This window comes from Esox lucius, chromosome 22 (genome assembly GCF_011004845.1).
Source record: "Esox lucius isolate fEsoLuc1 chromosome 22, fEsoLuc1.pri, whole genome shotgun sequence".
NCBI lineage: Eukaryota > Metazoa > Chordata > Actinopteri > Esociformes > Esocidae > Esox > Esox lucius.
This window is the reverse complement of record NC_047590.1, coordinates 18,597,416-18,713,879: the sequence shown is the minus strand read 5'-3', so window position 1 is coordinate 18,713,879 and position 116,464 is coordinate 18,597,416. Positions and strand designations below refer to the sequence as shown.

The 116,464-nt window shown below is 41.5% G+C and overlaps 8 protein-coding genes and 1 long non-coding RNA gene across 12 annotated transcripts; all 9 read right to left on the bottom strand.

The window, feature by feature from the left end:
- Positions 1–8,851: 8,851 nt before the first annotated feature.
- LOC114830032 lies at positions 8,852–11,915 on the bottom strand. Of its 2 annotated transcripts, none has more exons than XR_003777766.2 (5): positions 11,319–11,915; positions 10,998–11,126; positions 10,032–10,074; positions 9,838–9,892; positions 8,852–9,383 (listed from the first exon to the last, which is right to left on the bottom strand). It is a non-coding gene; the product is annotated as an uncharacterized LOC114830032 (long non-coding RNA). The 2 variants fall into 2 exon arrangements; XR_004575120.1 differs by having other exon boundaries at positions 10,032–10,077; positions 11,319–11,723.
- A 3,839-nt stretch (positions 11,916–15,754) lies between these two features.
- Positions 15,755–19,309, bottom strand: LOC114830090 (zinc-binding protein A33-like). Its single transcript, XM_029116875.1, has 2 exons — positions 17,880–19,309; positions 15,755–15,793 (listed from the first exon to the last, which is right to left on the bottom strand). Exons 1-2 carry the CDS (start codon positions 19,260–19,262, stop codon positions 15,755–15,757), a joined length of 1,422 nt encoding a protein of 473 aa, XP_028972708.1. The 5' UTR covers positions 19,263–19,309.
- A 2,306-nt stretch (positions 19,310–21,615) lies between these two features.
- Positions 21,616–23,178, bottom strand: LOC114830089 (zinc-binding protein A33-like). Its single transcript, XM_034289893.1, has one exon. It carries the CDS (start codon positions 23,129–23,131, stop codon positions 21,656–21,658), a length of 1,476 nt encoding a protein of 491 aa, XP_034145784.1. The 5' UTR covers positions 23,132–23,178; the 3' UTR covers positions 21,616–21,655.
- A 2,308-nt stretch (positions 23,179–25,486) lies between these two features.
- LOC114830088 (zinc-binding protein A33-like) lies at positions 25,487–27,049 on the bottom strand. Its single transcript, XM_034289894.1, has one exon. It carries the CDS (start codon positions 27,000–27,002, stop codon positions 25,527–25,529), a length of 1,476 nt encoding a protein of 491 aa, XP_034145785.1. The 5' UTR covers positions 27,003–27,049; the 3' UTR covers positions 25,487–25,526.
- A 2,308-nt stretch (positions 27,050–29,357) lies between these two features.
- On the bottom strand, positions 29,358–31,095 carry LOC114830087 (E3 ubiquitin-protein ligase TRIM39-like). The gene is made up of 2 exons (XM_034289923.1): positions 29,766–31,095; positions 29,358–29,732 (listed from the first exon to the last, which is right to left on the bottom strand). Exons 1-2 carry the CDS (start codon positions 31,093–31,095, stop codon positions 29,398–29,400), a joined length of 1,665 nt encoding a protein of 554 aa, XP_034145814.1. The 3' UTR covers positions 29,358–29,397.
- A 2,133-nt stretch (positions 31,096–33,228) lies between these two features.
- On the bottom strand, positions 33,229–34,791 carry LOC114830063 (zinc-binding protein A33-like). Its single transcript, XM_029116807.2, has one exon. The coding sequence runs from the start codon at positions 34,742–34,744 to the stop codon at positions 33,269–33,271; it is 1,476 nt and encodes a 491-aa protein (XP_028972640.2). The 5' UTR covers positions 34,745–34,791; the 3' UTR covers positions 33,229–33,268.
- A 2,308-nt stretch (positions 34,792–37,099) lies between these two features.
- Positions 37,100–38,837, bottom strand: LOC114830058 (E3 ubiquitin-protein ligase TRIM39-like). Its single transcript, XM_029116785.2, has one exon. The coding sequence runs from the start codon at positions 38,835–38,837 to the stop codon at positions 37,140–37,142; it is 1,698 nt and encodes a 565-aa protein (XP_028972618.1). The 3' UTR covers positions 37,100–37,139.
- A 16,503-nt stretch (positions 38,838–55,340) lies between these two features.
- On the bottom strand, positions 55,341–58,469 carry LOC105019682 (leucine-rich repeat-containing protein 58). 2 transcript variants are annotated; one of them, XM_020042241.2, is made up of 4 exons: positions 57,591–58,469; positions 56,429–56,557; positions 55,998–56,275; positions 55,341–55,767 (listed from the first exon to the last, which is right to left on the bottom strand). In XM_020042241.2, the coding sequence occupies exons 1-4, from the start codon at positions 58,043–58,045 to the stop codon at positions 55,667–55,669; spliced, it is 963 nt and encodes a 320-aa protein (XP_019897800.1). In that variant the 5' UTR covers positions 58,046–58,469; the 3' UTR covers positions 55,341–55,666. The 2 variants fall into 2 exon arrangements, with proteins under 2 accessions (XP_019897800.1, XP_010884344.1); XM_010886042.3 differs by having other exon boundaries at positions 55,341–55,860; positions 57,591–58,467.
- Positions 58,470–60,891: 2,422 nt separating this feature from the next.
- Positions 60,892–80,798, bottom strand: fstl1a (follistatin-like 1a). Of its 2 annotated transcripts, none has more exons than XM_010886040.3 (11): positions 80,701–80,798; positions 80,528–80,587; positions 69,867–69,968; positions 69,633–69,762; positions 69,382–69,417; positions 68,597–68,727; positions 67,608–67,726; positions 65,088–65,200; positions 64,272–64,382; positions 63,990–64,090; positions 60,892–63,555 (listed from the first exon to the last, which is right to left on the bottom strand). In XM_010886040.3, the coding sequence occupies exons 1-11, from the start codon at positions 80,701–80,703 to the stop codon at positions 63,514–63,516; spliced, it is 948 nt and encodes a 315-aa protein (XP_010884342.1). In that variant the 5' UTR covers positions 80,704–80,798; the 3' UTR covers positions 60,892–63,513. The 2 variants fall into 2 exon arrangements, with proteins under 2 accessions (XP_010884342.1, XP_010884343.1); XM_010886041.3 differs by having other exon boundaries at positions 80,528–80,584.
- Between the last annotated feature and the right edge of the window lie 35,666 nt (positions 80,799–116,464).

Sequence of the window (116,464 nt, the reverse complement as noted above, 5' to 3'; positions counted from 1 at the left end):
TGTAGAAACTGCTGAAGCTTTTCAAACTGCACCTTAATTTGACTCTCCGTGAGGTGAGCCTGGATGGAGATGTGATTAGCACAGTTTTGGTTAATTTTACAAAAGACCCTAAGCTTCTTCTTTAAAGAATTCAGTGTGCTCTGTAATTCAACCTTATGATCCTGTGAAGCTTTATCTATAGGGCTACAGATGTGGGTTTTATGTTTTTTTTTATGTCTGACACTACACAGATGATCTGTTCATCATCCAGGCAAAAAGCTTAACATTTCCTCTTTACTGACTGCAGAGCATCTCAGATATTGCTGGATGCATTGACAACCTCTACTTGCACACTGGACATTCTTGAGGACCTGGCTGGTTCCAGCACTCTTGCATACAGGTTGAGCAGACACTAATTTAAAAGGATCCCTAAGCATGTCATTACATATAGGAAAGGAAGTTTGGCTGTCTCCAAGTGGTTTCTCAACAAGACAGTTCAGTTTCGTTTTTCCACGGAGACCTACACAGCTCCTTCCTGGCTGTAGGTGTCATCTTATTCAGCGTCTAGTCAGTTCAGGTTTACCCAATTACCATTTGACTCTTATGGAAGGGAGGAAAATCATCCAACATTTAGTAGCCTATACATGAACGCTTGCGTATCCAGTTCTAAATCGTGAAGCTTTGCCCATAGGGGCTTCGCTCCTATTGGTTTACCCTCTCTGCCAATCGGCAGTCACTGGAAATGTAAATACGCAAATAGCATTGCTCTAAGCCACCTGCCCCTTGGCTATAAAAGCAGTGCACAGATCCCAATCTGCCTCCCTTCTTTCTTCACGAGAATGTTTATTTTATGCATTCCGGTGATTTTAAAATAGCCAAGGATGACTTCACCATCTTCCGCCGCTGGAGCGGCTTCGTCAATGGTGGCGCCCCAGCCTCTGACTTCTGTGTCAGCCTGCGGCTGTTGTGCGTGTTTGGGGCTGCAGCACGCTCGTGAGGGTACCATGGAGGAGCCGATCTGCACCGCCTGCGCCGTTCTCCCGTTGCCGGTGAGGGTGGAGCAGCTTGCATTTTTTGCCGAGGAGGTCCCACTGGCCGACATCCTCTGTCTCCTCGCTGAGGAGGACTCCTTTCAGGAGTCGGGGGCGTCGGCTGAGAAGACCGGCCCGGTGATGGCTCGGCCGAGTGGGTGCGGCGGCGTTCCAGTTCTTCCTCTGCCTCTTCCTACTCGGAGGAGGAGGTCGCCACTTCTGTGGACAGGGGTGCCGACCCCCTGGCAGTGAAGGCGGATTTCTTCGCCGCCATCTCTGCTGCTGCACGGCGCCTACGCATCCCCATGCCGGTGCCCACACCAGAGGAGGGGGATGACCTTTTCGAGGCGGCCCGTTGGACACGGGATCGCCGCCTGGCACCGGCAGCTGCGCCAGAGGTCGCTTCTTTGCGTAGGTATGCAGAGGAGGCATGGAGCGCGCCTTTCACGGCCAGAGGGACTGTGAAGTCCCATCTCCCCTTCAATGCCGTGGAGGGGAGGTTGGAGGTCCTGAGTAAGGGCATCCCACCTCTGGAGACCTCTCTGGCGTCGTCACTGGTTCCGGGTCTGAGCACCTGGTCGGACAAGCGCCCCGCCCTGCCTTCAGTGAGGGACCGTCTCTCCGCCAGCCTGGTGAACTGGGGGAAGAGTGCTCCTCAGCCAAGCCGACTGGTGGTGTTTCTGGGGCTCCAGTTATCCACAGTCTCTATGAGGGCTCGGGTGTCCAAGGTGCGGAGAGAGGCTACTCTGCGGGCCTTGGCACATGTCCAGCCTTCACGCATGGTGTCGGTGTACGCCATCATGTCTCTCCTAGGTTTGATGTCGTCAGCCCACACGGTGGTCCCGCTGGGTTTGCTACACACGAGGGGCCTTCAACGATGGTTTGCCCGCCTCCTTTTGGACCTGGTGCGTCACCGGTGTCGGTTGGTCAAGGTCCCGGGACCTGACTTTTTGGAGGGACCCGCGGACTCTGCTAGTGTGGTCAGACAACCACATGGCGGTCGCCTACGTGAACAGGCAGGGCGGGGTCAGGTCTCTACCCCTCCACCTGTTGGCGGTGCAGATCTGGGAGTGGGCTCACGTGCACCTCAGGTCTCTGAGGGCTCTGCACATTCCCCGAGAACTTCCCCGAGACCTGTTGTCCTGGGGGGGTCCCCGGGACGATGAGTGGCGTCTTCACCCCGACATTGTGGCCGAGCTCTGGAGGCGCTTTGGGAGGGCGCAGGTGGACTTGTTCGCGTCGCAGGAGGACGCGCACTGCCCCCAGTGGTACTCTCTTCGAGCGCAGGACAGGCCCCCGTTGGGCGTGGACGTGTTGGCTCACCGGCCGTGGCTCTCCTGATGTACGCATTTCCCCCTCTGCAGTGCATTCTCCCGGTCATGTCTCAGGTGCGGTCAGAGGGGTTGTCGCTCATCTTGATCGCCCCTTTTCGCCTGGGTGCCCTGTGGTTTGCGGAGGCGGCCCAGATGGCAGTGGGGATGCCGTGGCCAATCCCTTACCGCCACGGGGCGTTGTCGCAGACGAACGGCTCGATAGGGGCGTTCCCTGTGCTGGGCCAGCCGCTGCGGACTTGGCTCCTGAAAGGGCCAGACTGCGGCGTCAGGAACTGACTGCGGAAGTGGTCGTGACTATTCAGGGCGCGAGGGCAGCCTCAACGCTAGCTAGTTACTCTAGCCGCTGGGGTGTCTTTGCCCGCTGGTGTGAGGACAGGGGTGTTGACCCCCTCTGTTGTGACATCGGCAGTGTCCTGTCGTTCCTGCAGAGTCTCTTTGAGCAGCAAAGGGCCCCTGGCACGCTGAAGGTGTACGCTTGTGCCATTTCGGCGTGTCATGAGAGTTTCAATGGCGTGTCTGTGTTTAGCCACCCCTTGGTTAAATGGTTTCTGGCCGGGTCCTGCCGTCTTCGGCCGGTGGCCTGGTGTACATTGCCTCAGTGGGATTTGGCGTTGGTTCTGGAGGCGCTGTGTGACGCGCCGTTCGAACCTATTGACCGGATACCGTTGAAGATGCTGTCACTTAAGACGCCCCTTTTGTTGGCCCTGACCTCTGCTAAGAGGGTCAGTGACCTTTGTGCGCTGTCGACGCAGCCTGGCTGTCTTACCGTTAATGGTGATGGCAGCAGGGCAGTGTTGCTCCCTAACCCGGCATTTCTGCCCAAGGTGATTAAGGCGTCATTTCGTTCCATGAAGATGGTGTTGTGGGCGTTCTCTCCCCCTCCCCATGCGGGTGCGAGGGAGGAGAGGTTGCACCATCTGTGCCCGGTTCGCGCTTTGGCACAGTATGTGCTGCGCACGGCCGTGGTGCGGACCGCGCCCCAACTCTTAGTGTGTCACGGTGGCCCTAAGGTGGGCCAGCCGTTGTCGAAACAGCGTCTGTCTCATTGGTTGTGTGAGGCGATTGATCTACGCCTAGTGGGTTCGGGCCCACTCCACGCGTGGGGTGGCGGCCTCGGCCGCACTGTTTAAGGGCGTGGGGGTGGAGGACATCTGTGCTGCCGCGTCCTGGGGAACGCCATCGCCGTTTGTCCGATTCTACTTGCGTGACATGGCCAGAGGCAATTTGGCCCACTCTGTGCTCAGCGTGGCTGAGTCTGGGGTGTGAGTTGGGTCCGTCGAGCTACTGGGACGGCTCATTGGCATGGGTCCGTTCGCAGCTCCGGTATGCCTGTGCACTTGTGTGTGGGACGCTCGCCTTTGATGTGCTTGAGCGTCTCCTTGGGCGCCGAGTCCGGGTCTCTGCTTGTTCTCTGGGCTGGCCTCGGACGCTCCGATTCAGTAGGGACTGATTGAGGAGGTACCGGTTGGGTTGGAGTTGTGTTTGCATTCGGTTGAGGGCTGTGGTCAGCGCACAACCGTATGTGCTTAGTGTGAGTCGGATGGAAGAGGCTTGGTGGCGTAGTGTCCACGCCTGGGCCGTCCTGTTTGGTGCTTATCTCTTAGTGAGGTGGGTGACAGACAGGGAGTACATCTTGGGCTCGCTCGCTTTGCCCTAAACCAATAGGAGCGAAGCCCCTATGGACAAAGCTTCAAGATATAGAACGATGGTTACTTTCATGAGTGGAGTGTCGCCCATAGGGTTCATGCCCTGACTTGTCACTGACTGCTTTTCTCGTGAAGAAAGTAATGTCGGGAGGCAGATTGGGGTCTGTGCACTGCTTTTATAGCCATGGGGCAGGTGGCTTAGAGCAATGCTATTTGCATATTTACATTTTCAGTGACTGCCGATTGGCAGAGAGGGTAAACCAATAGGAGCGAAGCCCCTATGGGCGACGCTCCACTCATAGAACTGGGGTTACGAAAGTAACCATCGTTCAGTGACGTCTGGCGGAAGTAGTGTGGACATCTTTTGTGTATGCTGGTAGTGATGCTTACCCTTTGGGAAATCGGCCACAAAATCAACCGTTGACCAACGTTATGGCACCTGGATTGGTTTCATAATGCCATTGACATTGAATGGGAAACCTTTTTGGAAGTTTAGCTAAAGAATCTTCAATTTAATGCACGCACAAGCCGAATTGTCTACAATTTGAGGCTACAACAATTTCCATACATTACATTTTAAAATCCGCAAATCAATCATTTAACCTGCATGCATTTCTATAAAAAGTGGTGATGGGTAAGCTGAAAGGCTATTTTAAAAGATTTAGTTCTCCGACCACTAGAATTCGACCGACAATTCAGACCGACAATTCAGACCGGGTGAATTCAGACCGGGTGAATTGTTGACCGACAATTCAGACCGGGTGGCTGATAATAGGCGGACATTAGCTAACTATTTCAGTTTTGGATCTTTATTGCTGCGAAGTTTGATGGCTAACATTTTAGTGGTGTTAGCATGGGAATGCTAACACCGCTAGCTGGCTAGATAACCGTCCTACAGGGCCCTGATGTGAGACAATCAATGAGGGTCTATTCGGGTACTAGTGCCGTGCATAGCTTGACACTTAAACAGTGTAAACACAGTATAAACAGGTGTGTCAATGTATCTACCTATCCAATTGCCATAAGCCTACTGCACTTAGAGAAGCATGAAAGTTATTAAAAGTGAACTATTTTCTTGATCAGGTACAGGTTAGACAGGGCTGTATTGTCTCGTGTCATGATCAGCAACCCTCAAGAAAGGTCCAGACCAGCCGAGGTAACTCTCACATGGGAAATATTCCAGATGTACTAAAAGTTCTGTGTTACACATTAATCTATTGCGAATATGCATTTGAAATTATCTGTACAAATGCACAACAATTTTTGTCCTTACTTCATTATTTAGTTCTTATTTTTAGCTTTACTGTAGATACTGTAACCGGTAAAGACTCAGGGCCCTGGTGGCTATTTGATTAACTGAACCAAAAGGGTGAGGAGGTGAGTGGGAAATCAAACTCAAAAGACAAACCACATTTATGGGGAGGCGGCTTTGTCTCTGGTTGCTGGTCTGAGCTGGTTGCTGGTGGTTGTAATTTTGATGGTCCCAGCGCCCTCCAAGCTCCCTCCCTGGGAGCCCTTAAATACCTCCCCTAATGAGATCCCAAGGCTGGCCCAAATTGGAAGCCGTCTACTACTTTCATTTACTGGCTGCATCAGTTCCTGCTAGCCTGACAGAAGTGTTACTTTTGAGGAGGCCTAGGTGAATACCCGTCATTTATAATACATATTCACTTCTTTCCACTGACAGACCTGCACAGAAACATGTTGTTGACTGTATACTTTACATCACATCTTGAATCGCTCTTTCAGATCTACCATCACTACCACAAACTAAACAAACAATCTCCCCTCTCGTTTTACAATTCACGTTCTGGTACTTGGTTCTTGTCTCGAGACCGCGTCCTGGATTTATTCAGTACTGTTCTCGCGGTTCGGGAAGCAGGACACAGACGCAGAGTAGGAATAGAATGAATGAACACAAAGCTCAGAAGAACCATTCAGTTTTGTAATATTGGGGTGGTCATGACCCCCCCCACCCCCCCTAATTCTACACCCCTGCACACAGGCAAAGTCTGTGGTGTGGTGCCGGGAGTTGTGGGTATACCCTAATTTGTTATCTATCAAAACGGTTTGGAATCTTCTATTCTCCCCTTGTTCTTGCAAACTGATATTTCCATCCATGTGAATTAAACTGTGCAAACAATAACGTGTGTGCAATACACATTTCCCACTGGCTCCCATAATGTGCACAACGCTGTGCTTACAATTTTAATTAACAGGCCTAACTGTAGGCAAATATCAACATTGTAAGCGAAACATTATGATATGTCCCATAAGCCTTGTTTAGGCTACTATAGGTTAATGAGGCTATAACTGATTGGACTAAAATGAGACTAAAACATAAGGCTCAGTCATTATTCAAATGATATAAATGTAACTAAAACTGAAAGATATTTTAGTATAATATCACGTGATCAATGATGTCTGAAGCTTCGTTTGACCAAGTTCTTTTTCTGGACCAAGTCCAGAATGCAGCACCCTAGGGTGCACAAATGACCATCCCAGGAGCAGGACATGGCGACAGGGGAGCAGGAGGCGCCAGGGGAGCAGGAGGCTCCAGGGGAGTGTCAGACCACCACCTCAGAGGATGGGGCGGCAGTGGCTTGTTGTCCCACCCTTCCAGGGGACCAGCACGGCGGGGGACCGGCACTGGAGGCCCTGGACTAGGGAACCGCTGGTCCAGCCTCACCCTCCACCCTCCTGAAACTCCAGGGTCTTATCCTTAAATCCCTCTGGAGGAAGCATCCCTCCTTCCTCCTACGTCGCCTCTGGGTCCTTCTGCCCTCCGGGCTGCAGGGGCTCCTCACTGGGCCCCCATGAGTGTGGCAACAGGAGTACCTCATCGTCATCTTCTGACTCCTCCTGGTACTCCTGCTGCCAGGGCTACAGGGGCTCCTGAAATCAGTCCCCACGTGAGCGGCGGCAGGGGCTTGTTGTCCCACCCTTCTGGTGGTGCCAGCCGCGACCCCATACCAGCCCACACACACACACTCAAAAAAGGTTTTGGGGTCGGTGGCGTCGTCTCTGCCGGGGTTACGGTAGGGGTTCTCCTCCTACTAGGTGTCGCTATCAGGCCAATCAGGCCAAGGTGTGTACACGGACCTGTTCATGCATATACTATTGACACACTTGGAGATTATAGGGTCATTGCAATTTCGTTTTCTGAAATTATGATTAGCTAAGAGGTCTCAAAACGACTAGCGAGAATATAAATAAACCAGCGGTTATTTGTCGAGCAGTTACCCTACTAATCAATCTTGCGATCTTCAAAGAGGTGCAAGCACGTGTACAGATTTTGTCATTTAAGCTGAAACACAGAGCAAGACAAGGTAGGGTGCACCTTAAAAATGGCAGGTTCACTGTCTGCTGACAAAATGATTTAATGAGTAATTATTATATATAATAAAGTGACCAATAGTTACTGTACTGTGATTATGTTTTGTAATTACAAAAAGAGGTAAAACCACAGGCTTGGATCAAGCCAGTCTCAAAAGAAGTTCAGCATTTCTTTTACTATCTACCGCGGTGGGGAGAGAATTTTCTAACCCAAGAGTGCTACCACTAGACCACAGCCTCTGCACTTGAGAATCAATTTACAGCAAACATTTATCCCAAATGTGTACTGGATTTCTTTTTAAACAAGGAAACTGTCAGTTCAATAGCCTTGATGCAAAATCTAGTTTGGTGTGTTTAGTAACAACTCTATAGTATGAGTTACATGATTCATTTTCACCACTAGATGGCATTATGTACTCAGCTTTCCAGCAGGGGCTAGCTCAATTTGCGGCATCGGCAGCTCGCAGTGGCATTTCCGGTGGCAGGTTGAGATGCCACGGCATCTTCCCCGTTAGCAGTGGCATTTCCGGTGGCGGGTTGAGTTAACAGCGGCATTTTTAGTGGCATGTTGCGTTAGCAGTGGCATTTTTAATGGCATGTTGAGTTAGCAGTGGCATTTTTAGTGGCAGGTTGCGTTAGCAGTGGCATTTTTAGTGGCATGTTGAGTTAACAGTGGCATGTTGAGTTAGCAGTGGCATTTTTAGTGGCATGTTGCGTTAGCAGTGGCATTTTTAGTGGCATGTTGAGTTAGCAGTGGCATTTTTAGTGGCATGTTGCGTCAGCAGTGGCATTTTTAGTGGCATGTTGAGTTAGCAGCGGCATTTTTAGTGGCATGTTGAGTTAGCAGTGGCATTTTTAGTGGCATGTTGCGTTAGCAGTGGCATGTTGAGTTAGCAGTGGCATTTTTAGGGGCATGTTGAGTTAGCAGTGGCATGTTGAGTTAACAGTGGCATTTTTAGTGGCATGTTTTAGTGGCAACGATTTTTCCTGAGATGCCACGGCATCTTTCGCCGTTTATATGGTATTTCTGGTGGCAGCCTGAGATGCCACAAATTTACTAGACTGATTATGGGGTAGAACGGTGGCAAACAAGGGCTGCGTCCGAAATCACCCACTGCTCAACATATACAACCAAACCAGTAGCATGTCGTAATGTAGAGGAAAGAGCATATCCGACTGCAACTGCTGGTGTTTGTAGCATTTGCTAGTGAGATACCTTATAGTTTATAATTGTTAACATTAGCCAATATTACACTTGGTAGCATTTCCATGACCCTATTTCTTCATTTTTTTCAACCTATCTTTGATTATTTATAATATCTTATTTGTATTACAGTCTGTTATGTTGCAGTGCTAAGGAAATAAATTGGTGGTAGCCTATGTTTATTTTTTAATTTAAAATGCAATGACAAAATACTTTACTCACTCAAATAAAAGACTGCAGTTTAAAGCATGATTATACATTACTGGAACAATATTTTGGCTATAGGCTTACACTTGGCAAAGCACCTGCCAATGTTTGTGGCAATTGCCACTGGCCCCCTGTGGCAGCTGTCCCTTTCTGATTGTAAATTAAACAAGATTTTATAACAGTTGACCTATCCAAAATTATTCACTAAACACCCTCAACATTTATAGCTTACTATACTAGGTGATATTTATATTTATCTGTGCATCACAGGACTCTAATGTAAAACCATGTGCAAAGGTCTTGGTATGAATTACTAGGCTGTATTTAGGAACAAACTCTTTAATTTAACACACAAAAAATATTTAAACAATCACTGTTTTTCAAATCTTGTAAACAGTCTAAAACATTTTTTATCCACACATTGTTCATAGAAGTTGTCTTTTTTTTTTTTTTCAAAAACAAATGTGAAGAGTTCTGCTGGAGAATCCTGATCCAGTTCCCCATCCCAGGTGTCCATCTCCTGGATGGCCTCTTTTCTTTCTTCTCTGTCCATTGAAAGGACAGCAGGGAGTTTCAGTCTTCCACTGAATGTTGCCTGATTGCACCAGTCAGCTGCAGCCAGGCTATGTAGGATCAGAAGGTTTTCCTGCAGTAAAAAAAGTCTGTTATTGATAATTTAAGTTTTTCCCAAGTGAAGAATTAAGACTTATAGAGCATTTACAGTACCTGAATGAAATCTTAAAATAAATTCTACCAACAAATGCTGTATTTATTAACACTAAAACCTTCCAAACTAAATGTCAGTATATATTCAAAATTGTCTTATTTGTACATGTAATTAAAAAACAATACATTTTAATGCAACTAATCTGTATCCAGAGCACCTTCAATACACATCAAACAAAACAAAAAAGCTTCCTGTCACAGTAAGCAATGCTGTATTGTATGGTCAAGCAACTGACAACACTTGTCTCTCTGACTGCAACACATACACACTTATTAATATATTACAGAATGTCTATTTTGACAAGATAACTGTCCTGAGTTAAATACATTTTTGTGGGAAATGGTTTTGGGTAGGAGTTGACAAATGGTTTTACCTCTTCGGTGGTCTCTGTTTCATCAGCGGTGGTCTCTGTTTCATTTCTTGCAGCTCTGGGGAAAAAGGAAATCATCTGTAAATGTGATTTATGTAAAACATCACCTGCTAATATGCCACAGCAAGCCTAATGCATTAAGTGATGTTTCATATCGAATTGCACACCAACATCGGAAAGAACATCCTGTAGCCTACCCTTTCTTTTTCTTTGAAGGTGTGGTGGTTAGAAGCACATATTCTGCTTGGTAACGACACATGTAACAAAAAATAAAATTATTTTTAATAATAAGCATGTCAGAAATTATCAGCTTCAAACCCATTGTATACACTTGTACACTTGTATACTGTACATTTATGTACTCACTAAAATTAATAGTCATACTCAAGTACTTCAGTTTGAATTTTAACAACTATTAGCAGAAAGTCATGATTCTATTTTTCTTGTTGTGGTATGTATTCTGGAAATTATGTTCTCCAAATTATCCAAAATCGAGTGACACTTGTTGTATGGCATAACTTACTCAGTAATTAGTTTTCCTGTAAATGTAGTTGTATTATTTGTAAACATTACATATCCTCATTATTTTACCTCTGGCAAAATGACCTCTGTTATGAATAGCTGCTTCTCAACTACAGTTCCAGGTACTATCAGTATTTTTTCCAGTCTCTGGATAAACCTTGTCTGTCTGTGGTATTAAGTAAGTAAAAAGCATGAAAACAATTTGACAGGGGATATTAAGAAGGGTTAACAAAGAAAATTGTAAAATGTTGCACAGTCAAGGCAACATTTTAATTATCCATTACTCCCGTTCCCCCTCCTCTGCCTGAAAAGTAATGTCAATCCTTCCCTGTATAACCAGCATTCATCTGACTAAAAAGGTTTCCTTCCCAAAAATGACAGGATATTAGTTTCAAAATCAAAATAGTTAATGTGCTCGGTTACTATAGCTTTCTTCGTCATGTTGTCCTTATATAAGGTTCTTATAAATTTTGTCTTTCAAATACAAATAGTTAATATGCTAAACATTTTCATTATGATATGGAATATATCTGTAAAGATCCGTGACTTCAATGTATGTTCCAGTCACATACTATTGTGATTGCGATTGAAGACCAGGAGTTGTGTCCACAAATAAGACCAAAAGACAACAGTCTACATACCTTCATGTCATTGAATAAAGTCACATGTTTGCTGTAATGTTTTCTGAGGAGTGGATCAAATCCTTTGTGTTTCCACAGATACATTTTGTTAGACAGAACATGCCCACTTAGCAGGTTTTTCTCCAGATCCTATAATAGTATAATGTAAAAGTATTTTTAGAAGTTGATTCAGTTTTTACCAGCCATAACAGACTGTAATACAAATAAAATATTATAAATAATCAAAGAAACGTTGAAATAAATGAAGAAATAGGGTCATGGAAATGCTACCAAGTGTAATATTGGCAAATGTTAACAATTATAAACTATAAGGTATCTCACTAGCAAATGCTACAAACACCAGCAGTTGTAGTCGGATATGCTCTTTTCCTCTACATTACGACAGGCTACTGGTTTGGTTGTATATGTTGAGCAGTGGGTGATTTCGGACGCAGCCCTTGTTTGCCACCGTTCTACCCCATAATCGGTCTAGTAAATTTGTGGCATCTCAGGCCGCAACCAGAAATACCATATAAACGGCGAAAGATGCCGTGGCATCTCAGGAAAAATCTTGGCGTCTCAACCTGCCACCGGCATCTCAACCTGCCACTAAAAATGCCACTGCTAACTCAACATGCCACTAAAAATCCCACTGCAAACGCAACATGCCACTATAAATGCCACTGCTAACGCAACATGCCACTAAAATGCCACTGCTAACTCAACATGCCACTACAAATGCCACTGCTAACGGTGAAGATGCCGTGGCATCTCAACATGCCACTAAAAATGCCACTGTTAACTCAACATGCCACTAAAAATGCCGCTGTTAACTCAACATGCCACTAAAAATGCCGTGGCATCTCAACATGCCACTACAAATGCCACTGCTAACGGTGAAGATGCCGTGGCATCTCAACATGCCACTAAAAATGCCACTGTTAACTCAACATGCCACTAAAAATGCCGCTGTTAACTCAACATGCCACTAAAAATGCCGTGGCATCTCAACATGCCACTACAAATGCCACTGCTAACGGTGAAGATGCCGTGGCATCTCAACATGCCACTAAAAATGCCACTGTTAACTCAACATGCCACTAAAAATGCCGCTGTTAACTCAACATGCCACTAAAAATGCCGCTGTTAACTCAACATGCCACTAAAAATGCCGCTGTTAACTCAACATGCCACTAAAAATGCCACTGTTAACACAACCTGCCACTATAAATGCCACTGCTAACGGGAAGATGCCGTGGCATCTCAACATGCCACTGCTAACTCAACCTGCCACTATAAATGCCACTGCTAACTCAACATGCCACTATAAATGCCACTGCTAACGCAACATGCCACTAAAAATGCCACTGCTAACTCAACATGCCACAAAAAAGCCACTGCTAACGGTGAAAATGCCGTGGCATCTCAACATGCCACTAAAAATGCCACTGCGAACTCAACATGCCACTAAAAATGCCACTGCTAACTCAACATGCCACTACAAATGCCACTGCTAACGGTGAAGATGCCGTGGCATCTCAACATGCCACTAAAAATGCCACTGCGAACTCAACATGCCACTAAAAATGCCACTGCTAACTCAACATGCCACTACAAATGCCACTGCTAACGGGGAAGATGCCGTGGCATCTCAACATGCCACTACAAATGCCACTGCTAACGGTGAAGATGCCGTGGCATCTCAACATGCCACTAAAAATGCCACTGTTAACTCAACATGCCACTAAAATAGCCTTTGGTTAGGGTTAGTCCTCTAGAAAAGTACCCGTTTGAAAAAAAAGTTTAGAAATCATTGCCTATCATGTTTGCCCTAATCTGCAGCAGTTTCCCTTTCATTCTGTATATATTAATCTATAATAATCTTTTTATATTATAAAATCTTACCCGTCTTTGAGACTTCCCATTTAAAGAACTTAACTACCTTCAGATTATAATTAGGAATGTATTATTTGTCCCACCATTTCTATAAAAGAAAATTCTGCCGACATACTGTAAATGTTCTGTGGTTCCCTGAAAATTAAATATTTAAAAAACATCCATATTCTATATTCCATAAATAATTACATTTTTCTTAACCCTTTTATAATACTGCTGCCACTCCTCTACAAAACTAGAAACGGCTGTTTTTCATTCTGAACATCACAACTCTTTACTGGTGTATCTTGTGTAGCACATTAACTATACATTCACTACACAATTATTAGACAGTATTTACAAATATTAACAAAGTCACTACTGCAAATATTCATTTTGTGTTGTATTTCAGAAGAATCTCAGTAGGTTAGATTTCCATCAGAGTCACCAGGCAACCTTAAAGTATGTTCTTTATTACTGCGTGAAGTTATAGTTCCAAACCAATGTTTTAATTAACACTTACAGAATTAATAAGAAAGTATTCCCCACTCCAACCCATCAGTACACACTATGCAATTTTTTTACTGTCTCGATAACGTGGGAAAATACCACAAAAATATGTTTGAAAACATTAAACCCTGAAGTTTCCTATAACAAAAGCAATAATATCAGCTTAATGGTATTGTTAAAGATTGGAGTATTATGTTAGTCATCAGATTAATAATATTCATTCATATCATCATCTTCATCCATTTCATCAAAGGCATCATCTTCATCACATTCATCAGAGTCATCATTTTCCTCATTGAAATCTTCTGCATCATAGTTATCAAATAGATCGTAATCTCTGTATCCAGTGCAAGGTTATAATCGTTAACGAAGACGAACGAAAAAACGAAAACTAGGTGGGAAAAAACATTGTCGTTAACTGAAATAAAAATAAAAACGAGGCATTACAAAAAAACGATAACTAACTAAAACAAAACTAACTAATATAATAGAGTAAATGTTCTTAGTTTTCGTCTTTGTCTTTCCTTTTTTAACGCTATTTGAAACATTCGCTCAACTGTGTTTCCTTTCCCTGCTCTCCCTCCGTCTCTCTGTCACTCACTCACTCACACACACACACACACACACACACACACACACACACACACACACACACACACACACACACACACACACACACACACACACACACACACACACACACACACACGTAAAATGGTAAAATGCACTTGGGTTGTCGATGTCAAAACACTATAAGCTGTGATTCAAATATTAAATAATGTTAAGTCATTTTTACTTTTACACTGAATGTTTGCTACTTCAATCCAGATGAGTAGACAGAAGGCTATTGTATAAATTTAGAATAGGGTGTGAAAATTGTACAGCTGTGGTATTTGTATAGAGTGTGAATTATGTTTAGAAGATGTGTAACTTTAGATTTTTGGTACGGCGTGTGAATTTTGTAAGAGGTAACGTTAACGTTAAAGGAATTTCCATGGGGTGTGAATTTGGTAGGCCTCTATGGTGTTAAATGTGTATATTTTGTGAAAGCGTGAACCATATTTAATATAATAAAGTTCTGTGTAACATTATTTTAACTATCCCTTTCAGATACTTTTTTCAAAACATTAAAGCAAATCTACTAAATAGCGATCAGATGGCTAAAAACTTAATCTGCATTTTGAGTTCTATCTATTTATGCTCTTGGTCATAACAAAACTAGTGCTAGACATATACATGTATGATGATTCATGGTTATCACAGGTTTTGAGTGCTAACATCTGTGAATCTGTGCCTTGCACCAAATATACATATCATAACACTTTGCCCCTAAACAACATCGTTTTTGTTGAGTTATTATTACACAATACTTTTTCTGACCTTTTTGAATCTTGCCCCTGACAAATAGCCCATATTACAAAAAATAACTAAAACTAACACTAAAACTAATAAAAAATAAACTAAAAATAAGCATTTTCAAAAAATAAAAACTAAACTAAACTAGCAAACCCACTTTAAAAAATAATTAAAACTAAACTGAATTTGAAAACAAAAAGTCAAAACGAAATAAAAATAAAAACTAATAAAAAATGTAAAACTATAATAACCTCGATCCAGTGTAAGAGTTTTTATTCATCACGGGAACACTGGTCAGACTTGTAGCCTTTTAAGAAGATTTCATTGTTTATTAGTACTGTCACAGAGGCCTTTACTGGTAAAATCCTCAGAGGATTATGTTTACAGCCATTAAGGCAAAAGGGAAATACTTCCTCAGTGAAAGTGTTTGTGAATGTGTGTAGAATAGTTTTATAATCAGGGTCAGAGAATGACAGCTTCCGTCCATCATAGTATAATGCATACTGCCAAAATGCAAAAATGGTTCAGGATTGGTTTGAGGAACACAAGTTCAAGGTACTGACTTGGCCTCCAAATTCCCCAGATCTCAGTCCAATCGAGCATCTGTGGGATGTGCTGGACAAACAGGTCTGATCCATGGAGGCCCCCCCTTGCAACTAACAGGACTGAAAAGGATCTGCTGCTAATGTCTTGGGCCCTACACATTATTAAGCAGGTGGTCATAATACAAAGGGGAATTGGTTTTGATCATGGTATCCAGTACAGTAGTTGTTTACGACTTGGGAAATATATATATTTTATATTTTATATATATATGTATTTTATATTTCATCTCTGTTAAACAAATGTAATCATAGCATGGTTATACCAAGCATAAGGTAAATCATTCTGGTTTTTAAAAGTTTATAAAAGGATATCTTGTTATACACAGTGATGTTATTTGCTAGCCTCTATCCATACATTATTTCTCCGTTTTTGTTACCCTGAACCTTTTTTAACCTCTGGCAGTTTACCACTCACGCATGCATGATTTCAGGTTATTCACTGTACTTGAACTGCTTATCCTCGTGAGAGACCTGCAACGACACACCTATTCACTTGATAAGGACCTTGTCTTTTTCCTCCTCTGGGTTTTTCTATAGGACAACTGACATACATTGCACTGTATGCCAGTTGTAATGTCAAGTCAAACAAAGCAGCATACCAAGCTTTCTAACCATTTCTGCAGTCTGCAATACTTCCCACGCGTTCCTTGCTAATACCGGTATAAATGCTGCCTTGTGTACAATAGGCTACTCTTGAGTCATTCTGTGTGGTATTATAGCCGACAATTAATAAGACAATTATTTATACCTTTTAATCGGGATTGGTTGGGTTAGGTAGGTTTTTTTTAATGTGTTGGTGTTGAGTTGTTAGGTGTATACACTTAAATCTAACAGAAAATTGCAGTTATGTCTTCTTTTATACTGCAGGGTGATTATTCAATTCTTATACTTTTTCACTGTTTTTCAAACAGGGTCTGTGACCATATTATCCAGAATTTGTTTACTTTTGATTTTCCACTTTATGTTTAAAACTTGTCAATTTCAAAGAAAATTGATGGAGTTCATTCAATACGTTTTTCTGTTCACTGCATGCTCAAATGTGTGTATGGGCAACTTTTGTCTATATATTTTATATTTCATCTCTGTTAAACAAATGTGATCATAACATGGTTATACCAAGCATAAGGTAAATCATTCTGGTTTTTAAAAGTTTAGAAAAGGATATCTTGTCACACCAGACTACAAACACAAAGCAAAAACGGTACATTTGCGAGTGTTCTAGATGTATAAGACATACAGTGCAGGTGTAACAGTTACCAAATACAGGGTGACGAAGAATGGAGGATTGCATTGAAATCTGTAGTGAGTGCAGTCGTGGGCACAGGAAGTGCCCAATGGAAGTGCTTTAAAGTAGGTGCAACTTTAAAGTAAGGGTTTTAATTAACAATAATATCAAGATTACATTGGGGGAAAAAATATTTACCATTTTATTATGTATTTAACAAATTCCAAAAAAGTTATATCTTTAAAATAAGCAAATAATCTACAATAAATTCAGTTTCTCCATAACATCCAAATCACTTTCCACATCCTGCAGCTATTGTACAACAGCATTTTACTAAGAAAACAACACTGGTATCAATTCAAATGTACTGTTGAATATCGAGAAAGTATCAAAAAAGTAAAGTAAATAAAAAAAATATTTTCTAATGTATCTTAACATATTTGTGTTTAAAGTTAAATACAAGTATCATCATCTTCATTATTATAGTTTTCTTCATCAAAGTAATCATGACTATTTTCATTGATAATATAATCACTATCATAAACAATATCAAAGTACCTATCAAAGGTGGTCCAAGGAAGGAAAAGCGGTGAAACGGCGACAGGGTCATGGGTGGCAAAGGCTCATTGATGCATGTGGGGAGCGGAGGCTGGCCTGCGCGCTCCTATCCTACAGATGAGCTACTGTAGCTCAAATTGCTGAAATAGTGAACACTGGTACTGATAGAAAGGTGTCAGAACACACAGTGCATCACAGTTTGTTGCATATGGGGCTGCGTGCCTGGTCTGATGAGTCATGTTTTCCATTTCTATGAACAAAAAAAGTGTGACAACATCTCACAAAATAAATGATCTTTGAGCATCACATAACTATAGTCTCAATCAGCCTAGGCTTGTTCCTTTGATTAGTTTAGCTCTGTATTGGCATTGGCCTCTTTCAGCAGGATAATGCATACTGCCAAAATGCAAAAATGGTTCAGGATTGGTTTGAGGAACACAAGTTCAAGGTACTGACTTGGCCTCCAAATTCCCCAGATCTTAGTCCAATCAAGCATCTGTGGGATGTGCTGGACAAACAGGTCTGATCCATGGAGGCCCCCCCTTGCAACTAACAGGAAAGGATCTGCTGCTAATGTCTTGGTGCCAGATACCACAGCACACCTTCAGAGGTCTTGTGGAGTCCATGCCTCAGGGCTGTTTTGGCGGCAAAAGGGGGCCCTGCACATTATTAAGCAGGTGGTCATAATACAAAGGGGAATTGGTTTTGATCATGGTATCCAGTACAGTAGTTGTTTATGACTTGGGAAACGTTGATTACTGTAAACCCTCTTACACTTGTGTTCTGTAAGGCCTCATTGGCATTTTCCACTGTCACAGAAGCCTTTACTGGTAAGATCTTCATAGGGTTGAGTTTACATCCATTAAAGCAAAAGGGAAATACTTCCTCAGTGAAAGTGTTTGTGAATGTGTGTAGAAGAGTTTTATTATCAGGGTCAGAGAATGACAGCTTCCCTCCATCATAGTCCAGCTGAACTCTGACTCTCAGGGGTTTCTGTTTCACTGTGACCAGAGTGTCTGACCCAGATGGACACTGTGTTTTATATTTACCATCAATAAATCCATACTGCCAGCATCCACTCTCTATGTTTCCCTTCCTCTGGGCAGACCCTGTCATCACACCCAGTGACCAGTGAGTATTTTCTCCAACTTCAATGACCCAACTGTGTGTGCCTGACCTAAAGCCCTCAGAGCCCAGGACCATCTTCAGGGTATCAAACCTCTCCGGGTTGTCAGGAAGATGCAATGTTTCATCATTGTCATCACACTGTTTCACGCTGGTCAGATCCTCAGACAGGATGAGTAGCGGTTGGGAAGTGTTTGGGTTCAGAATTACAGGAGTGTATTCTATAATGTCAAGCATCTTCGCCCAAACTCTGAACTGCAGGTTGCCCAAGTGTTTTGCCATGTCTATCAGCTCTCCTGACGCCACAATTGGTTCTGGCAGTTTGCACTGGGCTCGTTCCATCATGGACTCATAGTTCTGCAGGAATTTGATGTCTTCAGCTTCTAGCTCCTGCTCTAGGGTTCTGATTTTGTCTGTATATGATGATCTATCTCTGTTCATCTCTTCAATCTTTTCTTCCATGGCTTGAATTTTCTGCTGTTCCTCCTCTCTTAATTCAGCTATTCTGGCTGCCTCTTCCTCTTGTAGAAGCTGGTGAAGCTTTTCAAACTGCACCTTAATTTGACTCTCTGTGAGCTGAGCCTGGATGGAGATGTGTTCAGCGCAGTTTTGGTTGATTTCACTTAAGACCCTAAGCTTCTCCCGTAAGGAATTCAGTGTGCTCTGTAATTTGTCCTTCTGATCTTGTGCAACTTCATCTATGGGGCTACAGTTGTGGGTTTTATGTTTTCTTGAAGCCTGACATATCACACAAATGAGTTGTTTATCATCTAGGCAAAAGAGCTTGAATTTCTCTCCGTGCTGACTGCAGAGCACCTCAGACATTTCTGCAGCCATTGAGAACCTCTTGTTGCACACTGGACATTCTTGAGGACCTGGCTGCTTCCAGCACTCATGTATACAGGCTGGGCAGACCCTATGGCTGCATGACAGTGTAACAGGATCCCTCAGCATGTCATTACACAGAGGACAGGATGTTTGGCTGTTTCTATGTAGCTTCTCAGCAAGACTGTTGAGTCTCATCTTTCTCATGATCTCGACTGAGACCTTCACAGCTCCTTTATGGCTGTAGGTGTTTGTCATCTTGTCCACAGTGTTTTGTCTGTTCAGGTTTTCCAGTTGGCTCTTACGTAATGGAGAAAAATCCTCCAGCACATCCTGAGTTAGGAACCACTGAAACTGGCTAAGGTCCTCAGTGCTTAGTTCTTCTAAGGAGGCCAGCAGCAGCTCAGAAACAGGAATGGTTGACGCCATTATACATTATAGTATAATGAAGTGTTACCCCTCACCAAGAAAACCTGTTGTGTTGTGTGTCCTATGAAGTGAGGGAGTGAAGCACAGAAATAACACCTAACACTTTAGAGAGATGAGTCAGAGCTCCTCCTTCCTGTATTCTGATACTGAGTTATGGGGTGGAGCTTTCAGTAATTAGGACAGATAGGGGAACTTTCATCTGCTTTTGTGAGGCGATGCTACAACCAATCTATGAACTCTCTTCATGTTGTCACAAACATTGATGTTATTTGCTAGCCTGTAATGTCAAGTCAAACAAAGCAGCATACCAAGCTTTCTAACCATTTCTGCAGTCTGCAATACTGCCCACGCGTTCCTTGCTAATACCGGTATAAATGCTGCCTTGTGTATAGTAGGCTACTCTTGAGTGACTCTGTGTGGTATTATAGCCGACAATTAATAAGACAATTATTTATACCTTTTAATCGGGATTGGTTGGGTTAGGTAGGTTTTTTTAATGTGTTGGTGTTGAGTTGTTAGGTGTATACACTTAAATCTAACAGAAAATTGCAGTTATGTCTTCTTTTATACTGCAGGGTGATTATTCAATTCTTATACTTTTTCACTGTTTTTCAAACAGGGTCTGTGACCATATTATCCAGAATTTGTTTACTTTTGATTTTCCACTTTATGTTTAAAACTTGTCAATTTCAAAGAAAATTGATGGAGTTCATTCAATACGTTTTTCTGTTCACTGCATGCTCAAATGTGTGTATGGGCAACTTTTGTCTATATATTTTATATTTCATCTCTGTTAAACAAATGTGATCATAACATGGTTATACCAAGCATAAGGTAAATCATTCTGGTTTTTAAAAGTTTAGAAAAGGATATCTTGTCACACCAGACTACAAACACAAAGCAAAAACGGTACATTTGCGAGTGTTCTAGATGTATAAGACATACAGTGCAGGTGTAACAGTTACCAAATACAGGGTGACGAAGAATGGAGGATTGCATTGAAATCTGTAGTGAGTGCAGTCGTGGGCACAGGAAGTGCCCAATGGAAGTGCTTTAAAGTAGGTGCAACTTTAAAGTAAGGGTTTTAATTAACAATAATATCAAGATTACATTGGGGAAAAAATATTTACCATTTTATTATGTATTTAACAAATTCCAAAAAAGTTATATCTTTAAAATAAGCAAATAATCTACAATAAATTCAGTTTCTCCATAACATCCAAATCACTTTCCACATCCTGCAGCTATTGTACAACAGCATTTTACTAAGAAAACAACACTGGTATCAATTCAAATGTACTGTTGAATATCGAGAAAGTATCAAAAAAGTAAAGTAAATAAAAAAAATATTTTCTAATGTATCTTAACATATTTGTGTTTAAAGTTAAATACAAGTATCATCATCTTCATTATTATAGTTTTCTTCATCAAAGTAATCATGACTATTTTCATTGATAATATAATCACTATCATAAACAATATCAAAGTACCTATCAAAGGTGGTCCAAGGAAGGAAAAGCGGTGAAACGGCGACAGGGTCATGGGTGGCAAAGGCTCATTGATGCATGTGGGGAGCGGAGGCTGGCCTGCGCGCTCCTATCCTACAGATGAGCTACTGTAGCTCAAATTGCTGAAATAGTGAACACTGGTACTGATAGAAAGGTGTCAGAACACACAGTGCATCACAGTTTGTTGCATATGGGGCTGCGTGCCTGGTCTGATGAGTCATGTTTTCCATTTCTATGAACAAAAAAAGTGTGACAACATCTCACAAAATAAATGATCTTTGAGCATCACATAACTATAGTCTCAATCAGCCTAGGCTTGTTCCTTTGATTAGTTTAGCTCTGTATTGGCATTGGCCTCTTTCAGCAGGATAATGCATACTGCCAAAATGCAAAAATGGTTCAGGATTGGTTTGAGGAACACAAGTTCAAGGTACTGACTTGGCCTCCAAATTCCCCAGATCTTAGTCCAATCAAGCATCTGTGGGATGTGCTGGACAAACAGGTCTGATCCATGGAGGCCCCCCCTTGCAACTAACAGGAAAGGATCTGCTGCTAATGTCTTGGTGCCAGATACCACAGCACACCTTCAGAGGTCTTGTGGAGTCCATGCCTCAGGGCTGTTTTGGCGGCAAAAGGGGGCCCTGCACATTATTAAGCAGGTGGTCATAATACAAAGGGGAATTGGTTTTGATCATGGTATCCAGTACAGTAGTTGTTTATGACTTGGGAAACGTTGATTACTGTAAACCCTCTTACACTTGTGTTCTGTAAGGCCTCATTGGCATTTTCCACTGTCACAGAAGCCTTTACTGGTAAGATCTTCATAGGGTTGAGTTTACATCCATTAAAGCAAAAGGGAAATGCTTCCTCAGTGAAAGTGTTTGTGAATGTGTGTAGAAGAGTTTTATTATCAGGGTCAGAGAATGACAGCTTCCCTCCATCATAGTCCAGCTGAACTCTGACTCTCAGGGGTTTCTGTTTCACTGTGACCAGAGTGTCTGACCCAGATGGACACTGTGTTTTATATTTACCATCAATAAATCCATACTGCCAGCATCCACTCTCTATGTTTCCCTTCCTCTGGGCAGACCCTGTCATCACACCCAGTGACCAGTGAGTATTTTCTCCAACTTCAATGACCCAACTGTGTGTGCCTGACCTAAAGCCCTCAGAGCCCAGGACCATCTTCAGGGTATCAAACCTCTCCGGGTTGTCAGGAAGATGCAATGTTTCATCATTGTCATCACACTGTTTCACGCTGGTCAGATCCTCAGACAGGATGAGTAGCGGTTGGGAAGTGTTTGGGTTCAGAATTACAGGAGTGTATTTTATAATGTCAAGCATCTTCTCCCAAACTCTGAACTGCAGGTTGCCCAAGTGTTTTGCCATGTCTATCAGCTCTCCTGATGCCACAATTGGTTCTGGCAGTTTGCACTGGGCTCGTTCCATCATGGACTCATAGTTCTGCAGGAATTTGATGTCTTCAGCTTCTAGCTCCTGCTCTAGGGTTCTGATTTTGTCTGTATATGATGATCTATCTCTGTTCATCTCTTCAATCTTTTCTTCCATGGCTTGAATTTTCTGCTGTTCCTCCTCTCTTAATTTAGCTATTCTGGCTGCCTCTTCCTCTTGTAGAAGCTGGTGAAGCTTTTCAAACTGCACCTTAATTTGACTCTCTGTGAGCTGAGCCTGGATGGAGATGTGTTCAGCGCAGTTTTGGTTGATTTCACTTAAGACCCTAAGCTTCTCCTTTAAGGAATTCAGTGTGCTCTGTAATTTGTCCTTCTGATCTTGTGCAACTTCATCTATGGGGCTACAGTTGTGGGTTTTATGTTTTCTTGAAGCCTGACATATCACACAAATGAGTTGTTTATCATCTAGGCAAAAGAGCTTGAATTTCTCTCCGTGCTGACTGCACAGCACCTCAGACATTTCTGCAGCCATTAAGAACCTCTTGTTGAACACTGGACATTCTTGAGGACCTGGCTGCTTCCAGCACTCATGTATACAGGCTGGGCAGACCCTATGGCTGCATGACAGTGTAACAGGATCCCTCAGCATGTCATTACACAGAGGACAGGATGTTTGGCTGTTTCTATGTAGCTTCTCAGCAAGACTGTTGAGTCTCATCTTTCTCATGATCTCGACTGAGACCTTCACAGCTCCTTTATGGCTGTAGGTGTTTGTCATCTTGTCCACAGTGTTTTGTCTGTTCAGGTTTTCCAGTTGGCTCTTACGTAATGGAGAAAAATCCTCCAGCACATCCTGAGTTAGGAACCACTGAAACTGGCTAAGGTCCTCAGTGCTTAGTTCTTCTAAGGAGGCCAGCAGCAGCTCAGAAACAGGAATGGTTGACGCCATTATACATTATAGTATAATGAAGTGTTACCCCTCACCAAGAAAATGTGTTGTGTTGTGTGTCAGATGAAGTGAGGGAGTGAAGCACAGAAATAACACCTAACACTTTAGAGAGATGAGTCAGAGCTCCTCCTTCCTGTATTCTGATACTGAGTTATGGGGTGGAGCTTTCAGTAATTAGGACAGATAGGGGAACTTTCATCTGCTTTTGTGAGGCGATGCTACAACCAATCTATGAACTCTCTTCATGTTGTCACAAACATTGATGTTATTTGCTAGCCTGTAATGTCAAGTCAAACAAAGCAGCATACCAAGCTTTCTAACCATTTCTGCAGTCTGCAATACTGCCCACGCGTTCCTTGCTAATACCGGTATAAATGCTGCCTTGTGTATAGTAGGCTACTCTTGAGTGACTCTGTGTGGTATTATAGCCGACAATTAATAAGACAATTATTTATACCTTTTAATCGGGATTGGTTGGGTTAGGTAGGTTTTTTTTAATGTGTTGGTGTTGAGTTGTTAGGTGTATACACTTAAATCTAACAGAAAATTGCAGTTATGTCTTCTTTTATACTGCAGGGTGATTATTCAATTCTTATACTTTTTCACTGTTTTTCAAACAGGGTCTGTGACCATATTATCCAGAATTTGTTTACTTTTGATTTTCCACTTTATGTTTAAAACTTGTCAATTTCAAAGAAAATTGATGGAGTTCATTCAATACGTTTTTCTGTTCACTGCATGCTCAAATGTGTGTATGGGCAACTTTTGTCTATATATTTTATATTTCATCTCTGTTAAACAAATGTGATCATAACATGGTTATACCAAGCATAAGGTAAATCATTCTGGTTTTTAAAAGTTTAGAAAAGGATATCTTGTCACACCAGACTACAAACACAAAGCAAAAACGGTACATTTGCGAGTGTTCTAGATGTATAAGACATACAGTGCAGGTGTAACAGTTACCAAATACAGGGTGACGAAGAATGGAGGATTGCATTGAAATCTGTAGTGAGTGCAGTCGTGGGCACAGGAAGTGCCCAATGGAAGTGCTTTAAAGTAGGTGCAACTTTAAAGTAAGGGTTTTAATTAACAATAATATCAAGATTACATTGGGGGAAAAAATATTTACCATTTTATTATGTATTTAACAAATTCCAAAAAAGTTATATCTTTAAAATAAGCAAATAATCTACAATAAATTCAGTTTCTCCATAACATCCAAATCACTTTCCACATCCTGCAGCTATTGTACAACAGCATTTTACTAAGAAAACAACACTGGTATCAATTCAAATGTACTGTTGAATATCGAGAAAGTATCAAAAAAGTAAAGTAAATAAAAAAAATATTTTCTAATGTATCTTAACATATTTGTGTTTAAAGTTAAATACAAGTATCATCATCTTCATTATTATAGTTTTCTTCATCAAAGTAATCATGACTATTTTCATTGATAATATAATCACTATCATAAACAATATCAAAGTACCTATCAAAGGTGGTCCAAGGAAGGAAAAGCGGTGAAACGGCGACAGGGTCATGGGTGGCAAAGGCTCATTGATGCATGTGGGGAGCGGAGGCTGGCCTGCGCGCTCCTATCCTACAGATGAGCTACTGTAGCTCAAATTGCTGAAATAGTGAACACTGGTACTGATAGAAAGGTGTCAGAACACACAGTGCATCACAGTTTGTTGCATATGGGGCTGCGTGCCTGGTCTGATGAGTCATGTTTTCCATTTCTATGAACAAAAAAAGTGTGACAACATCTCACAAAATAAATGATCTTTGAGCATCACATAACTATAGTCTCAATCAGCCTAGGCTTGTTCCTTTGATTAGTTTAGCTCTGTATTGGCATTGGCCTCTTTCAGCAGGATAATGCATACTGCCAAAATGCAAAAATGGTTCAGGATTGGTTTGAGGAACACAAGTTCAAGGTACTGACTTGGCCTCCAAATTCCCCAGATCTTAGTCCAATCAAGCATCTGTGGGATGTGCTGGACAAACAGGTCTGATCCATGGAGGCCCCCCCTTGCAACTAACAGGAAAGGATCTGCTGCTAATGTCTTGGTGCCAGATACCACAGCACACCTTCAGAGGTCTTGTGGAGTCCATGCCTCAGGGCTGTTTTGGCGGCAAAAGGGGGCCCTGCACATTATTAAGCAGGTGGTCATAATACAAAGGGGAATTGGTTTTGATCATGGTATCCAGTACAGTAGTTGTTTATGACTTGGGAAACGTTGATTACTGTAAACCCTCTTACACTTGTGTTCTGTAAGGCCTCATTGGCATTTTCCACTGTCACAGAAGCCTTTACTGGTAAGATCTTCATAGGGTTGAGTTTACATCCATTAAAGCAAAAGGGAAATGCTTCCTCAGTGAAAGTGTTTGTGAATGTGTGTAGAAGAGTTTTATTATCAGGGTCAGAGAATGACAGCTTCCCTCCATCATAGTCCAGCTGAACTCTGACTCTCAGGGGTTTCTGTTTCACTGTGACCAGAGTGTCTGACCCAGATGGACACTGTGTTTTATATTTACCATCAATAAATCCATACTGCCAGCATCCACTCTCTATGTTTCCCTTCCTCTGGGCAGACCCTGTCATCACACCCAGTGACCAGTGAGTATTTTCTCCAACTTCAATGACCCAACTGTGTGTGCCTGACCTAAAGCCCTCAGAGCCCAGGACCATCTTCAGGGTATCAAACCTCTCCGGGTTGTCAGGAAGATGCAATGTTTCATCATTGTCATCACACTGTTTCACGCTGGTCAGATCCTCAGACAGGATGAGTAGCGGTTGGGAAGTGTTTGGGTTCAGAATTACAGGAGTGTATTTTATAATGTCAAGCATCTTCTCCCAAACTCTGAACTGCAGGTTGCCCAAGTGTTTTGCCATGTCTATCAGCTCTCCTGATGCCACAATTGGTTCTGGCAGTTTGCACTGGGCTCGTTCCATCATGGACTCATAGTTCTGCAGGAATTTGATGTCTTCAGCTTCTAGCTCCTGCTCTAGGGTTCTGATTTTGTCTGTATATGATGATCTATCTCTGTTCATCTCTTCAATCTTTTCTTCCATGGCTTGAATTTTCTGCTGTTCCTCCTCTCTTAATTTAGCTATTCTGGCTGCCTCTTCCTCTTGTAGAAGCTGGTGAAGCTTTTCAAACTGCACCTTAATTTGACTCTCTGTGAGCTGAGCCTGGATGGAGATGTGTTCAGCGCAGTTTTGGTTGATTTCACTTAAGACCCTAAGCTTCTCCTTTAAGGAATTCAGTGTGCTCTGTAATTTGTCCTTCTGATCTTGTGCAACTTCATCTATGGGGCTACAGTTGTGGGTTTTATGTTTTCTTGAAGCCTGACATATCACACAAATGAGTTGTTTATCATCTAGGCAAAAGAGCTTGAATTTCTCTCCGTGCTGACTGCACAGCACCTCAGACATTTCTGCAGCCATTAAGAACCTCTTGTTGAACACTGGACATTCTTGAGGACCTGGCTGCTTCCAGCACTCATGTATACAGGCTGGGCAGACCCTATGGCTGCATGACAGTGTAACAGGATCCCTCAGCATGTCATTACACAGAGGACAGGATGTTTGGCTGTTTCTATGTAGCTTCTCAGCAAGACTGTTGAGTCTCATCTTTCTCATGATCTCGACTGAGACCTTCACAGCTCCTTTATGGCTGTAGGTGTTTGTCATCTTGTCCACAGTGTTTTGTCTGTTCAGGTTTTCCAGTTGGCTCTTACGTAATGGAGAAAAATCCTCCAGCACATCCTGAGTTAGGAACCACTGAAACTGGCTAAGGTCCTCAGTGCTTAGTTCTTCTAAGGAGGCCAGCAGCAGCTCAGAAACAGGAATGGTTGACGCCATTATACATTATAGTATAATGAAGTGTTACCCCTCACCAAGAAAATGTGTTGTGTTGTGTGTCAGATGAAGTGAGGGAGTGAAGCACAGAAATAACACCTAACACTTTAGAGAGATGAGTCAGAGCTCCTCCTTCCTGTATTCTGATACTGAGTTATGGGGTGGAGCTTTCAGTAATTAGGACAGATAGGGGAACTTTCATCTGCTTTTGTGAGGCGATGCTACAACCAATCTATGAACTCTCTTCATGTTGTCACAAACATTGATGTTATTTGCTAGCCTGTAATGTCAAGTCAAACAAAGCAGCATACCAAGCTTTCTAACCATTTCTGCAGTCTGCAATACTGCCCACGCGTTCCTTGCTAATACCGGTATAAATGCTGCCTTGTGTATAGTAGGCTACTCTTGAGTGACTCTGTGTGGTATTATAGCCGACAATTAATAAGACAATTATTTATACCTTTTAATCGGGATTGGTTGGGTTAGGTAGGTTTTTTTTAATGTGTTGGTGTTGAGTTGTTAGGTGTATACACTTAAATCTAACAGAAAATTGCAGTTATGTCTTCTTTTATACTGCAGGGTGATTATTCAATTCTTATACTTTTTCACTGTTTTTCAAACAGGGTCTGTGACCATATTATCCAGAATTTGTTTACTTTTGATTTTCCACTTTATGTTTAAAACTTGTCAATTTCAAAGAAAATTGATGGAGTTCATTCAATACGTTTTTCTGTTCACTGCATGCTCAAATGTGTGTATGGGCAACTTTTGTCTATATATTTTATATTTCATCTCTGTTAAACAAATGTGATCATAACATGGTTATACCAAGCATAAGGTAAATCATTCTGGTTTTTAAAAGTTTAGAAAAGGATATCTTGTCACACCAGACTACAAACACAAAGCAAAAACGGTACATTTGCGAGTGTTCTAGATGTATAAGACATACAGTGCAGGTGTAACAGTTACCAAATACAGGGTGACGAAGAATGGAGGATTGCATTGAAATCTGTAGTGAGTGCAGTCGTGGGCACAGGAAGTGCCCAATGGAAGTGCTTTAAAGTAGGTGCAACTTTAAAGTAAGGGTTTTAATTAACAATAATATCAAGATTACATTGGGGGAAAAAATATTTACCATTTTATTATGTATTTAACAAATTCCAAAAAAGTTATATCTTTAAAATAAGCAAATAATCTACAATAAATTCAGTTTCTCCATAACATCCAAATCACTTTCCACATCCTGCAGCTATTGTACAACAGCATTTTACTAAGAAAACAACACTGGTATCAATTCAAATGTACTGTTGAATATCGAGAAAGTATCAAAAAAGTAAAGTAAATAAAAAAAATATTTTCTAATGTATCTTAACATATTTGTGTTTAAAGTTAAATACAAGTATCATCATCTTCATTATTATAGTTTTCTTCATCAAAGTAATCATGACTATTTTCATTGATAATATAATCACTATCATAAACAATATCAAAGTACCTATCAAAGGTGGTCCAAGGAAGGAAAAGCGGTGAAACGGCGACAGGGTCATGGGTGGCAAAGGCTCATTGATGCATGTGGGGAGCGGAGGCTGGCCTGCGCGCTCCTATCCTACAGATGAGCTACTGTAGCTCAAATTGCTGAAATAGTGAACACTGGTACTGATAGAAAGGTGTCAGAACACACAGTGCATCACAGTTTGTTGCATATGGGGCTGCGTGCCTGGTCTGATGAGTCATGTTTTCCATTTCTATGAACAAAAAAAGTGTGACAACATCTCACAAAATAAATGATCTTTGAGCATCACATAACTATAGTCTCAATCAGCCTAGGCTTGTTCCTTTGATTAGTTTAGCTCTGTATTGGCATTGGCCTCTTTCAGCAGGATAATGCATACTGCCAAAATGCAAAAATGGTTCAGGATTGGTTTGAGGAACACAAGTTCAAGGTACTGACTTGGTCTCCAAATTCCCCAGATCTTAGTCCAATCAAGCATCTGTGGGATGTGCTGGACAAACAGGTCTGATCCATGGAGGCCCCCCCTTGCAACTAACAGGAAAGGATCTGCTGCTAATGTCTTGGTGCCAGATACCACAGCACACCTTCAGAGGTCTTGTGGAGTCCATGCCTCAGGGCTGTTTTGGCGGCAAAAGGGGGCCCTGCACATTATTAAGCAGGTGGTCATAATACAAAGGGGAATTGGTTTTGATCATGGTATCCAGTACAGTAGTTGTTTATGACTTGGGAAACGTTGATTACTGTAAACCCTCTTACACTTGTGTTCTGTAAGGCCTCATTGGCATTTTCCACTGTCACAGAAGCCTTTACTGGTAAGATCTTCATAGGGTTGAGTTTACATCCATTAAAGCAAAAGGGAAATGCTTCCTCAGTGAAAGTGTTTGTGAATGTGTGTAGAAGAGTTTTATTATCAGGGTCAGAGAATGACAGCTTCCCTCCATCATAGTCCAGCTGAACTCTGACTCTCAGGGGTTTCTGTTTCACTGTGACCAGAGTGTCTGACCCAGATGGACACTGTGTTTTATATTTACCATCAATAAATCCATACTGCCAGCATCCACTCTCTATGTTTCCCTTCCTCTGGGCAGACCCTGTCATCACACCCAGTGACCAGTGAGTATTTTCTCCAACTTCAATGACCCAACTGTGTGTGCCTGACCTAAAGCCCTCAGAGCCCAGGACCATCTTCAGGGTATCAAACCTCTCCGGGTTGTCAGGAAGATGCAATGTTTCATCATTGTCATCACACTGTTTCACGCTGGTCAGATCCTCAGACAGGATGAGTAGCGGTTGGGAAGTGTTTGGGTTCAGAATTACAGGAGTGTATTTTATAATGTCAAGCATCTTCTCCCAAACTCTGAACTGCAGGTTGCCCAAGTGTTTTGCCATGTCTATCAGCTCTCCTGACGCCACAATTGGTTCTGGCAGTTTGCACTGGGCTCGTTCCATCATGGACTCATAGTTCTGCAGGAATTTGATGTCTTCAGCTTCTAGCTCCTGCTCTAGGGTTCTGATTTTGTCTGTATATGATGATCTATCTCTGTTCATCTCTTCAATCTTTTCTTCCATGGCTTGAATTTTCTGCTGTTCCTCCTCTCTTAATTTAGCTATTCTGGCTGCCTCTTCCTCTTGTAGAAGCTGGTGAAGCTTTTCAAACTGCACCTTAATTTGACTCTCTGTGAGCTGAGCCTGGATGGAGATGTGTTCAGCGCAGTTTTGGTTGATTTCACTTAAGACCCTAAGCTTCTCCTTTAAGGAATTCAGTGTGCTCTGTAATTTGTCCTTCTGATCTTGTGCAACTTCATCTATGGGGCTACAGTTGTGGGTTTTATGTTTTCTTGAAGCCTGACATATCACACAAATGAGTTGTTTATCATCTAGGCAAAAGAGCTTGAATTTCTCTCCGTGCTGACTGCACAGCACCTCAGACATTTCTGCAGCCATTAAGAACCTCTTGTTGAACACTGGACATTCTTGAGGACCTGGCTGCTTCCAGCACTCATGTATACAGGCTGGGCAGACCCTATTGCTGCATGACAGTGTAACAGGATCCCTCAGCATGTCATTACACAGAGGACAGGATGTTTGGCTGTTTCTATGTAGCTTCTCAGCAAGACTGTTGAGTCTCATCTTTCTCATGATCTCGACTGAGACCTTCACAGCTCCTTTATGGCTGTAGGTGTTTGTCATCTTGTCCACAGTGTTTTGTCTGTTCAGGTTTTCCAGTTGGCTCTTACGTAATGGAGAAAAATCCTCCAGCACATCCTGAGTTAGGAACCACTGAAACTGGCTAAGGTCCTCAGTGCTTAGTTCTTCTAAGGAGGCCAGCAGCAGCTCAGAAACAGGAATGGTTGACGCCATTATACATTATAGTATAATGAAGTGTTACCCCTCACCAAGAAAACCTGTTGTGTTGTGTGTCCTATGAAGTGAGGGAGTGAAGCACAGAAATAACACCTAACACTTTAGAGAGATGAGTCAGAGCTCCTCCTTCCTGTATTCTGATACTGAGTTATGGGGTGGAGCTTTCAGTAATTAGGACAGATAGGGGAACTTTCATCTGCTTTTGTGAGGCGATGCTACAACCAATCTATGAACTCTCTTCATGTTGTCACAAACATTGATGTTATTTGCTAGCCTGTAATGTCAAGTCAAACAAAGCAGCATACCAAGCTTTCTAACCATTTCTGCAGTCTGCAATACTGCCCACGCGTTCCTTGCTAATACCGGTATAAATGCTGCCTTGTGTATAGTAGGCTACTCTTGAGTGACTCTGTGTGGTATTATAGCCGACAATTAATAAGACAATTATTTATACCTTTTAATCGGGATTGGTTGGGTTAGGTAGGTTTTTTTTAATGTGTTGGTGTTGAGTTGTTAGGTGTATACACTTAAATCTAACAGAAAATTGCAGTTATGTCTTCTTTTATACTGCAGGGTGATTATTCAATTCTTATACTTTTTCACTGTTTTTCAAACAGGGTCTGTGACCATATTATCCAGAATTTGTTTACTTTTGATTTTCCACTTTATGTTTAAAACTTGTCAATTTCAAAGAAAATTGATGGAGTTCATTCAATACGTTTTTCTGTTCACTGCATGCTCAAATGTGTGTATGGGCAACTTTTGTCTATATATTTTATATTTCATCTCTGTTAAACAAATGTGATCATAACATGGTTATACCAAGCATAAGGTAAATCATTCTGGTTTTTAAAAGTTTAGAAAAGGATATCTTGTCACACCAGACTACAAACACAAAGCAAAAACGGTACATTTGCGAGTGTTCTAGATGTATAAGACATACAGTGCAGGTGTAACAGTTACCAAATACAGGGTGACGAAGAATGGAGGATTGCATTGAAATCTGTAGTGAGTGCAGTCGTGGGCACAGGAAGTGCCCAATGGAAGTGCTTTAAAGTAGGTGCAACTTTAAAGTAAGGGTTTTAATTAACAATAATATCAAGATTACATTGGGGGAAAAAATATTTACCATTTTATTATGTATTTAACAAATTCCAAAAAAGTTATATCTTTAAAATAAGCAAATAATCTACAATAAATTCAGTTTCTCCATAACATCCAAATCACTTTCCACATCCTGCAGCTATTGTACAACAGCATTTTACTAAGAAAACAACACTGGTATCAATTCAAATGTACTGTTGAATATCGAGAAAGTATCAAAAAAGTAAAGTAAATAAAAAAAATATTTTCTAATGTATCTTAACATATTTGTGTTTAAAGTTAAATACAAGTATCATCATCTTCATTATTATAGTTTTCTTCATCAAAGTAATCATGACTATTTTCATTGATAATATAATCACTATCATAAACAATATCAAAGTACCTATCAAAGGTGGTCCAAGGAAGGAAAAGCGGTGAAACGGCGACAGGGTCATGGGTGGCAAAGGCTCATTGATGCATGTGGGGAGCGGAGGCTGGCCTGCGCGCTCCTATCCTACAGATGAGCTACTGTAGCTCAAATTGCTGAAATAGTGAACACTGGTACTGATAGAAAGGTGTCAGAACACACAGTGCATCACAGTTTGTTGCATATGGGGCTGCGTGCCTGGTCTGATGAGTCATGTTTTCCATTTCTATGAACAAAAAAAGTGTGACAACATCTCACAAAATAAATGATCTTTGAGCATCACATAACTATAGTCTCAATCAGCCTAGGCTTGTTCCTTTGATTAGTTTAGCTCTGTATTGGCATTGGCCTCTTTCAGCAGGATAATGCATACTGCCAAAATGCAAAAATGGTTCAGGATTGGTTTGAGGAACACAAGTTCAAGGTACTGACTTGGCCTCCAAATTCCCCAGATCTTAGTCCAATCAAGCATCTGTGGGATGTGCTGGACAAACAGGTCTGATCCATGGAGGCCCCCCCTTGCAACTAACAGGAAAGGATCTGCTGCTAATGTCTTGGTGCCAGATACCACAGCACACCTTCAGAGGTCTTGTGGAGTCCATGCCTCAGGGCTGTTTTGGCGGCAAAAGGGGGCCCTGCACATTATTAAGCAGGTGGTCATAATACAAAGGGGAATTGGTTTTGATCATGGTATCCAGTACAGTAGTTGTTTATGACTTGGGAAACGTTGATTACTGTAAACCCTCTTACACTTGTGTTCTGTAAGGCCTCATTGGCATTTTCCACTGTCACAGAAGCCTTTACTGGTAAGATCTTCATAGGGTTGAGTTTACATCCATTAAAGCAAAAGGGAAATGCTTCCTCAGTGAAAGTGTTTGTGAATGTGTGTAGAAGAGTTTTATTATCAGGGTCAGAGAATGACAGCTTCCCTCCATCATAGTCCAGCTGAACTCTGACTCTCAGGGGTTTCTGTTTCACTGTGACCAGAGTGTCTGACCCAGATGGACACTGTGTTTTATATTTACCATCAATAAATCCATACTGCCAGCATCCACTCTCTATGTTTCCCTTCCTCTGGGCAGACCCTGTCATCACACCCAGTGACCAGTGAGTATTTTCTCCAACTTCAATGACCCAACTGTGTGTGCCTGACCTAAAGCCCTCAGAGCCCAAGACCATCTTCAGGGTATCAAACCTCTCCGGGTTGTCAGGAAGATGCAATGTTTCATCATTGTCATCACACTGTTTCACGCTGGTCAGATCCTCAGACAGGATGAGTAGCGGTTGGGAAGTGTTTGGGTTCAGAATTACAGGAGTGTATTTTATAATGTCAAGCATCTTCTCCCAAACTCTGAACTGCAGGTTGCCCAAGTGTTTTGCCATGTCTATCAGCTCTCCTGACGCCACAATTGGTTCTGGCAGTTTGCACTGGGCTCGTTCCATCATGGACTCATAGTTCTGCAGGAATTTGATGTCTTCAGCTTCTAGCTCCTGCTCTAGGGTTCTGATTTTGTCTGTATATGATGATCTATCTCTGTTCATCTCTTCAATCTTTTCTTCCATGGCTTGAATTTTCTGCTGTTCCTCCTCTCTTAATTTAGCTATTCTGGCTGCCTCTTCCTCTTGTAGAAGCTGGTGAAGCTTTTCAAACTGCACCTTAATTTGACTCTCTGTGAGCTGAGCCTGGATGGAGATGTGTTCAGCGCAGTTTTGGTTGATTTCACTTAAGACCCTAAGCTTCTCCTTTAAGGAATTCAGTGTGCTCTGTAATTTGTCCTTCTGATCTTGTGCAACTTCATCTATGGGGCTACAGTTGTGGGTTTTATGTTTTCTTGAAGCCTGACATATCACACAAATGAGTTGTTTATCATCTAGGCAAAAGAGCTTGAATTTCTCTCCGTGCTGACTGCACAGCACCTCAGACATTTCTGCAGCCATTAAGAACCTCTTGTTGAACACTGGACATTCTTGAGGACCTGGCTGCTTCCAGCACTCATGTATACAGGCTGGGCAGACCCTATGGCTGCATGACAGTGTAACAGGATCCCTCAGCATGTCATTACACAGAGGACAGGATGTTTGGCTGTTTCTATGTAGCTTCTCAGCAAGACTGTTGAGTCTCATCTTTCTCATGATCTCGACTGAGACCTTCACAGCTCCTTTATGGCTGTAGGTGTTTGTCATCTTGTCCACAGTGTTTTGTCTGTTCAGGTTTTCCAGTTGGCTCTTACGTAATGGAGAAAAATCCTCCAGCACATCCTGAGTTAGGAACCACTGAAACTGGCTAAGGTCCTCAGTGCTTAGTTCTTCTAAGGAGGCCAGCAGCAGCTCAGAAACAGGAATGGTTGACGCCATTATACATTATAGTATAATGAAGTGTTACCCCTCACCAAGAAAACCTGTTGTGTTGTGTGTCCTATGAAGTGAGGGAGTGAAGCACAGAAATAACACCTAACACTTTAGAGAGATGAGTCAGAGCTCCTCCTTCCTGTATTCTGATACTGAGTTATGGGGTGGAGCTTTCAGTAATTAGGACAGATAGGGGAACTTTCATCTGCTTTTGTGAGGCGATGCTACAACCAATCTATGAACTCTCTTCATGTTGTCACAAACATTGATGTTATTTGCTAGCCTGTAATGTCAAGTCAAACAAAGCAGCATACCAAGCTTTCTAACCATTTCTGCAGTCTGCAATACTGCCCACGCGTTCCTTGCTAATACCGGTATAAATGCTGCCTTGTGTATAGTAGGCTACTCTTGAGTGACTCTGTGTGGTATTATAGCCGACAATTAATAAGACAATTATTTATACCTTTTAATCGGGATTGGTTGGGTTAGGTAGGTTTTTTTTAATGTGTTGGTGTTGAGTTGTTAGGTGTATACACTTAAATCTAACAGAAAATTGCAGTTATGTCTTCTTTTATACTGCAGGGTGATTATTCAATTCTTATACTTTTTCACTGTTTTTCAAACAGGGTCTGTGACCATATTATCCAGAATTTGTTTACTTTTGATTTTCCACTTTATGTTTAAAACTTGTCAATTTCAAAGAAAATTGATGGAGTTCATTCAATACGTTTTTCTGTTCACTGCATGCTCAAATGTGTGTATGGGCAACTTTTGTCTATATATTTTATATTTCATCTCTGTTAAACAAATGTGATCATAACATGGTTATACCAAGCATAAGGTAAATCATTCTGGTTTTTAAAAGTTTAGAAAAGGATATCTTGTCACACCAGACTACAAACACAAAGCAAAAACGGTACATTTGCGAGTGTTCTAGATGTATAAGACATACAGTGCAGGTGTAACAGTTACCAAATACAGGGTGACGAAGAATGGAGGATTGCATTGAAATCTGTAGTGAGTGCAGTCGTGGGCACAGGAAGTGCCCAATGGAAGTGCTTTAAAGTAGGTGCAACTTTAAAGTAAGGGTTTTAATTAACAATAATATCAAGATTACATTGGGGGAAAAAATATTTACCATTTTATTATGTATTTAACAAATTCCAAAAAAGTTATATCTTTAAAATAAGCAAATAATCTACAATAAATTCAGTTTCTCCATAACATCCAAATCACTTTCCACATCCTGCAGCTATTGTACAACAGCATTTTACTAAGAAAACAACACTGGTATCAATTCAAATGTACTGTTGAATATCGAGAAAGTATCAAAAAAGTAAAGTAAATAAAAAAAATATTTTCTAATGTATCTTAACATATTTGTGTTTAAAGTTAAATACAAGTATCATCATCTTCATTATTATAGTTTTCTTCATCAAAGTAATCATGACTATTTTCATTGATAATATAATCACTATCATAAACAATATCAAAGTACCTATCAAAGGTGGTCCAAGGAAGGAAAAGCGGTGAAACGGCGACAGGGTCATGGGTGGCAAAGGCTCATTGATGCATGTGGGGAGCGGAGGCTGGCCTGCGCGCTCCTATCCTACAGATGAGCTACTGTAGCTCAAATTGCTGAAATAGTGAACACTGGTACTGATAGAAAGGTGTCAGAACACACAGTGCATCACAGTTTGTTGCATATGGGGCTGCGTGCCTGGTCTGATGAGTCATGTTTTCCATTTCTATGAACAAAAAAAGTGTGACAACATCTCACAAAATAAATGATCTTTGAGCATCACATAACTATAGTCTCAATCAGCCTAGGCTTGTTCCTTTGATTAGTTTAGCTCTGTATTGGCATTGGCCTCTTTCAGCAGGATAATGCATACTGCCAAAATGCAAAAATGGTTCAGGATTGGTTTGAGGAACACAAGTTCAAGGTACTGACTTGGCCTCCAAATTCCCCAGATCTTAGTCCAATCAAGCATCTGTGGGATGTGCTGGACAAACAGGTCTGATCCATGGAGGCCCCCCCTTGCAACTAACAGGAAAGGATCTGCTGCTAATGTCTTGGTGCCAGATACCACAGCACACCTTCAGAGGTCTTGTGGAGTCCATGCCTCAGGGCTGTTTTGGCGGCAAAAGGGGGCCCTGCACATTATTAAGCAGGTGGTCATAATACAAAGGGGAATTGGTTTTGATCATGGTATCCAGTACAGTAGTTGTTTATGACTTGGGAAACGTTGATTACTGTAAACCCTCTTACACTTGTGTTCTGTAAGGCCTCATTGGCATTTTCCACTGTCACAGAAGCCTTTACTGGTAAGATCTTCATAGGGTTGAGTTTACATCCATTAAAGCAAAAGGGAAATGCTTCCTCAGTGAAAGTGTTTGTGAATGTGTGTAGAAGAGTTTTATTATCAGGGTCAGAGAATGACAGCTTCCCTCCATCATAGTCCAGCTGAACTCTGACTCTCAGGGGTTTCTGTTTCACTGTGACCAGAGTGTCTGACCCAGATGGACACTGTGTTTTATATTTACCATCAATAAATCCATACTGCCAGCATCCACTCTCTATGTTTCCCTTCCTCTGGGCAGACCCTGTCATCACACCCAGTGACCAGTGAGTATTTTCTCCAACTTCAATGACCCAACTGTGTGTGCCTGACCTAAAGCCCTCAGAGCCCAAGACCATCTTCAGGGTATCAAACCTCTCCGGGTTGTCAGGAAGATGCAATGTTTCATCATTGTCATCACACTGTTTCACGCTGGTCAGATCCTCAGACAGGATGAGTAGCGGTTGGGAAGTGTTTGGGTTCAGAATTACAGGAGTGTATTTTATAATGTCAAGCATCTTCTCCCAAACTCTGAACTGCAGGTTGCCCAAGTGTTTTGCCATGTCTATCAGCTCTCCTGACGCCACAATTGGTTCTGGCAGTTTGCACTGGGCTCGTTCCATCATGGACTCATAGTTCTGCAGGAATTTGATGTCTTCAGCTTCTAGCTCCTGCTCTAGGGTTCTGATTTTGTCTGTATATGATGATCTATCTCTGTTCATCTCTTCAATCTTTTCTTCCATGGCTTGAATTTTCTGCTGTTCCTCCTCTCTTAATTTAGCTATTCTGGCTGCCTCTTCCTCTTGTAGAAGCTGGTGAAGCTTTTCAAACTGCACCTTAATTTGACTCTCTGTGAGCTGAGCCTGGATGGAGATGTGTTCAGCGCAGTTTTGGTTGATTTCACTTAAGACCCTAAGCTTCTCCTTTAAGGAATTCAGTGTGCTCTGTAATTTGTCCTTCTGATCTTGTGCAACTTCATCTATGGGGCTACAGTTGTGGGTTTTATGTTTTCTTGAAGCCTGACATATCACACAAATGAGTTGTTTATCATCTAGGCAAAAGAGCTTGAATTTCTCTCCGTGCTGACTGCACAGCACCTCAGACATTTCTGCAGCCATTAAGAACCTCTTGTTGAACACTGGACATTCTTGAGGACCTGGCTGCTTCCAGCACTCATGTATACAGGCTGGGCAGACCCTATGGCTGCATGACAGTGTAACAGGATCCCTCAGCATGTCATTACACAGAGGACAGGATGTTTGGCTGTTTCTATGTAGCTTCTCAGCAAGACTGTTGAGTCTCATCTTTCTCATGATCTCGACTGAGACCTTCACAGCTCCTTTATGGCTGTAGGTGTTTGTCATCTTGTCCACAGTGTTTTGTCTGTTCAGGTTTTCCAGTTGGCTCTTACGTAATGGAGAAAAATCCTCCAGCACATCCTGAGTTAGGAACCACTGAAACTGGCTAAGGTCCTCAGTGCTTAGTTCTTCTAAGGAGGCCAGCAGCAGCTCAGAAACAGGAATGGTTGACGCCATTATACATTATAGTATAATGAAGTGTTACCCCTCACCAAGAAAATGTGTTGTGTTGTGTGTCAGATGAAGTGAGGGAGTGAAGCACAGAAATAACACCTAACACTTTAGAGAGATGAGTCAGAGCTCCTCCTTCCTGTATTCTGATACTGAGTTATGGGGTGGAGCTTTCAGTAATTAGGACAGATAGGGGAACTTTCATCTGCTTTTGTGAGGCGATGCTACAACCAATCTATGAACTCTCTTCATGTTGTCACACACATTGATGTTATTTGCTAGCCTCTTTCCATACATTGTTTCTCCGTTTTTGGTACCCTGAACCTTTTTCAACCTCTGGCAGTTTACCACTCACGCATGCATGATTTCAGGTTATTCACTGTACTTGAACTGCTTATCCTCGTGAGAGACCTGCAACGACACACCTATTCACTTGATAAGGACCTTGTCTTTTTCCTCCTCTGGGTTTTTCTATAGGACAACTGACATACATTGCACTGTATGCCAGTTGTAAAGTCAAGTCAAACAAAGCAGCATACCAAGCTTTCTAACCATTTCTGCAGTCTGCAATACTGCCCACGCGTTCCTTGCAAATACCGGTATAAATGCTGCCTTGTGAATAGTAGGCTACTCTTGAGTGACTCTGTGTGGTATTATAGCCGGCAATTAATAAGACAATTATTTATACCTTTTAATCGGGATTGGTTGGGTTAGGTAAGTTGTTTTAAATGTGTTGGTGTTGAGTTGTTAGGTGTATACACTTAAATCTAACAGAAAATTGCAGTTAAGTCTTCTTTTATATTGCAGGGTGATAATTCAATTCCTATACTTTTTCACTGTTTTTCAAACAGGGACTGTGACCATGTTATCCAGAATTTGTTTACTTTTGATTTTCCACTTTATGTTCAAACCTTGTCAATTTAAAAGAAAATTGATGGAGTTCATTCAATAGATTTTTCTGTTCACTGCATGCTCAAATGTGTGTATGGGCAACTTTTGTCTATATATTTTATATTTCATCTCTGTTAAACAAATGTAATCATAGCATGGTTATACCAAGCATAAGGTAAATCATTCTGGTTTTTAAAAGTTTATAAAAGGATATCTTGTTATACACAGTGATGTTATTTGCTAGCCTCTATCCATACATTATTTCTCTGTTTTTGTTACCCTGAACCTTTTTTAACCTCTGGCAGTTTACCACTCACGCATGCATGATTTCAGGTTATTCACTGTACTTGAACTGCTTATCCTCGTGAGAGACCTGCAACGACACACCTATTCACTTGATAAGGACCTTGTCTTTTTCCTCCTCTGGGTTTTTCTATAGGACAACTGACATACATTGCACTGTATGCCAGTTGTAATGTCAAGTCAAACAAAGCAGCATACCAAGCTTTCTAACCATTTCTGCAGTCTGCAATACTTCCCACGCGTTCCTTGCTAATACCGGTATAAATGCTGCCTTGTGTACAATAGGCTACTCTTGAGTCATTCTGTGTGGTATTATAGCCGACAATTAATAAGACAATTATTTATGTTCAAGCATAAGGGTGTCCATCAGTGCACGTGGCACCAGGACACCCTAGGCCGCAGGTCGATGATCGACTTTGTTGTCGTCTCATCTGACCTGCGGCCGTATGTCTTGGACACTCGGGTGAAGAGAGGGGCGGAGCTGTCAACTGATCACCACCTGGTGGTGAGTTGGATCCGATGGCGGGGGAGGAAGCTGGACAGACTCGGCAGGCCCAAGCGTACTGTAAGGGTCTGCTGGGAACGTCTGGCCGAGTCTCCTGTCAGAGAGATCTTTAACTCCCACCTCCGGCAGAGTTTCGACTGGATCCCGAGGGAGGTTGGAGATATTGAGTCCGAGTGGACCATGTTCTCCACCGCCATTGTCGAAGCGGCCGCTCGGAGCTGTGGCCGTAAGGTCTCCGGTGCCTGTCGAGGCGGCAATCCCCGAACCCGGTGGTGGACACCGGAAGTAAGGGATGCCGTCAAGCTGAAGAAGGAGTCCTATCAGGCCTGGTTGGCTTGTGGGACTCCTGAGGCAGCTGACGGGTACCGACAGGCCAAGCGGGCTGCAGCCCGGGTGGTTGTGGAGGCAAAAACTCGGGCCTGGGAGGAGTTCGGTGAGGCCATGGAGAAGGACTATCGGCTGGCCTCGAAGAGATTCTGGCAAACCATCCGGCGCCTCAGGAGAGGGAAACAGTGCCCTACCAACGCTGTTTACAGTAGAGGTGGGCAGCTGTTGACCTCAACTGAGGATGTCGTCGGGCGGTGGAAGGAGTACTTCGAGGATCTCCTCAATCCCGCTGACACGTCTTCCATTGAGGAAGCAGAGGATGAGGGCTCAGAGGTGGACTCGTCCATCACCCGGGCTGAAGTCACTGAGGTGGTCAAGAAACTCCTCGGTGGCAAGGCACCGGGGGTGGATGAGATCCGCCCTGAGTACCTCAAGTCTCTGGATGTTGTGGGGCTGTCTTGGTTGACACGCCTGTGCAACATCGCGTGGCGGTCGGGGACAGTGCCTCTGGGATGGCAGACCGGGGTGGTGGTCCCTCTTTTTAAGAAGGGGGACCGGAGGGTGTGTTCCAACTATAGGGGGATCACACTTCTCAGCCTCCCCGGGAAAGTCTATGCCAGGGTTCTGGAGAGGAGAATACGGCCGATAGTAGAACCTCGGATTCAGGAGGAACAGTGTGGTTTTCGTCCGGGCCGTGGAACACTGGACCAGCTCTATACCCTCTACGGGGTGTTGGAGGGTTCATGGGAGTTTGCCCAACCAATCCACATGTGTTTTGTGGATTTGGAGAAAGCATTCGACTGTGTCCCTCGGGGCATCTTGTGGAGGGTGCTTGGGGAATATGGGGTCCTGGGTCCTTTGCTAAGGGCTGTCAGGTCCCTGTACAACCGAAGCAGGAGCTTGGTCCGCATTGCCGGCAGTAAGTCAGACTTGTTCCCAGTGCATGTTGGACTCCGGCAGGGCTGCCCTTTGTCACCGGTTCTGTTCGTAATTTTTATGGACAGAATTTCTAGGCGCAGCCAGGGGCCGGAGGGTGTCAGGTTTGGGGACCACACAATTTCGTCTCTGCTCTTTGCAGATGATGTTGTCGTGTTGGCCCCTTCTAACCAGGACCTTCAGCATGCACTGGGACGGTTTGCAGCCGAGTGTGAAGCGGTGGGGATGAAAATCAGTACCTCCAAATCTGAGGCCATGGTCCTCAGTCGGAAAAGGGTGGCTTGCCCACTTCAGGTTGGTGGAGAGTGCCTGCCTCAAGTGGAGGAGTTTAAGTATCTAGGGGTCTTGTTCACGAGTGAGGGAAGGATGGAACGGGAGATTGACAGACGGATCGGTGCAGCTTCTGCAGTAATGCAGTCGATGTATCGGTCTGTCGTGGTGAAGAAAGAGCTGAGCCGCAAGGCGAAGCTCTCGATTTACCAGTCAATCTACGTTCCTACTCTCACCTATGGTCATGAGCTTTGGGTCATGACCGAAAGGACAAGATCCCGGATACAGGCGGCCGAAATGAGCTTTCTCCGCAGGGTGGCCGGGCGATCCCTTAGAGATAGGGTGAGAAGCTCGGTCACCCGGGAGGAGCTCAGAGTAGAGCCGCTGCTCCTCCACATCGAGAGGGGTCAGCTGAGGTGGCTTGGGCATCTTTTTCGGATGCCTCCGGAACGCCTTCCTGGGAAGGTGTTCCGGTCCCGTCCCACCGGGAAGAGACCCCGGGGAAGACCTAGGACACGCTGGAGGGACTATGTCTCCCGGCTGGCCTGGGAACGCCTCGGTGTCCCCCCGGAAGAGCTAGAGGAAGTGTCTGGGGAGAGGGAAGTCTGGGCATCCCTGCTTAGACTGCTGCCCCCGCGACCCGGCCCCGGATAAAGCGGGAGAAGATGGATGGAATTATTTATACCTTTTAATCGGGATTGGTTGGGTTAGGTAGGTTTTTTTTAATGTGTTGGTGTTGAGTTGTTAGGTGTATACACTTAAATCTAACAGAAAATTGCAGTTATGTCTTCTTTTATACTGCAGGGTGATTATTCAATTCTTATACTTTTTCACTGTTTTTCAAACAGGGTCTGTGACCATATTATCCAGAATTTGTTTACTTTTGATTTTCCACTTTATGTTTAAAACTTGTCAATTTCAAAGAAAATTGATGGAGTTCATTCAATACGTTTTTCTGTTCACTGCATGCTCAAATGTGTGTATGGGCAACTTTTGTCTATATATTTTATATTTCATCTCTGTTAAACAAATGTGATCATAACATGGTTATACCAAGCATAAGGTAAATCATTCTGGTTTTTAAAAGTTTAGAAAAGGATATCTTGTCTAACACAGTGATGTTATTTGCTAGCCTCTATCCATACATTATTTCTCCGTTTTTGGTAACCAGAACTTTTTTTAGCCTCTGGCAGTTTACTACGTACGCATGCATGATTTCAGGTTATTCACTATACTTGAACTGCTTATCCTCGTGAGAGACCTGCAACGACACACCTATTCACTTGATAAGGACCTTGTCTTTTTCCTCCTCTGGGTTTTTCTATAGGACAACTGACATACATTGCACTGTATGCCAGTTGTAAAGTCAAGTCAAACAAAGCAGCATACCAAGCTTTCTAACCATTTCTGCAGTCTGCAATACTGCCCACGCATTTCTGCTGGGTGATAATTCAATTCTTATACTTTTTCATTGTTTTAACATCCACATAGATAATAGTACAGACAATAATGCCAAATAACTTAAGGTTAAAGACTTGGCCCTGTCTGATCATTTCTGTGACGTTTTTGATTCACTTATCACCCGAAATATCCCAGTAAACTCTATTTCTGTTAAGAAATGGTATATTAATGATAGTACCAATGCTCAGTGTATTGAAGCCATAGCTATCTCTCCAACAATAAGTGCTGAGTCAGTTGATGTACTCCTGGATAATTTTAATACCAAAATATTGAATGTCATGGATCGTATCACACCGATCCATTTACATAAAGGTAAAGAAAACTTTGAGCAAACAGAAAACACCATGGAGAACCACCATGATGCTAAGTCTCCTGAATAGAGAATGTAGGAAAGCGGAACGTAAGTGGAGGAAAACTAACCTTCAAATCCACTATGACATCTATAAACAAAGCCTTGGTAGCTTCAACAATGAGTTACGCAGGGCCAGACAGCAACATTTATCAGGAATGATCAACAAAAATATCAACAATACCCGCAGTCTATTTGTCATGCTCGACAAGCTTTCAAACCCAGTAAAGCAGATAGCATCAGAACTCATGTCCACTGTGAAATGTAATGAATTTGCGTGTTTCTTTAGTGAAAAATGTATAAGAACTACACAGTCTAGCAAGAACGCTTTACCATCACCAAGACCACTAAGATTATTATGTCGCATTTTAATACAATTGATCAAAAATCCCTAGAAGAAACAGTTCGACATCTTAAAGCTTCCACTTGCTGTCTCGACACACTGCCATCAGACTTAAAAAAATAAATAAATTACTCTATAAGAATGGACCTACAGCAAATAGTTAATAGCTCTCTGAAATCAGGCATTTTCCCAACGTCTCTAAAAACAGCTGACATTAAGCCCCTATTAAAGAAGAACTATTATAGAACTATTATATTATAGAACTATTCTATAATGAACAACTATTGACCTGTATCAAATCTCCCTTTTATATCCAAGATCATTGAGAAGGTTGTCTTCAATCAACTCAGCAATTTTGTGACCTCAAGCGGTCTCTTAGACAAATTTCAGTCAGGTTTCCGACCTCACCACAGTACTGAAACGACCCTGATTAAAGTTTTAAATGATATACGGCTGAATACTTATTCTGATAAAATAACAGTTCTGGTTCTGTTAGATCTCAGTGCAGCATTTGACACTGTAGATCATAGAACACATAGATATGCTGGAAAATTGGGTAGGACTCTCCAGGACAGTACTTGATTGGTTCAGATCTTATCTAGATGGCCGGAGTTACTTTGTCACCATTGGTAATCATGAATCTGATAGGGTGGCTATGGCATGCGGAGTTCCACAGGGATCAGTTCTCGGACCGCTTCTGTTCAATCTCTATATGCTACCTCTTGGCCAAATTCTACAAAACAACATTAACTACCACAGTTATGCAGATACTCAAATATATGGCTCTCGAACCATATGACAACAGCTCAATAAACTCTCTGTGTCACTGTATAGAGCACATAAAAACCTGGATGAACCAAAATTGTCATAGTAAAAATAGCTGGATTCTCGGGCCCTTAAAACCAGGGATCAAGTGCGTAATCTTGGTGTTCTGACAGACTCAGACCTCACATTTAACAGTCATATCAATGCGGTCACCAAAACAGCATTCTATTCATCTAAAAAATATAGCTAGAATCAAAGGCTTGGTGTCCCAAAATGACCAAGAGAAGCTCATCCATGCTTTTATCTCTAGTGGGGATGACAACTGTAATGGCCTCTTAACTGGACTACCGAAAAAGACTGTAAAACAACTCCAGCTCATTCAGAATGCTGCTGCTAGAATGTTAACCAGGACCAAGAGAAAAGAGCACATCACTCCGGTTCTTAAATCTTTGCACTGGCTTGCAGTCAGTTACAGAATAGATTTAAAAGTGGTGCTTTTAGTTTATAAATCTCTGAATGATTGAGGACCCAAATACATTTCTGATATGTTTGAAGAATATAAACCGAGCAGGGCTCTTAGATCCATGAACACAGGTCAGCTAGTAGAGTCCAAACTAAACATGGAGAAGCCGCGTTTAGCACTTATGCTGTACAAAACTGGAATAAACTACCAGAAGATCTTAGACATGCCCCAAATGTATACATTTTTAAATCCAAGTTAAAAACACCTCTCTTCTCACGTGCCTATGACTGAGCACTTAAACTTAACCACACTGTTTATGTAACGAGGACTTGCGAGGGAGACGCACGCTCTCTACCCCGGCGTGGTGTTCGCCGTGCGTCGTCACCCGCCTTCTAGTCACGCCGCCCCTCCTCCCACGGCACTGTCATGTCTTGTTATTGCACACACCTGGTGTCCATTCCCTCATTAGGTTGCCTATATTAGTTCCTGTGTTTCTGTGTGTCTTTTGTGAGGTATTGTTCTATGTTTGGTGTTGTGGAGATTGCGCTGTTGGCACGTTCATTTTTGAGCTTGCACGCTTTTTTCATTGATACGTGCGATTTACTTTGAATAAGAAACATCATTATTACCTCTCTGCGTTTGGATCCCTTTTCTTTTGCACACAACAACAACACTCCTTGACAGTTTAGCCTCATAGCTTCCTATGCTTTTATCCCATTTCTAATCTTTATAATGTTTTCTCATTGTATATTTTACTATTATGATGCATTCATTTGTTTTGATGTTTTCATTTGATTATTTGTTTATTGTACTTATATATTTTTCTTTGTAAAGCACATTGAATTGCTTCGATGTATGAATTGTGCTATATAAATAAACGTTTTGCTTGCTGGTTGTACGATAACTTCCATTGTTGTTCCCGTGTGTGTCGTGTTGAAGGTGAGTGTCACTATGGGCGGGTACAGGGTCTATCTGCAGTGGGAAACGACCCGAGGTGTGTAGAGCCAAGTTGAGCCGGTACATAGTGTTGGAAAAGCTCCCCAGGTAGAAGCGGGCGAGTAGAGTTGAGCCAGTTGAGCCAGTACCATGCAATGGAAAAGAGCCATTAGAGTTTGCAATAAATGCATTTATGTGTTAGGTAGAATTGAGGAGCATTTAGCTCTTCTTGTGGTTGTCATCAGCTAAATCCCTCCCACTGATTATCAGAGAATGCTGATTGGTCTGGACAAAATATACTGTGGATCCGGATGGTTATACTTGGCTATAAGAGGCTACCATTTCAGACAGAAAACCACGTATTAGTTAACCATTTATTGGAGAACTCATGCACAGCCCTGTGCATGCAATGTCTTGGCATTAGGTTCTGCACCTCTAGGGTAACACATTGCCATCACATGATCAGTATACGATACTACCAACAATAACATAACCTTGATATTATAAATGCAATTTCCATGGCCATGAGCAAGGTATGCAGTACCAATCCCCCCACTAGGAACATAAAACTGAACAGAGGTGGAGGCAGGGCTGGTGGCTGGAAGGGAACCCGCATGCTAGTACAAGCATCAATATCTGACTGAGTAACCTAATGATTAAATCGACAGATATACAATCTGACGTGGTGATAGGAGCAATCCCAGAGTGCAAATAATACAATGACAATCAGGGGGGGCTAAAAATTTTCTCCGGGGCATAAAGGGAACCCAAAACAACGCAGGCGCACGCTTCAGTGAACTGAAGTCATACAATCCTTACAGTATCTTTCTTATTTAACAGTGGTGGACTGAGGCTGAGGCTGTCTTAGGGGCAGGGGCGAAAAAAATTAAAAGGGCACCAGCTGCATGTGGTGGGGCACCAGCGTGCAGACATTTGTGATGCATTCATGGTGAATCATTTCCAAACCCTGGTTAAGATTAAAATTGAGCATGAGCTGTACAGTGGAGGTCTGAGGTTTACATACACTTAGGTTGAAGTCATTGAAACAATTTTTTTCCACCACTCAAGTCGGTTAGGACATCTACTTTGTGCATGACAGAAGTAATTTTTTAAACAAATTATTTTGCAACAGATTATTTCTCCTATAATTCACTATATAAAAATTCCAGTGGGTCAGAGGTTTACATACACTATGTTGAGTGTATGTAAACACACCTGTGCCGTAGGCTAAATCATATGAGTCAATTGGAGGTGTACCTTTGAATATATTTCAAGGCCTAATTTCAAACTCAGTGGTTCTTTGCTTGTAGACCTCCACAAGTCCGGTTCATCCTTGGGAGCAATTTCTAAATGCCAGAAGGTACCTGTAAAAACCATATTACGCAAGTATAAACACGATGGCAGGATCATGTTGTGGGGGTGCCTTGCACTTTTTTAAAAAGGATATATAAAAACAGAGGGCACCGGGAGGGCATTTTCCACCATAGAAACATCCCATGAGAGTACACTGTCTTGCATGTAAGAGCATGTAGAGGCCATCACATTTTCTAGCATATAGGGCGGTCTACATGGCACTGCATCACATTATCTCTATTGGAAGGGCACCAAGTAAGACACTTTGAAGCCCCAAATGTACTGTGATTCTAGCGACGCCTCTGTATTCATTCATTCAATATAAGGTTGGCAACACACAGAAATGTTGACTATATGGCAGTGTAATAGGCTGCTGTGTATCATTTTCTCTGCCATAAAGTCAACATTTCTGTGTGTTGCCAACCTTATATTGAATGAATATGAATAGGGGCTTTCACAAAAAAAAGCCCCTGTGACGTTGGGAATGAGGCATGCCAGATTTTAGCGACAGTATACCGGAAATCACCCACAGACACCACAAAAAACATGCCCAAACGTAATTGTTTCCATACCATTTTTGACTGCACACTGTCATGAAAAATAGCTCAATTGTGCTGGAAACCACCCCATCTGACAACACTGGAGTGAGGCAGGCAGATGAGACATTCCACTTAATGATTGTGGGCAGATGGGGCATGTTCCTCTGCTAAGTTGGGGAACATGCTACAACCAATCAGCCTACTCTGCCTGTTCATGCTGGGTTCATGAGAGATTTAAAAAAGTATAATAACAGATATTAGCTTAGAAACATAAACAGACTGTTTGAAGGTAGTTAGCGTAGCCAGTTCCAGGAAACCCAAGTGGTCGCTTCACACCATTACTCAGAATACAGGAAGTCTGTTCATCAGTTCTAAGAATGCAAAGAACATACTTGTATTCTTGAGAGGAATGCCTTACCGGTGTTTTCTGTTAGCAACTGTGTGTTTTCAATTCCACAGGCTGAATCAGAACAGTTTTAGAAGGTCCAAATCATCTTGGACCACAAATTACACAGTATTGCAATGACAATCAACCACTTCACAATGAGTTAAGATGTTTAGAATTCAGTTAGGTTACATTTATAAACAACACAATGTGGAATAATGGTCTAAAACATTTTATTAATCAAAATCAAACTGAATTATTTTCAGAAGATGGTGGATATCCATGCCTGCAGCATCCTTTGACATCACCCTGTTTCGACAGCCTGTAGCTGGTTGGGATATTTACTGGACCTAAATCCAAAGTTGCCAACACACACAAACACACAGTGTGCTCTAAATGTCTGAGTTCACTACCAAGTACTCTTTGTTTTCAACATTGATCAAAGACTTATACTTGATGAAAACAGATCTTGGTAGTGGACTTAAATAACACATTAAATAGCAACACTACCAAATAATGTAACTGTATAATGTTTCTACACCATGAGGCCCGGTTTAACGGCCACCACACCAAGGCAAGGTGCGTAATCGAGCGCACGTTTGGCAAACCCACTGGAGATCCATCTTTCTGAGGGCTCTGGAAGACAACTTGGAGATGGAGGACCATCCTCAGCATGAGGAAGAGGGTGACAATCCAGAGGATTGCGCAGATGAGCAGGAGGTGTCTGTTAACAACCTTCGGGCTAGACTGGAAGTCACATAAGGACAGTGTAAATTCACATGGCAACTATTAAGGGAAACTGATAAATATTAGTCAATTCCCCAATTCCAACAACTAAGTAAAAATGAGTGAAAGAGAAACTAGACAAAACTTAGTGTTCTACTTACGAGTACAGTTCAACGAAATGCAGTTATCATCCAACCAGAAGTGCCAAGAGAAGAGGGCAGGAAATGTACAAGTATTAAGTATACTGTATTTTACAAGTGGAATGTATAGAAGTGCAATGTAAGCAGTGAAGGCAAATACAGTGCAAATGGCAATTCTAAATGTGCAATGAAGGCAAAAGATTTACAAGTATTAAGTATAAGTATGTACAGGTTTGGGTAGGTTACATTTTTAAATGTAATCCGTTACAAGTTACCTGTCTACATATGTAATCAGTAATGTAACTTTTTGATTACTCAAACCCAGTAACGTAATCCGATTACTTTGAATTTCTTTGAGATTACTTTAACATTAAGAGGCATTAAAAAACAAATGGCCTATAACCAATTGAACACATTTTGCAGGTTTAATCAATATAAGAGTTTACATAGCTGGCCAAAAACTGAATTTGCATACACCTACGTACACTAAAACTGCAGTAGTCTGATGTTTTGCTCCAAAACCAAAAACGTTGTCAAAACGTTGCAAAAGCCCCAGGCACGCGAATGCATGTTTGCAATCGTGAACATTTTACCAGCATGAATGTAACCTACGATTATTAAAGCAACCAGCCATGGATTTCCAAAAATGCATAGAAATAAAGAAATAAACTGAAACTGAAATAAACTGTGATTATTGTTGAAGTCTAACACTTCCCCGAGTTGGTTTGTTGGAAAGGAGAATAAAACACCAGGAGTCAGGTCAATTATTGTATCGTATATCCATTTATTACAGAAGCTTCCGGAGACAAGTGACGCCGCACAGTGTCTAAGGATCAACAGTCAAAACATAATTTTATACTTCCACTACGCCCAAAAGATAGAGGCGTTAAGTTACAAAGCAAGTGTGCCATTGGCCCAATCCCAGTTCTATTCCTTATAGGATAACTGCCAGTACCCCCTTGCCCCCCTTGTGGTTTCTGTGTTGTCTGTCTGACTATGTGTGTGTGTCTCTGACCTGTGACCTGTTTCTCATAAAACAGACATACTAAATCTTTCTCTCCCCGGCAACCGCTTGAACAGGGTTTCCTATTCTCCTACTTGCACCTTCCATTTTAGCTCATATTACAAACAATTAATATTTTGCTTCATTGGTTACAACAGCTTACAACAGTTCACTAACTTATACAATCAATACATCTACATTATACACCTGCACTCTTATCTTAAATTCAATGTGGTCAGCAGCCAATGATAACCACAATTTTCAGAGATGCAAAGTAAAAGCATGGATGGCCTACCTGTATGGATGGATTTGAGGTGGCTGCATCAATTGCAAATCATCATCCTTTGGCAAAGTTTTTCCCAACACTTTTTCTCCTCAAATGTCGTGATGAATTCCTTAAAAAAAATGTATCTTGAAGGTAGCGCCATGTTACAGCTATCAAACAAATAGTTGCATAATCTTCTAAACAATTCCTCTTAGAGTTGTTCAGTGTTTTTACCAATTTACCACCTTTGTGCGCATGAAGATCACACACCACAACAGCGCGATTGTTATTTTGGTTCAAATAATGTTTTTAAAACATTATATAAAAAAATAAAACATGCAACCTGTCATAATTATTTCATGCAACTATTATTTTTCAATGGAAGTAATCCAAGAGTAATCATATATTTTATCAAAAGTATCTGTAATACGATTACAATATTTTAGTTGGTAACGTAAAGAATTAGAGCTACTGTATTTTTGTAATCCATTACAAGTAATCCGTCACTCCCCAACTCTGTGTATGTACAAGTGGGAAATTAATAGCTGTGCGATGAGGCAAATGCAAGTACAAATGGAAATTCTGACTGTGCAGTCGAGCAAGTTGAAGGTGTAAGGTAGTATGAGCAACTGAAATACAGGGATAGCAGCAATGAGGTTCCCGAGCTAGACATGTACATGTAACAACTGTAAAACCTACTTAAAAGAGTTGGCAAAGCAGTGTCAGAGTCCAGTAGTACAAGGGAGTAGTGCAACAAGGTCCCTGAGAGGCAGTACTAAGCGGTGGGCAGGTGGGGCTGGTTAGTGATGGATAGAGTTCAGCAGGGTTACAGTAGATGGAAAGAAAATGTTCCTGAGCCTGCTGGTAGTGGAACGAAGAGAGCTGTACCACCTGCCTGATGGTAGGAGGGCAAACAATTTGTGGCATGGATGTGAAGGGTCTGATGATGCTGCACGCCCTACGCAGACACCGCTTGGACTGGAGGTCTACGTTGGCTGGGCGCTGGGCACCTGTGATGTGCTGGGTGGTGTTGACCACCCGTTGTAGGGCCTTCCTGTCAGCCACGGAGCGCCACACCATACTGTGTCACAGTACATGCAGCCTTATTGACGCACCTTGATTCCATTCACCTGTTTTAATTTGTTCCAAGCCCACCAGGTGTCTCCCACCTCCACATTATCCCGTGTCTATTTAGTCTGTGTTCTCTGTTTGTTCTGATGCCAGATCGTCTTGTTTTTCCTGGGACGTACTTGCAGAACGATGCTCTCTGAAACACTGAAACAATCTAAATGTTTCAAGGCTTTATGAAGCGCTCAAAACATTTATGTGATAGTGACATCTGCTGGCTATAAATTGAAATCAGATGTTTGATGTTCATACAGACGTATTTTCACACAATATTGGAAGAAAAAAAATAGGCACAATGTTTTGGTGTGTGTGCCCATTGAAAAGAGGAATTAGAATGTGCGGTTTGTATTCCACCTTTCTCTTGCCTTTTTGTTTTTTATTTAACCAGTCATCCATTATATGTTTGATGATAAAGTTGTGTGAATGAAAAGGGTCTCTTAAGATGCACTAAAGGAAAGAAATTACTTGAACAACAATAAACAGTGGTGTTTCAGTTGAAAATGTTCTGTAGATTTCATCAGGATACAATCTAATGTATTGTTGCTTAGAAATTGGCAACACTACACACTTAACCACTGCTGGTTAGGATGGTTAAACACATTTGTAGTTCCTTTGCTAAATAAGGTGTCTAGTTGAGGACAATGTTTGAAAGTATTGACACTTGCGCATAGGCGCTGGAAAACTGTGGAGGTCTGTATTTTGCAACCAGTGCCCTGAAAGTGCTACTACCAACTAGGCTTGTTGTTTCAAATAACAGGACCAGAAGTGTTATGGAACACGTGAGTGTCAAATTGATCGGAACCGTTTGGAGGGTTGATGTTGAGCAGCCCATCACTAGTTTCTTGTTTAATGCCAAGCATCACGTCTTGAGGTAACCAGGCTCTACTCATCATCTGGCCAATACCATCCCTATGGTAAAGCGCGATGGAGGCAGCATAATGTTGGGGGGAAGTTTGTCAGGGACTGGGAGACAGGTCAGAATCAAGAGAAAGATGAACGGAGCAAAGTACAGACAGGTATACATTGAGAAAGCGGGCCGTTCACATGGGAGTACATAAGGGTGCTGACCCAGTGCTTCATTAGCCACTCCAAAGCCAATGGGATTGTGTGATTATGATGAAGACATTTCAATCCATTCTACTACCACAGAACCAGCACAACTAGAACTATCCACCTCACAAGCTTCTGGACATCAAGGATAATTAATTGTTTCATTGCTTTTCATTACTTTTCTCAATGTATTAGTGTCGATAAATAATTATTGAAACATTAGGAGGAAAGATACACATCATGAGGTACAGTATTTCTAGGCCAAATCACTGGACAGTGATGCGGTGGAAACAATGGAAAACCATAATGCCATTGCAGATGCCACTTGGGAGCTCCAATGCGATATCAGTGAACCAAACCTCCCAAGATCACAGGATCTACTGCACTACTGGTAAACCAGGAATGCTTTGTACCCCACCTGTACCAACTGCCATAGCAGTTTCTGTGCTGATCGGCCTCCAGTGTTCCTTGTGAACGGGTCTTCTCTCCAAGGGAGGAGAAATTGTGACCAAGAAAAAACACCCCAGCCCCTGAACAGTGCAACAACTGTTGTTCTTCAAAAATAGTTAATATTCATCTTTATTAAATCTTGTTATGAAGACCAATATCAATGTAATGAAAGCATTTTAAATGTAACTTCTCACCGCCCACTTACATTAACAAATTCACAGTTAAATTCAGTTATAAGAAGCACCTTCACTGTCCAGTTAAGTCATACACAATGTTGATCAACACCAATATTTTTTAGAGATACAAGATGTCATTAATTTGTTTCAAAGTAACTATATACTTGAAAAAAAGATCATGTTGGTTCATGTGCTATACAAATTCTATAGGTACAGTGGGGAGAACAAGTATTTGATACACTGCAGGTTTTGCAGGTTTTCCTACTTACAAAGCCTGTAGAGGTCTGTAATATTTATCATAGGTACTCTTCAACTGTTAGAGACGGAATCGAAAACAAAATCCAGAAAATCACATTGTATGATTTTTAAATAATTAATTTCCATTTTATTGCATGACATAAGTATTTGATCACCTAACAACAGGTAAGAATTCCGTCTCTCACAGACCTGTTCGTTTTTATTTAAGAAGCCCTCCAGTTCTCCCCTCATTATCTGTATTAACTGCACCTCTTTGTACTTGTTAACTGTATAAAAGACACCTGTCCACACACTCAATCAAACAGACTCCAACCTCTCCACAATGGCCAAGACCAGAGAGCTGTGTAAGTACATCAGGGATAAAAATGTAGACCTGAACAAGGCTGGAGTGGGCTACAGGACAATAGGCAAGCAGATTGGTGAGAAGGCAACAACTGTTGGTGCAATTATTAGAAAATGGAAGACATTCAAGATGACGGTCAATCTCCCTCGGTCTGGGGCTCCATGCAAGACCTCGTGGGGCAATGATCATGAGGAAGGTGAGAGATAAGCCCTGAACAACACAGCAGGACCTGGTCAATGACCTGAACTCCACTCGCCGTGTTTGGAGGAAGAAGAAGGATGAGTACAACCCCAAGAACACCATCCCAACCGTGAATTATGGAGGTGGAAACGTCATTCTTTGGGGATGCTTTTCTGCAAAGGGAACAGGACGACTGCACCGTATTGAGGGGAGGATGGATGGGGCCATGTATCGCGAGATCTTGGCCAACAACCTCCTTCCCTCAGTAAGAGCATTGAAGATTGGTCATGGCTGGATCTTCCAGCATGACAACGACCCCAAACACACAGCCAGGGCAACTAAGGACTGGCTCCGTAAGAAGCATCTCAAGGTCCTGGAGTGGCCTAGCCAGTCTCCAGACCTGAACCCAATCGAAAATATTTGGAGGGAGCTGAAAGTCCGTATTGCCCAGCGACAGCCCCGAAACCTGAAGGATCTGGAGAAGGTCTGTATGGAGGAGTGGGCCAAAATCCCTGCTGCAGTGTGTGCAAACCTGGTGTAGAACTACAGGAAACATATGATCTCTGTAATTGCCAACAAAGGTTTCTGTAGCAAATATTAAGGTCTGCTTTTCTGATGTATCAAATACTTATGTCATGCAATAAAATGCAAATTAATTACTTAAAAATCATTAAAAAAAAATTGTAGATTCCGTCACTCACAGTTGAAGAGTACCTATGATAAAAAAATACATGTACATTTTAAATGCTTCGTAAGTAGGAAAACCTGCAAAATCGGCAGTGTATCAAACTTGTTCTCCCCAATGTATATGGAGTAGGGGTGACTGGGCGAGTGGGTAAAAAGGAAAACATACTAAAACACAGTACCCTCAGTAGGTATTGGGACTCTAAAGTCTAAATTGCTATTTTTGCTGAACACTCAAAGCATATGAAGATATGATTAAAGGATGAATGAGGCGAAAGAACCGACTGTCACCTTTTATTCCTGGCTGTTTCAACACATACTGCACATTTAATCAGTGCTCTACAGCCCAAAAATGTCTATTGTACTTCATAAAGTCTGCTTAGATGTTTAAAACACTAAGGCTCAAAATATCAGTAATATCCTGTGGATCGTTTATGTTACACATAGTGCTTGGAGGAATTCCACATATCCCATGTTAAACGTGTGATCTGCTCAGCATCAGTGTTTTATATTGTGTTTGGCACAGGAGTGGTTAGTCGGCTGTTTGGAGTCATGGGAATGGTCCAACATCCCCTGTTTTGGAACCAGAAGCACCCACATTTCCTCCTATCCCAGAAGCACTCTCTGCAGCCTGACGGCCGCCACGCTCCTTTCATCGTCCGACTCTGCATCGCTCTGCGGGTTGGAGCTGCAGGGAGAGGTGCATTCTGGGGAGCACAGGTAGTGCATAAGGGGCAAGCGATATTTCCCGCAGAAGTCCACAAACTTGATGTGCCTCACACACGAGTCAAAGTACACACCTAAGAGGAAGCAGAATAAGTATTGATAAAGGGGTAGTATTATTTTATTCTACAAATAAATTACTGAAACGATTCCTTGAACCATTAACAAATACTAGTACACAACCTGCAAAATAATCCTTCTCTACTCCACTTACCAGCACATTTAGGGTTGGGACACTTGCTGGCTAAGCCCAGGTAATGCACCAGATTTCCAGGCAGATCTTCAGGACGGTATGGCAGGTTCCGGGACTTGATGGTCCGTGCAGCAAGCTCCAACAACGAGGGAGGATTGTAAGTCATATCCTTGACGAATCGGACAACCAGGGGGTTGCCACGGAGACTGAGCTCCTGCAGGTGCACCAAGTTGAGAATCTCCCGTGGTAAGTAGGTGAGCAGGTTGTTATGGAGACTTAGACAGCGCAGGGAGTTCAGTCTAGAAACAGACATACTTAGAAATGACTGGGCTGTATGCTTTAACTAGGCAAGATAACAGTCTTAAGGTAAACATACCCAGGTTTAGATTCCAGTCACATGGGACAGCAACTAACTTTCACACTGAGTGTTTCTCTGATGGAATGGCCCTCACCTGGTGAGCTGCGGCGGTACACTCTGAATCCGGTTGTCACATAGGACCAAGTATCTGAGAGCAGAAAGGTTGGCCAGCTCTGGGGGGATGGAGGCAATGAGGTTTCCACCCAAATAGAGCATCTCCAAACTGCATTAAATCAGAGAAAGGGTTTTTCTTCACACTTGAATGACAGAGAATATTGTTTAATTAACATATTGGGAGTACACTGACGTTCCCTGGTATGTATCATAAAATTGCTAAAATTGAATTATGTCATAGTGGAATGCCCAACACTGAGTGTCTGAATTCAAAAGAAACATGTGGAAATGTGAATATTAAATGTTTTATTTTTCAGGGTTCAAAGAATCTACTGTATCTACAGAATATATTTGTTTTGCAGAAACACTGTTAAATGTTTACAGACATTCCACACTCTTGAACACCTCCAAATCCCCTGGAAACGTTTCTGATGTAAGCTTACAACAGAAGATAGAAAAAGCGAGGAGAAAATGGCAGAGTGCCTAGTCAATGTTTGACTTAACAGAACAGAAGATAAAAAAATATAGGTTTTTGTGGAGAGATAAATAGTAAGAGAGAAAAACTAAGATAAAACAGAACCTATACACACGTCGCAATTGATGGAATTGGGATACATACTTGTAATCTTATTTTCAATCTAGCCTTTATTTCCAGTTGGTTCCAAACCCGGCCCTGAACTGGACCCCAATTCGTTCATACAGTCCCCCATTGTGAAATGGGAAGGTTTTAAGTCAAGTGACTAAGTTTTGTAACATGGCACTCAGCCAACCATAAGCGAGACACTGACGAACGGATTCTAAAGAGGAATGTCAATGCAGTACCGACATGAGGAGACTGGTGATTTTTGGTTTTGACTTTTTGGTTTTTAGGCGGAGGAGCGTTTCAGTAGCCTACCACCATATGCTGGGATATAATCCGGAACCACACGTTTATTTTGAAATCTATTTGGGTTAATTAACACCGTTTAATACCTGAGTTAAGTTCTTAGAACCTTAGAGCTTTAAATAAGATTAAGCTCTAACAAGTTAATCGCAACTCAAACTCTGATAGCCTAACATCACAGAAGGGATGAACACATCGGACATATGCTTACGTAAATACTTACGTACTATTACATATCGCTAATATAGGTCATTCTTACCTAGCAACGTTCTCTATCTCCGCAGGAATGCTTTTGAGTCTGTTACCTCCAAGTGACAAATATTTTAACCGCTGTAGCTTTAAAAACTGCACGGGCACCTCTTCAAATCTATTCCCACTGAAGTTCAGTGTATCGAGTTGCATGGATCCAAATTCCTTTGGGAACGAAAATTGGTTCAGACGATTGTTCTTGGCTATAAGTGTTTTGAGGTTAGACAAAAGTGGAAAGTCCTCACAGAGACCCGTTAATCCATTGTTGCTAATATCCAGAACTTCCAGGTTGGAAAATAGACATACAGATGGAGGCAACACTGTCAGTCTATTGTTATAGATGTATAGTTGTTGGGTCACTCTCCTCCGTTCGCCATCGACAGAGTCTAAATTCAAACTCTCTAGATTCAGATCCGACATGTCCAAAACGCTACCCCCTTGATCAATTGTGGCAAATAGTTCCATAGTAAAAACAAGTTGCAGATACGCTAGGTTGCGTACTGTACATATAAATAGGTTGAGAAGGCCGACGATCGGAAATAATGTATTTACGCCTTAATTGTTCTCATTATTAAATTATTTTCCATTCAGACAGACCGCACATGCACAGCTCTGACATTAGGTAGTTGACATTTGCACCAAATTTAAGCTACATGTCGCTCTAATCCGCGTTACCGAGACTGGTCTACCATGGCTTTCTCCGCCCAGTTTAACCCGTGCATGACTGGACTGTATCCCGTACGAACATTCATTGTCAAGGAATCAAAGGGGCGTGTGGATGATTTGTCCTCGGTTACATCGTTATACAAAACGTCGACTATTAAAGTTTTTATACACTTTGCAGTCTGCACATTTTAGATCTCATAGCTAGCCTATGCGGATCATTTGATCTTTTTTAATGTAAGCTACCATCTTGAGGCGCGTTCCGTTATAAAGATGAATCATTAAGTGTATTAAATACAAATGAAAGCAAATTCATAAAACATAAAATAGTAATGTACTGATATTCCATGCCTGTTGATAACACAACCCAGGGGGAGCATGTACAGGACCAACGGGATAGGTCCAACAGATCATTGTGGAACACTGTCACAGGTGACGTGGTGGGTCAGTGTGTCTCTGGCCAGCCTGACGCGACCCACGTGACTAACCTGAGAGAAGCTGTGACACTGTGTATACAGTACCTGGTGTCTGTATGTTTCTGTGCCCTACTAAATTGCCCATACTAGTACGAACTATTCAGTTCGAACGTTTTTCTGTTGTGGGGACCAGACAACCAAAAATCCATGTTGCCTCTCCCCTAACCCTAATCATAACCCTCACCAGCATTTGACATTTGACTGACAATTCGCAAATTAGACTATGTGTTAACTATGAAAATGTATGTTAATAAGGCTTGCCTAAAAAGAACCCGAAAGGCTGTTTGCCTAAAATTATAACTGTTCCGGGTCAAATCCAACACTGACCCTCACACCCTCATATACACTCACCCGTTCCACCACATCCCAAAGATGCTCTATTGGGTTGAGATCTGGTGAATGTGGGGGCCATTTCAGTACATTGAACTGAAGAAATATGTTCAAGAAACCAATTTGAAATGATTCTCGCTTTGTGACATAGTGCATTATCCTGCTGGAAGTAGCCATCAGAGGATGGGTACATGGTGGTCATAAAGCGATGGACATGGTCAGAAACAATGCTCAGGTAGGCCGTGGCATTTAAACGATGCCCAATTGGCACTATGGGGCCTAAAGTGTGCCAAGAAAACATCCCCCACACCATTACACCACCACCACTAGCCATGATGGATCCATGTTCTCATTCTGTTGACGCCAAATTCTGAATCTACTATCTGAATGTCTCAACAGAAATCGAGACTCATCAGACCAGGCAAAATTCTTCCAGTCTTCAACTGTCCAATTTTGGTGAGCTTGTGCAAATTGTAGCCTCTTTTTCCTATTTGTAGTGGAGATGAGTGGTACCCGGTGGGGTCTTCTGCTGTTGTAGCCCATCCGCCTCAAGGTTGTGTGTGTTGTGGCTTCACAAATGCTTTGCTGCATACCTCGGTTGTAACAAGTGGTTATTTCAGTCAATGTTGCTCTTCTATCAGCTTGAATCAGTCGGCCCATTCTCCTCTGACCTCTAGCATCAACAAGGCATTTTCGCCCACAGGATTGCCGCATACTGGATGTTTTTCCCTTTTCACACCATTCTTTGTAAACCCTAGAAATGGTTGTGAATGAAAATCCCAGTAACTGAGCAGACTGTGAAATACTCAGACCGGCCCGTCTGGCACCAACAACCATGCCACCCTCAAAATTGCTTAAATCACCTTTCTTTCCCATTCTGACATTCAGTTTGGAGTTCAGGAGATTGTCTTGACCAGGACCACACCCCTAAATGCATTGAAGCAACTGCCATGTGATTGGTTGATTAGATGATTGCATTAATGAGAAATTGAACAGGTGTTCCTAATAATCCTTTAGGTGAGTGTATGTGCCAATTACTAACATGTCATGAAAACCACTTGCTTTCAAACTTTCCTTTTGTAACTGAAGTATGATTATGATTCTACTTATACATTATGCACGTATGAACACATTCAGCCTTAAATGTGAAGTTATTTACAAAGTATTTTGTTAATAGCAAAAGTCCCAGACTGCATCTATAATAACCTAACCTTCATGCCTAAACTAAAGCCAAAGATAATGCCTAAACATAAACCCAACCCCTAATGCCTAAACCTAAAGGTAACCCACATTTTAAAACCAACCCGTAAGTGTAACCCTAACCCAACAAGCCTTTTTCCCTAGTAGTGATAGCCAAACAAGGCTTCATTAGTGTTATTTTAGCAGCAGGATATTATGCTGGCAGCACTCAGATTGTATTTATCACAATAAAAGCCATAATTGGAATGTAAAAGGCAATATAGTTAACAATCCAGACTGTAATAAAAAAATAAAAAAGAACAGAAAAGGACAATATTGGAACGGACATTAAACATAAAATTTACAGACTAGATTGTTAACTGTATTGCCTTATATATTTCAATTATGGTTTTTATTTTGACAAAGAAAATCTGAGTTAGTGCTGCTAGAGTAATATCATGCTGCTAGAAGAACAGTAATGAAGCCTCCTATGGCCATCACTATTCCCTAGTATGTTCTGGCAAATAAACCTTGTGGTGAACCATTTGACTTCTGGTCCCCACCTGTATTGTAAGACCTGAATCAATCACTCATTCACTCGATCTTTGACATACACACACATTTCTATCAATAAACATGTGCATAACCGTGACAGAACAATAATCCCATTACATTAAATTTATTGGCATGTCTAAGGCCAGCATACTTGCTTGCTTTGAGCCAGTATACCAGCCTAAATACTCATAACAGAGAGTAAATGTGTTAATAAGTCTATACTGTAACAGAAAAAAAAGTGAGCTTGTATTTTTATAACAGTGAGACTATATAAAAAAACAAAACAGACAAAGGCTATCTACTTCAATCACACCATACATTTGACACAAGTTCATAGTGACAGCCACAGCTCTCTGAAGAATGACAGCATGTTGTCCTTTAGTGAATATTTAAGGCACTGAATGCCGCACAAAATAAAGATGTTGAAGTGAGATCCCCCACATTAAAATATTAACAAACAAACAGAACAAAAATGTTAAAAAACATTTTTTAACAAAGGAAGGATCGTTCTAGTTTATGCCCTGAACATTCTTTCTAGAAATTACTACACAAACTAAACTGTATGCTATATTACATTTGAGCTTTGGTTTCAGTAATACCTTCTTAAAGCACATGGACAGTGATTTTAGTTTCACTTCAGTTCAATAAACAATAATCCAGAAATATCATTCAGTTGTTACGTTTTGATTTGTTAGGTCACAGTTGTCAATTAGTATGTAAAAAACAGGTTTTGCGGAAGCCAGACTCTCTCACTGAAACACAAAATTAAATCTGAGTGATTCAGGCTCAAGTCACGTGACTGGGCTTTCAGACAAGGCTCTACAGATGCAGCAATTTATTTTTCATACTTTGGGGATACTAATTACACCTTGCTTAGTTCAAATGTTTATTAAATTCAGTAAGTGCAGATTTTGCTGTGCATACCCTTTAATGGCCAAACTCAGCCATTTTTACATCAGTATAAAATAAAGTTTGGAAAAAGGTTATGTACCTTACTATAAGAAATATCCATTAAACTGGCAAAATATTTTTTTTGCACAAAACTATTTATCAAGCAAGAGCTTGGCTAAGACTGTCTGGGAGTGGTGTGAGTGGGGAGGTGGAACTCACCTCAAGCTGTTATTGGCAGAGAGGGTTTGAAACTGTCTTTGTTATTATCTATTAACCACCAAGCAAGACAAAATTCCTGCCCATGCAAGCCTGGTTATTAGAAGATTATGTAAAGATCACATTTTCAACCAGCAAATAACAGGAAATAACATTTATCAACATTTTAAATATCTTTACAGTGTTAGTTCGATCTGCTGTTGTAGGATAGGATTTAAAATGCAGACAAAAACAAAAAGGTTGACTGCACTGGACCTTTCAGTGTATTTTAAGAGTTTTTTCCCCAATCCTTCTGCCAGATAAATTCATTAAATGAAATTACCTACATACGAGACCCGCATGAATCAACTTGCAAAAGAGATATCATCAATCAAATTAAAGACAATACTATTGGCAAATCAAGCATACCTGTAAGTCTCAGATAAACCAAACTAAATATGTTTTAAATAAGTAGGAAAGACATATATAGCACCAGAACACATAAGAAGGCTATTACTAATCTGTGCATTATAAAATCCCAAAGTACATTTTATCCACTTAGTCTAAACCACAATAGTCATTGTCCTTGAAATATTCCCCCTAAACATTCTAAAATGTATTCAGTTTATTGCTGGTTTAAGAAACAAGCTTGCCTAAGAATGTAGTACTGATTAAAACAAGCACCATTTATGTACTTTGGTAGCCTGAATCCTTCTTTAATTGTTTAGTTTTACTTCACAATCCAATGAACATTTCCACTGCTGGCTACAAATTGAACCATTGCATTGTCTCATTACACTGTCAGTTTAGTTACAGTCCATAGATCGAACCCTTTAAAACCAGTCAACCTTGAACACATCTAATCTTACTGTAGGATCACCATCACATGTTGTTGGCCAACAGGTTTTATTGTATATATTTCTTATGATATGAGTAGTATCAGGCAAATGTAATCACACTTAATCTTATTCAGGCACATTTACTATTCAGCTATTTGTTTTCACCTTTGATATGCCGGCCTTGTGTGGTGTCATTTACTGGCAATATAAAATCAACAGGTGTAAAAAAAAACAACATCCAATGTAATAAATGCACCTGGCATGCTAAGGCTTCTTACTGAATTTTACATCCAGAGACTGGCGGGCTTATTTCAATGCTCTGTGATGTGGGTGCTATGTGATATGGCATTCATATCAGTTGGTTCCCGTAAAACATAGCTGGCCTACTTCACCAGTTTTGCTTTCTTAACTGCTTCAATTCACATAATTTTCTTGTACATATAAGCCAATGCTGCAATTCACACTCTTCTCTCGTATAGAGAAGCCAATTTGACTAAAAGAAATAGCAACAAAAATTTTATTAAAAATAATAAAAATATCAACCTGCCACTAGGTGACTGAGAGATATTTGATTATTGGGATTGTTACAATCAAATCAAATAACTGACTTTGGAGGTATACACAATCCTACTTCTCCCCTCTTTACAAAAATATTAAAATAGATATAGGTACAGTACAAAAGTAATATAAAAATAAAAACAACAAGGATGCATTACTTTAGTGACAGTAGGTGCTCCAAGGATTCAGCCTGATGATGTTTGTTGTAGGTAGGACTGAAGGAGGCTTTTCTCTGTCTGACCTTTCCTTAAATTTCCTTAGTGCTCGCCTTCATTTTCTCCACAGTTTCCTAAAAGGAGTTGAACCAGATTACTGACTGGTATGTAGACATAGGATTTCACAGACTTTATACAGTTTGGGTTTGCATATCTTTGTTTTCTTCCGAATAATTTCACTACTATAGACTGAGCTCGCCTGGTGCAATAGAATGAAAGCAATAGTGGTCAACGTACCAAATGTCAACCCAGCCACGCTAAATCAAATCCTCATAGTATTGGATTGAAAACATTACCTAGATCTTGAGATGTGCAAAAAACACAAGGATGGTCATGGGAACTATGCCAAATAAAGGCCCTGATTATTACAGTCATTTAATCATGAGGTTCTAAGTACAGGTATGTTTGCGTTGCACTGCATCTGATAAGTATGCAGTCCAACTGACCTGTAGTGTTACCTAATCAGTGACAGTGAAAGTTTCTGTGTGGGTCATCAGGCCAGACTGACCTGGTGCTTGTTGAGCTCAGCCACTCTCAGTGTCCACTCCTCCTCTGTCATCTCCTGGTCTGCTCCTTCCGTCGCCTCCACAGCAGGCACTTTGTTTGTACCTTCAGGGAGGCAGGGAAAGAAGAAATGAGAAACAGAAACAAGGGCACAACAGAGAAGAAATGAGAGAAGCGACAGAGGAAGCGAACAAACCAAGGCTAAAGAGAAAGATAAGACAGACTGAACAAAGAAGCAAGGGAACACACTGCTATTGTTCTTTAGCTGTGTGACAGTTGGTCTTACCTTCGCAGGTCACAGCTGTACACACCCAATTTCCGCAGGCACAGACACAGCGGTTGCACTCAACCTGGGTCTCTGCTCCGTCCTCATATGTCTCGTCCTCCAGAGCACACTCTACGGGAAGCAGGTGGTGGATTACAAGAAATTCAGTGGGGGTCACAAGAATCTGAGACTAGATCGAGGGCTATGATGATTTGCGTTGACTTGGTTTGTTCTACATTTCTACGATGTGAGTGACTTGTGTCCTTGAAAGGTTCTGTACAACCTTTTGGGTATTAGCATTGTCAGGATAGTATCCATTGATCGGTTTTATTCTCATGGATTAGTATTAGGATATTGTCATTATTGTTATATTGTTATTAGGACATTATTGAGTTTTTAGTTAGACCTTCTCTTCCAATGGGTTTTGGACAGAGGGCAAAAGTAAAAGCATGCTCCCGAAGTCTTGACTAGAATTGTCATTAATAGAACCTTTTCAAAGTGACAAACTGAATTTAAAAAATTGCAATCAAAAACAACTTTGTGTAGGAATGCCTTTGATTTAACAGCCTGCACAGCCCGTGCAGTTCAGTGTGAATTTTAAACTCAAGGAATTATTTCTGTGCATAAGCTTACTTAGCTATGTTTGTAATGGCAGGTCATTGCCTACACCAACCTAGTCCCGGGATATCTTTTCTATGACACATATTTGGTCTTTGTCCAAATGTTTATTATTAAAAAGTAAAATAATGATTTAAATATTAATTCATATTAAATATTTTATAAAACTCTCGATTGAACATTGAAATAAACAAGACTTAAGAGAACATTAAATCTTACTCCTCTCTGGTGGGTTATAGCCAGGCTTGAGGCAGTTGAGGAACTCATCGAAGTTCAACTTCCAGTCAGCGTTCTCATCTGAGAGCTCGATAAGGGCATCCACACACAGGCTCCTAGACATTAACAGGAGAGAGGTGAGTTTTAACAATAGTTTTAAGCTCAGGGAGAAATACAGTAAAACAGTCTATTCTCAATACATTTCATTAAATTAAATTGCCGATGTTTATAACATGATGTTTTTAACCTTACTGTGATAGGTTCATTAAAATTATTCAAAAGAAACAAAAAACATCTTAATAAAGGGCTGACAGAGGAGCTATTTTCACATTTATTGAAAATGCTCAAGTTTGTTTAAATTTGCAGCTAATCTCTCAACTGAGGGACGTGAAGATGAATACAGGCTGAAATAACTAAAAATCTAAAACAATGAATCTGTTAATATGTAAATTTCTTATTTGACAAGCACATCTTAGTGGTGACATTTTATAGCTAGTTTCACACACATATGATCATTATTTAAGAAATGTGTCAAGTTTGTTGCTAGCTTACTATGTCATAGCTATTTCATATAAGGCAAAAGGGACGGTGCTAATCAGTGCAGCACATAAAAGGGCAAATATCTTCTAAATACTGTCAAACTATTGTTCTTAAGTAGCTGTTAGTTAATATCATACATTTTCATGACGCCATCTGCCTGTTATTGCCGCTGGACCTGCAACAATAACGCTACGCTTGATATCTGACAACAGTTGATTCAAATTCAGGGGCAGCAAATCTACAACGCTATGCTTAAATAAAGCAAGTCAAGAATGCTGTCAGATGATGTAGATTTAGCAAGCTAGAGTAGCTTAGTAGCTAGGTTATTTACGTAGCTAAACTTAAGGCAGGATTGTTTAGTGATTTAAATTGTGTTAGAAGCTTAGTTGGAGAAAGATATTGTCCACAGGTAGCTGTAGTTTCAACGTTTCCATGGTTCATGGATAACTTTGCTCTGTACATCTGTTGCAAACACATTTAACAAATAACACATTGTAACAAATTATTTAGGGGTTCCTTAGGTACATTTAAAAATGTACTGTCCTGGTCACAATAGCAAAGTTTGTGGGGAATAATAGCCATTTTCTATACTTTTTAGGCATAAGCAATTACGAAATAACACTTACTACCCAGGAACAAAATTGTGTTACATAGTGTAATTAATCAACCAACTGACAAAGCTGGCTTATAAAGGAGATTTACTGAGTTTGGGTTTAAGTAATTTCCGACCAAAACAGATACATTTTCAAACAGCACTTAAAGGCTTTATCAAAATGTTCACAATTTCAATTTCACAGTATTATTCCAATCTCTATGTGTAGAAATATATGTCAAACACAGGAAAATGAAATGTCGAGGGGAGTCCACTGGTCCTTTAAGGCATTTAAAGTGATGGATAATGAATAACGTACCTAACACAGGTACATTTCATAGGCTTGGCCTAAATAAAGACATGCTCCTTAACATAGACCATATATGTAATAGGAGTTGATGGAGCCCGAACTGATCCCTGATAAAACGACAATCAGAGTCCAGTGAACCAAAACCCTGGCCTTCTAGATATGATGGCTGGGACTGTGTCCATCGATAACCATAGATAGCTATCCGACACACAGAGGGGTTTCCACACATGAATAGGATGTGACACTGGCCAAATCCCTATGTTGCTCTCTGGCCCTGGCACAGATTAATTATGCAAAGGAGATGGTACAATGGGAAAGCCATAGTGGTGGAACAGAACCCCAAATTCATTGTTACCCCCAACCTCCACTCATCAAAAAAAGCCACCTCGCCATGGACGAACTGTCAACAAAACATGTTCAGGATTGTCTCAGGTCATAACAAATTTACACCACTTAAACTAGCCTTGTCAGTTATACTATGTGATGAGTTAGAGGTAATGTTACTATTACAACATTTTAAAATGTACAAAGATCATACAGTAGTATTTGATAAGGGCAATTTGAATAAGGGCAAAATCTGAGCCAATGTAAAGGAGTGGTGTTGCTTTCACTTCAAAGCATAACATTTATAAACATGTATTAAATTATTCAAAAATCCACAGCCTTTAAAATAAAGTTGTATTTTTTCTCTTTCCCTTGAAAGGTGTGTTGATGTCAATTCCCCCAATCAAAAGTTGCATTCTTATAGATGCAACAGAAAAAAAACATTGTATTCCATTGAGTCCATTTCAGCCTTCATGGTGATTTTGACAGGTGTAGTTATGTTAAAGTTGTGAGTGGATTTTCCAAAGGAAATATATGTTTGAAAAGGATGTGCACATTGCTACTTTATATGTTCATCATACATCTATATTGCTAATTTACTAAAATAACTCACTCAAAAACCTTTAAGCGTTGTGTTGTGTATGGCTTTGTCATGGCCTATGAATATTTCAGTAATTCCCTGTGCTAAATGTATTGCTGTTAATATCATTCACAATCTAATGTGTGCTTAAGAGTTAGGTTGGCTGGGTCCACTCACCTGAGCAGGCGATTATTCTCCTCATCAGCATAGGAGGTTATGTTGATGGCTGTTTCGTTGTGCTGGAGGAACTTGAGGAACTCAGCTGAGTCGAGTTGAGAGTCTCCATTGTCATAGTCCTGTAGAAATATGCATTCAATCCTGATTCACTTAAGAGTGCACACACACACATGCAATGAAAGGCATTCGGTGCCAAATAAGGAGATTTTCCTTCTGGAACCCTCTTGTCACTGATTATCATTCATCGCAACATCTGTACTTTGCATTAGACTGGCTCTACAACTACAGATACAGTTTGTGTGTCAGGGAGCTCATCAGAATGCATACATTCTTTTTCTAAGGAGAAATCCATGCCATATTTTGTCATTATTTTTTTTACTGAAACAGCTTGGAAATGAACGGTACAGATCGCTAAAGCTAATAAGAGCTTGCTGAGAAGAATGGGCTTTTTGGGGCAGATCTTTAGATGGTGCTGGCAAGCCGTTGCATAACTGCTGTTATGTGTTCAGGGGCTAGGCAGTGGGCAGAATTTCAAACAGTCAGTGCTTGGTGTGGGGTCTTTTCCAATCTGTGCCTCTTGGTCCACAGAACAGAAGAAAGGGACAGAGCTTCTGAAAGTGCATTTATGGTCCGGCTGCTAACTCAGCTGAATGGTGGTCAAGAGTATTTACTTACATTGTTTTTGGATTTACTGACTTTTTAAATACAATGTACTATATAAAAACATTGTACTATATAAAAACATATTTATACTTTTTAGAGGATGTGTTACTAAGTATTTGTTCGAGTAAAGTATGGGAAGATAGTCTTTGCAGAAAAAAATTGTGTGCCAGATTTGAACCCATGCTGAAGCAGTACATGTGTATCGGAGGCAGTGGCTAAGACTGTTGGGCCACTCTTGACTTAAAAACATGGAAGCACAATTGCTGTTCCACACCCTCACACAAAAACACATCCCCACAAACTTCACAACCTGCTGGCCGACCCACCTTGAAGTACTTCAGCAGGATCTCTGAGAAGTTGGAGCCCTTGACAAACCAGCCCCCAGGGACCACCTCGTTCTGCAGCCACTGGATGACCCTGCTGCGTAGCTCGTTCCTGTCACTCAGGTAGCACACGACTAGGCAAGCAGAGAAGGAGAGAATGGGGCTATCAGAAAATAGATACAACATTTAATACATTTTGCATATCCAGAGAAACTTTCAGTTTCACACATCCATACTTTTTCCTAACCGGCCCTCATTGGGAATCAAAGGGCGCAAGCCCTATACTCTTACCAAGTAAGATACATGGGACCTAGTGTGTGAAAACTGGTGTGTTTCTGTCTCCCTTGAGGGCACAGCTGTGTCATAAATTGTAAAAGAATATACAGAACCAGTCAAAAGTTTGGACACACTTACCCATTCACTTGAGTATGTTAGTGAGTCTAAACTTTGGACTCATATTTTGCAACTGTGTATCTTTCACTCTCACCAAAGAAAGGATTCAAATAGGGTTTTTCAGTTGTCCCTGAAAGGGAACCCATTTTTTATTCCAGAGTTCTACCTGAAATCCAAAGTTCTACATGGAACTGAACCATATTCTACCAGGTACAAAAAAAAGGGTTCTCCTTACAGGGACAGCCCATGGCCACTTGATGTTTTTTCCTGATAGAGAAAAGTGCATACAGTGATAGTATGAAATTCATATACTGCAATTTTCTGATTGATTAGGCTATTCATTAACTTCTCTGTGACGGTGAACCCATGAACCTTGACTACAGTAGTATACTTACTTGGGCTGGCTGCAATGGCCTTGTCCGTCTTTTTCTCTGCAAAAAATTGTAACACAGGTTTAACGTGGGACAGAACAGAACTACTGCAAACTCATCAATTTATTTTTGACGTCATTTTAGAATGTTCATTAGACCCCTCTGTTGATGTAGATCTCCTAGAACACACTTTCCCATTGAAGTAAATGTGACAGGAGGTCTTGTGGCTGTATTGAGTGTTTGTCTGAGGGGCCCTTTCCATGGAGGGTGCCTACCTTGGCAGTGCCCGTCATGGTGTACCTGGATCTTGAGGCCGGTCAGGCAGGCATCGCGGTGGAGCTCACAGTGGTTACGGTAGGTCTTACCATTACTGCCACACACGGAGCGCTTGTGAGGTTTGCATTGCTGAGGGCAGAGAGAGGTGCGTGCTTTAAGATACTTATCCATTGCCAGGTGTGTGTGTGCGTATGTGTGTGTGTGCGTATGTGTGTGTGTGGGCTGAGACTGACCTCGATGCACAGGCAGGAAGGTTCCCCCTTCTCTGTCACAGCACACTCCCTGCCAGCACCACAGAACACATTAGCACACACCTTGGATTTGCTCTTCCCCTCCTACAGGCAGAGAATAATACAGAGGGGATTAACGGGTCTTCTAACTACTTCAGAAATACTTTTTTGGAGGTGACCAGCTCCAAAACTAAATAATATAGTTTTAATGACACTGATAATGTTCTGCATTCATCACAACTGACCACACATTCAAATGTCCTTCACTGATGTACAGTATAGCATATTAGATGGATTGAGGATGTTTTCACAAAGGCAATCACTAGATGGCGACATGCCCTGCATTTCCCAGCAGAGTTTTAGTTTTTCATGTAAAACATTTTGTTACAGTTATTCTGTTGTGCTACATATGTCCATATATAACATGCACATTTAGAAATGTAGTAGTCAAATGTAGTAGTTTACCAACACATACAAATTCACATAGACAGAAACAGAGAAAGAGACACAAGAACAGAGTAAGAATTAAAGACACAAAGGGAAGTGTGCTGCCTTTTTGTTAGATATCTAAGTCCTTCACACTGCAATCCAAACCCCCTGCTGCAGTTGGCAGCCCATTGACCTGTGACCTCTTATTCACGGCAAGGGCAGCTTAACCCCAGTGACTTTAGCATAACAATATCTCAGCACATGCCTACGCACACATAAAGCGACATATGTTCTCTCAGCCAACAAAGCCAGAACAAAACACTTTTATAGAGCAGATGGCACACAAATCTGTCAAGGAGTGTCCAAGGACATGAAAGAAAATACACCTATGTATGAACACGCACGTACATACACATTCAGAAATATACAGTGTCACACTCACCTTTGCCAAAACATACGTTCAACTATTCTTGTGGGTACAAAACCTTTAACCAAACCTCAGTCCCCTAAACCTTAACTCCAAACCTACTTCTAATATCTCTGTTAGAACATCTAACAACTCTTACCCCAAAACTTGTAAAATTTTATTTTTGTTATGGGGATTGGCAAAATGTCTGCCAATCCCCATAAAGAAGTCAAATTGATCCCTTTTTTGTAGCCCTTACCAGTAGAGTAAAACACGCCCTTATACACACACACATATACACACGCACACATACACACACATATACATATCTGTCCTTGCGTGGACCCCATTCCCGACCCTAAACTTAACCTAACCGTAAACCTAACTGACAATGCCTAAACCTCAAAATAATCCTAGATAATGCAGATTTTACCCTAAACCTAACCCCTGAGTCTGAGATCTTTTTTTTCTAGCGGGGACCCAAATAGCTTGTAGGGACATGTTTTTTCTGTGTTAGTGGTGACATTTAGTCCACCATGAGTACACACATAAACGTACACGCGGACGTGCACACACTGACATCATGACAAAAAAAAGTTTATGCACGTTGGAAACTAAGCAGGTCAAGATGAGGTGCAGTAGAGGAACATTTATTTGACAGGGATTCATTCCTGCATTAGTCGACAGTTTCCCACAAGGCTCGGCTGATGCCATGACAACAGGATGTTTCTTTATTGGAGGCAGATTATTTGTGTTAAAACCTTGACTGAAGGGAACAGGGCTGTATTGTTACACAGATCAAGTACACAGGGCAAATTGCACAGCCACATTCCTACGTTAAGCAATGATGCAGTAATAATAATACTATTAACCAACAGATCTTCTGTCTTCTGCCAGAAAACTTGGTCTGTGTGTTAAATGGGAGACCCCTTTATGCATTAACAAGACCACAACACAATGACATCAAGTCGAAATCTGCACGGCAGTTGGGGGGGTAGCTCCAGATGCCTGATCCAAGTGTCCCTCGACCTTTCACCTTTGAGCTACATGCCTAGATACACAACACCTTTGAAGTATTCCAGGAAATAATAAGTAACTCTCACACAAACCACAAATACACATTTTGTATTTTCCTGTCCTTGTGCGGTCCCCAAACATTATTCCCATTTAAAACCTATTTTTCCTTAAACCCTAAACCTAACTCCAAAAGATAACCGTTATCCCTAAAACAAATCCTAAACATAAACCTGACTTGAATTCTAACCCAAACTCCTGGCGCAACTTTTAGCTTAAAATAAACTGTATGCAGATAGTAGCTATTTTCTCTTTTTTCTCAAGATATGCTCAGTAAGTCAAATCTTCCTTAGTTTTCCGATCCCTGTGGGGATTTGCCGTTCGGTTTAACATCCCGTCACTGCAGGGTACTACCATAAGTCAGGAGCTGATGGAAAGACTTACGCGGTTGCACACTTAAACATACGTGCACAGAAGTGCCCCCTCAGCTCATGTGATTGGGCCAGACTGACTGCTCTGTGGTTCTCTGGGGATGGCGTGATTGGAAGAGAGAAAGTTGACATTACTGGGAAAACAATGGAGAGCAAACATTCCCCTTGCAGAACCACAAAATTTGGGAGCATGCAACCCGTGACTCCTGTTGTTTCTCTGCTCATTTTAAGTCAAGACATAAAAGAAAGCGTATCAGACAGAACTATTTAACAGGGTTTTGAAGAATCACTTCGCTGGGGAGCCTTTAATCTGCTCTTCAAGGAGCCTTGTTTCGAAATGACCTAGTTATCTGAGTAGAACTTCATTATCCGGTTTTCCCAAATTCCCATCACAGTGTAATACGGACAGAATTGAACTACAACCCTATCAATGCTGAGCTTCTGTACGTATTCTACTAATCCAGCATACACAAACAGTTACTGGAAACACAGCTACTGGAAACACATGTGGCTCAAACACAGGAAGTGAATATTCTCACGGAATGTGTGCAAAACATGTCAGGCACAGGAGTGACAGGATTCCCCTACAGTGGAAGAGCATCGAAACATTGGCAAAATGAAAGGGTCCAAAACACAAAACATTCACCATACCAAATGTTGATCTGCTAATCATCTGGTTACTGGGTACTGGCATAATGCACCAAGGCATACTGCACCAGCAAATTTGACCTATGAACCCAACACTGCACTGAGATTCTGCAATAGAACCAGTGACTCAAACGCTGTAAATATGGAAAGAAGGAGAACCAATCACAATGAGTACACAATTCTGCACATATGCCTGGTCACTCAGGGGAAAACCTTTTAGCACCCAGTTGTGACCAAAGAAACTGACCTTGACCCAGGAAAAATACACATGGTTTCCATTGATTGAAACAAAGGAAGTGTCCTATTTGGCAAACATCTCTTTTTGAAAACAAGGAGATGTCACCTGAGGCAAAAGAAACAATGTAATGTTTTGAGCAAGACACTATCAATTTGTACAGTATTGGTGTGTATGGGTGGGGGTATGTACATGTAATAATTTCGATGAGTAAAGGAAAAACACCACACGATGACAAACCAGTGTCATACAGGGGCCATTTTAAGATCATGTCTCTTTAATGTTTCAAAAGGTTTTGTGGTATCTCTCTTTGAAGGCTTGTAAATGCTGCTCATCCTCTATGACGAATCTAACCACTTGGATCTAACCACTGCTGAAACCTTTCATTCCCTAAATTATATAGTATTCTTCAGGAGAGGAGTACACTCACCTAAAGGATTATTAGGAACACCATACTAATACTGTGTTTGACCCACTTTTGCCTTCAGAACTGCCTTAATTCTACGTGGCATTGATTCAACAAGGTGCTGAAAGCATTCTTTAGAAATGTTGGCCCATATTGATAGGATAGCATCTTGCAGTTGATTGAGATTTGTGGGATGCACATCCAGGGCAAAAAGCTCCCGTTCCACCACATCCCAAAGATGCTCCATTGGGTTGAGATCTGGTGACTGTGGGGGCCATTTCAGTACAGTGAACTCATTGTCATGTTCAAGAAACCAATTTGAATTGATTCGAGCTTTGTGACATGGTGCATTATCCTGCTGGAAGTAGCCATCAGAGGATGGGTACATGGTGGTCCTAAAGGGATGCCCGGTTAGGCCGTGGCATTTATACGATGCCCAATTAGCACCAAGGGGCCTAAAGTGTGCCAAGAAAACATCCCCCACACCATTACACCACCACCACCAGCCTGCACAGTGGTAACAAGGCATGATGGATCCATGTTCTCATTCTGTTTACGCCAAATTCTGACTCTACCATCTGAATGTCTCAACAGAAATCGAGATTCATCAGACCAGGCAACATTCTTCCAGTCTTCAACTGTCCAAAGTGCGTGAAAATCCCAGTAACTGAGCAGATTGTGAAATACTCAGACCGGCCCGTCTGGCACCAACAACCATGCCACGCTCAAAATTGCTTAAATCACCTTTCTTTCCCATTCTGACATTCAGTTTGGAGTTCAGGAGATTGTCTTGACCAGGACCACACCCCTAAATGCATTGAAGTAACTGCCATGTGATTGGTTGATTAGATAATTGCATTAATGAGAAATTGAACAGGTGTTCCTAATAATCCTTTAGGTGAGTGTATGTGTAATCTTTATATTTCATAACTCACAAAGACCCAGATCGTTGGCCTAACTGAAATGAACACACAGTAGGACTCACATCCATTCTTTACAAACATACATAGGGGGAACTGACATGAAGGTAAGGTAAAGGTTGTTTTTGGACCATAGCCCTATCTCCTGTCAAGCTGGGTCTTTGGTTATTGGATAAAGGGCCTGAGCCTGGGTCCTCTCTAGATTTCTTCCTAAATATCGGCCTTCTTATGGAGTTTTTCCTAGCCACTGAAATTCAACACTACTGTTGTTTGCTCCTTGGGGTTTAAGGCCGGGTTTTTCTGTAAAAGCACTTTGTGACAACTGCTGTTGTAAAAAGGGCTTTATAAATACATTTGATTGATTGATTGATCGACTGATTGATAAAGGGGAACACAGCCCTATTAACTTGTCTGTCCAGAACCTTTAGGATGCAAGATCACCCAGAGAATGAAAGAACAGAAGAAAGGATGGACCGTAGAAAACAGCTCAGGGAACTTATCATACATAAATAGTTTCACTGAATGTGATTGTGAAGTTCCATACAGTACAGAACGTTACATTATGAGTAATATCAGAACCACCTCAAACTTGCCAGGTCCATCTACATAGTAGACACAAGTTTGGATTTTCACGATTCGCGATTCAAGTTGGACTTGACCAGTGATAATTCTGTGGTCTGAAAATCTCTTCTCATTGCATAATCTATTGTTTTAGCGGTACCAAGGGATTGGTGACTCAACTGAAAAGAACTTGAACAACTATAAAAACTGAATCAGATCAATTTTTATTTGTCACAAACATCATTAACATCATATGGGGGCAGGCTTACGTACAGGCCCTTTGCAGATAGACAAATAAATGCAGATAGACAAATAAAACCACAATGCAGATAGACAAATAAATAAATACTGTGGGACTAAGGACCGGACAACCAGTTTAGCTAGCATCCACTGTCATAAACAAACCACACCAATCGATAACAGTCAGATAAGTTGTGTTTTAAGTGAAAAGCATTCTTTCCCACAGTTTCTGACAATTTCTCAGGTTGAACCCAATGAGCTTCCCTACATACCAGGCATTCCTACCCAGGTCAAAGGCCTGAATCGGGGGTCTGCTCACCCAGACTAAACCCTTTTACTTCCAGGGCCACGGCTGCTCGCTCCAGCTGTGCTGACCCATTTAGAATTTGCAGAGTTCAGCTCATATTGCTTAGCCTACATACAAACACACAGACACACACACACACACATACACACACACAGAAGTGCAACCAAATGAACTCACACAAGGACAGACAAACTTCCTCCTTCCCTTGCATGTTCGCAAGCACACCATTTGCTTTACAAAATAGTCTGAGCTGTGTATGACACCTTGATTAGGGTCTGCTGCTGTCTTGGGATTTACAGGGTGGGACCCCTCCAGATTTACAGGGTGGGACCCCTCCGGATTTACAGGGTGGGAACCCTCCAGATTTATAGGGTGGGTCCCCTCCGGGGTCCGGAGGGCTCTGATCCCAGGGGAGGGGAGGTGGCCTCATGTGACCCTGGCTGGTTAGAGGGACAGCTGGCCTGAGGTGGCCCAGCGGGGAGCGAAGGGGGAGACAGGGCACAATGACAATGGTTTAATGTCTTATGGAAGAGTAAGGGTTTAGCGAAAGTCATGAAGGAACATGTCTACTGCTGGGAAACACAGACCCACAAGCCCCAACATGCCCACTCTGTCTTCACAGCGAAAAAAAAGTGTCAATCCAATACTGCGGTATTGTTATTAGAAGTGCTCGTTTAATGAGTGTGACCTGTTGACCTTTCAGCTTGAGACCTTGACCAATGCCTCTGGTAGTTCAATAGGTAATAGTTTGTAAGTGCCCTTAAAGTGGTACGTGGCTGAGTGAATTCTGACTCAATGGCATGCATATATCTTGTAATGAATACCAGTTGTTTCTGAAGCTAGCAATGACAAATGGATTCCGCAAAGATTTCGTCAGAGCGTCTTGCTTGGCCAAATGCACGTGTCTCGTATTAAGATTTAATGAGCAAAGAAGTTGTTGGGGGGGCTGGCTGACCGTGAATTCTTCATAGGCTCTCTCATGCTTTAGCTTGCTTCCAAGAAGACCAGTCTAACCACAGCCTTTCTCTCCCCTCACGTATTTTACCTGAGCACTGACAACTTTGTCTGGGATTTTTCTTTCTGATCTGTAGATTTTAAAGTTGCAGTATAATTGTTGTTGCTGTATAACTCATTTTCCTAATTTGACCATCTCTAAAATGAGCGTTTCAAATACCATGCATTTAAATAAAAATATTAAATGGTAAATGGCATTGCAAACATCATGTATTAAAACTAAAAGCTTTAAGAAATTAGATATTTGACATTAAAATGTATAGTGCCTGACAACATTCACTCCTGTTTTAACAGTGATTGGCTTAGACAGACTGTATGGTTCACAAAGGCTGTCGGAACCAATGAAATTCAAGGTTATGTCATGAAATAAAAGGTGGGCTCTTAAGAGTCTAAGAACCCTGATAACTAAAAGCGTTATTGTCTGAAGTCTGTTCTCATGCTGCGTAAACAGAATTCTTCTGGAGTTCGTCCCCCTCCCGCCAAAAGTTCCTTGTGTGTTCCATCTCCCATAAATGGGAGCTTGTCGCAAAGTATTGAGCTGCATTAGGGCGTTTTGAATGGGAGGACAATGAGGTGTTGGAGCTGAATGAACTGAGTAACCGTCAGTTGGGGGGGGGCTTGGAGAGAACATAGAGCAGCGGAGAGAGACTGACAAATGAATTCTCACACACTCCTCATTGACTCCACCTCTCTCTCATGTCTCGCCACCATCGTCCTCTCTCTCTATGGATAGGTCTACTCACACATCTGTCTGTACAATTAGCCCGGTGGACGACTGGGTCATTAACAGACTGGCCAGGGGTTCCAATCCTTGAGCAGACAAGGTGAAAAATAGATTATTTTGCCCTCAACTAAAACACTTAACCCTAAATGCTCTGATACAAAAAAGTATTACAAAAAGATAGGATAGAAATGTTGTTTTTGCCAGGCCACCAACTTTTTTATATGTCCCCTTCCTCCTCCCTGTACTTCTCTCTTTCTCACCCCAGCCAGTCTGTCTGGGGTCTGTGTGCAGTCATGGCAGAGTGGGCGTGTTCCTGTGTTTCTCCATGCAGGCAGAGAGAGGGCGAGTTAATGGCTGACAGATGTTCAGAGGAGACACATTCTCTAGGACAAGACATGCATTCTTAAGCAGAGCACTGTTTCCACCAAATACTCTGAGTAAGGCCAAGGGAATCCACAACCACAGCCAGCTCACTTTATAAACTGCTATTAACACTGTTATAAGGAGTTATAGATCATTATTGTTTCCAGTGTTCATTGTGACAAACGTAAATAACTATCCCACAAAACGATTGTTTGTCAGTTGGCTGGCCGTGCATTGTTCCATGTCAGCCATCTAGGCAACAGCATCAGCTATCCAGACCCTGTTTAAGAATAATTGCCCCACAAATATGGCTAGAATTTGGCACTCTCTCCTCTCCCTCCACTTTCCTTCTCTTTCCTCTTTATCCTTCTTCCCGCCCCCTCTCTCTCCATGAATCTGGGAAACGTGCCAGCCAGGTCGAGAGTGAAAAATGAAAGCATGGAGGAATTAAGAAACAAAGACTTCAAACCGAGGTAAAAACAAATCATACAAAAAATACATGATGAACTTTATTAAGCTGTTCAGGAGAGCAAATGAGCGTTTCTACTGAGGGCATTGAGGATTACTCTGAGGTGGTGCCAGGAGTTAGGGCCAAAGGGCTCTGATTCACAGCATACACCTGCCAACAAAGTAGAGACACAACGACATAGACCCATGACCACGTCCACACAACAGAAAGAGTAAGAGAAAGAGGGACAGAGCGAGATGGGGAGGTGTTCTTAATATCACTGACTTCAGTTGTCTGGATACTTGACCATCGAACTTTCCTATCAGATCCAATCCCAGTTCACACTGACCTCTGAACCATGACTCCTGGCCTGACCCTTCTATATAGGACTGGGCCAAAGGACATGGGACAGGTAATTCAATGTAATGGGCAAGGGCAATCAAAAATCAAGATTTTGCCCTTTTACGACACTACCAAAGACAATGCTTGCTAATGGATAACACAAAGACTATATTCAACACTGACTCTGTTTATAGGGAGTAAAGATAACATACATGCTGATGGCATGTTCATGTTTAGGTAGGGATTACTCTGGCTAGCAACTGAGACCATTCTGAATGCCAAGTCTCCACAAACTACCAGATTCCAACAAGGCAATGGGAACGTTAAATACTTCCTGGTTTCTGATTGGAGTCGCATGTTTGAATCATATTAAACAGCACTTACTTTTAAAACAAACAAAAATTGACTGATATAGACTGATGTTATATGCCGGAAGGCTGACTTTGATATTGAAGTTTTTATCCAGATGAACAACTGGGAAAAGCAGAGAAATAGGGCAAATGGTTCAACATCACAACCACTTTCCTCTTTTCTTGCTGGACATACGTATTGGGACATTCATTTTTTACTGTAAATGCTGAAATATTGGGTTTTAATGTTTTTTTAATCTCATTGTGGATAATATGACTTTCATTGACACTTGGTTCTTCGTGTTAGCAGACACCAATAACAGACTCCAAAGGCAAACGGAAAGCCTACAGTCAGGACTACAAATTTGACGGCTCTCTCATGCCTGCACAAATGATGTGACAAAACATTCAATTAAAGTATTGTCATTTCTAATCGCTGAAACCGGGAAACACAATAAATACCTACAAATTAAAGCTCAACGGCTACACTTTAACCTCATATTAACTCTTTGGCACTCTTTGGCACTGTGACCCAAACATTTGGATCACAGTGCCAAAAAAAGAAAATCTTCAGTGTCCCAATACTTACAAGGGACATTGTATCTACAAGTCTTTGAATGTTGAGGTCAGACACATACACATAGACGATGAGGCGCCAGGGTGCCAGATGCAACGACTAACATCTGTCTTCTATGTTTGTCAACACCTGAGAGTTGCCAAGCCTGGTCCTTCACAGCTGTTTAAAGGGTGTGTAGAAAAACACAGACATACACTCACACACAGCAATGACACACACCAAGTGTTTGTGTGAGTTCATGCCTATGTTTGTAGGTGTGTGTGCGTGGGTGTGCGTGCGTGCATGTATGTGTGGGTGGGTGTGTGTGACTGTCATGTGTGTCTGTAGTTGAGGTGTAACAAAAACCTTGTAATAGTCCAGTCACTCTGGGGGTAGAAGCATGACTGTCTTCTATAACAACCACAACAACAACAGCACTGGTCAATTAATCAGACAAATGCCTGGGTCATCACCATTTCAGCAGTTAGCACCCGTGGTGAATGACCACAGTGAATGACTCCAGAAACAACTTCAACCTTTATGGTTTTAATGCAACGTGTTCCTGCATGTTCCCGGCAACCCATTCAGAAAGCGGTTTACAGTAAACAGAGGTGAAATACCCAGCAAATAAAGAAAGGACTGTTGTCTTGAAAAAAGCTGCAACTCAATGGAATTAAAGTGGATTTTCTTGATGTAATCGACAGGCAGGAGAACATGTTCTATTCATTTTCTAAATAAATAAAATATCTCATCTCTACAGCAAAATGATTTGTGTTCTTTTTTTAGTTTTGGTGCTCATCAGAAAAGGCTGCTGTTTCACTGGCACACACTATAACATGTACTTACAGGATATGGTTTACTGAGTGTTGACATTAGACCTTTGAAGCTGGACAGATGTGGAATGCTCCACCTCTTGTTTTTCTGAATTATTTGTTGGCTCATATGGTATACATTCTCGAAATACATTAATGGAAAACCTTATCCCGACTCTTTTCAACCCATGACTAGTTTACTTTACACATAGACACATGTTAAATGTTAATTTAGTGTACTCGTCAACTGTATCCTAGATGGAATTCCATCATGTTATATGCAGGTAGGAGCGGCATCGGAGTTGGTCCTACGTAACATTTTCCAATTATACAAGCACTTGATGTTTTAGTATTATGTGTAAAATACAAATCTGGGGTGAATGAAAACATGTGTTTATCAACAAACTACAGGTCATGCAATCCAGAACAAAAAAAGACACACAATAAAAGGCGTTTACCTCGGCATGACAGCAAACGACTGCGACGAGAAGAAATAACGGGACACTTCGAAACATCTGCTTTGAACAAATATGAAAGTTGCGTCAATGGCAGACTGACAGTCAAAACATAACAAATCCCCTGAATCATATAAATACGTTTAAATATGTTATCCTATTTTTCCACAACGTACCATGGTAGCGAGAGACGACTTAAACACAGAGGGGAGACGTCCGTGTTCCAACCGGGACAAAGAAATGAGTTTGGGGAAATTTGAGCAGCTCTGAGGAATGTTCCCCAGTCTGTCTCCCCCGTGCTGTGACGTAGCCATGAGCGCTCTAGGCGCTGAAGCAAGACCATGCTAGACGTTCCCCAAGCATACCATGTTGAGGTGATTAAATAAGAGTATGGTATGTTAAAAATTAATATCGCTTCCATTGTTTGTCTTAGGCTATTATTAATGTTCTTAAGACAAATGTAATGTTTGTGAAACTAAACACACTCATTAACTGCTATACATACAAAAACGTATGCTACTAGATGATAAATATGTGTGCGCAATTCCACATCTAATCAATACCTTTTAAATAATTCAGATAGTTTCTCAAACTTGGGTTATTACAGAGGCATTCAATGCAGAGACCAGTTTGTCCATCATCATGCGTTATAGAGAGTACATCAGCTCCCTCTGCTGACATTTTATAAAGCTTACAGGTTCGTTTAAACTGCAGAATCACATGCATGAAGTACAGAAGGCACACAGTCGTGAATTAAAACACAAACACATGTAAAGCAACCTCAGTTGTTGCATGCTTCCAACATGGTTGCCACTTCCTCAACTGAGCCACTGACTAACAGATCGCAAATAAATACAGTATGTATGTAGGTTGGGAGGCTGCATAAAATGCTAATAAAAACAGAATGCAATGATGTGCAAATTTATTTCTACATTTAATTGAAAATAGTACAAAGACAACATACATTTTGTGGGATACAACAATGCGTTTTGTGGGATACAACAAAAATACATGACCATTTTGAATGCCACCAACATGTGTCAAAAAATGTTTACCACTGTGTTGTATATGTGATACTTCTTTTAACAACATTCTGTAAGTGTTTGGGAACTGAGGAGACCAATAGCTGTAGTTTTAAAAGTGGAATGAATTCCCATTCTTGTTTGATAGGAGTTCAGTTGCTCAACAGTTCAGGGTCTCCTTTATCACATTTCTCATTTCATAAAGCGCCAAATATTTTCAATGGGTGACAGGTCAGGACTGCAGAAATGGGGTTGTACATAAAATACCCATCCTTGTATTGTAAAACTGTCAACACCAACAGTAACAATAATGTAACCATATTAATACGCTTTTTGCACCAACTAAATTGCAGAGCTGTTTAAAATGAGCATATAATCAATAGATGCATAAGGGGACTAAAGAAAATGACACCAAATGTTGTGTTTTTTGAGAACATTAGATTACATTTGCTCTTAGAATAAAAGGTAACAAAATGTCTCTTCAGCTATCCACAAAGCAGAACCCTTTAAATAAAAAAAAGGTTTAATTTAGAACCTTACTTGATTCAATATAGAACCCATTCTCAGTCAACATTCAGTAGACACCCCACTGCAGCGTATCCAAATGTATGAGCTCCACAGAGTATATCCTAGAGCTGTTAGGCTGTCCACTCTGCCAATACCTACATTACAAATGATAGACAATCAGCCTAACCACTCTCTTAGGTATATACCTACCAATGACCAAAAAGGGCAGCTGACGTCTCTCTGCTTGGCTCTTGGTGATGTATTCAGTAGCGTCCTATCCAGTGATTGTAGTTGTTCAGCTATCTCAAACTACAGGAGAGAAAAAACTGGAGATAGCTAGGCTCCTTCCCACTGTGGCACTCTGGCTTAGACAATCTCATAATGGATGAACACCACAATATATTACATCTATTAAATATCAACCACAATCCTTACGCTGTGGTCCAACCTGTTTACCGTCCAACCATCACCGGGTCTCATGTACAGTTGTGCTCAAATGTTTGCCTACCCTTGGAGACTTGGTAATACACAGCTCTGGAAAAAATTAAGAGGACACTGCACCTTTTTCTTTCCGTTGAAAGAAAGTGAGGAACAGAAGGGTTAAAATTGAGAGACCACTGCAAATTGAATGCTTCTGTTCCTCACTCAAAACTTTCCTTTTCAAATGTTTTGGAAAGGAAAGAAAAAGGTGCAGTGGTCTCTTAATTTTGTCCAGAGCTGTATGTACCATTTGTAAAAAAACAAAAAAACATGTGTGAGCAGGCAAGACACATGGCTTTTATTTCTTATGGGGTTCATATTCAACTGTTGCACAATCATAAAACAAAACATGGCAACAAAGAAAAAAATTAACTGACCCCTGCCCAAAAGTCCACATACCCTCTGTTCTTAATACTGTGTATTGCCCCCCTTAGCATCAATGATAGTGTGCTTTCTTTTGTAATAGTTATTGCATAGTTATTGAATTATTGCAGGTGGTGTAGATGCCCATTCGACTTGGTAAAATACTTCCAGGTCATGCAAAGTCTTTGGTCGTCTTGCATGAACCGCACATTTGAGATCTCCCCAGAGTGGCTCGATGATATTAAGGTCAGGAGACTATGATGGCCATTCCAGAACCTTCATCTTTTTCTGCTGTAACCACTGGAGGGTCAACTTGGCTTTGTGCTTAGGGTCATTGTTGTGCTGAAATTTTTATTATATATTTCATAGTTCATTTAAAAAAATAAATTATTTGCTTATTTATTTGTTTTCCTTCTGGGGGTTGGGAGGTGGGGATGATTAAGGCACATCATAATATGTGTTGTTTGCAATGTATATTGTGGAATAACCATAAAAAATATTGAAACAGAAAAAAAAAACAGAACAAACAGAATCTCACAAAATCTAATATATCGATAAAAGAAAGCCCAAGCATTTTGGGGAAAAATGTATAACACAAATCTAAAGCATAAAAAAATATAATCAATTCATTGCAGCAATATTGAAACACTGGAAAGGTAGTTAGTCAAACAAATAAAGGTTTTAATTACTCTCTGCCACCAATCAAAAACCAGACATGACAAAATAGCCAATATAAATCACAAAATCATAAAATGTATCTAAAATCTAAATTTAAAGTTAAAAAGTTAACTTCTGCTTCTATAATGTATCCTGAACTTCACAGTTTCTCTTTTTCAGTTTATTTTACCATGCTCTCCACCCATTTGTATATACATGAAGATTGTTTATAAAATCACCACCCCCTTTCAAAATATTCACCTTTTGTTACCTTACAGCCTGAAATTGAAAACACATAAAACTTTACTTTTCCCAGCTTTGTTTACATACAGTTACCAACATAGATACCAAGTAAAAAAATAACTTGCTTGGGCCAAGAAACACAAGAAATGGACGTTGGACTGGAAAAAATCTGTAATTTGGTCGGATGAGTTCTCTGGATATTCAGGCTGGGTATCTGTTAAAGCACTTTGTGACAACAGCTGATGTAACAAGAGCTTAATAAAATACATTTGACTGATGGATTTGAACATTCCAAAACATTGTATAACAAACCTATTTAGATACTGTGAAGTGACCAGATTGCAGATTTTCCTACTTACAAAGCATGTAGAGGTCTGTAATTTTTTATCATAGGTACACTTCAACTGTGAGAGACGGAATCTAAAACAAAAATCCAGAAAATCACATTGTATAATTTCTAAATAATTAATTTGCATTATATTGCATGACATAAGTATTTGATCACCTACCAACCAGTAATAATTCCGGCTCTCACAGACCTGTTAGTTTTTCTTTAAGAAGCCCTCCTGTTTTCCACTCATTACCTGTATTAACTGCACCTGTTTGAACTCATTACCTGTATAAAAGACAACTGTCCACACACTCAATCAAACAGACTCCAACCTCTCCACAATGGCCAAGACCAGAGAGCTGTGTAAGGACATCAAGGATAAAATTGTAGACCTGCACAAGGCTGGGATGAGCTACGGGACAATAGGCATACAATAGTCATGAGGTCTGATGAGACAAAAATAGAGCTTTTTGGTCTAAACTCCTTTCGCCGTGTTTGGAGAAAGAAGAAGGATGAGTACAACCCCAAGAACACCATCCCATCCGTGAAGCATGGAGGTGGAAACATCATTCTTTGGGGATGCTTTTCTGCAAAGGGGACAGGACGACTGCACCGTATTGAGGGGATGATGGATGGGGCCATGTATTGCGAGATCTTGGCCAACAACCTCCTTCCCTCAGTAAGAGCACTGAATATGGGTCGTGGCTGGGTCTTCCAGCATGACAACAACCCCAAACACACAGCCAGGGCAACTAGGGAGTGGCTCCGTAAGAAGCATCTCAAGGTCCTGGAGTGGCCTAGCCAGTCTCCAGACCTGAACCCAATCGAAAATCTTTGGAGGGAGCTGAAAGTCCGTATTGCCCAGGGACAGCCCCGAAACCTGAAGGATCTGGAGAAGGTCTGTATGGAGGAGTGGGCCAAAATCCCTGCTGCAGTGAGTACAAACCTGGTCAAGAACTACAGGAAACGTATGATCTCTGTAATTGCAAACAAAGCTTTCTGTACCAAATATTAAGTTGTGCTTTTCTGATGTATCAAATACTTGCAATAAAATGATAATTAATTACTTAACTTCTACATGCTTTGTAAGTGGGAAAACCTGCAAAATCGGCAGTGTATCAAATACTTGTTCTCCCCACTGTATATTTGGGTCAGTTCAAAGTTCATTTTCTTCATATTTTACTAGAAATCGTTCAGGAATATAGTAGATTGAGTTGATCCTCTCATTATAGTTCAGATGTCTTCTGTTTCTCTTCTTGTGCGTAGCAGAAACCTGAGAACAGATTACCTGTCATCACAAACTTGGTTTAACAGATACATGTTTCATTAAAATACATGTTTCAGCTCTCTGGTATATTAAGTTTTATTATTCATAGGTATGTGTTAGGTACAGTTTTGTTTTATACTATAAACTACTGACAACATTACTCCCAAATAGTACTCCCAAATATTACGCCACTCCTGGCACAACAATTCAAGTAATTCTTCTTTGTTTGATGGCTTGTGACCATCCATGTTCCTCTTGATCAAATTCCAAAGGCTTTCAATGGGGTTTAGGTCTGGAGATTGGGCTGGCCATGACAGAGTCTTGATCTGGTGGTCCTCACATTGGGTGCAAGACACTGTGGCTTTTAGGCCTCTCCAGGTTTCCATCCAACCATTAGACGATCAGGGCAAATCAGAAAATTTGACTCGTCAGAGAAGATGACTTTACTACATTCCTCTACGGTCCAATTCTTATGGTCTTCTGCAAACTTCAGCATGGCTCTTCTTTGCTTCTCATTGATGAAGGGCTTTATTCTAGCTTTGCACGATTTCAGACCTGCCTCTAGGAGCCTGTTTTGAACCGTCCTTGCCGTGCACTTGACCCCAGCTGCTGTTTGCCATTCATTATGTAGGTCAGTTGATGTCATCCTATGGTTGTTGAGTTACATTTGAATGAGTTGATGGTCATCTCGGTCATTGGAGAGTCGTTTTCGCCCTCTGCCAGTCTTTAGCTTTGTTGTCCCCAATGAACCGCCTTTGAAATTTTCAGGATGGAAGCAACCAGACTCTCACTGTATCCCTCTGCCAGTAAAGCCAGAATTGAACCCTTCTTTACCTCACTCAAAGCTTTTCTTTTCTAGTCTTATTTTTTAAATTCAAATTACCTTTGAGGTACTACTTGCACTGTTTTTGCCATCCAGCTGGACCTATTGCAAGAGGATAGTGATGACCAGAGCAGTGATTTTTATACTTTTCCTCATTAAATTAGATTTGGTTCAGGTAATCACCTAATCAGTACCTCATTAAGTATAATTAAGTGCGCCTGTCTTGGAATTTAACAGACACTGGAATGGAATGGGTGCCATACATGTAGAGAGCTGTATATTGAACCCCAAAAGAGTGTCAGTGACATATTTTTGTATTCCTAGCTTCAGATTTGAAATGATACCATGGCGATGGGGCTACTGTGCAGACTTTGAGCTTTAATTTCAGGGTATTTTCATCCTTGCTGGATGGTCTGGTTTTTCACAGACGAATTTACCTGTTGAATGTAATGTAACAATTACATTTGTCTTTGCCTTAACAGACATACTCAAATCTCATTATCAGGGCCAAAAAACGAAGTAATGCTGCATACCCCAAGAAAAATTCAAAAGTCAATCTAAACTAATTACAGAGATAATTACCTGTGAGAACAGAAGTTCAAGTAGCTACATATTCAACACAAGTTCAGAAATAGGGCTAGAAATTACTCTAGCTAGCTGCTTACATAGCTAGCTGCATAGGTTAGCTACATGGCAGGCACCATGGTAGCTTGCTTAATCTAGCTCATTAGCTAGCTAGCTTACACCTGTAGTGCAATATTTAAATTTTTTAACTACTCTTCTTCCGGAATCCTATCAATGCCTACTGTTTGGCCTACTTTGCTTGCGGTAGTAGTAGACTCACAATCTCTGCTGGCACCTTCTTTTAGTATTTTGACCCTGGCCAGGTACTGTGGCATCCTTAGGGGGTTACTATACAGTACTATAGCAGCAGCAGCACAGGCGTTGAGGTGGTATGAATCGGTAAATTTTCTAAATACGTCTGCATCCAACCCTAAGGACTTTACTTTTTAGCCCTGCAAATTCTAAGCCCTGCCTTTACATTTTTGTGCTTAAACATTATTTCTCTGTACAGCTCATTGCTCGATTTAGCTTTTCCTGTCAGGGTGTGTGTGTGGTTGGGAAAATGGCAAGGGGAGGGCTGGCAGTGAGACCATACCATGGGAGGAATTGACCAATGGGCAGGGCCCTTTGGATTGGGAGAGGGCTCATTGGAGTGCAGTGGGCAGGCTTGGGCAGCCCTTAATCCATGCCACATTAAAACAATGCCCATTGGTTCCCAATTTGACAGGCCCACTGGGAATTCCCCCCGGGGCTCTAAATGGCCATTCTGCTACCTACTGGGCTAGGTCGAGATGCATGGTTTGAGCATTGCCTGAAGATAGGGAGGAGAAGCTCCTCTTGTTGCTCAATAGGAAAGAACCACAGTCTTGGAATGGATTCAAGCTTTAACTGGAAGCCATAGAGTACAAAGAAACAGGGCAACATGGGAGAACATGGGAAGGGAATTCTGAATGAGTTCCAGGGGTTTGCTTGCACATGGCAGGAGCCCTACTAAGACTGTGTTTGCAGTAAATCAGATGTGAGATGACAAGTGCCTGTGTTGCTTCCTGAGTTTGGTAATCCTCTACAACAAATGTTGAGGATGAACCTGTAGGAGTGAGTCACAGCCTTGATGTTAGCTAAGGTCACACTGAGGTTCTTTGCACTCTGGGAGGAAGACACTGCAGTTGTCAACCATGATGGAGCAAGGCCTGGCCTGAAGCAAGGCCTGAAGCAGCAAGGCCTTCACTCGAAAGAAGAGCAGCTCTGTATTCTCAAGGTTAAGCTTGAGGTGGTTGGCCCAGCAGAGATATTGGCCAGGCATGCAGAGAAGCGTGTTGTTACCTGGGGGTCTGTCTGAACGGGGGAAAGTGAAAAAGATTGTAAAAGAGTATCATCTGTAAAGCAGTGATACTGTAGAAAAGAACATTTGAGGATATGACAGAGTCAAGAGACTTGATGTATAGATAGAAAATGAGACGGCCAAGAACTACCCCTTGGGGAACACCAGTAGTAAGAGGCTGCACAGAAGACACAGATCCTCTACACGTCATCTGGTAAGAGCGACCTGCCAAGTAGGAAGCAATCCAAGAGTGTGCAGAACCTGAGATGCCCAAATCAGAGAGGGTGGAAAGTAGTGTCGAAGGCAGCAGATAGATCAAGGAGGATGAGAACAGAGGGAGAGTTAGTTTGGGCAGTGTGATGAGCTTCTGTTGCATAGACTAGGGTCTCAGTAGAGTGGCTCATTTTGAATCCAGATTGGTTAGAGTCCAGGGGATTCTTCTGAGGTATGAAAAGATTTGGGAGGCAACAGTGCACTCAAGTGTTTCAGAAAGAAAAGACAGGTGGGATATTGACCAGTAGTTTTTGCCATCAGAGGGGTCAAGTATGGGTTTCTTAAAAGGGGAGCTACTCTGTCCATTCTGATGTCCACTGGGACAGAGATTTAATAAAATGAACATGTCATTTTACATTTTGGCACTATGCTTTTGGAACAGGAGAGTTCAACAGGAAGGACACCTGTTGGCTGTTGGCTTAGGCAACACGCTGATCGCCTCTACATTTCTGACATCAGAGCCAGTTCTAGGCATAAGCAAAATATGCGGTTGCTTTGGGCCCCCAACTGCTATTGAGCCCGACTGCTACGGGGGGAGAAGGAGCAAAAGATCAAAAGAGTTAACTGTCTTGTTCAGATTTTCATGAATGAGATAGGTGTTAAAAATAAATAAAAACGAGTCCCAAACTCCTAAGCGCATCAGGCAAGATTGGCTGTAATAAAAAAATTATGTATGGTACTATAACGTTTCTAAACGTCAATGGAGGGGACAGTCAACCTTAATTGCCACTGTAACATTCCCCAAAGACAAACATTTATTATTAGCAAGCAAGCAAGTTTATTTATTTTGCACAATTCATACATAGAAGCAGCTGTTTTACAGTCTTTTTGGGGAGTCCAGTTAAGAGGCCATTTCAGTAGTCAACCCTACTAGAGATGAAAGCATGGGTGAACTTCTCTTGTTCTTTTTGAGACACAAAGCCCTTGATTCTGGCTATATTTTTAAGAATAAAGAATGCTGTTTTGGTGACCGCTTTGATATGACTTAAATGTGAGGTCTGAGTCTATCAGAACACAAAGATTATGCACTTGATCCCTGGTTTTTGGGACCTGAGAATCCAGCTCTTTACTAATACTAGTTCTTTTATTTTTGTTGCCAAACACAATAATCTCTGTTTTATCAATTTTGGTTCATCCAGGTATTTATGTGCTCTATACAGTGACATAGAGAGTCTATTGAGCTGTTGCATACGTTTCAAGAGCCATATATATATTTGAGTATCGTCGACATAGCTATGGTAGTTAATGTTGCTGTTTTGTAGAATTTGGCCCAAGGTAGCAAATAGGGATTGAACAGAAGTGGTCCAAGAACGGATCCCTGGGAACTTCTGCATGCCACCCTATCAGATTCATGATTACCAATAGTGACAAAGTAACTCTGGCCATCTACATAAGATCTGAACCAATCAAGGACTGTCCCGGAGACTCCAACCCATTAATCATTATTATTATTAATCAACTTGGTTAAAAAAAGGAATAAAGAAAAAAAGGTAAACCTAAATCATGGTGGGTAAAAACACTAAGCTAGGAAAATATTGTTGGATATTAAATTGTGATAAAAAAGCAGTTTCAAAATCCAGATGTACAGTAGACTAACAAACATACATTCTAGTTGCCCCTCCACCCATCTCCAAGACAGCCTGTAGAAATTGGTTGATGTGGTCAATGTATTGGTTGCAAGCATTTATCATCAGTTTCTCCAGCAAAAACAAAGTGATGATGTAATTAGCTTATCTTTCCTTGTGGGCTTGGCCTGCTTCCTCAAGATACCTCGTGGTTTTTTGATCCCTGCCTGGGTATGCAGCACACAAAGTTCTTTGTTTGTCAGACGAATCATTGGATCCGGCGTTATATTTCTTCAAATACACTGCATGCACAATTATTAGGCAAATCGTATTTCTCAAGATTTATTGTAAATCTGATCAAACACAATGCTCTCAGTCAATCCAAAATATAATTGAACCTCAAACCTGAGTGGTTAACAAAAAAGAGTGAATTTTGATGTGCAGAATTATTAGGCCACAATTGGTATGCAGAATTATTAGGCAACTAATAAATATTTCTCCCAACTTACGTGTTTATTCTAAATTTTTAAACAAATAAGTAACACAAAATGACAATTAGTAAAAAAATGTTGTCCTTTTCAAAAATATTCAGTGACCAATATAGCCACCCTTCTTTTCAATAATTGCCATGAGCCTTCCATTCATGTCAGTTTCTAGATCTGTTCACGATCAACAGCAACCACAGCCACCCAATTCCTGTTCAAAGAGATATATTTTCTTCCCTGATTGTAAATCCCGCATTTATGAAAGGCCCACAAATTCTCAATAGGATTTAAGTCAGGAGAGGAAGGGGGCCAGGTCATTATTCAGGCATCTTTGTGGCCCTTGCTGGCCAGCCAAGCAGTGGAGTACTTGGATGCATGTGATGAAGCATTGTCCTGCATGAAGACCATGGCCTTCTTGAATGCTGAGGACTTCGTCCTGTACCACTGTTTGAAGAAAGTATCTTCCAGAAACTGGCAGTAGGTTTGGGAGTTGAGTTTCAGTCCATCTTCAACCCCAAAAGGTCCAACTACCTCATCCTTAATGATAGCAGCCCATACCAGTACCCCTCCTCCACCTGGCTGGAGCCTGACTGAAGTGGTGCTGTGTGTCCATTAGTGATCCAGCCACAGGCCCGTCCATCTGGTCCATCAACAGTCACTCATTTAATCTGTCCATAAAACCTTTGAAAAATCTGTCTTCAGGTATTTCTTTGCCCAATCTATACAATGCATTTAAAATTGTATTCAGTGGTGGTCGTGTTTCAGCCTTCTTGACCTTGGCCATGTCTCTGAGCATTTGACATGTTGTACTACTGGACACCCCAGGTAGGTAGCAGTTCAAGAATATGGTGGCTCTGGAGGATAATGGGTTCCTGGTAGCTTCACCTTTATTTATTTACAAGTCTTTTGCAGTTAATTTGCGTCTTTTCTTCTCCATGCGTTTTCTGCACCCTAGTTGAATATTCGCAACAAAACCTTTGATTGTCCGGTGGTCACACCTCAGTAGTTTAGCTATTTCAAGAGTGTTGCATCTGTTTGAAAAGCATTTTTTATTCTATTTACCAGGTTGCAAACTGGCAATGTCTGGGGTGAGAGACAGATGCTTTTAACATGCTATTTGTTTTAAATAAAATAATAATAAATATACATTTACAGTCCAAATGAGGTAAAGAAAGCCTAATAAATTATCAGAAATCATGTGTGATGTGTTCTTATTAAAAGTATTTGCTTTTCGAAATGTGTCTACAAAAGCCGAATTATAGTAGCAAAACAGTTTTTTTAAACACCATGCATTATCAGCGTTCTAGCTACACAATGCATATTTACAGTGGGGAGAACAAGTATTTGATACACTGCTGATTTTGCAGGTTTTCCCCCTTACAAAGGATGTAGAAGTCTGTATTTTTATCATAGGTACTCTTCAACTGTGAGTGACGGAATCTAAAACAAAAATCCAGAAAATCACATTGTATGATTTTTAAGTAATTAATTAGCATTTTATTGCATGACATACACTCACCTAAAGGATTATTAGGAACACCTGTTCAATTTCTCATTAATGCAATTATCTAATCAACCAATCACATGGCAGTTGCTTCAATGCATTTAGGGTTGTGGTCCTGGTCAAGACAATCTCCTGAACTCCAAACTGAATGTCAGAATGGGAAGGAAAGGTGATTTAAGCAATTTTGAGGGTGGCATGGTTGTTGGTGCCAGACGGGCCGGTCTGAGTATTTCACAGTCTGCTCAGTTACTGGGATTTTCATTCACAACCATTTCTAGGGTTTACAAAGAATGGTGTGAAAAGGGAAAAACATCCAGTATGCGGCAGTCCTGTGGGCGAAAATGCCTTGTTGATGCTAGAGGTCAGAGGAGAATGGGCCGACTGATTCAAGCTGATAGAAGAGCAACTTTGACTGAAATAACCACTCGTTACAACCGAGGTATGCAGCAAAGCATTTGTGAAGCCACAACACGCACAACCTTGAGGCGAATGGGCTACAACAGCAGAAGACCCCACCGGGTACCACTCATCTCCACTACAAATAGGAAAAAGAGGCTACAAATTGCACGAGCTCACCAAAATTGGACAGTTGAAGACTGGAAGAATGTTGCCTGGTCTGATGAGTCTCGATTTCTGTTGAGATATTCAGATGGTAGAGTCAGAATTTGGCGTAAACAGAATGAGAACATGGATCCATCATGCCTTGTTACCACTGTGCAGGCTGGTGGTGGTGTAATGGTGTGGGGGATGTTTTCTTGGCACACTTTAGGCCCCTTAGTGCCAATTGGGCATCGTTTAAATGCCACAGCCTACCTGAGCATTGTTTCTGACCATGTCCATCCCTTTATGACCACCATGTACCCATCCTCTGATGGCTACTTCCAGCAGGATAATGCACCATGTCACAAAGCGAGAATCATTTCAAATTGATCATAGGATTCCTGTAGTTCTTGATCACGTTTGTACACACTGCAGCAGGGATTTTGGCCTACTCCTCCATACAGACCTTCTCCAGATCCTTCAGGTTTCGGGGCTGTCACTGGGCAATGCAGACTTTCAGCTCCCTCCAAAGATTTTCTATTGGGTTCAGGAGACAGGCTAGGCCACTCCAGGACCTTGAGATGCTTCTTACGGAGCCACTCCTTAGTTGTCCTGGCTGTGTGTTTCGAGTCGTTTTCATGCTGGAAGACCCAGCCACGACCCATCTTCAATGCTCTTACTGAGGGAAGGAGGTTGTTGATCTCGCGATACATGGCCCCATCCATCCTCCCCTCAATAAGGTGCAGTCATCCTGTCCCCTTTGCAGAAAAGCATCCCCAAAGAATGATGTTTCCACCTCCATGCTTCACTGTTGGGATGGTGTTCTTGGGGTTGTACTCATCCTTCTTCTTCCTCCAAACACGGCGAGTGGAGTTTAGACCAAAAAGCTCTATTTTTGTCTCATCAGACCACATGACCTTCTCCCATTCCTCCTCTGGATCATCCAGATGGTCATTGGCAAACTTCAGACGGGCCTGGACGTACGCTGGCTTGAGCAGGGGGACCTTGCATGTGCTGCAAGATTTTAATCTATGATGGCGTAGTGTGTTACTAATGGTTTTCTTTGAGACTGTGTCCCCAGCTCTCTTCAGGTCATTGACCAGGTCCTGCCGTGTAGTTCTGGGCTGATCCCTCACCTTCCTCATGATCATTGATGCCCCACAAGGTGAGATCTTGCATCCAGCCCCAGACCGAGGGAGATTGAACTTCTTACATTTTCTAATAATTGCACCAACAATTGTTGCCTTCTCACCAAGCTGCTTGCCTATTGTCCTGTAGCCCATCCCAGCCTTGTGCAGGTCTACAATTTTATCTCTGATGTCCTTACACAGCTCTCTGGTCTTGGCCATTGTGGAGCGGTTGGAGTCTGTTTGATTGAGTGTGTGGACAGGGGTCTTTTATACAGGTAACGAGTTCAAACAGGTGCAGTTAATACAGGTAATGAGTGGAGAACAGGAGGGCTTCTTAAAGAAAAACGAACCGGTCTGTGAGAGCCGGAATTCCTACTGGTTGGTAGGTGATCAAATACTTGTGTTATGCAATAAAATGCAAATTAATTATTTTAAAATCATACAATGTGATTTTCTGGATTTTTGTTTTAGATTCAGTCTCTCACAGTTGAAGTGTACCTATGATAAAAATGACAGACCTGCAATATCAAATACTTTTTCTCCCCACTGTATTTATTTACCAATATAAGCATAAACAGCCTTTGTAGGGCAAATAACCTTTAGCCTTTTAATTTTCATATATTTCTAAGCGAATATATTTGTTCAGTACTTTACCATAGGCTGGTGGTCTACCACATCCTGCTGAGGCAGATTTCTAGAACAGAAACAGAGAGGAGCACACACGTACAAACATGCTCTATATTGAAATATTCCATATTCAGACTAGCTACAGTAAAGGTCAGTGATGAAAGGTCACAACTCTGAGTCACATGTGTTGTTATCTTTCAGCAGAAAAGATAAAAGATCAGCGGTGAAATGTCACAACTCAGGAAACTGGGCAACAACATTTTCTCTGATATTGACACTTGTAATTCTGACTTGGAATGTCACTTAGGGGACATTTCTAACTGGGAACTACCTCCTTACATAACACTGAAAGTAAATGAATGCTGCAAACCACTACATTTGTATTCATCTAGAATAAAAATAACCTGGCTAGAATTTCTTTAAATAAAAAAAATGTGTACTGTACAATAACGGATTATTTTGGTGAGAGGTGTGAAAGCATAGGAAAAAAACATACACCTCTGCGGAAGGCAACACTGGTCTAGCTATTTTGCATTGCTTTTGAATGAGAGATTCACACGCCAGACACATTATCATCCATCTGCAATCACTTTCCTTCTGAAAAGTCCAATCTTGCAAACAAGTAATTGGTTTAGCAGACAAAGCAGATAAGTTCAAGCTTATTAAAACACAGTTCAAGCCCCTTTCCAAATGATCTGTGGCACCACTGAATCTCATTTCATTGGGACTGTGATTGGTGGTGAAGTGTCTGAGACAGGGTGAGATCACATTTTAGACAAGGTGAGATCACTTAAAACAGTGTACAAAACAAAATAACAATCCATGACAATGTACTGTTCAAATCCAAAACAATATTAGCACCAACCTTTCTATATTCAGTTTGTGAAGGATGATGATGCAAGCATATGAGATAATGAGAAGGATTGAGACCCCCAGACACGTGATAGATAGTTGAAAAAATCTTGATAATACACTGTCATCTGAAAAACAGTAAGGAAATAAAAAAATTCAGTCCAGCCAAAACAGAAAATAATAATTTGGAATCCATATGTTTTCATAGACTTGACAAATGTCTACAACCTTTGTTTTGGTCAAAAAGGTATTAACAGTTTTTTTTTGTTATCAATATATAGTGTTACCTCAAAGTATGTGAACCCCACAGGCATGGTCATAACCTTAGTATTAAATATTAAAATAAACTCCTAAAATATTTTTCTTAACCCCAATTTGTTAAAAAGACATTCCAAACATAGGACACAAACAAAATCATATGATACATTTTCATTTTTTATTTAAAATATGTGTTTATTTAACAAAAACTCATACGCAGTCAACCAGGTGATGTCTAGTTAGAGCCATCCGTGATTGGTTAGTCATACATAATGTAGCACTAACCTACATTAAAGCGAAGTGATCTATAGGCAGGGTAAATAGGCTAAGATTCTCTGAATCTTTTAATGATATTATATAATGTAGATGATGAGATCCCCAATCTCTTTGCAATTATATGTAGAGAAATGTTATTGTTACATTTTTGCAATATTTGCCTGTGTAGACTTTCACAGACTGGTGATCCCCTCCCCATCTTTATTTCTTAAAAAATGAATCCTCTTTGGGATGCTTTTTATACCCAATCATGTTACTGAACTGTTGCCAATTGATCTAATTAATATTTCATCAGGTTTTGTCTTTTAGCATTACACAATGTTTTCAGTCTTTTGTTGCCTCTGTCCCTTGAAATGTGTTGTTGCGGGCATATATTTTTTCAAGAAACAATAAAATGTCTCAGTTTAAACATTTGTGGTTTATACTCACCATGCTTGACTGCTGGGATAAGGTTCATTTGATGGTAGGCAGCTGGATTTTGGCCAAACATAGCAGTTTTGATTGTGACATAAAATTAAGATTTTGCACTCTGTTCAGACAATGGACTTTCCAGAAACCTTTAGGTTTTTTCAGGTGGTCTGTAGCAGTTTTTATATTTTACAACAGAGCAACTCTCGCTTTCAGAACATCATCCTTGGCATGGACACTCAAATGGACTAGGGCGGCTTCCCTATCCAAATGACCAGGTCAGATGTCTGCAAAGCCCTAAAAACGATTAACATCCACAAGGCTCCTGGACCAGACAACATCTCAGGTCGTGTTCTCAAGGTCAGTGCAGGCCAACTGCCTGATGTCTTTACTGATACCTACAACATATTGCTACATCAGTCAGTGGTCCCCACCTGCTTCAAAAAGTCCTTAATTGTTCCTGTGCTAAAAAAGTCCTCCGCATGAATGACTACCGCCCTGTAACACTCACACCAATCATCATGAGGAGTTTTGAGCGGCTAGTTAAAACACACATCACAGACTCCATACCTGTAACACTTGACCCGCTACAGTTTCCCGCTACAGACAAAACAGATCCACAGAGGATGTCATTGCTCTGACCCTCCACTCAGCACTCTCTCATCTGGACAAAAGGAACACACATGTGAGAATGCTGTTCATTGACTATAGCTCAGTCTTCAACACCATTGTGCCCCACAAGCTGGCGGTTAAGCTCAGGGATCTGGGTCTCGACCCCACTATGTGCCAATGGATCCTGAACTTCCTGACGCCAGGTGGTGCGGATGGGCAAGGCCACCTCCTCCTCACTGACTCTCAGTACTTGTTCCCCCCAGGGCTGTGTGCTGAGCCCGCTCCTGTACTCTCTCTTCACCCACGACTGCCTGGCAACTCACGTCTCCAACACCATTGTTAAGTTTACTGATGACACACCATCATAGGCCTGATCTCTGACAATGACGAGTCAGCCTATAGAGACGAAGTAAGGTCACTGACTTTGTGGTGTCAGGAAAACAACCTCCAGCTCAATATCAGCAAAATGAATTACTATGCCTGTAATTGTTGTAGCTACAACACGTAGGAGAACTACCATCTTCAGATAAAGACAGCAGTGTTAGAGGCTTGGCTTCAGTGGCAAATGTCAGACAAGGATTATGTTACTGTAGAAATGAGAAAAACTGCGCCGTGCCACCAGGAAGAAACGATAGTGTTGTTAGCCCCCCGGCACAGCTCCTGCAGCCGGGCAAGAACTTTTTCTTGGTCACTGGGAAGAAATGCCGTCGACCAGTTAAACCTGAGTCCCTGTTAGAGCCAACTGAGATTTTCAACAAGTTTTCCCCACTGGAGTTGGAGTCAAGGCCCGAGACGTCTTCGGAGGGGAATGATCGGCAGGCATGTTCTACTGGGTGGCCCGGAAACACTGATAACTTTAGTAATCGCGATTCCATTAATCTGGGCGAAATCTAAAACTGGCAAGTATAGAGAGTACAGAGATATTGTTATTTACGTTGGCACCAACGACTTTAGGATGAAACAGTCAGAGGATACGAAGCAGAACATAGCATCAGCGTGTAAACTAGCTAGAAAGATGTGTCGGCATCGAGTAATTGACTCTGGCCCCTCCCCAGCTAGTGGTAGTGATGAGCTCTACAGCAGACTTGCGCAACTCAGTCGCTTGCTGAAAACAGAGTTCTGCCTGTCGCAAGAGGTAGAGTTTGTAGATAACTGGTTCTCTTTTTGGTACTCTCCCAGAAATAGGGCCAGGCCTGATCTGCTGAGGAGCGACGGACTCCATCTTAGCTGGAGTCATGCTCTTCTTTTATCTAGGAACACTGACAGGAGTCTCACTCTTATAGACTCACCATGAGATAGGGTGCAGATCAGGCCGCAGGCTTTTAGCCAGCCTGCTAGCATAATGGAGTCTGTCGATAGCATAGCCACAGTAGTTAGTACAGTTTTACCTATTGCCACTGTGACTCGTTCCAGGCTGAGAAAAGTTAAATAAGGTAGTGCTAACAAAAACAACCTTATTAAGATAAAGCTTTCCTCCACCTCAGTCACAAATAAAAATGACTGTATCACCTTGCATTTCAAAATGGAACTCCTAAATGTTAGATCCCTGGCTCCAAAGGCAGTTGCAGTGAATGATGTTCCTCAATAATTTTTGGCGATTTCAATATTCATATGGAAAAGTCCAATGATCCTCTTCAAAAAGCCTTTGAGCCATAATTGACTCAGTGGATTTTATCCAACATGTCTCAGGTCCAACACGCTGCCACAATCACACCTTAGATTTAGTCCTGTCACGAGAAATAGATATTGTAGATCTAATAAATTCCCCCCAAAATCCTGGATTATCAGATCACTGTCTTATTACATTTACCGTTAAAACAAGAAACCCACTTGCTCCGCAAACAATGAGTCACAAAATCCGTACTATAAATTCTCGGACTACAAATAGATTCCTTATATATATTCTTACAAGTTCGCTCATCAACGACAGAGTAAATAAATCTGCAAACGATCAAATCGAGGATCTAAACTCAACACTGTGAAATACTTTAGAAATACACAACAAAAAACTTGCTCCCTGGTACACAGGCAATACTAGAGCACTCAAGCAAGCCTCCAAAAAATTTGAGCGAAAGTGGTGCTCCACCATGTTGGAAGTATTCAGACTAGCCTGGATAGACAGTACGCTACAATACCGAAAATCACTCACATCTGCTCTATCGGCTTATTTCTCCAACCTGATTGAGGTTAACAAAAACAATCCAAAATTGTTGTAACAAAAAAGCAACGCTAACTTAAGCTGTAATGCATACATGAACTACTTTGATGAAAAGATCCTCACCATTAGAAAACAAATAACTGTCTCCTCCTTAAATAGTTATAGTCCCCAAAATCTGAGGATGTCCTGAACCTCCCTGACCAGGTGTCAATGGAGATACTTGAATTTTTTGATACCGTATCGCTTGACACATTCACTAAATTTGTAATGAGTTCAAAACCCACAAATTGTCAGCTAGACCCGATTCCAACAAAATTACTTAAGGAGCTATTTCCTGTGCTAGGTCTGCCAATGTTGAACATAATAAATTGCTCCCTTTCCTCCGGATGTGTACCAAACACACAAAAAATAGCGGAAATTAAGCCTCTTCTAAAAAAAAAAAATCTGGATCCCGAAATATTTAACAATTATATGCCTATATCCAACCTCCTGTTCCTCTCAAAAATCTTAGAAAAAAGCATTTCCCAACAACTGAATGAAAATAAAAATAAAATAACATTTATGAAATGCTCCAGTCCGGTTTCAGACCCCATCATAGTACTGAGACTGCACTCGTGAAGGTAACAAATGTCCTTCAAATGGCCTCAGACAAAGGTTCCCCATCTGTTCTGTTGCTTCTTGATCTTAGTGCTGCTTTTGATTGTTCACTCACTTCTCTTAGAGAGACTGGAAACCCATATTGGGCTAAGTGGACATGTTCTAGCCTAGTTTCAATCTTATTTTTCTGAATGATATCAGTTTGTTAGTGTGGATGGCATATCCTCTGACAAGTCAAAGGTATGTTTTGGTGTTTCTCAAGGCTTGGTTCTGGGCCCATTATTGTTCTCACTATATATGCTGCCTCTGGGTGATGTAATCCGGAATCACAATGTCAACTTTCACTGTTATGCTGATGACACACAGTTATATAGTTCAATGAAGCATGGAGAAGCCCCAAAATTAGGTACTTTGGAAGCATACGTTTCAGATATAAGGAAGTGGATGACAGAAAATGTCTTGCTTTTAAACTCAAGAAAAACTTGTTTTAGGACCCAAGAAACAAAGAGCTTTGTTAGCAGATCTCACTGTGAACCTCGACAGCTGTATGGTCGTATCCGTAAAAACTGTAAGATATCTCGGCAGTCCTTTTAATTGTACCTAGAATCTCTAAACAAACTGCCAATTAAGGAATTGCCAATTAAGGTTAGAAATGCAAACTCAGTGCAAACTTTCAAGTGTCTACTAAAGACTCATCTCTACAGCACGGTCGATGATTAGGTGTAGCCTGGCCCAGGGGCATGAAAGTGACCAGAAAGGCTTGATACTGTCCACCCTTGCTGTCTTGCCGGGTGGGCTCTCATCGCCATTGGGATGCCCTTCCTCCAATGCCTCTCGGGGGCGGAATCACTGGCTTGTTGTTGTCTCTCTGTTGCGCACTTGTACAATTGGGCTGTACTCTGCTGGCAATACTCGGTCCTCATTCAGGGTGGTTGCGGTTGGTGGGTGTCCCTTTGGTTGATGCTTGGCAATGTGGGTGGATTGATTTTCTGCGCTTGGCAATGTGGGTGGATTGATTTTCTGCCTGTTGGGCCCTGTCCGGGGCCTCCCCCAGATAGGGCCACAGTGTCGCTGGACCCCCCTGTCTCAGTCCCAAGGTCTTACGCTGCTATATTATTGTGCTGGGGGACTAGGGTCAGTTCTCCTTTTCCACTAAGTTCTCCTTCTCCACTATAAGTCCTTGTTGATATGAGGAATGCATTTTCTGAATTTTCCCAGTCTCCTCTTGTTTTGAACTTAGAAGGGCATGAGGTCCTGGCCCACATCTGCGGAGTACCTGGCTTGGGGGACCCATTGCTGTCCCTGTCCAGAGTCCTCCTGGTTGTGTTGCAGATCGAGACGATGCCTGACAATTTCAGATGCAACTGTGCTGACACCTCCCCCTCCCCCTTGTTGTCCCTTTCCTTGTGCATCAGGTCATGCTTCCTGGACTAAGTTTAAATAGACTCTAGACTAAGTCCACACACATTTATTAATTATTAAAATTGTAATTTTTGTATGTTCATCTGCCAGAGCCAGAAGAGGACTGGTCACCCCTCTGAGCCTGGGTCCTCTCTAGGTTTCTTCCTAAATTTTGGCATTCTTAGGGAGTTGTTCCTAGCCACTGAAATTCACCACTACTGTTATTGGCTCCTTGGTGTTTGAGGCCAGGTGTTTTGTAAAAGCACTTTGTGACATCTGCTGGGGTAAAAATGGCTTTATAAATAAAATAAATACATTTGATAATATTTACAGAATAAAATGTCCATCCACCCATCTATCATCTTCCGCTTATCCGGGGCCGGGTCGCGGGGGCAGCAGTCTAAGCAGAGATGCCCAGACTTCCCTCTCCCCAGACACTTCCTCTAACTCTTCCAGGGGGACACTGAGGTGTTCCCAGGCCAGCCGGGAGACATAGTCCCTCAAGCGTGTCCTAGGTCTTCCCCGGGGTCTCCTCCCGGTTGGACGGGCCCGGAACACCTTCCCGGGAAGGCGTCCAGGAGGCATCCGGAACAGATGCCCAAGCCATCTCAGCTGACCCCTCTCGATGTGGAGGAGCAGCGGCTCTACTCTGAGCTCCACCCAGGTGACCGAGCTTCTCATCCTATCTCTAAGGGATCGCCCGGCCACCCTGCGGAGAAAGCTCATTTCGGTCGCCTGTATCCGGGATCTTGTCCTTGCGGTCATGACCCAAAGCTCATGACCATAGGTGAGAGTAGGAACGTAGATTGACCGGTAAATCAAGAGCTTCGCCTTGCGGCTCAGCTCTTTCTTCACCACGACAGACCGATACATCGACCGCATTACTGCAGAAGCTGCACCGATCCGTCTGTCAATCTCCCGTTCCATCCTTCCCTCACTCGTGAACAGGACCCCTAGATACTTAAACTCCTCCACTTGAGGCAGGCACTCTCCACCAACCTGAAGTGGGCAAGCCACCCTTTTCCGACTAAGGACCATGGCCTCGGATTTGGAGGTACTGATTCTCATCCCCACCGCTTCACACTCGGCTGCAAACTGTCCCAGTGCATGCTGAAGGTCCTGGTTTGAAGGGGCCAACACGACAACATCATCCGCAAAGAGCAGAGACGAAATTGTGTGGTCCCCAAACCTGACACCCTCCGGCCCCTGGCTGTGCCTAGAAATTCTGTCCATAAAAATCACAAACAGAACCGGCGACAAAGGGCAGCCCTGCCGGAGTCCAACATGCACTGGGAACAAGTCTGACTTACTGCCGGCAATGCGGACCAAGCTCCTGCTTCGGTCGTACAGGGACCTGACAGCCATTAGCAAAGGACCCAGGACCCCACATTCCTGAAGCACCCTCCACAGGATGCTGCGAGGGACACAGTCGAATGCCTTCTCCAAATCCACAAAACAAATGTGGATTGGTTGGGCAAACTCCCATGAACCCTCCAACACCCCGTAGTGGGAATATAGCTGGTCCAGTGTTCCACGGCCCGGACGAAAACCACACTGTTCCTCCTGAATTCGAGGTTCTACTATCGGCTGTATTCTCCTCTCCAGAACCCTGGCATAGACTTTCCCGGGGAGGCTGAGAAGTGTGATTCCCCTATAGTTGGAACACACCCTCCGGTCCCCCTTTTTAAAGAGAGGGACCACCACCCCGGTCTGCCATCCCAGAGGCACTGTCCCCGACCGCCACGCGATGTTGCACAGGTGTGTCAACCAAGACAGCCCCACAACATCCAGAGACTTGAGGTACTCAGGGCGGATCTCATCCACCCCCAGTGCCTTGCCACTAAGGAGTTTCTTGACTACCTCTGTGACTTCAGCCCGGGTGATGGACGAGTCCACCTCTGAGCCCTCATCCTCTGCTTCCTCAATGGAAGACGTGACGGCGGGATTGAGGAGATCCTCGAAGTACTCCTTCCATCCGCCCGACGACATCCCCAGTTGAGGTCAACAGCTGCCCACCTCTACTGTAAACAGCGTTGGTAGGGCACCGTTTCCCTCTCCTAAAGCGCCGGACGGTTTGCCAGAATCTCTTCGAGGCCAGCCAATAGTCCTTCTCCATGGCCTCACTGAACTCCTCCCAGGCCCGAGTTTTTGCCTCCACAACCACCCGGGCAGCAGTCTGCTTGGCCTGCCGGTACCCGTCAGCTGCCTCAGGAGTCCCACAAGCAAACCAGGCCTGATAGGACTCCTTCTTCAGCTTGACGGCATCCCTTACTTCCGGTGTCCACCACCGGGTTCGGGGATTGCCGCTTCGACAGGCACCGGAGACCTTACGGCCACAGCTCCGAGCGGCCGCTTCGACAATGGTGGTGGAGAACATGGTCCACTCGGACTCAATATCTCCCTCGGGATCCAGTCGAAGCTCTGCCGGAGATGGGAGTTAAAGATCTCTCTGACAGGAGACTCGGCCAGACGTTTCCAGCAGACCCTTACAGTACGCTTGGGTCTACCGAGTCTGTCCAGCTTCCTCCCCCGCCATCGGATCCAACTCACCACCAGGTGGTGATCAGTTGACAACTCTGCCCCTTTCTTCACCCGAGTGTCTAAGACATACGGCCGCAGGTCAGATGAAACGACAACAAAGTCGATAACGACCTGCGGCCTAGGGTGTCCTGATGGACATCCTTATGCTTGAACATGGTGTTCGTTTTGGACAAACTGTGACTAGCACAGAAGTCCAATAACTGAACACCGCTCGGGTTCAGATCAGGGGGGCCGTTCCTCCCAATCACAGCCCTCCAGGTGTCACTGTTGTTGCCCACGTGGGCGTTGAAGTCCCCCAGTAGAACGATGGAGTCCCCAGTCGGAGCACTTTCCGGCACCCCTCCGGTGCACTGCTGTTCGACCCGTAGGCACAAACAACATTGAAAGACCTATCCCCGACCCATAGGCGCAGCGAAACGACCCTCTCGTTTACTGGGGTAAACTCCCAACACATGGCGGCAGAGCTGGGGGGCTATAAGCAAACCCACACCAGCCCGCCGCCTCTTACCATGGGCAACTCCAGAGTGGTGAAGAGTCCATCCTCTCTCAAGGAGTGTGGTTCCAGAGCCCAAGCTGTGTGTAGAGGTGATCCCGACTATCTCTAGTGGGCCTGTCTCCAGGGTGGGGCCCCGGCTGCGCCATACCGGGTCCTCAAAATGTTGTCCATCATTAAAGGGTTTTTGAACCGCTCTTAGTCTGACCCATCGCCCAGGACCTGTTTGACTTGGGAGAACCTACCAGGGGCATATAGCCCCAAACAACATAGCTCCTAGGGTCACTCGGGTACTCAAACCCCTCCACCACGTTAAGGTGGCAGTTCATTAATACAATGTAATATTATGAATTCCATCTGGTTTTTCGGATATCATGCTGTTCACTCATTTCCAGGTACTTATGGGAAGTAAAATATGGAAGCGAGCTAACACAGAGATTAATTTATTTTGAATATTCAAAGAAAAACTAAGTTTACCCCGTAAAATAGCATGTTTTTGCTTTTAATTGTTGCAAAGTGACAACATGGAATGTCTTGCAGGCCTGCTGACACTACACGTTCAGGTTTTACTGCACATTTTTATAATACAGTTTGAATGGTTGTGATACTGTACAACAGAGGTATTTTCTGAGCTGTTTGCAGATATCGCACATTACTAAATAATTATCGCATGAATATCAAATGAATCACAGCCGTACACTGTAAATGGCAAAGCAAAAGCAGCACACTCTTAACAGCAAAGATGCACTATAACAGCAATGCCGGATGCTCAACCTGGTCTAAGGACACTACATAGACTATTTTACGTAAATCCATGGCACCCTATTTGGTATTATATGTGACGCTACGTTAGGTTGCATTAAAATGCGCCACCAAAACGTATGATACATAACGAAATTATTAAAACATAACATATCTTACGACACTATTACAACGTATCAAATGTTACGAACGCTATTAAAACGTAAAATAACATATACAGACAAACTTATGATATTTATGAACGCTATGAAAGACAAATTTTTCACAGAATGTTTGACCTGTGTTTCAAACCGGCAACGTTTGGATTAGAAGAGTAGTCACTGAACGTAATATAGCTTACGAAATCCCCTGGCTAAAATGTACGTAAAATTGTCTACGTAGTGTCCTGAGACCAAGCTGGGGTGCTAGATGGGTCTAGTGTCTTAAGCTGTCGCGATCATTTATTTTGATGTCATATCACTTCTAAAACCTCTGTTTACAGGGTATTTATGTGCTAACTAAGAAATTAGATAACACAGCAGAGTTGTAGTGTGTGTTCATCTCATTCTGGCACTTACAATTTTTTGTTGTCACTTCAGTCATAGGTGTGTTAGTCTCAGTTTTGTTCAGTTCGGTTGGGGTAGGTGCACCTGTGTTTCCAATAGGGATAACAAAAAATAGCTGTCAGGTTTACAACATAGGAAGAAACAACATCAATTGTAGAAGACTATACAGTGGACACATTTATAGTTTACTGGGGCTCTGTGTAGAATCCTGCCTTTAAATAACAACACGGCTTGTTTGCATTTTGTCTCCACTTACTGAATGAGACCGGAATAGTTTTAGCTAGTCCAGGGTGGTTTAGGGTGGGAAGGATAGTCCTGTAGTGTATAAAGCGAGTATAATGAGATTACAAGTGAATGAGAACTGATAGATGGACCAGCGAGAAAGTTTAAATGGGAAGTATCTCAGGCACTCAGAGCAATTTAGTCAAAATAATTATAAAGATTTACTTAAAACATGAACCACATATGTGTACAGCTCATTTTTGCTTGTATGTATGTTAGTAGTGCAATAAAAATCTTACATATTGCCCCTTCAATGCAATTGGCTGATTCTGACAAAACCAGTTTTGATCACGTTTGTCAAAAAAACATAATGCATAATAATTATCACTTATAATTCTAGTTTTTGGCCCAGTGTGTTAAAAAAAATGCATTTTACATTTTCACTTTTTAACTCAAATTTATAAATTATAATTTTGCATTTTACATTTTCACGTTTTAACTCAAATGTATAGAAATATCTGAAGCAGGGCCCTGATTAAATTATTGTATTATTAAATAATATTGATTTAGAAAATTCTGCAGCTGCAAAGAAGAACTACCTAACAATTTTGACTGACTTTGCTAGCTAATAACAACATTTCCACCTGTCTAAAGTAATTTTGATTAAATAATGATGATGGCAATGATTGTTTCTAATAAATACTTGCCTACTTTAGTATTGTCATTGTATTTCCAAGCCCCTATAGTTTAATTTATACAAAATAGCATTAAGTCATTAATTCAGCTATTGACCATTAATATGTGTGTGCGTCGGTTGAATGATGATAAACTTATGGAGGTGCAACCCATGAATAACTAACAGAAACAATCACTCCGCTAGAGGCCATTGTGAAATGACTAAAGGGAATTGACAGACAAACGGATTAATGAGAGAGTGTGTGATACTGTAGGAATGACAAAAAGATGCTAATTGAGACAGGTGCTAATTGAGACAAAAAGGAGACTGGTGTGCCCAACAGTCAAGACTGACACAATATGCTGTTTGTGTTTCCGTATAGAGAAACCCCACCGCTTACAATAGGTGAATTCCCTAAATTTTGACATTTGTATTTACACTTACCTAAACTAATATATTGATATCCCAATACTTTCTTTTGTCCAGATCTCAAGTATGCAGGTATTTCATAGCAGATCTTGTTCACCAGTTGTATCTCCTCAGTTGGAACTTGTGGTTTCAAAGCACCAAATAATGGAACTTGGATGGAGGTCTACAGGGGCGATTAACCTGCTGCATTTAATTGGCTGATCTCACTGGAAAGAAATGCTGAATATAAGTTTTAAGAAAACTTAGTGAAATACAGTGGCTCAGATCACTGGACCTCCCTATACCAAATGTCCTAAATCATGTTTGCCTTTTGAAAAAACATAATTATACTGATAAATTGTATTTTTGTGAAAATAATTAGATAAAAATATATAAAAACATAGGAATCAAAAGCTAAACTTTTGCAATGACTTGGGTTACTGAATTGCTGCTCAGGACTCTTTTTAATGGAAAACTACAAAACCATTTCCAAAAATGTTGGGACACTGCGTAACATGTAAATAAAAACAACATCCAATGATGTGCAAATCATTTAAATGCTATATTCAATAGAAAATAGTACAAAGACAACATATAAAATATTTTAATGTTTCTTGAAAAATATATGCCCACTTTGAATTTGATGCCAGCAACAAAACACTAAATCTGCTGGAATATCACAAAACTACTTAGGTCAGACCTGGGCACTGTATGGCCCACGGGCCACATACAGCCCTTTGGTTGACATAAATTCAAGTTAAACTTACAGTAACATGCATAGAAGAAACAATACAGTTAGGTCCGGACATATTTGGACACTTACACACTTTTCGCCACCACAATGGATTTGAAATGAAACAACCAAGATGCAATTGAAGTGCAGACTTTCAGCTTTAATTCAAAGGATTGAACAAAAATAACTTATTAAAAGTTTAGGAATTTTATAGTTTCATACAGTCCCCTTATTTCAGGGGATCAAATGTAACTGGACAAATTAACACAATCATTAATGTTTTTTGGCTAATCTAATCTGGCCTATCTATTCTTGAGGCTTATGAATGGTTTGCACCTTGTCGTGAACCCTCTATATTTGCACTCGTGAAGTCTTCTCTTTATGGTAGTGTTCTACTGCATGACAAGGAAAAATCTTTGTAATGATGACCAGTAAAAGGTCAGTACAGAAAAGTTGCGATATAAAAAGATTTTAACCAGTCGTAATAAGTCAGCTATAGACATTTCTGGAAACTCCAATCTTTGCACATGCAAATTAGCTCTTAACACTTGTCTTTTGTCCTCATTCAAATTTCAACAGTTACATTCAGCAGGCAACTTAAACTTAAAAAGCACTATACTTAAAGTGTTGTACTTTTGGACACAAAGTATTATAGAAAAGGTTCAGTGAGTGAAAATGGACTCACTTATTTTAAAATGTTGTATACTGGTATATAATATAATTTAAATTAAATAATTTTGTCAATTTTAACACACTGAAATAGATTTAGTATATTATATGGTTTTTAAATATTGAAAAAATATTTAAAGATATAATATTTTAAAGATAAAATATTTTAAGTACAACAAACGTTGCTCAAATAATGTTTTTTACAGTGATTTTGTAGACACATTTTTGAGACAATTTAAAAGAGGAAAGTTTAAATAGGAATTATTGATTATATGGTTAAGACAAAAGTATTCTTTATTTTTGGAAGACCATGTCGGTTTGAATAGGGTGATTATTTGACTGTGGTTCCCATTTAGGAATAAGATGATTGATCAGGACATTGATCAGGACATCAAGGCTGGTTGAGGATTCAGATTCACATGAGGTTTGATGTTACATTGCAAAGTTCAAGAAACAATGTTAAATGAACAATGGCAAGATCCTTGTTTGGATATAATAATGTGAAAACCATAGACAAATCCTCTCTATCTTCATTTGATATGATAAACAGCTTTTTAGGGGGAAGGCGAATAATATCAGAAGTAATTGCAAATGAAACCCTGGTCAGATGGTATTCTCACTTTTATACATAGTTCTGGTCTCTATTGACTTCCTCTCTGCTTTTGTCTTAGCTTGTGTCCACAAACTTCCTTGCACTCTTCTCACTTTATGCACACTGCTGCATTGGCCAAGTCCTGTGTTGGTGATCATCTGCCTTTCGTTTTGACATTATAGCGACTTGACTCAAGTCCGTCATTTGACTTGTCTCAAGTCCGTTGAAGCAAATTATGTTTAAGGCATTAAATAAATACCAGAGCGGAGATCACACACCTTGTGACAGGTTTCCAGAGCTGGATGCATTGACTTATTGATGGTTGTTTCTATACGCACTCTCCACAGCTAGATTAAAATGTCGACAATAGGGGTGTAACGATCCATCTACTACATCGATGTATCGATATATATTCCTATGATTCAATTACATCGATCTGTGCTCAGCAAGTTGGCCTTCCGGACGACATATATCGATCTAACATCGTTTTAAAATGTAATCAATCGATTGTATCGATACTAGGAAATAACCCATTGGATTTAAGCACGTCAGACTTTATAGGAATGTTTTTTCTTAGCACTTTTAATGATAAAGGCGATAAACGTTACTCGATTCAGTCTACCTATCCGTGACGTCATCGCCCCGGGCCAGCAGCAGCGCAAAGAACACAAAACAGCATGGTAGATGGCAGAGGAGAAGGAGAAGCCGACGAGCGAGAAATTATCAAGCCACCATTGCGGTCCAGTGTGTGGAAAGTGTTGGTTGCACTTCATTTTTGATATTATTACTGTATTTGTATTATTTCTATGTTGAAAAACAACAGCAAAAGTAGCAGGTAAACCTACTGTTAATTCAACCTGAAGAGATGTTGGTTGCGCTTCATTTTTTATATTAATATAGTAGTATTCTTATGTTGAAAAACAACAGCAAAAGTAGCAGGTAAACCTACTGTTAATTCAACCTGAAGAGATGTTCGTTGCACTTTATTTTTGATAGTAATATAGTAGTATTTTTATGTTGAAAAACAAAAGCACAAGTAGCAGGTAAACTTATTGTTGAAATGTTGGTTGCACTTACTGTACTTTTATTAAAAATTTATTGAATATTGAAAATGAGAGCAGAACATTTTAACTTCCTGTTAATTCAACCTCCTAAAGTGTTGGTTGCACTTTATTCAAATAAAATGTGAATGCATTTGCCATTAATTGTTGTTTACTTGTTTGTTTATATCCATAATTAATTGATACCTGATTCCCTTACAAGAAACAGGAATCTAGGAAACTTCACCTGCACTGTCCAGTATCCAGGTATTTATTTCAGTCAAACGGGTTGAATTTTTGGCTGAAAAGATACTGAATCGATTTCAAGTCACTGAATCGTTTTGGATCGTATCGTTCTAAATGAACCATTATCGGCCTTGAATCGTATCGACCACCACAAATCGTGATACAAATCGAATCGTGGTTAAAATGAATCATTACACCCCTAGTCAACAATGTGGCTGTATGAACCGAGGGGTATTCCTGTTGGTGTCATTTTTACGGATCAAACGATTAGATCATTTTCAAAGTGGGTGGTGATGTGTGTTGCGAATCACTGGTTAGAGTCCCGTTAGGGGCGGATTGAAAATCAGTGGAGGTAGAGTACTGAGCAAAAGTGTTAGGCATCTGAAAGTCAAATGAAAGCCATTTATTTGGGTAATAACTGTTTATTTGTACAAAAAATATTTTATTTCAAATATATATATATACAATACACAAAAAATTAAGAGACCACTGCATCTTTCTCTTTCCAAAAAGGTTTTCAACTTTTTTGGAAAGGAAAGAAAAAGGTACAGTGGTCTCTTAATTTTTTCCTGAGCTGTATATGTACACTGATCAGTCATAACAGTGTGACCACCTGTCTAATTTTGTGTAGGTCCCCATTTTGCCTCCAAAACAGCCCTGACCGGTCGAGGCATGGACTCCACTAGACCTCTGAATGTGTGCTTTGGTATCTGGCACCAAGACATTAGCAGCAGATCCTTTATGTACTGTAAGTTGCGAGGTGGGGCCTCCATGGATCGGACTTGTTTGTTCAGCACATCGCACAGATGCACGACTGGATTGAGATCTGGGGAATTTGGAGGCTAAGTCAACACATTGAACTCATTTTTGTGTTCCTCAAACCATTCCTGAAAGGAAATTGGTACATTTATTAACCGAAGTGGCGTTCAACTGATCCCAAATTATAGTCGGGACATTACCGATGTAAAAAGCAGAGCCATCACTATTTGAAAAATAGTTATTTTTGACAGGCCCCATTTCCAGCAACCAACACTCAAATACCTTATTCTAAGTAATCATGCTAAATTGCTAATTTGGTCCTAAAAACATGAAAAAAAATAACTTCCCATGATATCAAACACAGCTAAAAGCTATGTGGTTTGTTAAATCTAGCTTGTTTTCCGTTGGAACAATTTATAAGAATGATTATATGGAAGAGTGGTCTGTATGAAAGAGTGGGCCAAAATCCCTGCTGCAGTGTGTGCAAACCTAGTCAAGAACTACAGGAAACGTATGATCTCTGTAATTGCAAACAAATTAAGTTCTGCTTTTCTGATGTATCAGAAACTTGCAATAAAATGCAAATTAATTACTTAAAAATCATACAATGTGATTTTCTGGATTTTTGTTTTAGAATCCGTCACTCACAGTTGAAGAATAAAAATTACAGACTTCTACATGCTTTGTAAGTGGGAAAACCTGTAAAATCGGCAGTGTATCAAATACTTGTTCTTCCCTCTATATTTACTTACAAATAAACATTTACTACCCAAATAAATGTTTGAATTTCAGGTACCTAAAACTTTTGCACAGTGATTTAGCTAATCGTTATCAGCCTCCTGTTTCAGCCAGTCTTTAAAAACAGATGACTTCTGACTATCTTAGTCCAAATGGCCGGAGATCTCTATAGGCTGGTAAGGGAGACCAGGGGCAATTGTAAAATGTTTTTACCTTTTCCTTCATAACACACAAACTACTTGAAATACACTGGTTAACTTTTGATATAAGAAACATATACACTCACCTAAAGGATTATTAGGAACACCATACTAATACTGTGTTTGACCCCCTTTCGCCTTCAGAACTGCCTTAATTCTACGTGGCATTGATTCAACAAGGTGCTGAAAGCATTCTTTAGAAATGTTGGCCCATAATGATAGGATAGCATCTTGCAGTTGATGGAGATTTGTGGGATGCACATCCAGGGCACGAAGCTCCCGTTCCACCACAACCCAAAGATGCTCTATTGGGTTTAGATCTGGTGACTGTGGGGGCCATTTCAGTACAGTGAACTCATTGTCATGTTCAAGAAACCAATTTGAAATGATTCGAGCTTTGTGACATGGTGTATTATCCTGCTGGAAGTAGCCATCAGAGGATGGGTACATGGTGGTCATAAAGGGATGGACATTGTCAGAAACAATGCTCAGGTAGGCCGTGGCATTTAAATGATGCCCAATTGGCACTAAGGGGCCTAAAGTGTGCCAGGAAAACATCCCCCACACCATTACACCACCACCACCAGCATGCACAGTGGGAACAAGGCATGATGGATCCATGTTCTCATTCTGTTTATGCCAAATTCTGACTCTACCATCTGAATGTCTCAACAGAAATCGAGACTCATCAGACCAGGCAACATTCTTCCAGTCTTCAACTGTCCAATTTTGGTGAGCCCGTGCAAATTGTAGCCTCTTTTTCCTATTTGTAGTGGAGATGAGTGGTACCCGGTGGGGTCTTCTGCTGTTGTAGGCCATCTGCCTCAATGTTGTGCGTGTTGTGGCTTCACAAATGCTTTGCTGCATACCTCGGTTGTAACGAGTGGTTATTTCAGTCAAAGTTGCTCTTCTATCAGCTTGAATCAGTCGGCCCATTATCCTCTGACCTCTAGCATCAACAAGGCATTCTCGCCCACAGGACTGCCGCATACTGGATGTTTTTCCCTTTTCACACCATTCTTTGTAAACCCTAGAAATGGTTGTGCGTGAAAATCCCAGTAACTGAGCAGATTGTGAAATACTCATAACGGCCCGTCTGGCACCAACAACCATGCCACGCTCAAAATTGCTTAAATCACCTTTCTTTCCCATTCTGACATTCAGTTTGGAGTTCAGGAGATTGTCTTGACCAGGACCACACCCCTAAATGCATTGAAGCAACTGCCATGTGATTGGTTGATTAGATAATCGCATTAATGAGAAATTGAACAGGTATTCCTAATAATCCTTTAGGTGAGTGAATATGTGCACTATTTGACAATACAATAGACATATTTTTACTAAAAAAGATTATAATATGACATTTAATGCAAGGAGTCAGAGTGTTACAATTGCCCCTTTATATTAACACTGAAAAAATAAGTCATTTTAACCCACTGTATCGCAAATAAAAGCACACTTCAATGTAACCACATTACTGCTGTAGTATCTAATACTACTTACTTTTATGCATATGGTTTCAATTCCTTCAGGTTTCCGGCATCACTTGCATTCAAAAGCAGAAGTCTATAAAAATACTTTTTTATAATCTTTGCTGCTGCCCTCTGTGACTTTCCTTGTGCAACTTCACTGGCTGCACTCTCAAACAGTGATTATGTCTCAAGTCCCCTATTCATCTTCCTGTGCCCGAATCTAGGCATAGGGTACTGTAAAGAAAAAACTTCTGCTAAGTTCTCTTTTCTTACTTCATAAAATGTGTGCTTCTTAAAAGTGAACTAATTATCATCTCTGGTTTTGCTGGGTCTTATACAATCAAACCACTTAAAATACACTATAAACTGACAATGAAAGGAACTTTGCTTTTGCCGACATGCAGTAAGGTCAGGTAATATTTGGACACTGAGACAATTTTCATAATTTTGTATGTATGCAACCACGATGGATTTGAAATGAAATAACCGAGATGAAATTGAAGTGCAGACTTTCAGGTTTAATTCAAGGGGCTGAACAAAAATATTGTATGAAACGTTCCGGAATTGCAACTATTTTCATACACAGTCCCCTTATCTCAGGGGCTGAAATTTAATTAGCAATTTTTTTTATACTTTGTCGAGAATGCTTTGCAGGCAATGACTGCTTGAAGTCTGGAACACATATGGACATCATCAAATGCTGGGTTTCCTCCTTTGTGACGCTTTGCCAGGCCTTTACTGCAGCTGTCTTCAGTTGTTGTTTGTTCGTGGGTCTTTCTGCCTTAAGTTTTGTCTTCAGCAAGTGAAATGCATGCTCGAACGGGTTTAGCTTGGCCATTGCAGAATATTCTACTTCTTTGCCTTAAAAAACCCAATCAAATTCGCTGAAAATATCCCTATACACTTAATAATTCATTATATAATTAATCCAAGACAAAGTGCAAACGTGCAGGAAACATACAGTTACACATAGAGTACACCGAGTACAAAATACAAAAAGAAGTAGAGTCTGTATAAAATACAAATGCAGTACAGAGTCTATATACAGTTAGTGCTAAAGTGATAAGGCAATAGCAAAAGTACAAATGCGCTAGTGGGCAAAAGTGGGCATACCTGTGAAAGGAGCGATAAGACAATTGTGCAGATAAAAGTGTAAATGTGCTATGGGGCATGCCAGAGATAGTAAGGGCAGCTATGTGCAAGTACAAAGTGCAAATGATGGAGGAAAGTTAACACGTGCAATGAATGGTCAGTAGCTCAGACAGACGTTTTTTAAAGGCAGTGAGGGGAATGATCATCTTCAGTTTAGGGTTTTTTGTAATTCGTTCCAGTCGTTGGCAGCTGAGAACAGGAAGGAGTGGTGGCCGAAGGAGGTGTTGGATTTTGGGGTGACCAGAGAGATGTGCTTGATGGAGCGCAGGCTGCGGGTTGGTAAGGCTAAGGTGACCCGTGAGCTTAGGTAACGTGCCTAACAAGCACTTGTAAATGAATTGTTATCTGTGAGATAGGCGCCTGGTATGTCATGAGAGCCTGCCAACTAATGCATAGATGTTGCAGTGGTGGGTATTATATGTGGCTTCTGGTAGCAAAATGGATGGTGCTGTGGTAGACCACATCCAGTTTCTTCAGGAGAGAGATTGAGGCTGTTCTATATATGACATCACTGACATTTAAGATTGGTACGATGGCTTAAGAAGGCTTAAGAATGGTTTACACCTTGTGGTGAACCCTCTGTAATTCCTTTTGTGAATTATTCTCTTTATGGTAGACTTGGATAATGATATGCCTACCTCCTAGAGAGTGTTCTTCAATTGGTTGGATGTTGTGAAGGGGTTTTTCTTTACAATGGAAAGGATCCTACGATCATCCAACACTGTTGTCTTCCGAGGACATCCCGGTCTTTTTGTGTTGCCGAGCACACCAGTGCGTTCTTTATTTCTCAGAATGTACCAAACCGTTGATTTGGCCACTCCTAATGTTCCCTAATGTTTTTTTTGCAGCCTAAGGATGGCCTGTTTCACTTGCATTGAGCTTCTTTGACCACATGTTGTGGGATCACAGCAACAGTTTCCAAATGTGAATCTCACACCTGGAATAAACTCCAGACCTTTTACCTGCTTAATTGATGAAGAAATAATGAAGAAATAGCCCACACCTGACCATGAAACAGTTTTTGAGTCAATTGACCAATTTATTTTGATCTCTTGAAAAAGAGGGGGCTAGATATTAAAGGGCTGTAAATCCTAAACCCTTTCCCCAATTTGGATGTGAATATCCAAATCAAAGCTCAGAGACTGCACATTAAGCCCATATTCATGATTTAACTGTAACTTGAAAATAGAATATCAATCAATCAAATGTATTTATAAAGCCCTTTATAAATTTATAAAGCCCAGTAGTTGTCACAGTGCTTTTACAGAGACACCCGGCCTTAAACCCCAAGGAGCAAACAACAGTAGTGTTGAATTTCAGTGGCTAGGAAAAACTCCCTAAGAAGGCCGAATTTTAGAAATGTTTAGAAAGAAACCTAGAGAGGACCCAGGCTCAGAGGGGTGACCAGTCCTCTTCTGGCTGTGCCGGGTGAGATATTAAGAATAATTTATAAATTCATCTGGGCTAAATCCAGAGTCTATTTAAATTTAGACTAGGTCAGAAGTATGGTCAGATGGACAAGGACAGGGACAGCAACGGGCCCCCCAAACCAGGTACTCCGCAGGTGTGGACCAGGACCTCATGTCCTCCTAAAGTTTAAAACGGGAGGAGACTGGGAAAATTCAGAAAATGCATTCCTCATATCAACAACGATTTAGAGTGGAGAAGGAGAACTTAGTGGGGAAGGAGAACTGACCCAATCCGCCAGTACAATAGTATAGCAGCGTAGAACCTTGGACCTACATTGCCTACACCCACATTGCCAGGCATCAACCAAAGGGACACCCACCAACCGCAACCACCCTGAATGAGGGCCGAGTATTGCCAGCAGAGTACAGCCCAATTGCACAAGTGCGCAACAGAGTCAACAACAAGCCAGTGACTCTTCCCCCGAAACGCATTGGAGGGAGGGCATCCCAGTGGCGACGAGAGCCCAGCTAGCAAGACAGCAAGGGTGGACAGTATCAAGCCTACTGGTCACCTTCACGACCCCGGGCCAGGCTACACCTAATTATAAACCGTGCTGTGGAGATTCATTTTTAGTAGACACTTGAAAGTTTGCACTGAGTTTGCATTTCTAACCTTAATTGGCAGATCATTCCACAGTAGTGGAGCTCTATGAGAAAAGGCCCTGCCTCCGGCTGTTAGTTTAGAAATTCTAGGTAAAATTAAAAGGCCTGCATCTTGCGATTGTAGTTTACGTGTAGGTATGTATGGCTGGATCATTTCAGCAAGGTAAATAGGAGCAAGTCCATGTATTGATTTATAGGTTAACAATAAAACCTTAAAATCAGACCTAATCCTAACAGGCAGCCAGTGTAAGGACGCTAGGACAGGAGTAATGTGTTCAAATGTTTTTGTTCTAGTTAGGATTCTAGCAGCCGTGTGCAGCACTAATTGAAGTTTATTTATTGATTTGTCAGGGTAA

Excerpts from the sequence above, each read along its gene's own strand:
- LOC114830090 (XM_029116875.1), bottom strand. The coding sequence starts at position 19,262 with ATGAGAAAGATGAGACTCAACAGTCTTGCTGAGAAGCTACATAGAAAC. Across the intron at positions 15,794-17,879 it reads AGGCCTTACAGAACACAAGT|GTCTCTCACGAGGATAAGCA; the intron begins GTAAGAGGGTTT and ends GTGTCGTTGCAG.
- LOC114830089 (XM_034289893.1), bottom strand. The coding sequence starts at position 23,131 with ATGAGAAAGATGAGACTCAACAGTCTTGCTGAGAAGCTACATAGAAAC.
- LOC114830088 (XM_034289894.1), bottom strand. The coding sequence starts at position 27,002 with ATGAGAAAGATGAGACTCAACAGTCTTGCTGAGAAGCTACATAGAAAC.
- LOC114830087 (XM_034289923.1), bottom strand. The coding sequence starts at position 31,095 with ATGGCGTCAACCATTCCTGTTTCTGAGCTGCTGCTGGCCTCCTTAGAA. Across the intron at positions 29,733-29,765 it reads GCAGTATGGATTTATTGATG|ACACTCTGGTCACAGTGAAA; the intron begins GTAAATATAAAA and ends CATCTGGGTCAG.
- LOC114830063 (XM_029116807.2), bottom strand. The coding sequence starts at position 34,744 with ATGAGAAAGATGAGACTCAACAGTCTTGCTGAGAAGCTACATAGAAAC.
- LOC114830058 (XM_029116785.2), bottom strand. The coding sequence starts at position 38,837 with ATGGCGTCAACCATTCCTGTTTCTGAGCTGCTGCTGGCCTCCTTAGAA.
- LOC105019682 (XM_010886042.3), bottom strand. The coding sequence starts at position 58,045 with ATGGAACTATTTGCCACAATTGATCAAGGGGGTAGCGTTTTGGACATG. Across the intron at positions 56,558-57,590 it reads GAGATAGAGAACGTTGCTAG|TTTGGAGATGCTCTATTTGG; the intron begins GTAAGAATGACC and ends GATTTAATGCAG. Across the intron at positions 56,276-56,428 it reads GTACCGCCGCAGCTCACCAG|ACTGAACTCCCTGCGCTGTC; the intron begins GTGAGGGCCATT and ends GTCTGTTTCTAG.
- fstl1a (XM_010886040.3), bottom strand. Across the intron at positions 69,763-69,866 it reads CTTCCTGCCTGTGCATCGAG|CAATGCAAACCTCACAAGCG; the intron begins GTCAGTCTCAGC and ends CTCTGCCCTCAG. Across the intron at positions 63,556-63,989 it reads CTGAGCTCAACAAGCACCAG|GAAACTGTGGAGAAAATGAA; the intron begins GTCAGTCTGGCC and ends AACTCCTTTTAG.